We start from the raw sequence: 144179 nt of genomic DNA, 5'->3' as shown, positions 1-144179 counted from the left end.
GCAAACTACCGCCCTATCAATTTGAGCAATGTGGTGAGCTGTATAGTCTCAAAAGTTTTGGCTAATCGTGTAAAAACTATCCTCCTGAATATCATCTTTGATACACAAAGCGCATTTGTTCCAGGGATGTCATACTAGCCGTGTCGAAGTAGAAGGTGGGAAGTGGTAACTCAATGGATATTGCATGTCATGTGTGGTTGCCTCAGCCACCATGTTTCCGGAGAGATGGGTCAGGATCGATGAAGGTGAGGGAGTTGGTGGATGTAGCTACAAGTCAGTGGGACAGAGCAACGCTAGCATATTGGTTTGAAAGACATACGTGTGATGACATTCTATGAATACCTTTAAATAACTTGCATGGCAATGATGTACTTGTTTGGAAGGAGAATAAGGCCTAGAGATTTATGGTCAAAACAGTGCAAAGACTGCTCATCTAGGAAGCACTGATGCAGCTGGGAGGGTGCCGCATCGGAGTCCGATGCAGCTCGACGCGAGGTGCGGCCACTGACGTAGTTGCCCACGCAGTGCCGCCTCTAATTTTTTTATTTTTTTTTTATTTTTTTTTTATTTTTTTTTATTTTTTTTTTACGGATTCACGCCAACTCGGCTCCGATTCGTGTAGACTTGGCTTTGATTTGCGCCAATTCGGGCCAATTAGCTTCTAACTGAGCAGATTCGACTAGAATCGGGTCGTATCGGCCGACGGCTGAAACTAACCAAAATGGCCGAAATCGACTTTGAATGAGGCCCAAACATCCTAAATATGTCCTTCCTCAATTTTATTCTGAATATTTGTTGCTTCTTCTGTGTTTTCTTTTTTGTTTTGTGTTTCTTGCCTTTGAAAATATATTTGAAATGAAAAGGATAACATATAGAAAATATATAGAAAAGGATGTTGTTTGCATGCTTTCCCAGTAGTGAAATATATTCGTTATCATTTGTTGTTTGCATGCTTTCCCAGAATGTTGTTTTCATGCTTTACCAGAATAAAAATATATTTTTGCCTTTGAAATATATAGAAAATAGAAATGAAAATATTTTAATAATTTTTTAATTGCCACACTCCGCTGCACCTGTACCCTATTTTTTCAAAAATTGCCGAGTACCGCACCCACACCCGAATCCAAAAACACACCCGTGCTTCATAGCTGCTCATCCCTCCTGGGCAGTGGTGGCATCACATTCAATCCAGGGTGTAATTTAAAATTTTTTATTTGTTTACCCTTAAAAAAGAAAATTAAGAACACCCTCAAGAAAAATTAGGAACACCCTCAAATTAAATTAAAAAAAATTATTTGTTCTAGTTTCAAGCAAAAAAAAAAAAAAAGCCCAAAAAAAATTTTGAACTAAAATCTACCCAAAATAAACAAATTAAAAAAATAACAGAGCAAGCCCACTAGGGAAAAAAAGCCCAACATCAAAATGAACAAATTACATATGGTAGCAAACCCACGGATTACAAATGCAAACCAACTAGATTATAGGTAGTAGCAAACCCATGGATTCTAAAAAAAAAAACAAAAACAAAAACAAACAAACAAACAAACAAACCAAAACCCAATATACGCGTCCGATTCATCAAGTAAAACAAAAATTGAAATCAGAAACCTAACCTAAAGAAAAAAAACCTCATCAACCATCAACGACAACAACCAACGAACGGCGCGAGCTCTAGAGCACATTAGTCATCAGTGATCGGGCCTCAAACTCGAGCTCTAGAGAACATCGGGCATCAAAGATTGGAGATCGGTCTGATCGGATTAGAGATCAGTCACACCTCGATGTGCTGCCCGACAGCGCTGCCCCTCAGCTTAGCCTCAGGCCTCCCTGCTCCCTCAACCTTAAGGTATTTCATCTTTTTCTCTCTTTAGTCTTTTACATATACGGGTTAATGGGTTAATGGGTATGGGTTTCTCTCTTAGACTCTCTCTCTCTCTCTCTCTTTATCTGAAGATTGAAAGCAAATGAGAGTCTCTCTCTCTCTCTTTGAGACTTTATCTGATTACTTAGCTTTACCTTATCACTTTATTAATATTTGCCCTTGTTTTTGGGTTTATCAATTGGTGTTGGTGAGATACAATTAATTTTTTTTTAGTGTATTGTGATTTGTGATTGTGAATTTATCTGATTAGCTCTTGTAATTGGGGGCCATGGGGCTTGTCTGTTGAGTAGGGGATAGATGGAGGCATGGGGCCGGGGTGGGATATTTGAATTGGGGGAAGTAAATGCACATGGGGTGTGTGCTAGTGCAACTAATAAATAATAATTTAATTAACCAATAATTAATTGGGGGAAGCAAATAATAAACAATAATTAATAATTTAATTAACCAATACATTATAAAAGATAAACAAATTAAATTATGCTAGACTAAACAACAATTAATTATTTTATAATTAATGGAAAAAACAATATAACAAATTATAATTTATAAAAGGCAAACAAATTAATGAAAGAACTAAATAACAATAATTAATAATTTTATTAATATTTCAAATGAACTTATAATTTATTGTTTATTCTTTTACTAGAATTATGTATTTACTTGTTTTTTATTGTTCTTGTTGTCAATATATGAATTTATCTTTTTATTAAATTATGTAATTTATTCTTCTTAAAAAATAACCTGAGAAATTTTTTTAAAACCGCCACTATCTCGGTGGGGATCACTCTATGGCTGGCACGAATGGATGGGTCTGGAAATCCGTGTGGGCGCTCAATACTCCCCGAAAGGTAAAAAATTTCCTACGGAGGGCTTGTTCTAATATCTTGCCCGGACAACTTACACAGAAAAAAGTTGCAAATAGAGCCTCTCTGTATGGTGTGCCACCCACATAGAGAAACGGTATGCCATGCTCTTTGGGAATGCCCCTTGGCTCGTAATGTGTGGAGACTAGTCAGTGGTAAGATTCAGACAAGCGAGGCAGGCTACCAAAAGACGAGATGGAGCGATGGACGATTGCTGCATGGGCAATATGAAGGGCACTTAACAAGTTTTGTTTTGAGGACTTCCAGCCTAGACCTGAAACTATCATTCGCGAGGCTATGTCCATTTTGCATGAATATCAAAAGTTAGTGGCAAACCAACGTACACATTAGTTGTTTGAAGGGATGGGTGTAATGATGTTTCTTGATTTTTTTCTTTGTCCCGGGTGTCAGGCTAGTATGTATAGCCTTGGAGCACATCAGGACCCTTACAGCTTTGTACTTTTATCTCATTATTTTAATATAGATTTTACCTTTCAGTCAAAAAAAAAAAAAAAATTTAAAGTGGAAAGAAGGAAACTTCGAGGTTACGGGATATACCTTGTCAAGAAAAAAAGAAAAAGGGTTTAAGGAAATTGTACCGTCTTTAACCTTTCATGGTCAAAAGTGTCTCATGTATACTGCTTTCTTCTATTTCGTTTTGCTTTTTTCTAAAAGCACCCGCCCATGTGCATGTTAAGTATTTAGGGCCTTCAACCTTTCAGTTCTAAAGTGCGCCATAGTCTACTTTCATCTACTTTAGTTTCGATTAACAAAAGTCTTTGGGCTTCTGTTCCCGACGACAATGTCCGACCATGGAGAGGGTCCGGCGATAGGGATCGATCTGGGAACGACGTACTCGTGCGTGGCAGTGTGGCAAAATGAAAGAGTAGAGATAATAGTTAATGATCTGGGTAACAGGACCACTCCCTCCTATGTTGCTTTCACTCCGATAGAGCGCTTGGTAGGTGATGCCGCCAAGATCCAGGTCGCCAGGAACCCCACCAACTCCATCTTTGGTAATCTTCAAAGTTTTTATTTTTTATTTTTTTATTTTTTTAAGCACTTAGTGTTATACTCCTCCATTAATAATAATAAGGTTATTCGTGAAAATAACTTTGATCACATATATTGTTAGCTCATCGCATGAAAATAATAATTCCACATATAACATTAAAAAAATTCCACATATAAAAATTCAAAAGTTATATGTGGAATTATTTTTTAGATAAAGTTATATGTGGACCCAATCACAATTTAGATAAAGTTATATTTGGAATTTTGATCCCTTAGAATATACAAAATTCAGACATCTAATTTGATCCCTTAGAATAAATTGAGAAAATAAATCAATCTAAAAGTTTTAAGAGTATAATTGTATTTTTTTTTTTTTTTTTGTTGGTATTCTTGTTAGTAAGAGATTTATATATCATAGATCAAAAAAAAAAAAGAGGTTTATCTAAATATACAAAATTCAAATCGTGAATGGTACAAAATGAAAACTGAGAGCTAAACAATACAAAATTTAGTAAGAGATTTATATTCTTGAATGCTACTTATTTTGCTGAAAACTGAAAACTTATTGCTAAAAGTACTGTAGCAAAATAATTTATAAGCTAACTGATTTTTTGGGCTGAAAGTACTGTAGCTTTAGCTGAACAGTAACGTGAATAGTACAAAATAATTCATCTGCGTTTTTCATGTTTTTGTGGGGTTTGTGAACAATTACGTGGGACTCAGAAAATTTTTAGCCAAATGTGCAAAACGTGGATGCAAAACACTATCCAAACACTCACCTAATTTGACTTGTTAGAATAAATTGAGAAAACAAATCAATCTAAAAGTTTTAAGAGTATAACTCCAATTTTTTTTTAAAAAAAAATTATTCTTCAAAGTGTTTAAAATTTGGGTTTATATTTTATAACCAAAGTTCAAAACATTGAGGATGCTTCAATCTTTAGGGATTTAGTCCAGTATAAGAGCATTAAGTTTTTAAAAAATATATTAATTTATACAATTATGGGGCCCAGTAATTGAATTTCCATGAGAAAAGACAAAAAGAAAGGTTAAATTACTACAAATTTTACTACAAAATGCTAATAATTTGATATGGTAAGAATGTGATTAGTGCCACTTGAAAAGGTAATAAATAATTATATAAATTGATTTTTTTGTGATGGTGATATATCATCTTATTAGACTAATATAGTAAAATTTGCAATATACGTAAAATTACTCAACAAGAAAAGAGACATAAATAGTGAAATGAGTTGTTAGGTTCTAAAGTTTAGGATTTTATGTATTTAGAACTCTAATGTGTATTGTTGGCAAACCATGATCAAAACAATGTGTTTAGAAGTGTTTAAAACTAGCTCAAAGTTGTATGTCAATGTAAAGTTGGAATCGAGTTTAAAGCAGGAAGCACTGTGGCTTTCGGCCTGGCTCGATCAATCGAAACTTAGGCTCGACCGATCGAAGCTCGGGCAAATTGCTTTTCTGCAGATTCGTCCAACTCAGCCCTATTTGTTTTAAAACGTTTTTAGGGTTCCTTATTTATCCTAAGTATAAAAAAGGCAAAACCCTAGCCACGTTTTAGTGTTGCTCATATTGCGGTTTGTGTAAATATCTTGTGAGATCTAGAGGAGCTTTCCTTTACACAAACTTAGGGTTTTCAATGAGGAGATATTTTCTACACCTTGATGATCAATTCAGTTGCTGCCATTAAAGCTTAAAGACTACACAAGCAGGTGTGCTTGTAGCTGGTGGGAATCCAAGAAAGAAGGAGTCCGTGGATTCGAAGCTTGCACGTGGTCGTGTCAGTAAGTTCTACTGGTTGGTAGCAATAAGAAGTTGAGTGTGGGGGCTTGTAAGTCTTATTGTATGAACTTCGATTCTTTCTAGTGGATTTGCTTTTTACCTTGAGGATAGTTAGGTCAAATCCTCCCCAGGTTTTTACTGGTTTGGTTTCCTGGGTGATCATATCTTGTGTTATTTATTTTTCCGCTGCTTTGCATGATTTGTTCTTTATTATTGTGATAACCTAGACTTGTTTAATTGGACTAAGTAACAACTTGGCTAATTACCTAGGTTAATTCAATTGTTTAAGGGGTCTAAAAACCAACATGAGTGAAAATAATGAAAATGAAAAAGAAACTAGAAAAATGGATGAAATCCTGAGACAAAATAAAAGCTACTTTAAAATAATAGTAAAATAGGTGAAAAAGTTAGGTTATGTTTGGTAACAATTTTTGTATTCTATTTTCAAAAACTTGTTTTTGGGAATATAAAGAAAAACATTTTTTTTTTTTTTGTATTTTTGAAATCAAAAACATATTTGGTTAGTTGATTTTTTTTTTTTTTTTAAAAAAAGAAGAGTTTTTTAAGAAAAAAAAATAGAAAATACTATAATATGTTGTTACTAGAATTTGAACTCTAATACTAACTCATTAAATGAGACAAATTCATTAAATTAGATCTATGTTTTCATTGACTTTTGAAAAATAGAAACTAAAAACAGTTTTTTGCATGTTTTCAGCTTCCTCCACAAATTGAGTTTTGAGAACAATTTTTGTTTTCTGTTCATTTTGGGTCACCAAACAAGTTTTTTAGTCTAAAAAATATAAAATTGTTTTTGGAAATAGAAAATAGGGGGAAAAAAGTTACCAAACATACCCTTATATTCTTTGATATGTGAGGGAAGGTTTTTTTTCCCCCTTTCTTTTTATGTTGGTATCATTGTCTATTTTTCTAGAGTGGGAGTCATTTATTTTCTATTTCTAACCATGTTAGGGAGGCAAACTACTTAAGTGCAGAAGAAATTGAATGAGTGGCAATTGGCCCCTCTCACCCTTGGCTCCACCTAGTCTCAATCTAATATATTAATTTATTTTTTATAGTTAGAAATAATATCAAACTATATTAGTTTAAATTAATTAAAATTCACCATTTTTTTTGATAAGTAAACAAATGGTACAACAAATTTAGAATAAATTAGGTTTGATCTTTTTTATAAATTATCTAATTAAATTTTATTTATTAGTACTTATTGAATCAATATCTATCATATATAAATAAACTTTCCCCTGGAGCATAGAGATAATTAGTATCCTAACACTAAACAAATTCTGATTTTAGGTTTAATAATTTCTAATTAAATTAGGAAAGATCCTTTCCACAAATTCTCTAATTTAACTTGTTATTTATTAATAGTACTTTTTTATTATTGAATGTTAATAGTACTTATTAGTTGAATGTCTCATATATAAATTTTATTTATCAAAGTTTTCCATGCATTAATTGATCAAATTAGTGAATAATTTAAAGCAAAAATTGAACTTATTTTCCGGACGTTTCTAATTATTCCTTTTACAAAATTAGTTTGCACTCAAATATTAGCCAAAAGATGCAGGGGTTATTCAACTTAATCATTGTAATATGTTTGGATGAGCTTATTATTATTTTCCTTTTATTTTATTTGAAATTAAATTACATAAAAATATATCTATACTTCTGTCTTTTAATAAAAATATAACTTTACTTTTTCTTCAAATGATAAATATATTACTATACTTTACCTAATTAAATAAATAAATTTAAAAAACCCCACAAAAAAATGAACTTGCCTGAATATCTTTTTTTTTTTTTTTTTGGTAAAAACTTACCCGAATATCACAATGTTTTATAGCACTCATATTCACCATTTTATAGGCGACAATCTCATTCAAATTCTACCACGCATGGTGTTAAAAGCTATCAATTACGGACAGTTTTGGCTTTATTAATTGTAGTGATATGAGCTTAATAAAGTTCTATGTTACAAATTTCAGACATAAAGTATCGATTTAAATTAAAAAATTTCTAGGTCATTAGCAAGAGCTTAAGCTGCCAATTTTTTATGTTTTCTAATTATACTTATATATATATATATATATATATATATATATATATATATATATATATATCTATGGCCAAGAAATGAATAATTTATTTCTGCTCCTTAGAGCACCTGCATCAGATGTGGTAAATGTGCCAAATGCCAAATATTTGGCACATTTGGCACACCAAACACAAAAAATCTCCTTTATCAGATGTTCCAAATGCTATAATTTTTGCAACATGCTATAGTATCCTCATATATTTGCCACTGTACGGACAGATGTGGCAAATGCTAGCTTTTATTATTTTTGTATTCCTCTTTCTTTCTCATCTCTCCGTCAGTCTCACTCTCTCACCCCAATCCTCTCCTCTCTCTCACACCAATCCTCTCCTCTGAACCCCAAACCTCACTGCTCTTCCACGCCAACGTCGAATGGTTGAGGCAGTTGATTGGTTGAGGTAGTTGATGGGTTGCGGAGGATTTGGTTGAGGCAATTGGGCTGGGTGTCGGCGGAGGTGTGTTTCAATTAAGCTGTAACTAGGTGTCAGCGGAGAAGGGTTTTTGATTGAAGGCGGTTTTTTTTTTATTTTAGTGGGCTTTTAGTTAAAGGTGGGGCAGTTGAAGGTGAGTTTTCGGTGGAAGGGTTTTGGGGCGGTTGAAGGTGAGTTTTTGGTGGAAGGGTTTTCAGTTGAAGGTGAGTTTTTTTTTTTTGTTGGGCTTTCGGTTGAAGGTGGGTTTTCAGTGGAAGGGGCTTTCGGCTGAAGGTGAGTTTTCAGTTGAATGGGTTTTCGTTTGAAGCTAGGTTTTCAGTTTAAGGTGGGGCTTTTGCTTTGGTTGTAGTATCAATGGGTGGTGGTGATGAAGGTTTTGGGTTGGTGATTGGTTGAGGCAGTTGATGGGTCGCGAAGGATTTGGCTGGGGTTTGGTTGGATTTGTTTGGGTTGGGGTTTGGCTGGGATTTGTTTGGGTCGTGGAGGATTTGATGGGTTGTTTGGGTTGGGGTTATGGTTGTTTGTTGTGGAATTTGGCTGGATTTGTTTGGGTTTCTTTGAGTTGTGTTTTTGGTTGTGGAGGATGCGGTGGTTGTGTAGTGGTGGCTGTTGGTTGTTGGCAGCAGTGTGGTGGTTGTTGATTGTGTTTGATGAGTTGTAAATATTATTTTAATGTATAGAATTGAATAATAAAACATCTGATAAATAAAATGTTGTAAAATGATGTGGTAAAATAATAAAGTAGACCTTTGGTGTGGCAAAATGGCATAAATTATGCCACAACTGCTATGGATACTCTTATGCTTTATTGTTGTCAAATCATTTTTTAATTCCTTAAAATGGTATTGTCATGTAGATGCGAAGCGATTGATTGGTAGGAGATTCAGTGATCCTTTAGTTCAAGAAGATATTAAGTTTTGGCCTTTCAAGGTCATTTGTGGTTTTCATGACAAGCCTATGATCGTTGTCAACTATAAGGGTGAAGAGAAGCACTTTTCTGCGGAAGAAATCTCATCTATGGTCCTTAGAATGATGCGTGAGATTGCCGAAACCTACCTGGGCACAACTGTGAAGAATGCGGTTGTTACTGTCCCCGCCTACTTCAATGACTCCCAGCGTAAGGCTACAAAGGATGCTGGAGGCATTGCAGGCCTGAATGTCTTACGTATAATCAATGAACCAACTGCTGCAGCCATTGCTTATGGTCTAGACAAGATTGCAGATAGCAATGGCAAGAGAAATGTGTTGATTTTTGATTTGGGTGGTGGTACTGCGGATGTCTCACTACTTACCATTGAAAAGAGTGTCTTCCAAGTGAAGGCCGTTGCTGGTGACACTCACATTGGAGGTGAAGACTTTGATAACCGAGTGGTAAAGCACTTTGTTGAAATATTTAAGAGGCAACACAAGGTGGACATTAGTGGGAATTCCAGAGCTCTTAGAAGGTTGCGAACTGCTTGTGAGAAAGCAAAGAGGATTCTTTCTTCTGCAATTGAGACTAGCATTGAAGTTGATTCTTTATATAATGGTATTGATTTCTTTTCAACTATTACCCGTGCCAAATTTTCAGAACTCAATATGGATTTATTCAAGAAGTGCATCGCTATTGTGGAGAAGTGCTTGACTGATGCTAATATGGATAAGAGCTGCGTCCATGCTGTTGTTCTTTCGGGTGGTTCTTCCCGAATTCCCAAAGTGCAGCAGTTGTTGCAAGACTTCTTTGATGGGAAGGAGCTTTGCAAGAGCCTTAATCCGGATGAGGCTGTAGCTTATGGAGCAGCTGTTCAAGCTGCAATCTTGACTGGTATAAGAAATGAGAAACTGCAAGACCTCGTGCTCTTAGATGTCACCCCTCTGTCCCTTGGTGTAAGTGTTAAAGGAACGGAGATGAGTATTGTGATTCCAAGGAATACCGCCATTCCTACTGAGAAGGAGGGGTACTACACTGTCTCTGACAACCAAACTTCTGCATTGATCTCAATTTACGAGGGTGAAAGAGCAAGAACTTGTGATAACAACTTATTGGGACAATTTAATCTTTCTGGTATTCCTCCAGCACCCAGAGGTGTTGCTAGAATAAACGTTTGTTTTAATATTGACACTAATGGTATTTTGAATGTTTCTGCTAAGGAGATGACCACTGGTGTAACGGGGAATATCACCATCACTAATGATAAGGCAAGACTATCCAGTGAAGAGATTAACATAATGGTCCAGGACGCAGAGACATACAAGGCTGAAGATGATGAACACAGGAAGAAGGTCAAGGCTAAGGACGCTTTGGAGAACTATACCTACAACATGAGGAATGCTATCAATAATGAGAAGATTGGCGCCAAGCTTGCCCCTAAAAGTAAGAAAGAAATTAAAGATGCTATTGAACAGGTGATTGAGTGGTTAGATGGCCTCCAGCTCGTGGATTCAGAAGAGTATGAGGGCAAGCTGAAAAAGCTTGAGAGCATCTGCAATCCCATCATTTAGAGAATTTATAGATAAAAATAAAATTGAGCAGCACCTCTCAACAGTGCAACATATGTTAGGCCACAAGTCGTGTTACTAGTGTGACTATTTCGACTTTATTTGTCCAGACCTTAAACTCTATTATTTTCTTTCTAATTTGTCCTTGGTTGAAAATTTTTGACTTAATTTCTGGTTTGTCATTTTTATGTCCACTGATATGGTTGGGCCTCAACCTGTCTAGCTCGAATGTGGATTAATCCCAGTAAAAGCCCCAGTTTGTTTGAATTTTAGAGTCTTAGATTAGATTAAGAAGCCATATGAATTGATAAATGGTTAGCTCTGACTCTGCTCATGGAGAGGATAAATTGCCCCTGTTACGTAGCCTTTGTGAAATGTAACCTGAGCCTGAATTTATATTAAAAAAAAAAAAAATCTAGATTCAAGGATATGAGAATTTTCTTTATTGGTTTTGAGAGAAATAGTGGAGAGCAGCGGATCCTGAATCAATCCAGATACCAACACTGGGATTTCTATATTCTACCGGAAAGTCTAAGTGAGGATCATAAGTTTGTTTTGCCATAAAAGACAAGGAAGGAAACCTTAAAATTTCCCTTCCCCACGTTTTCCTTTGCAAGTTGCAACTCCACTTGAATATCCAGTAGTAATTGAAATAAGTTAATAAAAAGCAAACTGTGCCTCCGAAGACAGTTCTTCATGTACAATTTTGTGAAAATAAAAGATGCAATTTTTTTTTTAATCACTGAAGAACACAGAAATTGATGTTGGAGCATCCTTATGCAGGTGCCGTTAGGTTTTAATTTGGTAAATGCCTTGTGACATATTAAGGGTTGTATTTCTTTTTTTTCGGTAAAACAGGCTTAATCAATACTTAGGAATTCACAAGTCTATTACAACGTAAATTAGCCTTATCAAAAGTTAATATATCCTCCACCACAGATGGTGGGTTACAAAAAGTTACAAAACTATACAAAAATTGCGCTCCTAATTTAGCCAATGCATCAGCGCATTGGTTTGCTTCCCGGAAGGCATGGATCACGCGCTTGTTTGGAATTTCCTTCAAGAGGCTCCTGCAATCAGATAAGAGAGGCTCCATTAAGAGATTTTCAGTTTCATTGTTCATTAGAATAACAATGCTCAAAGCATCAAGTTTAATTATAAGTTGCTGAATGCCCATTTCCTTAGCTAGCAGCAGCCCATCTCTAAGTGCCCAAAGCTCAGCCAAGGCACTATTAGTGAACCCAAGGCCTCTAGCAAACCCCTTCAGCCAAGCCCCATCATGATCTCTAATTAAACCCCCTCCACCGGCTCTATCTGGACTCCTCATTGCTGAACCATCGGTGTTAAGTTTCAACCAACCCCTCGGTGGCTTCTCCCAACCCACGGGAACAATGGTTTTTTGTTGTTTGATCTTAGAAGCGAAACCAACGGCAAAAAATTCAGTACCGGCTTGGATACATTTTCTCCAAAACTGAGAATCCACAATACCAGTCCTAAAGATAAAATTATTTCTATGAGTCCATAGGTGCCACAAACCCATAGGAAATAGCACCTTCCAAGGAATTCCTTTCACAGAGGCATTCATACCATCTTTACAATTGATTTCCAGCCAAGTTTTGAAGGGCAGGGTGAATGAATTCATGGTGCAATAGGGCACTTGCAGCTGTGACCAGAACTGATGAGCAACTTCACAGCTCCTGAATAAGTGCTCAATAGATTCATTATGCTTGCAGCACATTTTACACAAAGGATCAAGGCTTAAACCTCTTGAACCCAACACTTGTGCTGTAGGAAGACTATCATGAAGACACAACCATATAAGGAATTGGATCTTTGGCAAAGTTTCAGCCTTCCAAATTCCATTTAAAGGACAAAGTGTCCAGGTTCAGGGGGTTTAAACCCCTTGCAAGCAGATATGCAGCTTGGATAGAGAATAATCCATTATTAGAGTATGCCCACATGAGACTATCACCTTCTTGGTTAACAAAAGAGAAAGGAGTGGCCTTAATGGTGTTTAGCACATTTGCAGGAAGTTCAAAGGAGACGCTTGAAGGCCTCCACGTATGGTTATCATCAAAGCATTGTCTAACAGTCAACACTTCCTCCTCCCGGGTTAGTGGTCCTTCAATTAGCTCCCTTAATCTCCCACAAGGCAGCCAGAAATCCCTCCACATGCTCACAGTCTCCCCATTTCTTATGGTCCATCTTAAGCCTTTGACATATGTAGGCCCTCCCTTCTTACAAGCAGCCCATATCCGAGAGCAAGGCAAATGCCTGCCAACATCAGTAACTCTGTTAGGACAGAGATATTTGGCTGCTAGCATCTTTGCCCATGGCTTCTCTTCCTCTTGACCAAGCCTCCAACAAAGCTTGGCTAAAATGGCTTCATTTCTATGCTTCATTGAAAAAAGCCCCAGACCTCCCAACTCTTTAGGCAAAGTAACAGTGCTCCACTTCACCATATGCATTCTCCTCCTTTCCTCTGTTGACCCCCAAATGAAATCCCTCATCATTTTGTCAATGGCATCACATACTTTGACTGGAAGGCTATGGCACTGCATGTAGTACTCGGCAATGGGAGCAGCAGCAGTCTTGGCAAGCACTAGTCTCCCAGCTTTAGACAGAACTTTAGATTTCCAACCAGCTAGCTTACTTTGGATTTTGTCCAAAATAAAATTAAAAGTAGTACCAACTCTGCCTTTGTGGATGATGGGGAAGCCCAAATATTTACCAAGGTTGTTGGTAGCAATGATCCCCAATTTCCTGCATAAAGTCCTCCGCCTTCTAGTAGGAACATTAGAAGAGAAGAATATTCTAGATTTTCCATAGTTTACCTTCTGCCTAGCCAGGTTACAAAAGTTGTTAAGAACTTCCATTATAGAATTACAATTCTTAGTATTAGCCTTGGCAAAAAGCAGAATATCATCAGCAAAAAGGACATGGGAGAAGCTAGGCCCATTTCTAGAAGCTTTAACCATATCCCACTTCTTATCCTCACACATCTTGGTTATTTGAGCTCCAAAAAACTCCATGCATAAGAGGAAAAGATAGGGAGAAATGGGATCCCCTTGCCTTATTCCTCTTGAAGGGCAGAAGGTTGGAAGTTTACTTCCATTGAAGAGAAGGGAAGTAGATGACGTAGCCACACAACTTAATATGAGCTTGATGATGTTTTCAGGAAACCCAAAATGTATAAGAATCATCCTGATAAAGCTCCATTCTAAGCGATCATATGCTTTCTCCAAGTCTATCTTCACCACCATATACCCATCTTTACCTCTTCTATTTCCAAGGAAATAAATAAGCTCTTGAGCAATGATTACATTATCTGAACCTCTCCTCCCTTCCAGAAAAGCAGCTTGCATGGGAGAAATAAGTCTAGGCAGAAGGGGTTTAATTCTATGAACAAGGATTTTTGAAACAATTTTATACACAGTGTTACATAAGCTAATAGGTCTAAAGTGGCTAACTGTCTCAGGTCCCAATTGCTTAGGAATCAAGGCTATCAGGGTTTGGTTAAGATAATCCGGGATTTTTTGGTTGGCAAAAATTTGTTTCACTTCATTCCTCACAGATTCCCCAACCACCAGCCAGAACCTCTGGTAGAATCCAGCATGTATCCCATCACTTCCAGGGGCCTTGTAAGGTTTCATGGACTTAAGGGCATCCCAAATTTCTTTATTAGAAGGCATCAGCCCTAAAGCATTAGCTTCTTCAGCTTCTAGCCTCATGCACCACTCTGTATCCCATCTCTGAACCCAAGGACAAGCAGTTTGATCTGTCTGGTATAGCTTAATAAAGGTTTTGGTAAAAACTTCTTGAACTTGCTCCACATTATGAACCCAAACCCCTTCATCATTCAATATGCTAGTGATTCTATTCTTACTTCTTCTAGCCAAGGTAGTCAAATGGAAAAAGGCAGTATTTCTTTCCCCAAAAATAGTCCAATTAACCCTAGATTTCATAGCCCACAGCTCCTCTTCAAGTTGCAGAATCTCATTATATTCTTCGGATAATTGGTCTTGGAGGTTAATGAGAAAGTTATTAGGATTATTGGCAAGAGCACGCTAGGCTCCCAGCAGTCTAGCCATGATCTGGCTTTTCCTCACAAAAATATTTCTAAAGACTTCTTTGTTCCAAAGTTGGACCTTATGGGTGAACCTAGTGACAGCTCCAGTAAGATTATTTTCCATACCATTCCAAGAATCCCTAACAATGGCTAGAAAATCATTGTGCTCAACCACATAGGTTGGAACCTAAATGGACGATTTGAAGCATTAGACAGATTAGGGCATAGATTAAGCAATAAGGGGCAGTGATCCGAATTAACTCTGGCCAAATGAGTTACATTTGCTTCAGGAAAGGAAGATTTCCATACAGGATTTGCCCAAACTCTATCAAGCCTACATTGGATGAGACCCCCCAGTTCTCTCTTATTAGTCCAGGTAAATTTAGGCCCTGAGAATCCCAAGTCCAACATTGGACACTCATTCATACAATCAAGAATAGCCCTCACTCTTCTTTGACAAATAGGATTACCCCCAGCCTTTTCTTCTTCAGTTATAACCTCATTAAAATCACCCATAAGGGCCCAAGGAAGGTCATGCAAGGTGGCTATTAGTTTAAGGTTTTCCCATAACATGCATCTTTTAGCAAACCTAGGGCTAGCATATATAGCACTAATAATCCAGGAAAGGGATTGAGATCTTACCCGGATAATGGCATGGATCTCCTGCTCCGTTGAGGCCAGAACATCAACATGCACCAAGTCAGTCCTCCAGAGCATCCATATGCCCCCAGCAAAACCAATAGTATCAGCAACCACAGAGCCATCAAAAGGCAGGGACTCAATCAATTCTATAGCCCGAGCACCACTCATTCTAGTCTCTGTGATAACCATCAGCAATGGAGCATGCCACTCCACTAAATCCAACACTGTCTTTCTGAATTGGGGTTTCATAGCACCCTTACAATTCCAAATTAGGATGTTCATCATCTTCAAAGAAACTTTAGAGGAGTCACACGGCACCAAGGAAGAAGCATCCTCAATGTCTCTCAATCTCCATGCACCCATCACCTCCTCCTTGCTCACCAACCTTTCTCGGAACAAGGTAACCGAGTGTTGGATTATCCCCCTCTCCCCCACAGAGGATTTGGTGAGGATGGTGCCTGAGCTCTTTGCTTCTGCCAGCTGGATCATCTTCATCATGTGGACGCTCCCCTTTAACAAGCATTCCACAGGTTTGTCCTATGGACTCTTCCTCACAGTAATCAAATTTCTCATCCATTCGTTCTCCGCCTCGGTCAGCAATTTTTCCGAGTGTTGCACACTTGATCTTGTCACTGACGAGCTTGAGTTTACTGGTGGAGGGGTTTGAAATGCTGGTTGGTCCGTGACAAACCTCCACTATGGATTCGGTGTCAGCTCCCATACCCTGTTCATCACAGGAAGATAGCCCAGCGTTCTGCTCTCCTCTGTCAGCGGAAACATGTTTTTCCAGGCCAGCATCAGCTCCAAATCGAACCATCCCCAAACCTCCATTGGATCCTGCCTTATCCATCTGATCGTCTCGTCTCCGATTGGAATGATTTTTCCCTTGTAGAACAACGGCCACCTCTCTGCTCTCTCCATGGTTCTTGATCTTCAGGGTGTTTGACTCCCTAACCTTACCCGTTAAACCAGGTTTTGTTACTGCCTTAGTTGCAATAGAGGAGGTGCAAGGCCTTTGGTCCAGCCCATCATCACTCAATGGGCCTGCATTCGCCCCAAATACAAACAAATTCTTTTCCTTACTCAGGCCCATTTCACTAATGTGAGAACCAAAGGTCATTTTGGTCTTCTGCTTGGAGCTTGCACGGCTACCATTCCTAACAGTACTTTTTCTATCAAAAGTCTTGTTGTGATGAGACGGGGAGCTCCTGAACTCTTCCCTATGTGGCCTGTCACCCTGTAAAACCGGAGCTTTTCTTTTCCCAGCTGCCCTATCATTATCCTCTGCCCTATGCAAGGTCTTATCAACAGGCAAATGGGAAGATTCATCCGCTTGGCTTCCACTTGCTCCACTCGGCTTGTCTCGGTTTTTGCTAAATGGTTTACGTCTGGTAACGATCATCCAATCCCCATATTCATCCTGCTGGCTGGCAGCAGTTTCTTCAACCACAGGCGTTACAGCTACGCCACTCTGAACCTCTTGACTTCCACTGCCATGCTTCTCTTGAACACCCCTGCTCTGCCCCCGAACCAAGAAAGGACACACTTCTCTACCATGCCCAATTCGACCACATTCAAAGCAAAGGGTGCCTATACGTTCATACATAATACTCTGCTTCAGCTGCCCCAAATAGATGGACTTAGGCAGAGGTTTGTCAAGGTTAACCTGGACACATAAGCGAGCAAAACGCCCTCTAACTCCATTGGCAGTGTTAGCATCAATTCGTAGAACAGGACCAATAGCTTTGCCTATCTTCATCAACGCATTATACTCATAGAATTCTATAGGTAATTCTGGTAGCCTAATCCACACTGCAACTGAAGAGAGAGTAGCTGTAGATGCATGGAATTCAGGTTCCCATTGCCTAATGGCAAGGAAGTGTTGCCCTATAAACCAAGGGCCTCCCTTAAGAATGTTGTCCACATCCTCTCTGTTCTCAAATTTAATAAGATAAAAATCAAATCCCAAATCAATGCAGTCCATACCTCCCCTTGGATTCCACATGCTCTGAATCTTGGAAGCAAGGAAAGTGTAACCCACCTTTCTTCCAAAAGGTTTGATTATGAGTGCTTGATGCCAGGGTGCTCTCATGTGGGATTTTTCATCCCTGGAGAAGCACACTCTGAGGCAGCCCTCTTCTGCTTGTTCTTCTTCATCATCAGATTCTAAATCTTCTTGCATTTCACAAGCAAAACCAAAAGCTTTTTCAAAAGCCCCAGGGATTGATCCCACCAACTTATCTCTGTAGCTTCCTGCCTTGTAATGTAAATTATCTTCCCTATCATTTGCTGCCTGGTGGCTATCTTTGAATTTCTTTGTGCTACGGGCCAGAGTATCAGCTTCCTCATCAGAGCGCTTCAAGTTTTCTCTCTCCATTCAACTTAAGGGTTGTATTTCAATGTGTATAAGCAGTGTAATAGTCTTTTACAATATTGTTGTTTTGAAGAAATTGAAGACAAGCAAGCTTGCACAAGTAAGTTCTAGATTGCTCAAGCGATTATTATTCGAGAAACAGAAATTTCGTGTGACACTCACAGGCTATTCGCTTGAGCAAGTTTCTTGGGTTTTGTTTTCTTAGTGCAACTCGAAGACTATTTTTGAGTTTTTAAAATATAAATCACATGTTGCGCGACCTTTAAAAAAAATGGTGGCCATACTGAGACCGATACCAGGGATAGAACTAGGAATTTGTCTCAGGACCAAATATATTAATTAAAAAATTTTAATCATGTAAGAATAGGAAATATACAAAATTCAAAAAACAAGTAATATATGAAATTTTAAACTAATAATTTTTTCAAGTATTAGCAAAATAGAAACAAAATAAAAGCCACAAATAACTATTTCTTAATACATTCCAACTCAATCATATAATATATTAAAATAGAACTCAATTTTTTTTCTTGAAAATCATTTATGATTATTTTTGTACAAATTTTGCAACAATTTCAATATTTGAAGACAAGCAAGATCGCTCAAGTAAGTTCTAGATTGCTTGATTGCTCGAGCAATCATTATTCGAGAAACAAAAATTTCATGTGACACTCATGGTCGCTCAAGCAAGTTTCTTTGATTTATTAAAATAGAACTCAATTTTTTTTCCTCAAAATCATTTATGATTATTTTTGTACAAGTTTTGCAACAATTTCAATTTTTGAAGACAAGCAAGCTTGCTCAAGTAAGTTCTAGATTGCTCAACAGCTTGAGCAATCATTATTCAAGAAACAAAAATTTCATGTGACACTCATGGTCGCTTGAGCAAGTTTCTCAGATTTTGTTTTCTTAGTACAAGTCGAAGACTATATTTGATTTTTTATAGTTTACACTTTGTGTGGGTCCTTTTTTTTTGGACAGTACCCAAGCCCAAGTAGAAACAAGGATCTTGGGCCCTTTACTTGTTATTTGGTGGACTGGGCTTGGTTCATTGCAGCTAAGTAGGGGCTGATTACAAACCAAGTTATGTGCAAGTCACATAAAGCTCCTCAAGGCAAAAATGCGATTCCTCCTAAGCAATAAAATACCATTATAAGTGTTTTAGTGTTATAAAATGACCCTTTACTTTTATGAGATAAGTAAAATAAATATTCATAATATTCACAATGAGAAGGAGATTGAAATAGAGTATTTGAGGCTTATCTTTTATTGTATGAACATTTAAAAGAATTCCTTTACTTGGTACCCCGAGCGTAATATCGTGGTACCCCGGATGTACTGATGTGGTACCCCGGATGTACTAGGCTTGTAATCCCAAAATACTAATTCTCTGAACTATACGATCTTTCTCACTGCTTATTATGCAATGGAGTTTTGTCATTTCCCTTTACCTCTATAGGTCCTGCATAAGAACACACTATACAATACGCAAATCTTCAAGTAATTGTTAGTTTCTTAGATTAGGATATACATTTTAATATATATACATATATGTAAATAAATCTCATGAGAATGAGTTAGCCATGAGGATCTTGGCCCTAATTCTCACAGACTTAGTGCTTTTGCACAAGACTTGTGGGATTTGGAACTCAAGTCCAAGTGGCTTTGTTTGGGCATTACCTTCCAAGATAGTTGGATGAGGAGGATTTTTGTGGGAGAGAGTGATATTTGATGTGTGCATGTTTTTGGCATATGTTTCTTTGGAGGTTAAGTGAGATTTTGAATAATCTCAAGGATATGGGATGAATTCCTACTCCTTGGCTTTCTCTCATGTTTTGTCCCTTTTTTCTTTCCCCTTCCTTGCTGGGCTTTTAAAACTCTAAGAATATATCTTTTGAACCTCTAAAATCACCCTTTGAATCCCCATTTTTCTCCCCCCCCCCCCCCACCCTTCTGCTATGTCTTAGTGTTTCTTTTATAGTGGACATGGTCTGGTATCTCGGGTGAGGACATCCTTGGTCTGCTGGATAAAACCATGTCCTCTAGAACCTGAAAAGGTACATTGGGCAGAGGTTTAGCTTATTTAGGCAATTATAACTCAAAAGGGGATTTGGCTTTAGTTATAAATAAAAGATTCCTTCTTGGAAAGTCAAAGGAGAGGGTGGGCTGCTTAGTGTACTTGATGACAGCTTTAGTTGAAAATGACAATTGAGAGAAAATTGTGGGGAGGTGTCATGCACATAGGGGAACTGAGTTTTCCATTGGTTCATGCATTCCAAGCAAATATATGAACCAAGAGAAACCTTCGGGACCCTCCTTTCACCAGAAATCACTCCCCTACCGACCAAACCATTTCTCCCTTACTATCCACTCGGGATCCCACAGGCTTGGACCATGGGTTACAAAGATAATACTTGGTTTTTGTTGGATTTTTAATGGCTTTTTGCGTCTTGGTTTTCCCATGTGTTAGCCAAGGTCCTCTTCTCAAGGCTTCAAAAGGACACATCAAGGTCCTAGGGCCTTGATGCTCTTCTTGCTGCATATCCTCTGACCGAGATCCTTGCTGCATGTCCTCTGGCCTGATCGGGATCCTCTTCTTTTTTCTTTATTATTATTATTATTATTTCTTTCTTTTTTCCTTCTTTTTGGGACTTTGGGCCCTCATGGTCCTTCTTAACTTCATGAATTATGTCTTCTTTTGTTAAGACCCATGGTCTTTCTTTACTTTTCATGGAATGAGCTTCCTTGTGAAATTTTGGTCCTCAACATTAGCCCCCCGAGCTCGTGGGTTACCTATAACCCACGCGCGAGAAAATAAATTGTTCTTGGACACTTTCCTAGTTTGTAGAACCAATGTGTATATCAAACAATTCTTGAGGGAAACTCCAAAGGAATTTCTACACTTCCTTCATGGGATGAACTAACATGTTGCGAAAGATTAGAATTCACCTTCATGTTAGTATTAAGCTATAGATTGGTATTCAACAAATCAACTTTGTCAAACTAACAATGATATATGCAGATATATATGTATAACCAAATTATATTGGTATTGCATTTGATGCCAAGAGTATATTTCTAGCACTATTGTTTTTGCTAGCAATTCTAGGATATGCTTTTTTGAAAGTAGCATACAAAAATTAAATCTCAATATAAGATAGCATTGCTTTGTCAACAAGATTTTGTTTGCTTTGCTAAATAGTTTGAGTGAGGGAAGCCCCCATGAATTTTGCCAAAGATATTCTATGCATTGTAGTACATGCTTGCTATGCCTAAGGTGAATAACACCAAAATGTTTGCCACATGAGATTTTTAGTCCATGAATAGTGACTTAACAATGGGACCATGATATCATAAATCATTGAATCATATAAACATGCTGATTTAAAGTCTAATCAAGGCTAGCTATTCTTCTCAAAATGTATTAAGAGATTAGAAACTTCCCTGAGGACATGGCTTAGAAGGCTTAAGAACATCTCCACGCCTTGCTTTAGCTAAAAACCTTGCTTTTTTGATGGATGCTCTTGATCTTATAATTTTTTTTTTTTAATAACTTTGTAGCTATAATAAGCTGTCATTTTTTATAGTTTACTGTAGTTTGGATGCCAAATTTTTTAGCTTTAGCACCATGAATGCAGCATGCATTTTGTTGTTTATGGTGCTAAAAATAACTTTTTAGCAAATTAAGAGCATCACTGTGAACGCTATTATATTAGAAATTTATATAATTCTTCAAATTTTTTATGTTTAAATGTAAATTAAAATGTTTGTTGTGAGTGTTTTTCTTTTTAACAGAAATGTTTGTTGTGTAATCATTATAGAAATTATAGAAATTAAGAAGAAAAAGAATTAAAATTAACACATCACCTATATGTAAATTTATACATTTTAAATGTGGAAAATTATTGAATACTCACTACAATAAAGCTGACTTTTTTCAAGGGTCAAAATCCTTACATGTACAACCCTTAATATATAAGGTTATTTAAGGGTCTCTTAACCCTCAAAATAAGATTTTCTTAAAAATAAAAATAAAAAAACCACAATCATGCACAAAAACCACATACTACAACTAAATATATCAAAAGTTCAATATATACAACCAAATAAAAATACATCGTCCAATGTGTACAACCAAATACAAAAACATCAAAAGTCCAATGTACTATAACCAATCAACCTAGATAATTACAAGACAAAAATTAACATCTGAAAATAAGAATATTGTAAAGGTACTAAAAGAGCATGACCTTGGCACTAAATTCTTCTTTCGAAAGCCAGGACCCCATTTTCAACAAGGCAGCCAAAGCAGGGCAACAGCTGAACCAAATTCAAGTGTAGAAGCTAATAATGGAACTAACTGTATAAACAAGAAAACAAAAACATAAGCTGGCATTCAAAGACATTTTAGGTAGATATATAACATTAGAATTTCCATGTCACACTTTTTTCAGGACAATTGGACGAGAAAGCTACTCTGCTAAATTTGGAAGCTTGTGGATAGGGCCGGCCCTAGGCCGAGGCCACTTAGGCCACCGCCTAGGGCCCCCTACTAGAGGAAGGCCCCAAATTTTTTGGGGGGGGGGGGGGAATTGATATATTTTTTAAAAAATGGAGATATAGAAAAAGAAATTAGTTTTATATTTTTCCTCTACTTTTAAGAATTCCCAAAGAATTGAGTAATACTAGAGATAATACAACTTTAAATTCATGGGTCTTACAAATAGAGTAATGATACAGTTATAAACTATTTTACAACATTTTTACAAATTGTTGTTATAACCAACTTCTTACTGGTTCTCATCTAGACCCATCGATAACATCACTTTTTTATTTATCTATAATCATTTACCACATCATCAGTTTGTAAAAGTTTTTTTAAAAGAATTTGTATCTCTAGCATTTTTTTCTTACAAATATATGTTTCACTAATCACAAGAAATAATTCAGATAGGAAATGTTTGAAATATTATTAATTTTACTTGAAAACTTTACAAATAGATGTGGCAATTAATATGATATATGGACGTCAATAACCTATTAAATGCATTTTTGAATTTTTTTTTTTTATTAGTGATACATCTTTGTAAGCCTAATGTTATAAAATTTATAATATCCCTAATATCATTAATTCAAATGCTTGTTTATTATCTTCTTGAGGTGTCATTAATCGCATTTATTTCTACATTGTTTGAAAGTTTTTTTTTAGTAAAAGTTGTTATAGTTTTAGCATTTTTCCCCAAAAAAAAGCATATTACAAAATGAAAGGATTTCTACATCGTTTGAAAGTTTTTTTAAGTAAAATTTGTTATAGTTTTAGCATTTTTCCCCAAAAAAAAAAGCATATTACAAAATGAAAGGAATAGATTTTTGTTAAAAAAAAAAAATTATGATATTAAATAGTAGTTAAATATTATTTAAGTGATAACAAAAAGACCCCATTTAATTATATCGCCTTAGGCTTCCAAATTTGTTGGGCTGCCCCTGCTTGTGGAAGAAGGTATCCTTTTCAACAGTTTCTTTTAAATTTAAAGTCTCCATAAAATGTATTGTGTCCACCAGTTGTAACACCAGATGTCTTTAAGGGGCAACAGATGTAACTACAAAATAACACAACTAGCCATGGCCGCGTTTTAAACGGGGCTATAGGACCTGGACTTGGGCCGCGGTTAAAAAGTGCAACCATAGGACCGTCAGTCCTATAGTCACAGGTTTTAGGCCACATTAGAAAACGCGGCCTAAAAAAACGCAGCTATAGGCTATAGCCACGTTTTTTTGACATATAGCCGTGTTTTAAAAACGTGGCCATAGAATTTTTTTTTTGTAGTGTCACCAAGAGATCCATACTACATTAAATTCAACACACAGGTATATTATATTCAAAACGGATGAATTATATCCAACCTTTCCCGCTCCAGAAATAGGGTTAGTAGAGCATACCCACTTGACAAAGATCGAATAATAGTATTTAGAAACCGAAGCTGCCTATGAAGAAAACTACAGAGAAAGGGATAGTCCAAGCCATTATTGACAAGGTAAATTCATAGCACTATTTGTACTCCAACTTGTGCATCCTATTTCCATATTGAGATTGCACATAATTTTGTAGATCGTAAGAAAAATGCTTGCATCATGAACTGAAGCAGAGATGCGAATTAAAGTAAACACATGCTCAAAATTTTCCTGACAAATTTTTCCTCACAAAACAAGCATATTAGTATGGTCATTCATTGGCAAATTCTTGGTATATTTCTATATATGAGTAGCCAAGTGGCCATTTCTCCATTTACTGCCGCATTAAGCAAAAACTTGGGAACAATCAGTCCCATGAACCATCAAATTCATTTGGTGCATGTGGCCAAAACTTGGAGGTGGTAGAAATTCAAAATAATCTGGGTATCCATCATTTAGTTAGCACTTTGAAACTACTTCTATTGCTTCTAAAAGACAAAATTTTGCCTTCGGCACTTATAAACCAGTATTGTAGTTCTAAGAATGCAATTTCTTATTTGCTGAGATTGAATACAATTCCACAACAAAGAACTTTGATATTCAATATAATTCCTAATAATCAAGGAAAGAGGAAGGTTTATAAAAACAAAAAACCTCAGAAATTCTTGAGAGTTATGAGAGTCATATCAGGAACTAGACAACATAAATCACACAAAAGAAATCTATATGTTTTGTTCTAGTAGCTCAACTATTGTATTGACAATGTTACCAATACTCCACATTGTAAGCATTCACAAAACCAAACACAACTGTAACAGATATAAAATACTCAAAAATATATAAATATATAAATATATATATATATATATATATATATATATATATTTATTTATAATCTCATTTCAAGAACTAAAGGGAGATTTAAGAGGGATATAGCAACAAAAAACTTCAACAACAAAAAAAAAAAGACACACCTGATTAGTTGGGATACTCACTCTTTAGTGCATAAGCATAACAATCAAACTCAGCTATGAATGGTTAGAGAAAAAAAAACATTTTTTTTGCAAAAACCAGTCCTAATTAACCAACCATACTGCAACAATAGTAAAAAAATTATAAAAAAAATTAAAAAATTAGTAAAATGGCTGGCTGTAATCATGCAGAATCAATTCAAGCATTAGAAGCTTAATCGCAGGAAATTCGTGAAATGTTAAATTGTATAAACAAACACAGTAAAGTCTCCTAGATTTAAACAAAGTCTAGATGATCTAATTAAATAATTATTTGAATTTCGTATTTAATTAAAAAGGGGGGGGGGGAGTGTAATTTACATCAATTTATTATTGATTAGATCAATTATGTAACTATAATCAACGTTTCTTGGACTCCTCAAAATCAACCAGACAATGCATGGCAAATTGACTTATAGTAGGTGATACTAGAGCCAAAAACTCCTGTTTAATGTAAATTTTAATAAATTTAGATATCCACTTCCTCAAGACAGTCAAATTCTACCATTGGATTGATGTGACAGTGATCCTTCCTACAAATTCAAAGCTCCTTATAATACAAGTTCAGGCAACAAAGGAATGAGATGTGGCATATTGGGTTTTGGCATACAAGTTTAGACAATTTTAACAAGTGGTTTAAAACTTTTATCAAGAGAAACAACAAAAAATACCCAAAAATTCCAGCCAATGGCTACAAAAAGTCAGTCCCATAAATCCTTGTGAAACATACCTTATAACACAAATTAGTACTTTGCCCTACTTTAGACATCTTCACTAGAAAAAAGAGGCCATAGAATGAATCAATTAGAAGGAAAACATAAAAGAAAAGTAGCAGGATCTACCAAAACACAACCAGGACAAACAACATAAACAAACTTCAAGCAATTAAACAGAATAACTGTTCGCTCATTAAATATGCATGCAAAAAGCCATGTTTAGTCCCACTTTATTGTTTGGAGAAGGTGCCAATTGGTTATGGTTTCTACACTAGGACAGATGAAAGTCACTGAAAGTAAGAAATAGAAGAGAAATAGCTATATAGAATAAAGAAGGGATCATATATAGGAATAACACCATCTGCAATCTGCAGCTTGCGCAACTCAGTAGCAGTAATCCTTAGTGTCTCAACTGCCTGCACAAAACAAACTTTTAATAGATTAAAATTAAATTAACAACAGGTAGAAAATCCTAAAAGTGAATGTTGTATAAACCTGTGGAGCAGCTAAGGCACTCTTCCACAAGATTGCCATGCATGCTTCTAGACTGAACCATGACAAGAATAGAGCCCCCCCCCCCCCCCCCAAAAAAAAAAAAAAAAAAACAGATGAGAACGTAGGGATTTAACATATTAAAACAATTTGCAAAAACTGAGTTAGGAAGGACTTGTATCCATAATGGGAAAGAAAAAGAGAAGATTGCATCACATAATCCAATGCATGGGTGTATGGCCACATAAAACTAAAGATGAAACTATTTTGTTATAAGGCAAGACCATTAAACAACATAAACATTACTTCATTTAGTAAAAATAGCTCTTTGCCTATCTAAAATTGAGAATCAAAATGGAGAACTATGCTAGCAACTTTTAATGCTTATAAGGAGACTCAGCTCATTTAACAAATGACTATATTACAATAGCAAATGGATATATTCAGCAACCTCACAAGCAATTATTACAAATGACACTTTTTGAATCTAAGTACATTTTTGTATAGCATTAATCCATAGTAATTACTTTTAATTTTAAGGTAAAGGTATGCTTTATGAGAACTTGGAAGTCATCATTTAAATGTCAAATTGCCCATATCTGCAATCAAAATTTTAACTTAGATGGAAGGTCTTATTCCCATTACCCACATCCTCAAATGGTGAATTTTCCAGCACTACAGGAAGTTTTACAAGTTTATAATGCATCAATATGATGCATTGACACCATGCTATAACTACATTGAGTTAATACTTGCATCAATAAGAATGCAAGCTTTGTATTCATTGCAATAGAACAATAACAAATATAAGGCAAAAATAGATTACCAATTCCAAGCTACATAACTTGAAAATGAATTTATAAAATTCATAAGCTCTAGTAAATTTTATAAAAAAAAAAAAAAATGAGTGTAAAAATCTCTGCAATGTAAAGAAGCTGAACAGAGCGTTGAATTGCAATGACCCAAACCAAGCAAAAATTAAATTGATACTATTGACAAACCAATGCTCGTTTCCACAGGAAACCTAAAATTAACAAACACAACAACACAAAAAAAAACTCAAAGATCCAACCCATACTTAAATTGATATTATTGAAATACTACACCATTTACACTTACCAACTCCTTTTTAAGCATTTCTTCAATATAATATGTTCAAACCCCATACATCCAACCCATACTTTAGATTCCAAAGGACAGGTATGTAATTCCATTTCCAAAGTATCCAAACCCTAGCCCCAATTTATATTATTGGCGAGGAAGAGAAATATCAATGGAGAGAATGAGAGAGAGAAAACAAGAGAGAATACCATAATTCCTTTGCAAAGTTCTACTAGGTAATTTTCAAATTCAATTTTTTTCTCGGGAAGCAAACAGAGAGAGACAGAGAGAGAGAGAGAGAGACCAGTAATAGAACAAAAGGGCAGAGGAGAGGGCTCTGACTATCAACAGCTGATTGTTGTCGGAGATAGGATCGCCAACCATTGCACCTTAACCTATCGTCGGAGAAGAGATGAGCTCCAAGAGAGAGAGAGAGAGAGAGAGAGAGAGAGAGAGAGAGAGAGAGAGAGAGAGAGAGAGAGAGAGAGAGAGAGAATTTTCTAAGAGTTCTCTTTTAGTTTGGAAGATGGTTGAACAAAATGAAAATGGGTTTTCAAAGAGAGTGAGCAAAGACTTTATTCAAAAATTGGTTTTCTGAATTCTGAGTTTGTGAGTGAGAGAGAGAGAGACTTTATTCCTAGGGTTGAAATATTTGGATATCTTTTACTAAGGGTTGTGTTAGAATTCCATTGAAGAATGTAAAAATTTAGAGGCAACAATTATGCGGGATTTTAGTGTTTTAGTTTATTTCAAGGGTTTTAATGACCATTGTAACAAGATTAGTCATATTTTAATTAGCGTGCCAGTTTTTAACGTTTGTTTCAACCATTTTCACTAAACCCTTGGAAAAAGTGGGATGAAACAAGTCATTTTTTTTGTATTGACTCCAGGAGTATCATAAATGTGTATTCCCTACTTTCACATGAATTATAAGTCCTACCATGAATTTAATTAGTGAGACCCACAATTATGTTAGAGAGGAATATACATTTATGGTATTCTCAAAATACTCAATAATTACCTTTTTAAATGTAGGACTTGTTTATATATTTAAGACCTCTTTTTTTTTTTTTTTTTTTTTTTTTTTTTTTTTTTTTCATCATAAGTTGAAAGGAGGAAAAAAGTTTTTTCTCCTCTCCGTAGGAGTGCTCCTTCTCGCTATGGGTGAGACTTTCTTACACTACTTCAGTGGGCGTGGTGGTCATGGATTCTAATTTCCTTGATAAGCTTAGTAAGATATCACTCACCGAGGATGAGGAACTAGATATTGCTGTGCAGATTACCCATCATAAAGAAATCCTTGAGGAATGCTCCCTTAGCATGCTTGGACGATTTCTGAGTGATAAACCGATTAATCTTAGGGCGGCAAAGAACCTGCTGTGCTTAGTGTGGCAACTGGGGAACGATCTTAAGATTGTGGAGGTGGATGAAGGGCTACTTCAATTCAAGTTTTCTTTAGAGACCCAACTGAAGTGGGTCGTTGATAACGGACCTTAGTGCTTTGATAATCATCTCTTAGTACTTTAGCGATGGGAGAAAGGATTATCGGTGATAAATGTCTCTTTCCCTAGTATACAACTATAGGTTCAGGTGTGGGGTTTGCCCTTCGACCTAATGAACGACGAGGCAAGGAAGGAGATTGGAAGCGGGTTGGGTGAGGTTTGGACGTGGATGTTAAGGCCATAAACTTTGAACGGGCATGCTTTCTCCGAGTTAGGATTGACATTCCACTGGACAAACCTCTAAGGCAGCGGGCTCCAGTTGTTAGTCCCGAGGGTGATAGGACATGCGTCGCCTTCAAGTATGAGCAGATAGTAGGACTGTGCTTCTCATGTGGATGACCCAGGCATGAGTTGAAGGGTTGTCCTTATTGACGATCATCACAAAACCCAATGGATAGCAAGTATACTCTATACGGCAACTGGATGAAGGCTAGTGGTTGACGAAGCATGGAGGTACCACAAGTCCATGAACGTAACACACCGCAACAGCAGCACGAGGGTGGTGATGGCACACATAGTGGGGCTTCGTCTCCCTCTGAACATACTAAGTTGCTAACTAGGACTGAGACCACAAGCTGAGCATGTGCAGCGGAATCCTTGGAGGGGAATAATTGCATGAACCCAAATATAGGGGGTGGGGATCCTAGTGGGCCCAAGCCACAATTAATGGGCACTGATTTGTCATAGTTTAATGCTCCAGAGAGTAATGAAGAGGAAATAAACAATATCTGTGTGATCAAACCCGTGACTTTAGACCAATGCCATTTTGGGATAGTTGACAAACACAAACTCATAGGTGGGGAGCATGTTATTGGTGATGATAGTGAGACATGCAAAGTAAACCATGTGAGCAAGAAAACTCACTCCCAACATGTGCAACCTAGGTGGAAGCGAATAGAACTTATATAGCAAAATGATGGGATGAACTGTAAGGATGGGATGTTTGATAAAGTGGGAGACAAGAGATTGCATGAAAGTGTTTCAGTGGAGCTTGAACTCAATGTTACTAAGGATGGAAAACATATCAAAACTGGGGTGGACCTTACTTATATGGAAGCATCAACGGTGGAGGCTGCAATGTAGCCCCGCCGAGCACAATGATCATCATTAGCTGCAACTATCGGGGGATTGGGAACCAACGTGCAGTGGGTGTACTCACTAAGTTAGTGAGAAAAAAAGGATCCACCGTTTTGTTTCTTATGGAGATAAAGCGGTCTATAGCAGAGATGCGAAAACTATGTTTTTACTTGAACTTCCAATCAGCACTGGCTGTTCCAAGTGACAGATGTAGTGGAGGGTTGGATATGTTTTGGAAGTTAACATGCAATCTGCACATTTAGACCTTCTCGCCAAACCATATTGATGCACATATATTACCTGATAGCCAACAACCATGAGGATTACTGGTTTCTATGGTAGATTGGAGGGACACCGTAAGCATGAGTTGTGGCAACTCCTTAGACACTTACATGCAAGATCCTCACTGCCATGGGTTTGCATTGGTGACTTTAATAAAGTACTTCACTCTTCAGAGAAGCATAGTGGTCTTCCTAAACAACTGTCACCAATGCAAGCATTCAAGGAGTCGCTTCTTCACTGTGAGTTGATGGACCTCAGATTCCATGGTTATCCATTTACTTGGCGGAATGGTCGACCAGGCACAGTATTTGTGGAGATACGTTTGGATAGAGTGTGTGCCAACACAGTTTGGCAGGCTTTGTTTCATACAACTAACATACTCTGATCATGATCCTATACTCATAAACACCCAATATTCTGTCCAGCAGGTTCGGCCATGGCGTAAGCAGCTTCACAGGTTTAAGGAAAGATGGGCGATTCATGAAGGGTGTAAGGAAAAAATCAAGGAAGCATGGTCCCAGCACATGCCTAATGGTAGCCCTATGTTTCGACTGTTTGAGGAGATTAAGTTTTGTCGAATGTAGCTGGTTGCTTGGAGCCGAGAGGTCTTTGGGAACACAGGACACCAGTTGGACAAAAAATAGAAGGTACTAGAGGAGTTGATCAATACAGGCTATGGCAACAACCTAGACCAGATCAACCAAGTGCGAGATGATATTAATGACTTGTTACACCATGAGAAGGTGTTTTGGAGGCAAAGATCAAGAGCCATATGGCTCCCAGCAGGGGATAAAAATACCAAGTTTTTCCACAAATGAGCAAGCCAAAGAAGACGAAAAAAATCAGATTGAGGGCTCAATGGATGAAAATGGGAGTTGGAGTTCAGATGAGCAGCAAATAGGTGGTATAGCAGAGAGGTACTTCTAGGGGATTTTCTCCACATCACACCCGACCAATGTAGAGGAAGTTCTAACCTCGATAGATAATGTAGTAACATAGGAAATGAACTAGAAGTTGAGTATAACCTTTATGGGAGATGAGGTGAGGAATGCATGCTTTGCGATGCATCCGTCAAAATCACCAGGCCTGGATGGTATGTCACCATTTTTCATTCAAAAATATTGGCACATAGTGGGTAGGAATGTCACCGAAGCATTGCACTCAATCCTAAACTCAGGCCACATCCTTAACAAGATGAATTCACCTACATCCTACTCATCCCAAAGCTTAAGGATCCGCAACATATGGCAGACTATCACCCTATCAGTTTGAGCAATGTGGTGAGCCGTATAGTCTTAAAAGTTTTGGCTAATCGTGTAAAAACTATCCTCCCGAATATCATCTTTGATACACAAAGCGCATTTGTTCTAGATAGACTCATCTCCAATAATACGACGGTTGCATAGATGTTGCATCCGTTGAGAAACAGAATGTTAGGACATATGTGTTTCACATGTTAAGAACATATGTCATGATTTTATGTAATTGACTTATCCTTTGACAAAACGCACTTTACTTGTATTTGGGTAGATTTAGGATGTCTTTAAATACTTCGAGAAACCTTGTTTCAAGATCAAGTATTGAAGTCTTCAAGTCTGTTCAAGAAAACAAGTTCAGGGTGCAAAATCATTAAAGCTCGACAGCTGCATCTATCGAGCTTAAGGAAGCTGTTCTACATTCGGTGTGCTCGACACCTTATCGACAGCTACTCAACACTTGCTATCTGTCGAGGTTTAAGATTTTTAGAATTTCAATATCATTTTCTTGGGATCCGTGAATGTGTCTTTGGGTTTTCTTTTCTCCTAACCCTATACATATAAAAGGATCAATTTAAGGGCCGTCAAAGTGTTCACAAGTTGCACAACCTTTGAGCAAACTCTGTTCAAGCAAATTGTGACCGGAGACAAAATTCTTGTCCTAGTTCATCTCTTTCTCTTGAAGAAGTTGTTGTGTATGTGCACCGTAGGGTTTTGTGACCAAGCATCTTCTTGAACTTCATCGTGTGGATGAACTGAAGAACTTTGCAACCAACAACCTTCTTAGTTGGTGATTGAAGTCGCATACTGGGATTCGCGCAATTGGTTAGTCATGTACTGGGAGTCGTGCATCTGAAAGGGGAATTGTCACTACAGAATAAGTCCAATTTAAAAGGTAAGGGTTCAACTGTAGGTTGGTAAGGTACTTGGATTCCTTTACTTGTAATCGCTTGTTGTGATAATAGTAGAGTTTCGGGAGTGGTGACCTGAAAATCACTCGATGGGGTTTTTGCCGTTAGGTTTTCCCCATTCGTAAACAAATCACCGTGTTATTTATTTTCCGCTGCATATTTAGTTTATTGGTGATTTGTTTGTGCTTCCATGCATTTGCATGATAAATTGATTAATTAATAACTTGGCTAATTGATTAATTAATAACTTGGCTAATTAATTAATTAAATTCCATCACAAGGGGTCATTCAGTTTGTGGTCCATCACAGAAGACAAGGCAAAATAGGTCACATGGCTGTGAAGCTTGACATTAGTAAAACTTATGACCAAGTGGAATGGGAATTCCTACATAAGATAATGCTAAAACTAGGTTTCACAAAGAGGTGGGTAAACTTGGTTATGTGGTGTGTTTCGACAGCAAACTATACTATGCTTAGTAACGGAGAGCCACGAGGCTTCATCTCTCCAACCCCCGGCATAAAATAGGGTGACCCTTTATCGCCATACTTGTTCTTATTTTGTGTTAAAGGCTTATCTGCCTTGATCTGGAAAGCGATAGAGTGACAACAGCTTCATAGGGTGCTGTTTTGCCTTGGGGGGGGGGGGGGGTCAGTATCTCCCACTTGCTCTTCGCTGACAATAGCCTATTGTTTTGTCCAGCTTTCCACTCGGAATGTAGTAACCTTCTCCATGTGCTGAGTACATATGAAAGAGCCTCGGGCCAGGCTATTAAACGGCAGAAAATGACCTTATTTTTCAGCCCAAATATGGCCTGGATGGTAAGGGACAATATTTGCAGGTTGCTAAATGCCCAAATAGTAATGGAGTTTGAGAAATACTTAGGACTGCCACTGGTGGGAGGAAAAAATAAGGCCAACACGTTTAAGGACCTTCGGGAAAGAATAGCAAAACGAGTCATGGGTTGGAAAGAGAAGCTTATTACGAAAGCAGGGAGAGAGGTTTTGATTAAAACGTGGCACAAGCAATACCAACATACTCAATGAGCTTGTTCAAGCTTCCAAAAGGCCTATGCAACGATATTAACTTTATCATTGCTAAGTATTGGTGGGGACAGACGAGCAATGAGAGAAAGATACACTGGATAAAGTGGAAATGGTTGTGTGAGCCTATGAAAAAGGGTGGAATGGGCTTTCAGAATATTAATGCCTTCAACTTGGCTATGCTAGCAAAATAGGCATGGAGGTTACTCAACCAACAGAATTCCCTATTCTTCAGAGTGTATAAGGCTAGAAACTTGCCCACGTGCTCTTTTCTGGAAGCCAAACTAAGGAGCAATCCATCATATGTGCGGAGGAGCATATTACAAGCTAGAGATGTCATACTAGCCGGGTTGAAGTGGAAGGTGGGAAGTGGTAACTCGGATATTGCATGTCACGTGTGGTTGCCTCGACCGCCATGTTTCCGGCGACATGGGCCAGGATGGACGAAGGTGAGGGAGTTGGTGGATGTAGCTACAAGTCAGTGGGACAAAGCAAAGCTAGCATATTGGTTTGAAAGACATATGTGTGATGACATTCTACGAATACCTTTAAATAACTTGCATGGCAATGATGTACTCGTTTGGAAGGAGAATAAGGCCTAGAGATTTACGGTCAAAATAACATATGGTGTGGCACAGAGACTGCTCATCTAGGAAGCACTGACACAGCTGGGAGGGTGCCACACCGAAGTTTGATGAGGCCCGACGCGATTGCCCGCTCGTCGGTGCTGCGTCTAAGTGTAGTTTTTTATTTTTTTTTATTTTTTTTTTTTATACTTGGCTTCGATTTGCACCGAACCGAGCAGATTTGATCAGAATTGGGTCGTATCAGCTGAATCAAATCGTATCGGTCGGTGGCCGAAATTGATTGAAACGGCCGAAATTGGCTTTGAATGAGACTCAAACATCCCAAAACTATCCTTCCTCAATTTTATTCCGAATATTTGTTGCTTCTTTTGTGTTTTCTTTGTTGTTTTATGTTTCTTGCCTTTGAAAATATATTTGAAATGAAAAGGATAACATATAGAAAATATATAGAAAATGATGTTTGCATGCTTTCCCAGCAGTGAAATATATTTTTTATCATTTGTTGTTTGCATGCTTTCCCAAAATAAAAAAATATTTTTGCCTTTGAAATATATAGAAAATATAAATAAAAATATTTTTAATAACTTTTTAATTGCCGCACTCCGCCACACCCGCACCCTATTTTTTCAAAAATTTCCGAGTCTTGCACCCGCACCCGAATCCGAAAACACACCCGTGCTTCATAGCTGCATATCCCTCCAGGTGTAGTGGCGGCGCCACATTCAGTCCAGGGTGTTGCTCTTGAAAAAAAAAAATTATATATAATAATTAAATTTTTTTTATTTGTTTACCCTTAAAAAAAAAAATTAGGAACACCTTTAAGAAAAATTAGGAACACCCTCAAATATATATATAAAAAAAAAATATTTTTTCTACTTTCAAACAAAAGAAAAATCCCAAAAAAAAATTTTGAGCTAAGATCTGAAGAAAAAAAAATTGTAACAGAGCAAGCCAACCAGGGAAAAAAAGCCCAACATCAAAATGAATAGATTACATATAGTAGCAAACCCACGGATTCTCAAAAAAAAAGCCAACAACAAACAAACAAACAAACCAAAAGCCAATATACACGTCTGATTCATCAAGTAAAGCAAAAACTGAAATAAAAAACCTCATTAGCCATGAATGACAACAACCACCGGACGGCGCGAGCTCCAGAGCACATTGGTCATCAGTGATCGAGCCTTAAACTCGAGTTCCAGAGCATATTGGGCATCCGAGATCAAAGATCGATCCGATCAAATCGGAGATTAGTCACGCCTCGACATGATGCCCAACGGCACCACCCCTCTGCTCAGCCTCAAGCCTCCCTGCTCCCTCAACCTCAAGGTATTTCATCTTTTTCTCTCTTTAGTCTCTTACATATACAGGTTAATGGGTATGAGTTTCTCTCTTAGACTCTCTCTCTCTCTCTCTCTTTATCTGAAGATTGAAGGCAATTGAGAGTCTCTCTCTCTCTTTAAGACTTTATCTGATTACTTAGCTTTACTTTATCACTTTATTAATATTTGCCCCTGTTTTTGGGTTTATCCATTGGTGTTGGTGTTGGTGATGGTGAGATACAATTAATTGTTTTTTAGTGTATTGTGATTTGTGATTGTGAATTTATCTGATTGGCTCTTGTGATTGGGGGCCATGGGGCTTGTCTATTGAGTGGGGGGTAGATGGGGCATGGGGTTGGGGTGGGATATTTGAATTGGGAGGAAGTAAATGCATAGGGTGTGTGCTAGTGCAACTAATAAACAATAATTTAATTAACCAATAATTAATTGGGGGAAGCAACTAATAAACAATAATTAATAATTTAATTAATCAATATATTATAAAAGACAAACAAATTAAATTATGTTAGGCTAAACAACAATTAATAATTTTATAATTAATGAGACAACAATATAACAAAATATAGTTTATAAAAGACAAACAAATTAATGAAACAACAAAACAATAATAATTAATAATTTTATTAATATTTCAAATGAACTTATAGTGTATTATTTATTCTTTTACTAGAATCATGTATTTGCATGTTTTTTTATTATTGTTGTTGTCAATATATAAATTTATCTTTTTATTTGATTGTGTAATTTATCCTTTTAAAAGAACACTCTGAGAAAAATTTCTGGAACTGCTACTGTCCAGGTGAGGACCACTCTATGGCTGGCACGAATGGATAGGTTTGGAAATCGGTGTGGGCACTCAATACTCCTCCAAAGGTAAAAAATTTCCTATGGAGGGCTTGTTCTAATATCTTCCCAACCTGCGACAACTTACACAGAAAAAAGTTGCAAGTAGAGCCTCTCTGTATGGTGTGCCACCAACATAGAGAAACGGTATGCCATGCTCTTTGGGAATGCCCCTTGGCTCGTAATGTGTGGGGGACTGGTCAGTGGTAAGATTCAGAAAAGCAAAGCCTATGCAACAGATTTTTTCCTTTTGACGCGAAGCATGTTGGAGAGGCTACCAAAAGACGAGATGGAGCGACGGATGACAGCTGCATTGGCAATATGAAGGGCACATAACAAGTTTTGTTTTGAGGAATTCTAGCCTAGACCTGAAACCATCATTCGCGAGGCAATGTCCATTTTGCATGAATACCAAAAGTTAGTGGCAAACCAACGTACACATTAGTTGTTTGAAGGGATGGGTGTAATGATGTTTCTTGTTTTTTTCTTTGTCCCAGGTGTCAGGCTAGAATGTATAGCCCTGAAGCACTTCATTACCCTTACACCTTTGTACATTTATCTCATTATTTTAATACAAATTTCACCTTTTCAGTCCAAAAAAAAAAAAGTTGAAAGAACGAAACTTCGAGGTTAAGGGATATAGGCTATAGCTTGTCAAGAAAAAAAAGAAAAAGGGCTAAGGAAATTGTACCGTCTTTAACTTTTCATGGTCAAAAGTGTGTCATGCAGACTGCTTTCTTCTATTTCGTTTTACTTTTTTCTAAAAGCACCCGCCCATGTTTTAAGTATTTAGGGCCTTCAACCTTTCAGTTCTAAAGTACGTCATTGTCTACTTTCATCTACTTTAGTTTCGATTAACAAAAGTCTTTGGGCTTCTGTTCCCGACGACAATGTCCGACCATGGAGAGGGTCCGGCGATAGGGATCGATCTAGGAACGACGTACTCGTGCGTGGCAGTGTGGCAAAATGAAAGAGTAGAGATAATAGTAAATGATCAGGGTAACAGGACCACTCCCTCCTATGTTGCTTTCACTCCGATAGAGCGCTTGGTAGGTGATGCCGCCAAGATCCAGGTCGCCAGGAACCCCACCGACTCCATCTTCGGTAATCTTCAAAGGTTTTTTTTTTTTTTTTTTTTAATTATTATTATTATTTTATTTTTTTTAAGCACTCTGTGTTATGCTCCCCCATTAATAATAATAAGGTTATTCGTGAAAATAACTTTGATCACATATATTGTTAGCTCATCGCATGAAAATAATAATTCCACATATAACATTAAAAAAAATTCCACATATAAAAATTCAAAAGTTATATGTGAAATTATTATTTAGATAAAGTTATATGTGGACCCAATCACAATTTAGATAAAGTTATATTTGGAATTTTGATCCCTTAGAATATACAAAATTCAGACATCTAATTTGATCCTTTAGAATAAATTGAGAAAATAAATCAATCTAAAAGTTTTAAGAGTATAATTGTATATATATATATATATATATATATATATATATTTTTTTTTTTTTATTCTTGTTAGTAAGAAATTTATATATCAGAGATCAAAATAAAAAAATAAGTAAGAGATTTATCTAAATATACATAATTCAGAATGTGAACAGTACAAAATGAAAACTGAAAACTGAACAGTACAAAATTTAGTAAGAGATTTAGGACCCGTTTGGTACGTTTGTTTAAATAACAGTTTTTAGTTTTTTTAGAAATACATGTGGGTGACAAAGTGTGTAAAAATACGTGTAATGTTGTTTAAAAACTGAAAACATGTATTTAAAATTGTATACCAAACAGGGCCTTATATTTTTGGATATCGCTTATTTTGTTGAAAACTGAAAACTTATTACTGAAAGTACTGTAGCAAAATAATTTATAAGCTAGCTAATTTTTTGGATAGAATGTACTGTAGCTTCAGCTAAATAGTAACGTGAACAGTACAAAATAATTTATATGCATTTTTCATCTTTTGTAGGGTTCATGAACAGTAACGTGGGACTCAGGTAATTTTCAGCCAAATGCGCAAAACGCTATCCAAACACTCACCTAATTTGACTTGTTAGAATAAATTAAGAAAACAAATCAATCTAAAAGTTTTAAGAGTATAACTGCAAATTTTTTTTTTTTTTAATTTTATTCTTCTAAGTATTTAAAATTTGGGTTTATGTTTTATAACCAGAGTTCAAAACATTGGAGAGAGAGAGAGAGAGAGAGAGAGAGAGAGAGAGAGAGAGAGAGAGAGAGGATGCTTCAGCCTTTAGGGATTTAGTCTAGTATAAGAGCATTAAGTTTTTAAAAAAATATATAAATATATGTAATTATGGTAATTGAATTTCCATGAGAAAAGATAAAAAGAAATGTTAAATTACTACAAATTTTACTACAAAATGATAATAATTTGATATGGTAAGAATGTGATTAGTGTCACTTGAAAAAGTAATAAATAATTATATAAATTGATTTTTTGTGATGGTGATATATCATCTTATAAGACTAATATAGTAAAATTTGCAATATACGTAAAATTACTCAACAAGAAAAGAGACATAAATAGTGAAATGAGTGAAAATAATGAAAAAGAAAAGAAACTAGAAAAATGGATGAAAACCTAAGACAAAATAAAAGCTACTTTAAAAAAATAGTAAAGTAGGTGAAAAAGTTAGGTTATGTTTGATAACAATTTTTGTAATCTATTTTCAAAAACTTGTTTTTCGGAATAAAAAGTTTTTTTTTTTTTGAAATCAAAAACATGTTTGGTTAGTTGAAATTAAAAAAAAAAAAGTTTTTTGAAGAAAAAAATAGAAAATACTATAGTATGTTGTTATTAGAATTTGAACTCTAATACTAACTCATTAAATGAGATAGATTCATTAAATTAAATCCGTGTTTTCAATGACTTTTGAAAAATAGAAACTGAAAATAGCCTTTTGCATGTTCTCAGTTTCCTTCACAAATTGAGATTTGAGAATAATTTTTGTTTTCTGTTCATTTTGGGTTGGCAAACAAGTTTTTTAGTCTCAAAAATAGAAAATTGTTTTTGGAAATAGAAAATATGGGGAAAAACAGTTACCAAACATACCCTTATATTCTTTGATATGTGAAGGAAGATCCCCCCACCCCCCCCCCCCTTTTTTTTTTATGTTGGTATCATTGGCTGTTTTTCAGGAGTGGGAGTTGTTTATTTTCTATTTCTAACCATGTTAGGGAGGCAAACTACTTAAGTGCAGAAGAAATTGAATGAGTGGCAATTGGCCCCTCTCACCCCTGGCTCCACCTGGTCTCATTCAAATATATTAATTTATTTTTTTATAGTTAGAAATAATATCAAGCTATATTAGTTTAAATTAATTAAAATTCTCCATTTTTTTTATAAGTAAACAAATGGTACAACAAATTTCGATTAAATTAGGTTTGATCTTTTTTAAAAATTATCTAATTAAATTTTATTTATTAGTACTTATTGAATTAATATGTATCATATATAAATAAACTTTCCCCTGGAGCATAGAGATAACTAGTACCCCAATACTAAACAAATTCTAATTTTAGGTTTAATAATTTCTAATTAAATTAGGAAAGATCCTTTCCACAAATTCTCTAATTTAACTTGTTATTTATTAATAGTATTTTTTTATTATTGAATATTAATAGTACTTATTAATTGAATGTCTCATATATAAATTCCATTTATCAAACTTTTCCATGCATTAATTGATCAGATTAGTGAATAATTTAAAGCAAAAATGGAACTTATTTTCCAGACGTTTCTAGTTATTCCTTTTACAAAATTAGTTTGCACTCAAATATTAGCCAAAAGATGCAGGGGTTATTCAACTTAATCATTGTAATATGTTTGGATGAGCTTATTATTATTTGCCTTTTATTTTATTACTTTACTTTATTATTGTTTGCACTCAAATATAACTTTACTTTTTCTTCGAATGATAAATATATTACTATACTTTACCTAATTAAATAAGTTTAAAAAAATTAAAAATTAAAAATTAAAAAAAAAAAAAAAAAAAAAAAAAACCCAGGAAATAAAATGAACTTACCTGAATATCGCAATGTTTTATAGCACTCATATTCACCATTTTATAGGCGACAATCTCATTCAAATTCTACCACACATGGTGTTAAAAACTAACAATTACGGACAGTTTTGGGTTTATTAATTGTAGTGAATATGAGCTTAATTAAAGTTCTCTGTTACAAATTTCAGACATATAGTAACGATTTAAATTAAAAAATTTCTAGGTCATCAGCAAGTATGTTTTCTAATTATACTTAAATATATATATGGACAAGAAATGAATAATTTATTTCTGCTCCTTATTCTTTATTGTTGTCAAATCATTTTTTAATTCCTTAAAATGGTATTGTCATGTAGATGCGAAGCGATTGATTGGTAGGAGATTCAGCGATCCTTTAGTTCAGGAAGATATCAAGCTTTGGCCTTTCAAGGTCATTTGTGGTCTTGATGACAAACCTATGATCGTTGTCAACTATAAGGGCGAAGAGAAGAAATTTTCTGCGGAGGAAATCTCATCTATGGTCCTTAGAATGATGCGTGAGATTGCCGAAGCCTACCTGGGCACAACTGTGAAGAATGCGGTTGTTACTGCCCCCGCCTACTTCAATGACTCCCAGCGTAAGGCTACAAAGGATGCTGGAGGCATTGCTGGCCTGAATGTCCTGCGTATAATCAATGAACCAACTGCTGCAGCCATTGCTTATGGTCTAGACAAGATTGCAGATAGTAATGGCAAGAGAAATGTGTTGATTTTTGATTTGGGTGGTGGTACTGCAGATGTCTCACTACTTACCATTGAAAAGGGTGTCTTCCAAGTGAAGGCCGTTGCTGGAGACACTCACCTTGGAGGTGAGGACTTTGATAACCGAGTAGTAAAGCACTTTGTTGAGATATTTAAGAGGCAACACAAGGTGGACATTAGTGGGAATTCCCGAGCTCTTAGGAGGTTGAGAACTGCATGTGAGAAGGCAAAGAGGATTCTTTCTTCTGCAATTGATACTACCGTTGAAGTCGATGCTTTGTGTAATGGTATTGATTTCTTTTCAACTATTACCCGTGCCAAATTTGCAGAACTCAATATGGATTTATTCATGAAGTGCATCGCTATTGTGGAGAAGTGCTTGACTGATGCTAATATGGATAAGAGCTGCGTCCATGCTGTTGTTCTTTCGGGTGGTTCTTCCCGAATTCCAAAGGTGCAGCAGTTGTTGCAAGACTTCTTCGATGGGAAGGAGCTTTGCAAGAGCCTTCATCCGGATGAGGCTGTTGCTTATGGAGCAGCTGTTCAAGCTGCGATCTTGACCAATATGAGAAATGAGAAACTGCAAGACATCGTGCTCTTAGATGTCACCCCTCTTTCCCTTGGTGTAAAAGCTAATGGAATGGATATGAATATTATGATTCCAAGGAATACCGCCATTCCTACTGAGAAGAAGAGGTACTACACCACTAGCGCTGACAACCAAACTTCTGTATTGATCTCTGTTTACGAGGGTGAAAGAGCAAGAACTTGTGATAACAACTTGTTGGGACGATTTAAGCTTCCTAATATTCCTCCAGCACCCAAGGGTGTTGTTAAAATAAACGTTTGTTTTAATATTGACACTAATGGTATCTTGAATGTTTCTGCTAAGGAGATGACCACTGGTGTAATGAGGAATATCACCATCACTAATGATGAGTCAAGACTGTCCAGCGAAGAGATTAACAGGATGGTCCAGGATGCAGAGATATACAAGGCCGAAGATGATGAACACAGGAAGAAGGTCAAGGCTAAGGAAGCTTTGGAGAACTATACCTACAACATGAGGAATACTATCAATGATGAGAAGATTGGTGCCAAGCTTTCCCGTAGAGGTAAGAAAAAAATTAAAGATGCTATTCAACAGGTGATTGAGTGGTTAGATGGCCTCCAGCTCGTGGAATCAGAAGAGTATGCGGACAAGCTGGAAACGCTCAAGAGCATCTGCAATCCCATCATGGAGAGAATTTATAGATTAAATTGAGCAGAATCTCTCAACGGTGAAGCATATGTAAGGGTGCAAACCATGTTACTAGTGTGACTATTTCGACTTTGTTTGTCCAAACCTTTAACTCAATTATTTTCTTGCTAGTTATTAGTAATTTGTCCTTGGTTTGAAATTTATTACTTAATTTATGGTTTGTCATTTTTATGTCCACTGATAAGGTTGAGCCTCAACCTGTCTAGCTTGGATGTGGATTTATCCTCGTAAAAGCCACAGTTTGTTTGGATTTTAGAGTCTTAGATTAGATTAAGAAGCCATGTGAATTGATAAAGGGTTAGCTCTGACTCTGTTCATGGAGAGGATAAATTGCCCCTGTTACGTAGCCTTTGTGAAATGTATCATGGCCCTGAATTTACATTGAGAAAAAAAAAAAAAAATCTGATTTAAAGATATGGAAATTTTGGCAAATTCCTTAAGACAAATTCTTTGAGACAAATTAAGGGCGGTAGTTCAATGTAAGTTAATTAGGGTTTAAATAGTGTAAAAGTCTTTTACAATTATTTTGTTGTTGTTGTTGAAGAAATTGAAGACAAGCAAGCTCCCTCAAGTAAGTTCTAGATTGCTTGACTGCTCGAACGATCATTATTCAAGAAACAGAAATTTCATATTGTTGGGGATATTACACAAAGTAATGATGGAAGAACAATGTCAACATAAAAGACAAACATAAATAGATAATTTGGAGGCACATTATCATTTGCCTTAGAAAATATTTGCCCCCATATTATTATTGCTAAAGAGTTATCACAAACTTGTCTCCAGGATACATCCAAGTTGTTGGGTTCTACAAATAACAATTCTAGAAAATGACCAAAGGATTTCTTGTATTTCTTTGTAACTTACTATTTTGTGTTTCTTTTTAAGTGAACATAAACCTCAGTTTATACCCATAGCGATATATTTCACCAAAAGACACATATGGAGAGTTAAAATGTTTCATAAAACTGTTTCATAAAACTGTTCACAATGCATAAAACATTTTCAAACATTCAAAACAGTTATCGAAAATTCTGCAGAAAATTTAGTTTTACAAGTCTCGATCGATTAAGCATTCCTTTCGATCAATCGAACAAGAATCGAGCATCAATCGAACCAGGCTGAGACTGTAGAGCAATTTTATTCATCAATTTGATTGATTGAGGAAAGACTTCGACCTATCGAAAATACTGAATTTTGAATTTCACTTAGAAAATTCCAGAACATGAATTTTCACTTTATAAACTTTATGAAACAATATTCTCAGAACTCAAATATCATTATTACAACCTATTCATATATATACCTAACAAAAGTGAATATCCAACCAAACGTGGATTTTTATCACTCACAGTAGTAATCCAACTAGCATCTAAATAATCTTCCAACATAATTGGAATTTCGGAATAAAAGAGTCCCAAACTAATGGTTTTTTTTTAAAAAAAAATAACCAAGAACTCTACCAATTGCTTTCCAGTTGTTAGGGTACATTTTTTTTACGACTGATTTTATTTAAGCACTACCTATTTATTTTCAAACACTACTAATAAGTCATTGGACTTTCACAAATAATTTTTGCCCTATTATTATATTAACCACATATATTTCATATTTTATTATCTAAATTGAGTCATGATATAAACTATCACAAAAAGTCCAAAAAACTCATATTTTTTCTAATTTTATTATCATTATTTAGTTAAGCTCAAAATCGGCCCTACAAGCCCAATACACACATCCCATTTTATTTAAAGTCCAAGAATACTTATGCTTAATAATATTTGAAAAGCCCATGATTTTAGTCCATGGCAAAACAATTTTATCAATGGAATTCAAATCCATGATCAAATCTCATGGTTTAAACCCACGGCAATTTTATCATTGGAATTCAAATCCATGATCAAAGCCCATGATTTAAACCCGTGGCAATTTATTTATCAAAAATCCAATTCTCACAGGCAATATAAAAAAAGTTTAATTCTCATTGGCAACATTAAAAGCCAAGTTCTCACTGGCAATATTTAAAGCCCAATTCTCATTGACAATATTAAAAGCCCAACTCACATTGGCAATATCAAAATCCAATTTAGGTTGGCACTATTAAAAGCCCAAGCTAATTACTTGAAACTATTTTATCAAAAGCCCAAGGTTATTAATACTTGGCAAAATATTATATCATAAGTATTTTCCTTAAAAGCCCCATGATGAAAGATGTTTTTAAGTTCTTAAACATTACTATATATTATAAGCCCATGGAATCTATGACAATTATTTATTCTCAAAACCCATGGCAATTATCTTATAAAAGCCCATGGAAAGTTATGATTCTTTATCTTAAAATCATGACATTTATTTATTTCATAACATATTATAAAACCTTGGAATTTATATAATAAGAACCCATGGTCACTATTTATCTTATATCACAACATTCATAATGTTTATTTCCAAAACCCATGGTAATTATTTATCCTACAAGCCCAATATCATTATCTATAGAAAAACCCATGAGAATATCACATTATTCCATTATAGTGGTTGTTATCATATTTTATTGGAAACCCATGGATATTGCCTTTACTAAAACTCTTGGTAAATATTATTCACAAGAAACATTGGAGGTTACTATTTAAAAGCCCCAAAGAAAATACCATTTACAAAATAATCCATGGCAAAAATTATGAGAAATTATTCAATTTTTTATTAAGACCCAAAAACCTATCATAAATATTTATTAAAACTCATGAATACATTTCATTTTAACTAACACAAGCCCATGTGGAATAAAAATCCATGACAATATATAGTAGTTTTGTCCATTTAGTAGGGCTCACAATGAGAAAGCAAAAGGATAGGCCCAAGTGGAGAGAACCACCAAGTCAAAGGCTCACCAAAGTACTCAGCCCTCATGGCCAAGCCCAACATGAAGTCTCAACCAAAACAGCCCATGTATGCAAACTGACCAAGCTGGAGAACTCCATTTAGTTCTACCTTCCACTGGAGATCACCTCAAAAAGCAAGCCCAAACCAAATTAGGAGTTGACCACTTGTCCCATCAGCCTCTCTACCACTGCCATTTCTGATGTGAACAGCACTAAGGGGCTGGACTAACACCAAAAAGTTGAAATGCAATAAATGCCATTCTTCCTTCCTACATTTCAATTACTGCTAGAGGAAGCCATGACCAACTCATCCAAACTTCAACAAACTAGTTTCTTTAGTACTAAAAATGTCTAAAACTAATTCATGAACCAAACCCATGAATTCCTAAAAGGGGAAATAGAGGGAAATGTGATTTGGAGGGCATAAAAAATCTCCAGTAGATCTCCCTAAAGTAGGCTAAAAGCTTGACACCTAGCTTGGGGTGATAGCTCCTACTCCTTAAACCTCAAATCTTAGTTGCAGCACCAAGATTCTACCATAATACCTGCCTTAATCCCATTGGCAGAAGCCAACCTTAGAAATCTTAGCATTTAATGCAAGATTACCCAAATATTCACCCATGTATGACTTTGCCCAAAGAAGTAAGGCAGCCCAAAAGCAAATCACACCATTTTTGGCCAAATCCTAGGTTAGATACTCTGAATTTCAGCTCCATCTGACATTACCCAAAGGAGACAAGCACTCAAAAAGAAGTTCATACCATTTTTGGCCAAATCTCATGATGGATATTCTGAAAATTCTCTTGCTAATCAGACCTAACGTTTTTCACTTTTGCTAATTGCTCCCTAAGCTTCTCTACTCGCCCAGGGGGATGAAATTGTCTCAAAGTCTCCATCAATCTTGCTATTCTCAACTCTTGATTCAGAAATAAGTTCCTTTTTTAGTTCATAAATAACCATACCCATCAACTCACAAATATTCCTTCCCTTTTTTTAACAAAACCCGTCACCATAAAGGTCTCATGATTAGTTAAAATCAGTCTCTCTCCACCATGGCAAAAAATAACCAAGTTCCTTTACCATTTTATTCCCACATCACCATATACTCCCCCACCCCCCACCCCCCTCCCCCCCACTCATATAATAGTAGTTTCTATCATTTACCATACATCCTTCCACATATTCCAACATGGACATAAGAATCTTGGTTAAATATTTGCTACACTAAGCTAGGGGTCTTTCTCTCCCTTCATTCCATCCTATTTTTTCCTCTTTTACTTGTAATTATAAGCCTTTAATCCTTTTTTATTGCTATTATAATGAAGTGATAGGCCAAAAACGAATCGACCCTTTGTGATAAATTAACCAATTAATTTAGCCAAGTAAATTAATTAAGTTAATTAACATGTAAATGCGTGGTAACACAAACAAATCACCAATTAATCTAAATATGCAACGGAAAATAAAATAACACAATGATTTGTTTAAAAATGGGGAAAACCAATACGGCAAAAACCCCATCAAGTGATTTTAAGATCACCACTCCCAAAATTTCACTATTATCACAAGCGGTTACAAGTAAAAGAATCTCAGTACCTTATACCAACCTAGTTAAACCTTTATCCCAATACCCAATTAGACTTGTTCTGTAGTGATAATTTCTTCTTTCGATGCACGGCTCCCAGTACATGACTAACCAATTGCGCGGATCCCAGTAGCAACTTCAAGCACCAACTAGAGAAGGTTGTTGGTTGTAAAGTTCTTCAGTTCATCCCAACGATAAAGATCAAGAAGATGCTTGGTCACAAAATCCTATGGTGCATAAACACAACAACTTCTTCAAGAATGATGAACTAGGGCAAATTCTGTCTCCGGTCACAATTTGCTTGAACAAACTTTGCTCAACACTTATGCAACTTGTGAACTCTCTGATGGCCCTTAAAATAATCCTTTTATATGTCTAGGGTTGTGAGAAAAGAAAGCCCAAACACATAAAACCGGATTGGAGTCAAAACAGAATTGGAATTCTGTTTTTCATAAAGCTCGACAGATACCTGTCTACCGAGATGCTGTTGAGCAACTGTCGAGCCACGGGGCTGGAACAGCTTCTTAAGCTCAATGGATAGCTAGCTATCGAGCTAACTGTCGAGCATTAATGACAGACACTTCTTCGGCTTGTTTCTTGGACAGACTTACATGTCTTCAACACTTGATCTTGAAACACAGTTTCTTGAACTATTAAACACATTCTAGATCTACACAAATATGTGTGTTTTGTCAAAAGATTAGCCAATTACAAAAAATAGTAACATATGTTCCTAACAAGTGAATCACATATGTCCTAACATGAAGGTCATAATTTCTTGGATACTATGGGAGTTTTCCCTTATGTTGACTTAATAATAATGAGGAAAATATATGATTCTTATCATGTAAACACATTTATTAATTAATTAGAAGTTAACATTGGAGGTTTGTTATGTTCATTATTGGACCATTATCTTCCTATGTACTTGTTATAAGAGGCCCACTTTTATATTAACTGACTATGGATGAAATGCATAATTTTTACTATGCAAATACATTTATTAATTTTTCAAATATCTACCACTAAATGTTTTTCTTATTTACTACTGGACTATTATTTAAGCACTTATTGTGGAGGGTCATCTTTTGTGCTAACTTATCTTTGTAGGAGGTATTTTTGGGGCCTTATTATTATATTTGTTGGATGCAACTCGGACCTTGAGCAAAATGGGTCTTTCACACTTCACCGATAGCCTTTAGGCCATATTCCAAACCTAAAGTCGAATCTCGGTCTTGACTTCCCAAATATCATATTGGCAACAAATAAAAAATGCCCCCGACATTCTGGCAACTCCACTGGGGAGTCAACAATAAATGAAGAATCACCATGCCTCTTAAGTTGTGAAACATCCAGCAATATGGAACTTAAAATATCAACCATCTAGTAGTACAAAGTTAGCATTCCACAATTGCACTTGATGCCAAATTTCAGAAGTAGCAGACTCCACTGCCTAGTTGCACCAGATGCTGATCTCCAGTAGTATCAGTTTGCACTACCCAGCCATACTTGATGTTGAGCTCTAGCAGTAACAATCTGCACCTTGCCACACTTGATGTTGAATTCCAGCAGTAACAGTCTACATCACAGCCGCACCTAATGCTAAACTCCAGCAGTGACAGTCTACACCACAGCTGCACCTGATGTTGAACTCCAGCAGTAACAACTTGCACCAGATGTTGATCTCCAATAGTAACAGTCTGCACTTCCTAGCTGTACCTGATGCTGAACATCAGCAGTAACAGTCAACACTACCTTGTTGCACCTAATGCTGAACTCCAGCAGTAGCAGTTTGCACTGTTTAGCCATACCTGATGTTGAACTCCAATAGTAACAGTCTGTACCATAGCCACACTTGATGCTGAATTCTAGCAGTAACAGTCCTAGCCATCAATGCCCCATAAAGGAAGCTCATAATCTGCACAAGCAACCATAATAATTTTCTTGTGTGATGCAAGGTGTCATGCTCCCTGGGAAAATTATTGATGCTTTAGACAAAACCAACAGAAACTTCATTTGGGGCTCTTCGGTGGAGAAAAGGAAGCTGCACATTGTGAGTTGGGAAAAAATCACTAAGCCAAAAAAAGAAGGAGGCCTAGGAGTGACTGCAGCAAGGCCAAAAAATGTAGCACTGCTTGCTAAGCTTAACTGGCGTATGCATGTGGAAAAAGACCAAAATTGGGCCAAGGTGATGAGAAGTAAATACACAAACCCCAAGAGACCTTGCTCTCGTACCTGGTCTGCCATTAAAAAGGGCAGGATGTCTTTAACAAAGGATCGAAATGGCTGGTGGGAGGAAACAGCAATTTAAAATTTTGGCTTGACAAATAGCTATCGGAAGGGCCTCTCAGGAACATGATCATCGGACCTCTTAACAGAGGTGAGGATCAATTGCAGGTGAAAGATATGATCCTAGATGGAATGTGGAATTTGCAACAAATCTCCTTTGATTTACCAAGTGTCGTGGGGAGGACAATTGGAGCTATACCAATACCAATTTCTCCGTACACTCTTGATTGTATCAGCTGGGTTTATTCACCCTCAGGAAACTTTGATGGCAAGAGTGCCTACAGAATTGCTAAAGGGGAAGGGGGAGAAGCTGGTTTCTTTGAAGGAAAATGGATATGGAAGGTGGATACATTACCAAAAATCCAGTGCTAAGACAAGATAAGCATCTTTAAATTTTCTAATATACCATAACATCCAAGATTTCCTTATCAAAGATTAAATAAAAGATGCTCATTTTTTTTTCCATATCAACAATTCATGCATTTCCCCAAATGCAATACCAAATATGATGCATTTTCATATATAATAATATATAGTAGGGTCACAACACAACACTTTTAAGAAAACATATATTCATATACAATTTTCCAAAATGTGTTTGATCCAAAAACAACATTTATGAAACATGGCTATTTTCCAAAAAATCTCATTAAAAAGCTACTTATCTCGCAACCGCAAAATCCTAATTCTCCAAGCTCCAAGGAGATTAGCTAGAACCTAAACAATATCAAGTAAACCTATCACAATGAGTATAGAGCTTGAAATTGCATCTAGCCACAATTTAGGAATTGCCAAATAATCACTTAATTAGGCAAGCCTAGCATCTAACCTCATCAATAATAATATATTCCACTTCCATAGTTTCTTAACAAAATGATTCACAAGGCAAAAACTCCAATTATAAAGTTAACCCATTTAATATCATCTCCAACATTATGACTAGTTTCCATAAAATTTACACTACATCATTAAGAGACCCATGAAAGTAAAATCAATATATCCTCCAAGATAAGAAATTTGGAACCTCAACTAACTCCAAATAAACCCAATGGCAATAGAAAAATTAAATTCACCAACCATCACATGTTATAACTTAAAACCCCTAAATTTTTCCACCATATATAAACCTTAAGTAGTCATCAATAGCACAAAATATATACCCACTCATCAAATAATTCTACCAATACAAAACCCATACATAAAACACATAAATATCACTTCCAATACTCATAAATCACATGAGTATCATTATTAAAGTTTAGATAAAAATAACCTCAAGTAAAAGTGTAAAACCCACCAAAAATATTAGAAATTTTTGCCTTAAATAAAATGATGAAGATGTTTTGGAGTTCCTAAATATTTTTCCGGTGATCTTGCCGGAAAAATGATGGTGAGATGGTGTGGTTTGGAGTGGAGGCCGGCGGGTGAGTGTGGAAGGGAGTGTGTGTGTGTGTTTAAGTAAAGAGAAAAGAAAGAAAAATGAAAGAAAGAAAAGAGAGAGCCGGCCAAAAGAGAGAAGATGGATAGTGTGAAAATGAGTGGCTCAGAATGATGGGTAGTGGGGTTAAGTGGGGCACATGGGAACTAAAAAAAAAAAAAAAAAAAAAAAAAAAAAAAAAAAAAAAAAAAAAAAAATCTAACCTTGACCCTCTTTTTTTTTTTTTTTGGTGTTGACTCATTCTAATATATTAATTTATTTTTTATAGTTAGAAATAATATCAAACTATATTAATTTAAATTAATTAAAATTCACCATCGTTTTTGATAAGTAAACAAATGGTACAACAAATTTTGATTAAATTAGGTTTGATCTTTTTTTTAAAAATAAATTATCTAATTAAATTTTATTTATTAGTACTTATTGAATTAATATGTATCATATTTAAATAAACTTTCGCCTGAAGCATAGAGATAACTAGGACCCTAATACTAAACAAATTCTAATTTTAGGTTTAATAATTTCTAATTAAATTAGGAAAAATCCTTATCACAAATTCTCTAATTTAACTTGTTATTTATCAAAAGTACTTATTAAATTTATTTTTGAGAATGTAGGACTTATTAATTGAATGTCTCATATATAATTATCAAATTTTTTTCTGTGCATTAGTTGATCAGATTAGTGAATGTAGTACTTATAATTGAATGTCTCATATATAATTATCAAACTTTTCTGTGCATTAGTTGATAAGATTAGTGAATAATTTAAAGCAAATATGGAACTTATTTTCCGGTCGTTTCTAGTTATTCTGTTAGGTTCTAAGACTTTAGGTTTAAATGTATTAGAACTTCATTATGTAATGTTGGCAAACCATGATCAAAACATTCAGTCTTGTTTTAGACTTGATTAAAGTATATTTGTATGTAAAGTTGAAATCGAGTAATTGCAAAAAATTACTATTGTTTTTCTACAAGGCTCGATAGATCAAAAATTAGACTCGATCGATCGAAGCTCATGCAGATTGTTTTTCTACAAAATTTTCCAACTCAGCCCAAGCCCGTTTGACGTGTAGGGTTTTATGTTTTGCCTTAAGTATAAAAGGAAAAACCCTAGCCACATTTTGTGGTTGCTGTTTATGCTATGTATGTGAATCTCTTGTGAGATCTAGAGGTGTTTGCCTTCACATATACTTAGGGTTATCAAGAATCAAGATTATATCAAGAGCTTGATGATCGGTTCGGTTGCTACATAAAGAGCTTAAAGATACATAAGTGAGAGTACTTGTACTTACTGTAAATCCAAGAAAGAAGTAGTCTGTGGACTTGGAGCTATTATGTGATTATGGTAATAAGTTTTTTACTCGAGGTAGCAATAGGATGTTAGTGGTCTAAGTCGCTATTGTGTAAACTTCAATTCTTTCATAGTGGATCTGTTTTACCTTGAAGATAGTTAGGTTAAATCATTTCCAGGTTTTTTACCAGTTTGGTTTTCCTAGGTCATCATATCTTTGTGTTATTTATTTTCTGCTGCTTTACATAATATGATATATTTGTGTTAACCTAAATTTGAATAATTTGACTAAGTAATCACTTGGCCAATTAACTAGGTTAATTTAGTTGTGTTTTAAGGGGTCTAAAAATGTACATATTCCTTTTACAAAATTAGTTTGCACTAAAATATTAGCCAAAAGATGCAGGGTTGTTCGACTTAATCATTGTAATATGTTTGGACGAGCTTATTATTATTTGCCTTTTATTTTATTTGAAATTAAATTACATAAAAATATATCTATACTTTTGTTTTTTCAATAAAAATATAACTCTACTTTTTCTTCAAATGATAAATATATTACTATACTTTACCTAATTAAATAAGTCCAAAAAACCCAGGAAAAAACGAACTTACCCGAATATCACAATGTTTTATATTATTCATATTCACCATTTTATAGGCGACAATCTCGTTCAAATTCTACCACGCATGGTGTTAAAAGCTATCAATTACGGGCAGTTTTGACTTTATTAATTGTAGTCAATATGATCTTAATTAAAGTTCTCTGTTACAAATTTCAGGGATATAGTATCGATTCAAATTAAAAATTTTCAAGGTCATCAGCAAGAGCTTAAGTTGCCAATTTTTGATGTTTTCTAATTCTACTTAAATATAAATATATATATATATATATATATATACCTATGGACAAGAAATGATTAATTTATTTATGCTCCTTATGCTTTATTGTTGTCAAATCATTTTTTAATTCCTTAAAATGGTATTGTCATGTAGATGCCAAGCGATTGATTGGTAGGAGATTTAGCGATCCCTTGGTTCAAAGTTGATAGTTTTTAGACCCCTTAAACAATTGATTATACCTAGGTAATTAGCCAAGTTATTACTTAGTCCAATTAAACAAGTCTAGGTTATCACAATATAAAAGATCAAATCATGCAAAGCAGCGGAAATAAATAACACAAAATATGATCGCCTAGGAAACCAAACCGGTAAAAACCTGGGGAGAATTTGACCTAACTATTCTCAAGGTAAACTTGAATCCACTATCTTAAAAGAATCGAAGTTCATACAATAAAACTTACAAGCCCCCACGCTCGACTTCTTATTGCTACCAACCAGTAAAACTTACTGACACGATCATGTGCAAGTTCCGAATCCACGGACTCCTTCTTTCTTGGATTCACCACCAGCTACAAGCACACCCTCTTGTGTTTTCTTTAAGCTTCAATGGCAGCAACTGAATTGATCATCAAGGCGTAGATAAATCTTCTACCTGAAAACCCTAAGTTTGAGTAAAGGAAAGCTCCTCTAGATCTCACAAGAGATTTACACAAACCGCAAATATGAGCAACACTAAAACGTGGCTAGGGTTTGCCTTTTATACTTAGGACAAATAAGAAACCCTAAAAACGTTTTAAAACAACTAGGGCTGAGTTGGACGAATCTGCAGAAAAACATTCTGCCCGAGCTTCGATCGATCGAGCCTGTCTTTCGATCGATCGAGCCAGGCCGAAAGGCATAATCCTTTCCTGCTTTAACTCGATTCCAACTTTACATTGACGCACAACTTTGAGCTAGCTTTAAACACTTCTAAACACATTGTTTTGATTATGGTTTGCCAACAATACAAATTAGAGTTCTAAATACATAAAATCCTAAACTTTAGAACCTAACAAAAGTGATATCAATCTTTGGCCATTCAAGGTTATTGAAGGTCCTGGTGATAAGCCTATGATCATTGTCGATTATAAGGGTGAAGAGAAGCACTTTTCTGCGGAGGAAATCTCATCTATGGTCCTTAGAATGATGCGTGAGATTGCTGAAGCCTACCTAGGCATGTGAAGAATGCAGCTATTACTGTCCCTGCCTACTTCAATGACTCACAACGTAAGGCAACAGGGGATGCTGGAGGAATTGCAGGCCTGCATGTCCTGCGTATAATTAATGAACCAACTGCTGCCGCCATTGCTTACGGTCTTGATAGGATGGCAAGTAGCATTGGCAAAAGAAATGTATTGATTTTTTATTTGGGTGGTAGCACTACAGATGTCTCACTAATTACCATTGAGAAGGGTGTCTTTGAAGTAAAGGCTGTTGCTGGAGACACTCACCTTGGAGGTGAGGACTTTGATAACAGAATGGTAAAGCACTTCGTTAATATATTTAAGAGGCAGCACAAGGTGGACATTAGTGTAGACTTCAAAGCTCTTAGGAAGTTAAGAACCGCTTGTGAGAAAGCAAAAATAATTCTTTCTTCTGCAATGGAGACTACTATTGAAGTTGATTATTTATATAAAGGTATTGATTTCTCTAAAACTATTACCCGTGCCAAATTTGCGGAACTCAATATGGATTTGTTCAGGAAGTGTATCCATATCGTGGAGAAGTGTTTGACTGATGCTAAGATGGACAAGAGCTGTGTCCATGATGTTGTTGTTACAGGTGGTTCTTCCAGAATTCCCAAGGTGCGGCAGTTGTTGCGGGACTTCTTTAATGGAAAGGAGCTTTGTAAGAGCATTAATCCAGATGAGGCTGTGGCATATGGAGCTGCTGTTCAAGCTGCAATCTTGACCGGAATGGGTAACGAGAAACTTCAAGACATCATGCTCTTAGATGTCACTCCTCTGTCCCTCGGTGTAGAGGTTTGTGGATCAGAGATGTCTATTGTGATTCCAAGGAATACCGCCATTCCCACCAAGAAGGAGGAGAACTACTACAACATGAGTGACAATCAAACTTCTATGTTGTTCTCTGTTTACGAGGGTGAGAGAACTAGAACTTGTGACAACAACTTATTGGGACAATTTCGGCTCTCTGGCATTCCTCCAGCACCTAGGGGTGTTACTAAGGCAAAAGTTTGTTTTGATATTGACACTAATGGCATCTTGAATGTTTCTGCTAAGGAGATGACCACTGGTGTGATGAGTAAGATCACTATCACTAATGATAAGGCAAGACTGTCCAGTGAAGACTGAAGAGATTGACAGGATGGTCCAAGATGTGCAGAGATATACAAGGCTGAAGATGATGAACACAGGAAGAAGGTTGAGGCTAAGTTAACTTTGGAGAACTATGCCTACGATATGAGGAACACTATCAATGATAAGAAGATTGGTGCCAAGCTTGGCCTCGTACGTAAGAAAAAGATTAATGATGCTGTTGAACAGGTGATTCAGTGGTTAGATGCCTACGATATGAGGACAAGCTGGAAACGCTTGAGAGCATCTGCAACCCAATCATTCATAGGATTTGTGGACAAAATCAAAAACTTTGAGTAGCACCTCTCAAAAGTACAACACATGTAAGGGTGCAAACCATTTCACCAGTGTGACTATTTCGAATTTATTTTTCCAACCCTTTTAAGTCTTTTATTTTCTTGCTAGTAATTTGTCCTTGTTTGGAAATTTATGACTCTAAATTTTTGGATTTGTCATTTTATGCCAGCTGATAAGGTTTAGCTTCAACCTGTCTAGCTCGGAAGTTGATTTATCCTGTAAAAGCCACAGTTTGTTTGCATTTTAGAGTCTTCGATTAGATTAGTAAGCAATATGAATTGATAAAGGGTTAGCCTGGACTCTGTTCATGGAGAGGATAAATTGCCCTGTTACGTAACCTTTCTGAAATGTAACCTTACCCCTGAATTTATATAAAGAAAAAAAAATCCAGATTCAAGGACAAGAGAATTTTTAATTTTTGGTTGTGAGAGAAATAGTGGACGGCAAAGGATCCTGAATCAATCCAGACACCGACAATGAATCAATCCTCACGTTTTCCTTTACAACTCCACTTGATGTAAGTTAATAAAAGCAAACTGTGCCTACAATGACAGTTAGTCATGTACCATTTTGTGAAAATAAAAGATGCAACTTATTAATTTTAACATAACGAATAAAACGTCATAGGCTGAAATCCTTTTAAAAGAAAAAATATTGTGAGAAAGGTTATTGAAATAGTTATCCTTACTATTAGAAATAATAGACCTAGTCATTAACCGTGTAACACATGAAAAAGTTAGACAAAAGAATTATATATAAAATTTTTTAATTAATAAGTACATAACTAAAAGGTGAAATTAGAGAATTTATAGAAAAGAACATATCTAATTTAGTTATTATTTAAAAAAAAAAAACAATGAATTAAAAAGAATATATTTTGTTTTGACCTGCTTAATTTATTTAAAAAATGTGTGGTTTTAATTAGTTTAAAGCAGCATAGTATAGCATTATATATTCATAACTATTAAAAATATATTTTTGACTAATCATGTGAAAAGCTTATAACTGTTAATTTTCAAAAAAACTTATATGGTAACTTAAATAAAATATCCACAAAAATAAAAAAAGATTTCATATTATATTATATATAAATATTGATATTAATATAGATATAGATTAGAAAGTAAATGTTTTGATTTTTTTTAATAATTTTTTGGTGGTCTTGTCAACTTGAAATCCTATAAAGTTTATTTTTTATTTTTTTATTTCCTTTCACAAGCAAAATTACTTTTTTTTTTTTTTTCAAAAATAAAAATACACACAAAAAGGAGAAAGAATATGGATCTTGCACAAAGAAACATCACAAATTCTTTATCCTTTGTGTGTGTTTGTTTCTCTAAAAATATATGGGAAATTGTTCCATATTATTTGTCATATTCTCCTTTAAAATTACATGTCTTCTAAGTAGAAAGGAAAACAAAGTGAAATGATGTTGAAGTTGGATCTAAACTAGTAAGGCTTATAATCACGTCGAGTTTGACTTGATAAACCTGATTTTAGAGCATGTCCTAACTGCTTTCTTCTTTATCCTCCTCAATATATAGATTGCTAGTAAGCCTCATTCGTTCCTCTAGGGGATTTCGATAAAGGGGATCCCAAAACCAACAGAGGAGGTCCACATCTTAATCAATTTTTTTTTTTTTTGAAAATAAAATCTTCTTCTACTATTTATTTTTTACTACACACATACTGTGCGTACCCAAAATATGGCTATTGGGTTCAGCCTCTACTTGGGGCTCACAATCTATTTGTATTGTGGGCGCTGGGTTTCCTACAATGGGTGGCCTTATACTCGGAGACCCAAGTACCCTCCTGTTTGCTCAAACCCTTCTCCTTACCTCATAGAGTCACGTTAAACGCGGCACTGACGTACTCAAAGGCCCAAGACTCGGCTTCGATTCGCACCTATTCACACCGAACCGAGCCAATTTAGCCAAATCGGGTCGTATCGGCTGGCAACCGAAATGGTTGAAATGGACCGAAACGGCCGAAACAGGCCAAAATTGGCCTTGAATCATGCCAAAACATGTCATCTCATGGTGGGATTGGTGATGATGATGATAAAGTTGAGTTGCTAGAGCTTGGGTCTGTGTATAGAACTGGCTCCATTTTGCTGTTTTTGTTTTAGGTTTTACATTGGGATACTTTGTGTTTGTGTTTATAAAGGCCAGAGGCTAAGATGCACGATTGACCACCAGTTACTTAAAATAAACAAAGTTAGGTTCCGAAGTGGACAAAGATTAGCTCCACTTCTTACCTAGGGTTGTTATTAGGTACCAGTATATGAAGGAAATATATAGAAAATAAAAATAAAAATATTTTTAATCGCCGCACCTGCACCCAACTTTTTCAAAAATTGCTGAGTCCCGCACCCGAATCCGGAAACGCACCCATGCTTCATTGAACAGGACTACTCCTTCCTATGTTGCTTTCACTCATACCCAAAGCTTGGTCGGTGATGCTGCCATGAACCAGGTTGCCAAGAACCCCACCAACTCTGTCTTCGATAATCTTCAAACAACTTTTTTTTTTTTTTTTTGGATAAAAATTTTTTTTTAATTCTAAAAAAACTTGGTTTTTTACTTACCAACATCCAGGGACGGAGCTAGGATTTCAAATGGGGGGGGGGGGGGGGCGAGATACACTCAAACTCAAGTGCTTAAAAAAAAAAATTATAGCCTAAACCTTCATATTGTAGCTCTAGATTAACCCAAAGATAACCATGTTTTTTATCCAAGCAATTTATAAAAGAATATATATGTGTGTGTGTGTGTGTGTGTGTGTGTGTGTGTGTGTTTATCCCAAACTTCTTTGGGGAACTTCATCAAACACTTAAACTGCAATTATCTTATGCTAATGTTTTAAGATAAATTTCATAAATCATTTAAAACCTAGACAAATAACCACAAAAAGAATCAAAATTTAATGAAAATTTGAATAAAGAAAGTTTTTTTTTTTTTTTTTTTTTTTGTATGAAAGTGTGAAAGTATTGAATAAAAATAGAGCATGAAAATTAAAAAAACAAGCTTTATATATTATATATATTATATACTTCCCTTTTTCTCATTGGACTAGGGGGGGCGTTGCCCTCCCCCCCCCCCCCCCCGGGGGTCCAAGCATAGTTCCATCCCTGCCAACATCAATGTGTATTCTTGGTATATATTGCATTTGTCTAAGCCTATCTTCTTGGCTCTTGCTTTTACATGGATTATTATTTTGGCGACTGTTAGAACAACTTATTTTGGACTGTATTTAATCACAGATAAAGTTTTATGTTCTGAATTCTCATTCACCAAAAACACAATTTATTGCTCGTGTATGATATACTCCTTAAAAGAAAAGGGAAAAAATTTATTTTCAGGAATTTTCTAGTTTCTCTTCTTTTGTTTTCTTTTTTCTTTTTTTCTTTTTAAAATTATTGTGCACTCACATATTAGCCATAAAAATGTTCCTCCCTACAATAGTTCAGAAGAAAATAAAAATTTCTCCACTTAAATCACTTTAATAATGTTAATAGCATTCACAATTTCAGTAGTAAAAAATAAAAATCATTTAACGAACTCATAACTTTTTCCCTTATATGAATAAATTATGAACTCTTAGTGACTGTAATTATCAAGTCCCCATTTAAAATTTTCAAACTTTGTATCCATGTATCATCAGCTCTAATCAAATTTCAGATTTTAACGTGAAATCACAATGTTATAAGAGCAGCTTCATGAGCCAATAGTTGATTTTTTTTTTCTCCCTTTTAAAATTTTGTTATTAGTTTTATTATATGAGCTACAAAATGTCCTCTTTCATTCCTTTAATTCACAAATAAAATATAATTGTCAACCAAAAAAAAATCAATATCTAATTTCTGCTTCTTGGGCTTTATTGTTGTCTTATAATTTTTTTTTCCTTTCTATTTGAACTGTTTCTAAAAAGTTATTATATTGCAGATGCAAAGTGGTTGATTGGTAGGAGATTCTCTGATCCTTGGTTCAGAGTGATATCAACCTTCGGCCATTTAAGGTTATTGAAGGTCCTAGTGATAAGCCTACGATCGTGGTAAACTGTAAGGGCAAGGAGAAGCATTTTTCTGCTGAGGAAATCTCATCTATGGTCCTTAGGAAGATGCGTGAGATGGCCGAAATCTACCTGGGCACAACTGTGAAGAATGTGGCTGCTTACTTCAATGATTTCCAGCGTAAGGCCACAATGGATGTTGGAGGCATTACAGGCTTATGTCCTGCGTATAATCAATGAACCAACTGCCGCAGCCATTGCATATGGTCTTGAGAAGTTTGGCTGCATTGGCAAGAAAAATGTGTTAATTTTTTATTTGGGTGGTGGTACTGCAGATGTCTCACTACTTACTATTGAGAATGGTGTCTTTGAAGTGAAGGCAGTTGCTGGAGACAATCAAGGACTTTGATAACAGAATGGTAAAACACTTTGTTGCAACATTTAAGAGGAAACACAAGGTGGACATTAGTGATAGCCCCAAAGCTCTTAGGAGGTTAAGAACTGCTTGTGAGAAATCAAAACGGATTCTTTCTTGAGACCGACATTGAAGTCGATTCTATGTATAAAGGTATTGATTTCTCTTCAACTATTACCCGTGCCAAATTTGAGGAACTCAACATGGATTTGTTCAAGAAGTGTATGGATATTGTGAAGAAGTGCCTGACCGACTCTAAGATGGACAAGAATTGTGTCCATGATGTTGTTGTTTCAGGTGGTTCTTCCAGAATTCCTAAGGTGCAGCAGTTGTTGCAGGACTTCTTCAAAGGGAAGGAGCTTTGTAAGGGCATTAATCCTGATGAGGCTGTGGCTTATGGAGCTGCTATCTTGACTGGTAAAGATTCTGAGAAACTTCAAGATATCGTGCTCTTAGATGTCACCCCTTTGTCTCTTGGGGTATTAACTGATCCTACGAAAGATATGTCTGTTTTGCTTCCAAGGAATTCTGCCATTCCTGCCAAAAAGGAGGGAAACTCACCACCATACGTGACAACCAAACTTCTATCTCCATCTCAGTTTACGAGGGTGAGAGTGCAAGAGCTACGGATAACAACTTCTTGGGGGAAATTTGAGCTTTGTGGTATTCCTCCAGCACCCAGGGGTGTAGCTAAGGTAAAAGTTTGCTTTGATATTGATGCTAATGGTATCTTGAATGGGGCGTAGCTTAGGTAAAAGTTTGCTTTGATATTGATGCTAATGGTATCTTGAATGTTTCTGCTAAGGAGATTACCACTGGTTCGACGAGTAAGATCACCATTACTAAAGATAAGTTAAGTCTGTCCAGTGAAGAGATTGAGAGGATGGTGAAGGATGCAGAGACGTACAAGGCTAAAGATGATGAACACAGGAAGAAGTCTAATGCTAGGAAAGCTTTGGTGGACTATGCTTGCAAGGTGAGGAATATTATCAATGATGAGAAGATTGGTGCCAAGCTTGACCCTGAATGTAAGAATTAAAGATGCTATTGAACAGGTATTTCAGTAGTTAGATGACCATGAGCTCGTGGATTCAGGACTGTATGAAGACAAGCTAAAATGTCTCCAGAGCGCTTGCAATCCCATCAGTATTTGAGGCAGCCCCCAAAAAGTTGATATTCTAGTGTTTTATTATTCGTTCTAGTGTTTTCTTGTTAGTTATTTGGTCTTTGTTAGGCAATTGTTGGGAATTTTGAAGACATTTCCACTGATAAGGATTTAGCTTCAACCCGTAGCTTGGTGTCGTTGAATTCTGTTTCAGTATACATATCTAATTTTATTATTATTGTTGTTGTTTAAAAAATAAACCTAATTTTATAAGGATTTATTTGGTATTGGGTTGCTTTATAGATTTATAAAAAATAAATAAATAAATAAATAAAATAAAATAAAAAGTGTGGCCTTTAATTAATTTAAACAAACATAGTTTATCACTATTTGTTACTCTGAAAATCAAATTGAAAAGATATAGTATTTGACTAGTCATGTGAAACACTCTGGATTTTTGATAACTTGTATGGTAACTTTATAAAAAAAAGATCAACTAAAAGTTAAAAAGATTTCATTTTATATTATAAATATTGGTGTGTGTATATATATATATATATATATATATATATATATTAGAAAAGTAAATTTTTTTACCAATTTTTATGGCCTTTATCCCTTGAAATCCTACAAAGGTTTTTTTTTTTTTTTTTTTTTTCGTAAGCCAAAATTCCTGTCTTGAAAGGAAAACAAGGCGAACTGGTGTTGAAGCTCTGTTTATAAAAGCAATTATATTTAAATTGATATTTGCTGCCCAGTGGTAATTAAAGTTCTGTTTATAAATTTCAAGCTTGTATTCAAATGGAAGATTTTAACGTGAGATCAAAACGAGTAAAAATCAAGGCACAAGCCGCACAACACAACCCAAAACGAGTGTAAACTAAAATCTTCCTAAATCTTGAGGAACCAACAAAAAAAGATTATAGATTTCATCAAACACCAATTTCGAACTCTCTTTTCGGCTTCAAATTCAACGAGGTAAACTTAAAACTGGGTTTTTATAAAATAAAAAGAATCAGCTTCGGCTTTAATTCCTTTATTATTACGGGTTCAGCCTATGGAGACTTAGGAGGCTCGGTAGACATCTCAGCTTTGGGCCTGTAGTCGAAGATGGTCACATTGTTAGGCCGAATTGGAGGTCCGAAATGTTATATGTTTGGGATTTTATGATTGAAAGTAATAATCACCGACCAAGAGAAAAATGGTACAAACTACATTTTTGCCTTTTTGGGCTTTTGCAAATCCATAAATATAGGGATACAAATTTTTTTGCCATTGCAATTATTATATAGTTGGTGCATAATAAAAAGGAAATCGGATAAATTTATATGTAAGTGATGTTATTTCAATCACAACTTATTACTTTTTATATATTATTAAAAATATTATGAAAAAAGTTGTCCTTAGTGTTGTTGGAAAAAACATAATGCAAATCATTAACCAGTACAAACTGTACAATACATGAAAAAGTTGGACAAAAAATTTATATATGATATTGATATATAAAAAGTCAAATTAGAGAATTTATAGAAAAGAATATATCTAATTTTATTATAATTTTAAAAAATAATCCAGATTTATTTGGTATTGGGTTGTTTTATTAAAAAAAAGTGTGGGTTTTAATTAGTTTAAGCAAACATAGTTTAGCACTATTTGTAATTCTAAAATTCAAATTAAATGTATATTTGATTAATGATGTGAAAAAAAAAAGGATTTTAAAAACTTATATGGTAACTTTAAAATTATTTAACAAAAATAAAAAGATTTAGCGTTACATACTTACAATATACAAAAATTTAAAAAAAATATTCCTCAAAAAAAAAACATTATATAAAAATTTACGTAAGTATAGATATAAATATAGATTAGAAAAATAAATGTTTGTTTTCTACTTTTTTTTGGTGGTCTTGTTGGCAGTCGTCTTGAAATTTTGCCCCTTCGATTTAGCAAAATTACATGTTAGCCCTTTACGGAAAGAAAAATAAAATGAAATGGCGTTGAAGCTAGATCTCAGTAAAGGTCCATTTGGAAAAAACTTATTTAGCTGAAACTAAAAACTTTTTGCTGTAATTTAGCTAAAATTATATAGTGAGACCCATAAATAGTATCATGTCAAGTGCAACTTCTTAAAAGCCATTATGCTCAAATTGAGATTTGTTGCCTAGTGGATAAATCTGACTTTGAAGTGTCTCTCAAACTCTCAAGTACTTTGTACTCTATAGTAGTCTATCCTCCTCCATGGATGCTTCTTCCATTCTTCTGGGGTGGGGGTATTGGACAGAGATTCCACTTGGATGCATTCTCAAAGTACTTGTATACAGTAATAGATAATCATTTTTTTTTATTTTTGTTGAAAATAATATCTTTTTCTATTATTTATTTTTTATAATATAATATAATATATATACATATATATATCTCAAATTTAAAAGGAAATTACAAATACGTAACAAAGAACATTACAACTTAAATTAATTATGCATTGTTAGAGCATTCACAATGGTAAAGGTAAAATTTTTAACTTTTAGCATTTCAAAAACTTACTTTATCTATTTTAACACACTATTTTATAACTCTCCCTACATCAATTCTCTTATTTTTCACATCTAAGCCAAAACATTGTTAATTTATTTATTAATTTCTTTCTTACTTCCTCCCTCTTCCTCTTTGCCACAAAAAACCAAACAAACCTACACACACAACTAGCCACAAAAACCTAGCAAACCGGCCACACAATCGGCCACAAAAACCCAACACCACCAGCCACCGCCACCACTACCACTAGGCACAAAACGACATTGAACCCAACAATTCACAACTGGCCACAAAACCTATCACCACTACTCCCACAATTGGCTACAAAACCTATCACCACTACTCCTACAACTGGCACAAAACCCATAATCACTACAAATGAGAGAGCGAAGAGAAGAAAAAAGAAGGTTTAAGTCTAAGGAGAAGAGAGAAAAAAAATGATAGAAGAAAGAGAGAGAACAGGCTGGAGAGCTAAAAAGAGAAAGAAATAGAATAAGAGAGAGAATTGGAACAAAAAAAAATTTAAAACTTTGTAACTATAGTAAGCTGTCATTTTTTTTATAGTTTACTGTAGTTAGGATCTAAAAATTTTAGTTTTAGCATCATCAATGCAGCATGCATTTTTTTGTTTATGGTGCTAAAAATAGTTTTTTTTAGCAAATTAAGAGCATCACTGTGAACGCAATACTATATTAGTAATTTTTATTATTCTTCAAATTTTTATGTTTAAATGTAAATTAAATATTTTTTTGTGTGAGTGCTTTTTTTAACAGCAATGTTTGTTGTGTGATCATAATAGAAATTAAGAAGAAAAAGAATTAAAATTAACACATCACCTATATGTAAATGTACACATTTTAAATGTAGGACCTGTTTATATTTAAGACCTTTCCTTTCTTTCACTATTTCCATCTTAAGTGGAAAGGGGGAAACTTCGAAGAGATCGTACCGTCTTTTCTTTTCTCTTTCTTTTTTTTGCTGAATTCGTACCGTCTTTTAACCTTTCATTGTCAAAAGTGTCTCATAGATACTGCTTTCTTCGAAAAATTCTTAGGTAGTCCCAAAGTATAGTGAAATGGTACTCCCTTTTTTCACATTCATGGTAGATTCTACCATGAATTTAATGAGCGGACCCCACCATAAATGTGAGAGGAGGGAGTACCATTCTCCGTGCTCCGGAAGTACCTAAGAATTACTCGTTATTTCGTTTTGCTTTTTTCTAAAAGCACCAGTTCATGTGCATGTTAAGTATTTAGGGCTTTCAACCTTTCAGTTCTAAAGTGCGTCATAGTCTATTTTCATCTACTTTAGTTTCAATTAACAAAAGTCTTTGGTGGGCTTCTATTACCGACGACAATGTCCGACCATGGAGAGGGTACGGCGATAGGGATCGATCTGGGAACGACGTACTCGTGCGTGGCAGTGTGGCAAAATGAAAGAGAAGAGATAATAGTTAATGATCAAGGAATGAGGACGACACCATCTTATGTTGCTTTCACTCACATCGAGCGCTTGGTTGGTGATGCGGCGAAGAACCAGGCCGCCAGGAACCCTGCCAACTCCATCTTTGGTAATCTTCAAAGTTTTTTTTTTTAGTGTTATTCTTAAGCACTTAGTGTTATACTCCCCATTAATAATAATAAGGTTATTCGTGAAAATAACTTTGATCACATATATTGTTAGCCCATCGCATTAGGGGTGTCAATGTTCGACCCAACCCGTGAACACGACACGAACCCAACACAGGTTTTTTCGGGTTAGGGTTGGGCTTTAATGGGTTTGGGTCATAAACGGGTCGACCCGAAAGCGACACGATAAGAAACGTGTCATAAGCGGGTCAACCCGTATAACCCGCAATAAACACGTTTGACACGCCAATTTATTTGTGTCAACCCGAAATGACCCACTTAACACAACCCGTTTAACTCGTATAACAAATAAATATTTATTTTATTTTATATTTGTCAAATACCTTTTATATCCAACATATATTTTAAATTTAGAAAGAAAAGTGAGTAATTATAAAAATTTACAAGGGATATAATTAGAAATTGAAACTTTCAAACCCTAGAACTACTAATACTTTTTTTTTTTTGGCATAAAACTTGCACAAATAAAATTGGATGAGCTTGTGGAAGATGTTATGAATTTGGACATCAACAAAAAATCTATAGATTATAATCGTGGTAATAGTCAGAATTAGTCTACTATTTGCTCAAATTTTTTCAAAATTGATACTTAGCATTTGAAAAATATTCAAGGATATTATATTTTTGTTAAACTATGTTATTTTATTTTTGTTAAACTTTGTTATTTTGAATTTGGATTGAAGTGCTTGCACTTCTTTTGGAGTGTAAAGAACTTATTTCTAGATGAATGTTATATTTTTGTTGAACTATGTTATTTTGAATGTGGGTTGAAAACTTGAATTGTATGCATTGCTTTTTAGGATGTAAAAAAAAATTATTCCTAGATAGATGTTATATTTAATATTATGCTGGTTGAAATGGGTTGTGTTACATTCGTGTCAACCCAACACGACTTGTTTATTAAGTGTGTCAAATGGGTTGGGTCAGGTCAACCCGCCTTATTAACAAGTCGGGTTAGAGTTGAAGGATCATGACACGATTATTAAATGGATCGAGTTAGGGTTGAGTCATTTAGTCGAATACCTCTACCTCGACACGACATGAACCCGACACGTTAACCCGAATTGACACCCCTACATCGCATGAAAATAATAACTCCACATATGACAGTAAAAAAAAAAAAAAAAAAAAAAAAAAAATTCCACATATAAAATATTTTATTTTATTTTATTTGCTAAATTGTGATTGGGTCAAAATTGAAAAAATAAATAAATATAGTCTTTCTGACTTTTCTTCAAAAAAAATTTGACTACATCAAATTGACTACTATATTACGTCATATAATAGCTCATAATTTGTCATAAAAGGGCCCTCCTAGCCTCGTGACATTTGTCACAAAGAACTAAGGGAGTGAATTTGTACCTCAAAATTTTGGGATTATTGCTTGGTGGTGGTTCACATTTAGTAGCGAAGCCATAATTTCAGTTTAAAGGAAGATAAGATTAAAAGTTAATATTACAAATGAAGTAAATCTAAAAAATATCAATCAACAATAATAGTAAATAATTAAACAATTGTGTATATATTTCATATCATTAAAATAAAGAAATAAAAATAACTAATTCATAGTTACTAAAATTCAAAGTAAGAGATTTATCAGATATCAAAATTAAAAATAATAAAAATAATAATAATAATAATAAGTAAAGGATTTATCTAAATATACAAAATTCAGACATCTAATTAATTTGATCCCTTAGAATAAATTGTGAAAACAAATCAATCCAAAAGTTTTAAGAGTATAATTGAATTTTTTTTTTTTTTTTTTTTGTATTTTTGTTAGTAAGAGATTTATTAGAGATCAAAAAAAAAAAAAAAAGAGATTTATCAAAATATACAAAATTCAGACATCTAATTTGACCCGTTAGAATAAATTGAGAAAAAAAATATTTTATTCTTCAAAGTGTTTAAAATTTGGGTTTATAATCAGAGTTTAAAACATTGAAGAGAGAGAGAGAGAGAGGATGCTTTGGCCTTTAGGGATTTAGTCCAGTACTATAAGAGCATTAAGTTTTTTTAAAAATATATTAATTTATGTAATTATGGGGCCCAATAATTGAATTTCCCTGAGAAAAGACAAAAAAAAAATGTTAAATTATGACAAATTTTACTACAAAATGCAAATAATTTCATATGGTAAGAATGTGATTAGTGCCCCTTGAAAAAGTAATAAATAATTATATAAATTGATTTTTTTTTTTTTTTTTTTTTTTGGTGTGATGGTGATATATCATCTTATAAGACTAATGTTGTAAATTTTGCAATATATGTAAATTACTCAACAAGAAAAGAGACATAAATAGTGAAATGAGTGAAAATAATGAAAAAGAAAAGAAATTAGTAAAATGGGTGAAAACCTAGACAAGATAACAGCTAATTTAAAAGAATAGTGAAGAAGGTGAAAAAGTTATAAACTTTGATATGTGATTAGTGCCACTTGAAAAAGTAATAAATAATTATATAAATTGATTTTTTTTTTTTTTTTTGGGTGTGATGGTGATATATCATCTTATAAGACTAATGTCGTAAAATTTGCAATATATGTAAATTACTCAACAAGAAAAGAGACATAAATAGTGAAATGAGTGAAAATAATGAAAAAGAAAAGAAATTAGTAAAATGGGTGAAAACCTAGACAAGATAACAGCTACTTTAAAAGAATAGTGAAGTAGGTGAAAAAGTTATATACTTATCTCTCCCCCCGCCCCCACCCCCCACATGTTGGTATCAATGTCTGTTTCTCTAGAGTGGGAGTCGTTTATTTTCTATTTTTCACCATGTTAGGGATGCAAACTACTTAAGGATAGAAGAAACTAAAGGAGTGGCAGGTGGCCCCTCTCACCCCTAGCTCCACCCCTAGTCTCATTCTAATATATTAATTTATTGTTCATAGTTAGAAATAATATCAAACTATATTAGTTTAAATTAATTTTGATTAAATTAGATTTGATCTTTTTTTTTATATAAATTATCTAATTAAATTTTATTTATTAGTTCTTATTGAATTAATATGTATCATATATAAATAAACTTTCCCCTGGAGCATAGAGATAACTAGGACCCTAATACTAAACAAATTCTAATTTTAGGTTTAATAATTTCTAATTAAATTAGGAAAGATCCTTTTCACAAATTCTCTAATTTAACCATTTTTTTAATTAAAAGTACTTATTAAATTTCTTTTCGAGAATGTAGTACTTAGGGTGAGTTTGGTTCAGCTTTTTAAAAAAGTGCATAATGAAAAAGTGGAGTTTCAAAAAGCTGAGTGTTTGGTAAAAACTGTTAAAAAGTGCATAATGAAAAAGCTGAGTGTTTGGCTAGCACTTATAAAAGTGGCTTTTTGAGGGGTAAATGCATGGTTTTAAAAACCGGTACGATGAAAGAACCGGTCGAGGAGCTAATTACCGGTTTTTTGGTCGGACCGAGGTTCAACCGATGGTCGAACCGGTGACGTCATAAATAATTTAATTATTATTTATTTAAATTATATAAATAATTAATAATTTTTAAATTATATATAAAAATATATATATTAACAAGTGTGTGTAAAAGTCAAACAGGTGTAAAAACAGTAAAATATTATACAAAATCACTCAGTCACTCATCTCTCCCTACTCTCTCGACACTGTGCTTTCTCCAAAAAAAAAAAAAAAAAAAGTTTCCCTTCCACAGACCAAATCTCAGATCCAAAGCCTCCGATCCACTCCTAGATGCTCACCGACCACCGATCCACTCATCGGCGCCATTCATCACCGGCCATCGATCCACTCATCGGCGCCACTCATCACCGATTGCATCTCCACCGCCATCGGCGCCATTCATTACCGATCCAATCATCACCGATCCACTGAGTTTTTTTTTCTTTTTTCTTTCCGTTATCCTCCATTGTCGTCGGCCCCACTGTTTCTTGGCCACCTCCACCATCGTTGATTCATTCTTTTAATCTCAGTTCTGGATTTTTTTTTCCTTTATTGTTGTGAAGCTTTATCGATTTGGGTTTTTGGATGGTTTATGGGTCTTGGTGGTGGCTGGGTTTGTGGGTTGTGGTGGATGGTTGGGATGTTTTGTGGGTCTTGGTGGTGGCTAAGTTGTGGGTTTTGGGTGGGTAGTTGAAATGGTTTGTGGGTAGAGCAGACTAGGAGTGAGCTCAAAGGGCGAGGGCGTGCCGTTGTGCCGCTGTGCGTGAGGCAGAGAGAACAGAGTGAGGTAGAGAGTAGAGACTAGAGAAAGATTGAGTTAAGTTGAGCGGCCTTGAGAGCTTGAGGTGAGTGTGAGAGTGAGGCAGATGAGAAGAGGAGGCGTGAATCGTGAGGCCGTAAGAGTGAGATGGCTGATGAGAAGAGTGAGTCAGTGAGGACTTTAGGTTAGTTTTGAGGAGCAGGAAAAAACGACGTTGTTTTGAGGAGCCAAACACTTAAAAACGACGTAGTTTAGTTTGAGGAGCAAAACCGGTTTGACCGCACCGGTTTCCGGTTCTCAGGTTGAACCGGCCGGTTTTTACTATTTACCGGTTTTTAGGTCATTTTCGGTTTTATACCATAACCGGACCGGATTGAAAGCCGATTCCCGGTTGAACCGGTCGGACCGGCCGGTCCGGTCCGGTTTTTAAAACTATGGGTAAATGACCAAAAAGGACAATGTATATATAAGGGAATTTATTTCATACCTTTTTTTTTTTTTTTTATGTGAGTTTGTTTCATACTTAAATCAATTACTTCATCATACTTAAATCAATTTTTCTCTTTCTAAAAAAATTATTTTTTTCTTACCAATATTAGCTAATAATAACCTACCACTTAAGATTTATTGTGAAAGTATTGTAAAAATATTGTGATAAAAATTGATACTAATTTTAATTTGAACGTACTATTAAAATTATTTTTTTCTCTTTCTAAAAAAATTATTTTTTCTCACAAGTGTTAGCTAATAATAACCTACTACTTAATATTTATTGTGAAAATATTGTGATAATATTTCCTTCTTTTTCATTTTTTTTCTCCTCCACTCACTTACCGCATTTTCTTCTTTTTTTTCTTTTTTTTTTTTCCCTCTTTTTTTCTAGTCCACACACGTACCCACTCTTTTCCTTTATTTCCTTCTTTCCTTTCTTTTTCCATATCACTTCTCCAAGTTCCAGAACGTCCCAGAGAGCTCTCCTTCTTCCTCTTTTTTTTTTTTTTTTTTTTTTTTTTTTTTTTTTTTTCTTAGCTCTTCGTCTGCATGATTCTCATCAAACGAAGATAGAGGGGAAATCCAAAAGGGAGGAATGGGTCAGATCGGTGCTTGATCTCTGCCTTCACCGCTGCCTGTCTTCCTCTCCACCGTTGCTTGATCTCTTCCTCACTGCCAACGACATGCGGCGGAAATGGGTCAGCTCGGTTTTTTTTTTTTTTTTTTTTTTTGGTTATGATTTCATTATTGGGTTCCTTTGTAAAATTGTGTAAAATTGGTTTGATTTTGTTGATTTTGTGTTTGGATTATCAAATGTTGAAATGGGTTGTGGTGGTAGATCGGTGATTGTTGGGTGGTGCTCTGTTTGTATTTGGTTGATACTTTCTTGACCGGTGTTGGTCTGTAACAGAGGAGCGGAGAAGAGAAAAGGGCAAAGTTTATTGGTGATAGGTATTTCGGTATTTTCAATATTGCAACGGTAATAATACAAAACGCGCAGAGCGTGTTTTCATTTATGGACCCCTGAGGGTCCATAAACCATTCCGCGTTTTCCCTCAGTTTTTTCTAAAAGTTCAAAACGCAACTTTTTTATAAAAGTTGCGTTTTGAGCTTACCAAACGCAAAACTGGGTTGAGCTTTTTTGAAAAAGCGCTTTTTGGGCTTCAAATGCTGAACCAAACGGGCACTTACTAATTGAATGTCTCATATATAATTATAAAACTTTCTGTGCATTAATTCATCAAATTAGTGAATAATTTAAAGCAAAAATGGAACTTATTTTCCAGTCGTTTCTAGTTATTCCTTTTACAAAATTAGTTTGCACTAAAATATTAGCCAAAAGATGTAGGGTTATTCGACTTAATCATTGTAATATGTTTGGATGAACTTATTATTATTTGCCTTTTATTTTATTTGAAATTAAATTACATAAAAATATATCTATACTTCTGTTTTTTAATAAAAATATAACTTTACTTTTTCTTCGAATGATAAATATATTAGTATGCTTTACCTAATTAAATAGATCAAAAAAAACCCAGGAAAAAAACGAACTTACCCGAATATCACAATGTTTTATAGCATTCATATTCACCATTTTATAGGCAACAATCTCATCCAAATTCTACCACGTATGGTGTTAAAAGCTATCAATTACGGACAATTTTGGCTTTATTAATTGTAGTTAATATGATCTTAATTAAAGTTCTCTGTTACATATTTCAGGCATATAGTATCGATTTAAATAAAAAAATTTCAAGGTCACCAGCAAGAACTTAAACTAAAAAGTTTTTGCTGAAAGTATGATAGATAAAGGTAAAAGTTAATTGAAATAGTATAGTGAGACCCATGAATAGTATCAAAAAGTACAGTGAGACCCATGAATAGTAAAAAAAAATAAGCTAAATAGTAAAATAAACTGACTTTTTAATTTGGAGCCAAACCCATACCAAGCTGCCAATTTTTTATGTTTTCTAATTCTACTTAAATATGTATAACTATGGACAAGAAATGAATAATTTATTTCTTCTCCTTATGATTTATTGTTGTCAAATCATTGTTTAATTCCTTAAAATGGTATTGTCATGTAGATGCCAAGCGATTGATTGGTAGGAGATTCAGCGATCCCTTGATTCAAAGTGATATCAATCTTTGGCCATTCAAGATTATTGAAGGTCCTGGTGATAAGCCTATGATCATTGTTGATTATAAGGGCGAAGAGAAGCACTTTTCTGCTGAGGAAATCTCATCTATGGTCCTTAGAATGATGCGTGAGATTGCCGAAGCCTATCTGGGCACAACTGTGAAGAATGCAGTTGTTACTGTCCCTGCCTACTTCAATGACTCACAACGTAAGGCAACAAGGGATGCTGGAGGCATTGCAGGCCTAAATGTCCTGCGTATAATTAATGAACCAACTGCTGCTGCCATTGCTTACGGTCTTGATAGGATGGCAAGTAGCATTGGCAAAAGAAATGTATTGATTTTTGATTTGGGTGGTGGCACTACAGATGTCTCACTAATTACCATTGAGAAGGGTGTCTTTGAAGTAAAGGCTGTTGCTGGAGACACTCACCTTGGAGGTGAGGACTTTGATAACAGAATGGTAAAGCACTTCGTTAATATATTTAAGAGGCAGCACAAGGTGGACATTAGTGTAAACTCCAAAGCTCTTAGGAGGTTAAGAACTGCTTGTGAGAAAGCAAAAATAATTCTTTCTTCTGCAATGGAGACTACTATTGAAGTTGATTATTTATATAAAGGTATTGATTTCTCTTCAACTATTACCCGTGCCAAATTTGCGGAACTCAATATGGATTTGTTCAGGAAGTGTATCCATATCGTGGAGAAGTGTTTGACTGATGCTAAGATGGACAAGAGCTGTGTCCATGATGTTGTTGTTACAGGTGGTTCTTCCAGAATTCCCGAGGTGCAGCAGTTGTTGCGGGACTTCTTTAATGGAAAGGAGCTTTGTAAGAGCATTAATCCAGATGAGGCTGTGGCTTATGGAGCTGCTGTTCAAGCTGCAATCTTGACCGGAATGGGTAATGAGAAACTTCAAGACATCATGCTCTTAGATGTCACTCCTCTGTCCCTCGGTGTAGAGGTTTGTGGATCAGAGATGTCTATTGTGATTCCAAGGAATACCGCCATTCCCACCAAGAAGGAGGAGAACTACTACAACATGAGTGACAATCAAACTTCTATGTTGTTCTCTGTTTACGAGGGTGAGAGAGCTAAAACTTGTGACAACAACTTTCTGGGACAATTTGAGCTTTCTGGCATTCCTCCAGCACCTAGAGGTGTTACTAAGGCAAAAGTTTGTTTTGATATTGACACTAATGGTATCTTGAATGTTTCTGCCAAGGAGATGACCACTGGTGTGATGAGTAAGATCACTATCACTAATGATAAGGCAAGACTGTCCAGTGAAGAGATTGACAGGATGGTCCAAGATGCAGAGATATACAAGGCTGAAGATGATGAACACAGGAAGAAGGTTGAGGCTAAGGTAACTTTGGAGAACTATGCCTACAATATGAGGAACACTATCAATGATAAGAAGATTGGTGCCAAGCTTGGCCTCGTACGTAAGAAAAAGATTAATGATGCTGTTGAACAGGTGATTCAGTGGTTAGATGGCCTCCAGCTCGTGGATTCAGAAGAGTATGAGGACAAGCTGGAAACGCTTGAGAGCATCTGCAACCCCATCATTCATAGGATTTGTGGACAAAATCAAAAACTTTGAGTAGCACCTCTCAAAGTACAACACATGTAAGAGTGCAAACCATTTCACCAGTGTGACTATTTCGAATTTATTTCTCCAACCCTTTTTAAGTCTTTTATTTTCTTGCTAGTAATTTGTCCTTGTTTGGAAATTTATGACTCTAAATTTTTGGATTTGTCATTTTATGCCAGCTGATAAGGTTTAGCTTCAACCTGTCTAGCTCGGAAGTTGATTTATCCTGGTAAAAGCCACAGTTTGTTTGCACTTTAGATTCTTAGATTAGATTAGTAAGAAATATGAATTGATAAAGGGTTAGCCTGGACTCTGTTCATGGAGAGGATAAATTGCCCTGTTGCGTAACCTTTCTGAAATGTAACCTGACCCCTGAATTTATATAAAAAAAAAAAAAAAAAAAATCCAGATTCAAGGATAAAAGAATTTTTATTTTTTGGTTGTGAGAGAAATAGTGGAAAGCAAAGAATCCTGAATCAATCCAGATACCAACACTGGGATTTCTATATTCTACTTGAAAGTCGAAGTGACGATCTTAAGCTTGTCTTGCCATAAAAGATAAAGTGGAAGGTAACCTTAAAATTAATTTCCCATCCCCGCGTTTTCCTTTACAACTCCACTTGACAGTTTGTCATGTACCATTTTGTGAAAATAAAAGATGTGACTTTTTTTTCTTTTTGATGTACTTTTAACGTAACGAAATGTAATAAGTTGAAATTTTCTATAAAAAAAACACATTGAGAAAAAGGTTATTAAAGTAGTTGTCCTTACTATTAGAAATAATAGACCTAATCATTAACCCATGTAACACATGAAAAAGTTAGACAAGAATTATATATTAATAAGTACATAACTAAAAGGTGAAATTAGAGAATTTATAGAAAAGAACAAATCTAATTTAGTTATTATTTTAAAAAACAATGAATTAAAAAGAATATATTTTGTTTTGACCTGCTTAATTTATTTAAAAAATGTGTGGTTTTAATTAGTTTAAAGAAGCATAGTATAGCATTATATATTCATAACTATTAAAAATACATGTTTGACTAATCATGTGAAAAGCTTATAACTGTTGATTTTCAAAAACTTATATGGCAACTTTAAAAAATATCCACAAAAATAAAAAAATATTTCATATTATATTATATATTATATATAAATATTGGTGTTAATATAGATATAGATTAGAAAGTAAATATTTTTTTATTTTTTTTAATCATTTTTTAGTGGTCTTGTCAACTTGAAATCCTATAAAGTTTATTTTTTATTTTTTATTTCCTACCACAAGCAAAATTACTTTTTTTAATCTTTTTTTGTTCCATATTATTTAAGAGGTTGTGTTTTGTGTACTATAAATTGTCATATCCTCCTTTAAAATTACATGTCATCTAAATAGAAAGAAAAACAAAGTGAAATGATGTTGAAACTGAATCTAAATTAGTAAAATTAATAAGGCTTATAATCACGTCAAGTTTGACCTGATAAACCTGATTTTAGTGTATATCCTAACTACTTTCTTCTTTATCCTCCTCAATATATAGATTGCTAGTAAGCCTCATTCGTTCCTGTAGGGGAATTCGATAAAGGGGATCCCAAAACCAACAGAGGAGGTCCGCATCTTAATCATTTTTTTTTTTTTGTTGATAATAAAATCTTCTTCTACTATTTATTTTTTACCATACATACAATTTCAAATTAAAATCTTATTAATATATAAATTTAAAATGACATTACAAATACGTAACAAAAACCATTATAGCTTAAATAAATTATGCATTAAAATGTTAGCAATTTATATTTTTCTTCAAATTTTTATGTTAAATGTAAATTAAAATTTTATTGTGTGAGAATTTTTTCAACAGTGACATAAAAATTAATAAAAAAATAATAGAAAAACATAGGGTAAATTGAACTTATCTCTCCTAAGATCTTTCGTTATTACACTCAGTTTTCCTCTAGTGCGGAATAAGAAACTCATCTCCCTAAAATACAAATTATTACCTTGAATGATTGAAAAAAAAAGAAAAAAAAAAAAAAAAAAAAAAACCTTAAAAAATCTTGAATTTTCTATATTATTATCCACTTAAAGCACTAGCATCAAGTGTGCTAAATGCTAAATTTTTAGCATTTAGCACACCAAACACAAAAAACCCACCTACATCTTTCAAGTACTAAAAAATTAGGTATTGATCTACAATATTACTCTACTAATAGAATGCTACGGCAAAAATTGTAAAAATAAAAATAAAAATCTTTATTTAATTATACTCTCTCTCTCTCTCTCTCGTTGTTGTGGTGGGGTTTTTTTTTTTTTTGAGTTGTTGTAGTGGGTTGATTTTGGTGGGTTGCGGTGGTTGTGGGCTAATTTTGGTGTTTGTGTTTACGACGGCTGACGATGGTTTGGATGATTTTGGGTGGTGGTGGGTTTGCAATAATGGTGGGGGTGGGCTAGGAGGTGTTATATGAGTTTTGTATTTATTTATTTTTATAAAAATTGTAGGATTTTTTTTTTTAAATTAATGTATTGTGTATATATTGTTTTAATGCATTGAAGGGAAGAATAGAAAATTTGATGTATGGTGTAATGTTAAAAAGCCATGTTAAAAAAAAAAAAAAATTGTTTTAGTGCATTAAAATGACAATTTGACATAGCATGGTTAATGCTTATACACTTAAACAATCATTCATATACCTTTAAAAAGAAATTTGGAATTTTTTTAAAGCCTATTTTTTTTGGAATTTTTTCGGTCATTTAGAAAAAATTAGTGTAAATAATCTAAATTTTCGAAAATGTGAGTATTTTATTTCAAACTAAAAAAAGATAAACTGTAATAATTGAAGTCAAAGCAATCAACACGTAGTCTATATAATATGCACACTTTAATTGTAGGACCCATTACATTTTAGACTTCCCTCTTTTTTTTTTCTTTTTTCTTCTTTTTTTTTTTCTTTTTTTTTTTCACCCAAGTGGGTGGAAATGAGGAAAACTTCGAGGTTAAAGGCATATATATGGCTTCTCAAAAAGAAAAAGGCATATATATCAATATAGGGTGCCATCTTTAACCTTTCATTACCAAAGTGGCTCACACTCGGAGTCTACTTTCTTCTACTTATTAGTTTCGGTTTACAAAAGTCTTTGAGCTTCTTGTCCAGACGACAATGGCCAACCATAGAGAGGGCCTGGCGATTGGGATAGATCTTGGTACAACGTACTCGTGCGTGGCAGTGTGGCAAAATGAAAGAGTAGAGATAATAGTGAATGATCAAGGTAACAGAACCACTCCCTCCTTTGTTGCTTTCACTCCGGCGGAGCGCTTGGTCGGTGATGCCGCCAAGAACCAGGTTGCCAGAAACGCCACCAACTCTGTCTTTGGTAATCTCTTGACTCTTTACAATGAACTCCCCCCTCTCCCCTTTTTATAAAATAGATGAATAAAAAGATTTTCTTTTTATGAAGATAGAAAAAAAGTATTTTTTTAATTCTTAAAAACATGTTTTTCACTTACCAATATCAAACTATGTTCTTGAAAGCCTCTGAGTCTGACTGTAGGCTAGTTTTATTTTATCTTATTTTAAATTTGTACATTTGTTGCCTGTAAAATGTTGTGGTGATAGTATTTCTCTTTTTGAAATTGTTAGTAGTTATTGGGTATATGTGGGATGTTTGTTATGAAAATGCTATAAACATAACACTTCTCTAAAAAAAAACAGTGGGTTTCAAAGGTTAATAAGGGAAAACAATTCTGCTCTCATTATTTGGACTCGCGTAGTGCAAGTGTGAAAAGATGCTGGTATGGATTATTGGGTAACGAGTTTTGTGGAAAGAAAAAGATATGCAGTTTGTGTTCACTGTTAAATTTTGTTCTTAATTCTCACCACTTGAATTTTGTTACTCAAAAAAAAAAAAAAAAAAAAAAAAAATCACTTTAAGAATTTTCATTAAAAAAAATTACTTTAAGAAAGCTTAATAGCATTCATATATCATAATGTCATTTATTCAAGGTTCATACTCAGAGGATAAGAATTCACAACTTCAATAATAGAAATCATTAAAGAACTAAGAAACTTTTCTCCATCTCGGCATCAATTATGAACTTATTGCTTTAGTATTTGTAATTATCAAGATTTTAATTAACGCTTTGTTTATAAATTTCAAATTTGTATTATCAGCTTTAATCAAATTGAAGATTTTAACATGAGATCACAATGCTATCAAAAGCAACTTCATGTGCTAATAGTTGATTTCTGACTAAATTGTAAACTACATATCTAAAGTTTGGAATAATTTTGATTTTGCCTTCTAAAAAGTTTCAATATATGGATAAGCTCTCCTAACCTTAGGTATCATTTGGATTTGCTCTCTTCTGTTAATGTGTCTTGCTAAGCTGTAAGTTGTTAACTACCAAATTAATTAAAGCAGCTCCAAATATAGAGGATGCAATAACAATACAATTTCAAACATAGAGTGTCGTTGGGGTGCCAATCTAATACTTGAGGGACAGTTAGGCAGGCTGCATTGATGGAAGGGAACAAATACCGATGATACTTAACATTAGGGGAGCATATAAAACAATTAAAACTTTAGAAGGCAAAATCAAATTACCCAAAACTTTACCGATGTAATTTGCAATTTAATCTTGAATATTTTTTCTCCCCCTTTTATATTATCTTATTTGTTGAGATTTGTGGTTGCAGAAGCTTTGTCAAAATATATTTGACACTAAAAAAGAAAGTATATCATCAAATATCTTATGATAAATCTCATCACACTCAAATAGAATACACAAAGAAGTTTTATTAATGCTTATTACACACACTTTGCTATACACACCACTTATTTGCTCTCTCATTACTTATTCTTTGACACCTTGATTCTATCCGGGGCTAAACTTATATAGAGATTACAAAGGTGACAAGAAAACAAAGCATTAAATGCTACCACCAAAAAGCAAATGAAAAAAAAAACCCCAACTCCACTAGTTCTACATTCACATGTTGAAGCCAAATCGGTTTGATAGTCAAACCTTTCAATTCACCTACTAAAGACGGAAAAGTTTCATCGTCACCTAAAGACATGAAAACTTCTTTATCTTGAACTCTTCTTTACCTATTGTCAAACATGCAAAACATTGAAAATTTTTACTGCCGGCCTAATGCTCAAGAGTCGGTGATGACTCTACATTATTAGGCTAATGAGCTACAAAAATGTCCGCTTCCATTACTCAAGTTCACAATATATAAATATATATATACTTGTAAAACAAAACTCAATATATATCTTATTGCCTCTTGTGCTTCATTATTGTCTAATAGTTTTCCCATCTACTATTTGAGGTATCTATTTCATAAAAGCCTAATTATATTGCAGATGCAAAGCGGTTGATTGGTAGGAGATTCAGTGATCCTTTGGTTCAGAGCGATATCAACCTCTGGTCATTCAAGGTTATTGAAGGCCCTAGTGATAAGCCTATGATTGTGGTCAATTATAAGGGCGAAGAGAAGCACTTTGCTGCCGAGGAAATCTCATCTATGGTCCTAAAAAAGATGCGTGAGATAGCCGAAGCCTACCTGGGTACAACTGTGAAGAATGCGGTTGTTACCGTCCCCGCCTACTTCAATGATTCCCAGCGTAAGGCTACAAAGGATGCTGGAGGCATTTCAGGCCTGAATGTCCTGCGTATAATTAATGAACCAACTGCTGCAGCCATTGCTTATGGTATAGACATGATTGCAGATAGCATTGGCAAGAGAAATGTGTTGATTTTTGATTTGGGTGGTGGTACTGCTGATGTCTCACTACTTACCATTGAGAAAGGTGTCTTTGAAGTGAAGGCCGTTGCTGGAGACACTCACCTTGGAGGTGAGGACTTTGATAACAGAATGGTAAAGCACTTTGTTGAAATATTTAAGAGGCAACACAAGGTGGACATTAGTGTAAACTCCAGAGCTCTTAGGAGGTTAAGAACTGCTTGTGAGAAGGCAAAGAGGATTCTTTCTTCTGCAATTGAGACTAACATTGAAGTCGATTCTTTATATAATGGTATAGATTTCTTTTCAACTATTACTCGTGCCAAATTTGCGGAACTCAATATGGATTTGTTTAGGAAGTCGATTGATATTGTGGAGAAGTGCTTGACTGATGCTAACATGAATAAGAGTTGTGTCCATGATGTCGTTCTTACGGGTGGTTCTTCCAGAATTCCTAAGGTGCAGCAGTTGTTGCAGGACTTCTTCGATGGGAAGGAGCTTTGTAAGAGCATTAATCCAGATGAGGCTGTGGCTTATGGAGCCGCTGTTCAAGCTGCTATCTTGACCGGTATGGGTAATGAGAAACTTGCAGATGTCATTCTCTTGGATGTCACCCCTTTGTCCCTTGGTACAGAGATTAATACAAATGTTATGTCTGTTTTGATTCCAAGGAATTCTGCCATTCCCACCAAAAAGGAGAGCAGCTACATAACTTTACATGACAACCAAACTTCTATGGACATCTCTGTGTACGAGGGTGAGAGAGCAAGAACTACGGATAACAACTTTTTGGGCGGATTTGTGCTTAATGGTATTCCTCCAGCACCCAGGGGTGTTGCTAAAGTAAATGTTTGCTTTGATATTGATGCCAATAGTATCTTGAATGTGTCTGCTGAGGAGATTTCCACTGGTGTGATGAGGAAGATCACTATCATTAATGATAAGGCAAGACTATCCAGTGAAGAGATCGACAGGATGGTCCAGGATGCAGAGACGTACAAGGCTGAAGATGATGAACACAGGAAGAAGGCCAAGGCTAAGGAAGCTTTGGAGAACTATGCCTACGACATGAGGAATACTATCAATGATGAGAAGATTGGTTCCAAGCTTGCCCCTGCAGCTAAGGAAAATATTCAAGATGCTATTGAAGAGGCGATTCAATGGTTAGATGACCTCCAGCTCGTGGATTCAGAACTGTATCATGACAAGCTAAAATGGCTCGAGAACATTTGCAATCCCATCACGAGTTATGGAAAGCAATAATAATTTTGATGATGGTTATAGAGTCCGTTGTTGCAACCCATCATTTCAATTATGGATGTAATTGTTCAAACTTCAAACTATGTTACCACTTTCCAGTGTTACTATTTTGAGTCTTGACTACAATTTTCTTTTACTTTTTATCTTTTTTTTTTGGTTCTATTGTTTTCTTGTTAGTTATTTTTGGCCTTATTGGCAACGGTTGGAAATTTTGAAGACTTGTCCACTGATAAGGATTTAGCTTCAAGCCTTCAACACATAGTTTGGTCGTTGAATTCAGTTTCAGTACAGTCACGCCATCTAATTTGTAAGGTGTGAAGTGTGAACAGGTAAAAATAAAATGTAACTGGGAAAAGTGGAGAAGTACTACCTAGAAAAGCCCAATTGAAATCAAATAAAACACCAACAATTTTTGAGCCCTGTTTAAGTAAAATCAAGGCATAACAAAACCCAAACAGAGTAGGTAAAATCCTCCTGAATCTTTCGGAACTAACAAAAGAAAATTATGTGGATTTCATCTAACACCAATTTCCACGAGGCAAGCTTATTAAACTGATTTTGGCACCAGCTTTGGGTTTTAAACTTTTAATTGCTTTACTGGCTCAGCCTCTAGAGGCTTGGATGGAGGTTCAGCGAGCATCTCAGCTTTCCACCTGTAGTCCAAGATGGTCACGTCGTCAGGCCCAATTGGGTGTCCCAAATATTATCTTTTTGTGAGTGAAAGTGAAAATCACTAACCCAGAGAGTTGGCGCAGATCGGCGCTGGGTTTTGATGAGAGGGAGAGAGAAACAGAGATGAGAGGAATCAGAGAGAAGAATGTGCATGTGTTTGGGAAAAATTTTGGGATATTATGTGGGTTATAATGAATGTAATAAGGTGTATTAAGTTTAAAATTATTCGCTAATGTGGCGCTTTATTATTGGTGGCGTAAAAGAGCTGCTTTACGCCAGCTCCGGATAGAATGTATCCTCATTATACAAACTACAAAATACTTTTTTGGCTTTTGAAATCGTAACTTTAAGATCACAAAATTTTTCACAGTTGCAACTATTATGATTGGTGCATAATAAAAATGAAGTATATATCTCATAAAAAAAAATATATGAAGTATATAGTAATTTTATGTGAAGGTGGTGTCACTTTAATCATAAATATTTTTATTTTTATATGGTATATGCAATAATATATTTTTTTTAAGTAGTACATTAATTAGTAGAAATTTCAATCATGACCCCACTGGCTTCCGAATTTTTTATATATATGTTGTATATGCAATAAAGTGGTTTTCTATAGTATATTAGTAGAAATTTAAACCATTGCCCCTGGGGCCCCCAATTTTTCAAAAAAATAGTATTTATATTGAGTTCTTCTGTGGTCTATGGTCTCTCCCCGAAAACAAGAGGAGAATTTTTTTTTTTTTTTTTTTTTTTTTTTTTTTTTTTTTTAAGTTAACAAATTCCTAAACTCTAGTGTTGCTACCATGTTCAAGGTGTGAATCACCTTAAGAAGTGCAGCCAACTTGTCCAAAGGCCACTAGTACGTCAAGGTCCTCAATGCTACTTGTGATACTAGCTAGAGAAAGGGCTCTTGCCCCCTTTTCTCCACTCTCTTTTGACCTAATTTTGTAAAAGAAGAAAGTTTTTTGATTGATATTATTTGCAATTCTGTTTTCTTGACTAGAAAAAATGCTGAAATTTTGGAACTGGAAAATATATACATTATTTCCCTTTTCTTTATTTTTCTTAGGTAATTACTAATTTCATTGATAAAAATAAGAGTACAAAAAATAAAAGAAAGTGGAGCCAAGTTTCTATGTTTAGTTAAGTGTGGGGGTAAAAAGACTAATAGGCCCGTTTGAATATCTATACTGGGCCAGGGACCCAGTCCATGGAAAAACCCCTCCTCGGCCATGGAAAAATCCTCCTTGGATGGATAAAGCTGAGGGCAAAAGAGGTAACAGACCATCAATGGCAAAACTCCAGACCGTTCCACAGGGCAGGGAAAGCACGAAAGTGGAGAAAGATGACAGATAGAACGAATGCGTATAAGGGAAAGCAACATTTATTGTACTCAGTGCCTTGTGCCTGACACAGCCATACTTCTCTGTCCTTACAACCATTTCCAATAACTGGAGGTAAGGGCGGATTGGACAAGTACCTACCCCGGGGGACCCTAGTCAGGAGGAGAAAAACGACTATAAAAGGGGAGTAAAGAGGAACAAGGGAGGGAGGCCAACAGAGGGGAGACACCAGAAAAAGCTCCTCAGATACTGCCGAGGACCAAATCTTCTCTATTAAACTCGGCCCATGAGAGATACTGTGTTGGTCATTATTCATACATTAAAACCCAGCTCTTTGGCTCACTCTCTACAAAATTCATTGTATCGGGCTCTCTGGTCTAAGGATCCATGCATCCTGGGCTTGGCCTGAAAAATGTGTACCTACATTAAGTAAAACATAATGCTAAGTAATTTCAATAGAGTTGAATTAAAAGTGTTATTCTCATGTCAAACTATTTTGTTTTTGCATTTTTTCCAAAGTATATTTTTATTCTCTCACCATCATAGCCATCAATTCATTGTTATTATTATTTTTGTTCCCAAAATTATTTTTCCTTTTTTTTTTCTTATAACATATATTTATTATTACTTTTTTGGTTTAGAAGTATATGACAACAAAATTTTGTTTGTATAAGATAATTTAGTGTATCCCATACCTTTAAATTGAGAGAAATTGCCAAAAGAATATCATGAATGAATTTTTGGATTTAAAAGAATATTGAGCTACATCTTGATGTGATTAACTTGAAATGTTCTAAGAACAAAGTATCGTATCATATCTTTTATTTTATTTATATTTTGTTAACAATGGATATATAAACGCTAATTCAAATATGTATTCAGAAAAAAAAAAAAAAAAAAAAAAAAAAAAAAAAAAAAAAAAAAAAAAAAAACACTCTTCATTTATTAATTTAGACTTGAATTTTTGTTTCTTCTAAAAAAAGTCTTGAATTTTTCTATAATTTTAATTCTTAAACAGTGATTTTTTATTATTAGTATTATTATTATTTTTCATGATTTGGCCGCCTTATTATGATAAACTCTTGGCTTTTTCCTCCCAAAAAAAAGAAGATAAACTCTTGGCTCCGTTCCTGCAACGAAAATTTATCCTTCAAGGAGGAAGTTTGATTGAGCTAGAGGATCTTGTTTCTATTGCTTTAGCTTGGTTCTCTGTATTTCCTAATAGATTGCAATGCCAAGTTGTCCAACCTGTTGCGTATATGATCTCTATGCAAGATTTGGATCTGATTCATTGCTGGAATCCGCCAATGTAAAAGAAGTTTTGAGTTAATTGGTGTCTTCTGGATAATCACGGTTTGCTATTTTTGAGAGCAAAGGAAGCAAATTTGGTAGAAACAAACTGTAGCTAACTATGTCATGGAAACTACATAAAGTATATAAAATTAATATCGCAACAAATGTGATTGACAAGTTTCAATTACCTTATAAATGAATAGTTAACCTACCTCTTTTATAATTAGCGATATCGATCACTCCTAACGTCACAGTACTCATTCATCTACTTCAACAGTCTCTGAACTTCTGAACCAAAAAAAATGGAGTCTTTGAACTCATGTTTTCGCAAGATAATGTCAAAGTCGAACCAAGGAGAGGGTCCGGCAATAGGGATCGATCTGGGAACGACGTACTCGTGTGTGGCAGTGTGGCAAAATGAAAGAGTAGAGATAATAGTGAATGATCAGGGAAACAGGACTACTCCCTCCTATGTTGCTTTCACTCCTGCCCAACGCTTGGTTGGTGATGCCGCCATGAACCAGGTTGCTTGTAACCCCACCAACTCTGTCTACGGTAATCTTCAAACAACTCTTTTTTTTTTTTTTTAGATGAATAAAAAGATTTTTTTTTCCCTCAAAATTTTGATTTTACTCACCAAGATCAATGTATATTTTGGAGGTCATATTATATATTAATATATAATATTGCTTTTGTCTAAGCCTCTTCTTGGCTCTTGCTTTTACATGGATTATTATTTTGGTTATTGCGGTTAGAAAGAGTATAGTGGTTGTTGTTTTGCTGCTTATTTCGGACTGTATATGTTCACATATAAAGTTTTATGTTTTAAATTCTCATTCACCAAACACACAATCCATCTACTTTGATTTTTATTGCTCGTGTATGATATATTCCTTTAAAGAAAAATATAAAAATAAATTTAAAGGTGGTGTTTCCCAATAGTTCACTCAAAAAAAAAATTCTCCACTTGTTGAATCACTTTAATAGTGTTAATAGCGTTCATAATTTCAATGGTAAAAATCATGTAACGAACTCATAACATTTTTTTTTTCTGAGAATCATAACTTTTTCCATTATATGCATCAATTGTGAACTCTTTTAGTGAGTGTAATTATATCCGTTTAAAATTTTCAACTTTGTAATATCGGCTCTAATCAAATTTAACGATTTTAACGTGAAAGCATCTTCATGAGCCAATTATTGATTTTTTCTTCCTCTTTATACTATTTAATTAGTTTTATGATATCAACTACAAAATTTCCTATTGTATTCCTCTAATTCACGAATTAAATATAATTGTCAACAAAATATCAATATTTAATATTTCTGCTTCTTTTTTTTCTTTTTTATTTATTTATTATTTATTATTTATTTTTTTTATCATTTCTATTTGAAGTAATTCTTTAGAGGGCATTGTATTGCAGATGCAAAGAGGTTGATTGGTAGGAGATTTTCTGATCCCTTGGTTCAGAGCGATATCAACCTTTGGCCATTTAAGGTCATTAAAGGTCCTAGTGATAAGCCTATGATTGTGGTCAACTATAAGGGCAAAGAGAAGCGTTTTGCTGCTGAGGAAATCTCATCTATGATCCTGAAAAAGATGAAAGAGATGGCCGAAGCCTACCTGGGTACAACTGTGAAGAATGCGGTTGTTACTGTCCCTGCTTACTTCAATGACTCCCAGTGTAAGGCTACAAAGGATGCTGGAGGCATTGCAGGCCTCAATTTCCTGCGTATAATCAATGAACCAACTGCCGCAGCCATTGCATATGGTATAGAAAAGATGGCAGACAAAATTGGCAAAAGAAATGTGTTGATTTTTGATTTGGGTGGTGGTACTGCTGATGTCTCACTACTAACTATTGAGAATGGTGTCTTCAAAGTGAAGGCCGTCGCTGGAGACACCCACCTTGGAGGTGAGGACTTAGCTAACAGAATGGTAAAGCACTTTATTGAAATATTTAAGAGGCAACACAAGGTGGACATTAGTGATAACTCCAAAGCTCTTAGGAGGCTAAGAACTGCTTGTGAGAAGGCAAAGAGGATTCTTTCTTCCGCAGTTGAGACAAACATTGAAGTCGATTCTTTGTATAAAGGTATTGATTTCTTTTCAACTATCACCCGTGCCAAATTTGAGGAACTCAATATGGATTTGTTCAAGAAGTGTATCGATATTGTGGAGAAGTGCCTGACTGACGCCAAGATGAACAAGAGTTGTGTCCATGATGTTGTTGTTTCGGGTGGTTCTTCCAGAATTCCTAAGGTGCAGCAATTGTTACAGGACTTCTTCAATGGGAAGGAGCTTTGTAAGAGCATTAATCCAGATGAGGCTGTGGCTTATGGAGCTGCTGTTCAAGCTGCTATCTTGACTGGTATAGGTAATGAGAAACTTCAAGATATCGTGCACTTAGATTTCACCCCTTTATCTCTTGGCATATCAGTTCGTCATACAAAAGATATGTTTGTTTTGATTCCAAGGAATTCCTCCTTTCCTGCCAAAAAGGAGAGAAACATCACCACTATACGTGACAACCAAACTTCTATGATAATCTCAGTTTACGAGGGTGAGAGAGCAAGAAATAGGAATAACATCTTCTTGGGGGAATTTTTGCTTCGTGGTATTCCTCCAGCACCCAGGGGTGTGGCTAATGTAAAAGTTTGCTTTGATATTGATGCTAATGGTATCTTGAGTGTTTCTGCCAAGGAGACTACCACTGGTTCGATGAGGAAGATCACTATCACTAAATATAAGCCAAGACTGTCCAGTGAAATGATTAACAGGAGGGTCAAGGATGCAGAGATGTACAAGGCTAAGGATGATAAACACAGAAAGAAGGTTAACGCTAAGGCAGCATTGGAGAACTATGCGTACAAAATGAGGAATATCATCAATGATGAGAAGATTGGTGCCAAGCTTGACCCTGCAAGTAAGAAAAAGATTAAAGATGCTATTAAACAGGTGATTCAGTGGTCAGGTGGCTTCCTGCACCAGCTCCAGGATTCAGAACTGTATGAAGCAAAGCTAAAATGGCTCCAGAGCGTTTGCAAACCCATCAGTATTTGAGGCAGCACCAAAAAAGATGATATTCTTTAGAGTCCGCAGCAGTACCGTCGTATCTTTTTTATTTTTTACTACGTTTGTGTTCGTCCTAGCGTTTTCTTGTTAGTTATTTGGTCTTTGTTAGGAAATTGTTGAGAATTTTGAAGACATGTCCACTGATAAGGATTTAGCTTCAGGCCTTCGGCCTGTAGCTTTGGTGTCGTTGGATTCTGTTTCAGTATATTATTGTTTAAAAAACATAAAACTACTTTAGTATTGGGCTGCTTTATTTTTCTTTTTTTTAAAGTGTGGGCTTAGTATGTTTTTTTTTTTTTTTTTTGGAGAAAGGGCTTTAATTAGTTTAAACAAACATAGTTTAGCACTATATTTGTAACTTTAAAAATCAAATTGAAAATATATATCAGACTAGTCATGTGAAAAACTATGGATTTTTGAAAACTTATATGGTAACTTTAAATAAATCAACTAAAAGTAAAAAAATAAAAAATAAAAAGATTCATTTTATATCATACATAAATATTGAAGTAGATATAGATATAGATTAGAATTTTTTTTTTTTTAAACCCTTTGGTGGCCTTGTCCCCTTGGAATCCTACAAATGGTTTTTTTTTTTTTTCCCTTTTCTGAGGATGCAAAATTACATGTCTTCTAAACTGAAAGGCAAACAGGCGAAATGGTGTTAGAAGTTTGGATAACCTGATTTTGGAATATGTCTCAACTACTTTGCACTCTATTCACCTCAATGGTTTGGTAGTAAGCTTCATTGGTTCCTCTTGAAAAATTCAACAAGGGGATCCCATATCTCCATTTCTCTTTCTTGCACAATACAAAATCTTCCAAGTGATCTCAAAGAACTTGTAGGCAGTAGAGGAGTCCTCGTCTTAATATATATATATATATATATATTTTTTTTTTCTCTTGATAATAAAATCCTCTTCTATTATTTTTATTTATTTATATAATATCTCAAATTTAAATCTTATTAAAATATGAATTTAAAGTGAAATCACAAATTCCTAACAAAAACCATTACAACTTAAATCAATTATGCATTTTTACGTTAGAAATTTATATTATTCTTCACATTTTTATGTTTAAACATAAATTAAAAATTTTTTTTGCCTATGCATTTTTTAACAAAATATTATTACTATGTACTAGCACTAGTATCAAGTGCACTAAATTCTAAATTTTTAGCATTTAGCACACTAGACACAAAAAATCACCTTCATAAAATATGTTAAATGCCAAATTTATTTGGTATTTGCTACAGTAACATTCTAATAATAGCATTGTACGGACAAATATTGTATAAATATTTAGTGACTTTTTTATTCAAAAGTTTCTCTCTCTGGACCGCTGGGAATTTGGGGATTAATTCATAATATTCAAACATTCTCTCTCCTCAATCTAAACTTTGGGAACAACAAAAAAGAAAGCATAAAAAAGAACTAAAAATAATAATATTTAAATAAATAAAAAAAGAATATGTGATGCAGAATATATGGTAGGAAGATACGTTCAAATAGATAAAAAAAAAATTTTAATATGTCAAAATAGAATTTAGTTAAAACGTCTGACACTTAAATGCTTTAATCTTCATAAAAACTAACGTGTAATCTCGTGTATATACACAGATATTTTTAAAAACAATCACAATTATATATATAATATGAGAAATCATTACATGTTTTAGAAATTTATAACATAAAAAATGTGTAAGTTGTAATTCTTATAATAATCTGCACTTGATGTAATACACGTTACGATAATATGACATTAAAATTTGTTGTTTATTTTATCTTTTCTAATATTATCATAATCTAAAATTATAAAATATATTATATCATCTTAATCTCATCACTTTTCTAAACAATGTAATGTTGTATTCTTGTATTAAGATTACATTAATGCAATATTACAATAATGTAATATTACAGTGCAATGTAACATCACGACGAACCAAACGCCCCCTAATTGGATCTAGACTCTTTGGTTTTTACATTTAATAATTCACTTGCTATAAAAATTAAAAAATTAAATGGAACACATGACGCAAAATTGAATTTCAATTAAAATTCAATTTAGAATCTAATTGAATTAAAACTCTTTGATTTTTTGTACCTAATAATTCACTTGACACACAAATTTAAAAATTAGATGAGATACGTGACACAAAATTAGACTTCAATTTAGAATTTAATTAGATTTTCTCTCAATGTTGACTATATATATTGACATTTTTTTTTTTACTGTTTAACTTATTTTTACTATTATTTATAGATTCTATTACACTTTTTAATACTATTTATAAAATTCACTATATTATTCAACTAATTTTCAACTTTATTTAAAATAATTTTAACAAAAAATTTTCAATTTCACCTTAATAGACTTTCACCAAACCGGCTCTCAAATAAAAAGTGAAGAAAAAACAAATCACTTAAATATGTGTATTATAAGTGTAGTAGGATCCATTACTTTTCCTCCCTATAAGGAAACTTCGAGGTTAAGTTTTATAGCTCGTCAAAAAATTAAAAGACTCTTCTTCTTTCTTCTGTTTCTTTTTGCTTTACTAAGGTATATTTTCAGCTCTGAAGTGCCTCATAGTCTACTTTCAGCTACTTTAGTTTCAGTTTACAAAAGTGTTTGGTCTTCTCGTTCCCGACGACTATGTCGAACCAAGGAGAGGGTCCGGCGATTGGGATTGATCTGGGTACAACGTATTCATGTGTGGCCGTGTGGCAAAATGAAAGAGTAGAGATCATAGTGAATGATCAAGGTAACAGGACCACTCCCTCTTACGTTGCTTTCACTCCTCGAGAGCGCTTAGTAGGTGATTCCGCCAAGAACCAGGTCGCCAGGAACCCCACCAACTCTGTCTTCGGTAATCTTCAATTTTTTTATTTATTTATTTTTTTTTTAATGTTATTCTTAAGCACTTATTGTTCTACTCCCATTAATGGCCTTGAATAATAATTCCAAATATAATCGTTTTTATTTTTATTAAATTGTGATTGGGTCAAAAGAAAAATATAGTCTTTCTAACTTTTTCTTTTAATAAAAAAAATTAAAAATTTTTTATAAAAAAAAATGCACAAAGATTATAATAATCTCAAAAAAGATTATAATAAATTTTTTTTTTTTTAACCTCAAATTAACTGTAGATTCTATTACATCCAGAGAGAATCCATTAAGAAAGGCGATTTGAACTCTGTACATTTCTGTTATAAACATTAAGAGGTGTCAGTTGAGTTACCACTTGCCAATTGGACCATTGTAATCACTGTTTAATTTTGATCTTAAATTCTAAATACTCACCATTTAAATTACTTTAAGAATGTTTAATAGCATTCATATATCATAACGTCATCTATTCAGGGTTCTATGTCGGAGGATAAAGAATTCACAACTTCAACAGAAAATTAAAAACTAATAACTTATTTCCATTTCCGAATCAATTATGAATTCTTTGCTTTAGTAATTGTAATTTTCAAGATTTTAGTTAAAGTTCTGTATATAAATTTCAAACTTGTATTATCAGCTCTAATTAAAATTAAGATTTTTACTTGAGATTACAATGTTGTCAACAGATGCTTCATGTGCCATATTTTGATTTTTTTTTTTTTTTCCTCTTTTTATATCGTCTTATTAGGCTCATGGGCTACAAAATGTCCTCTTCTATTCCTTAAATTCATGAATAAAAAATATATTTGTAAGGAAAAAAAAAAAAAAAAAAAAAGTCAATATGTAATCTTGCTGCTCCTTGTGCTCCATTGTCGTGACAGTTTCTCTCTGCTATTAGAGGTATCTATTTCTTAATAGGGTATTACACTGCAGATGCAAAGCGGTTGATTGGTAGGAGATTTTCTGATCCCTTGGTTCAGAGCGATATCAAACTTTGGCCATTCAAGGTCATTGAAAGTTCTGGTGATAAGCCTATGATTGTGGTCAATTATAAGGGCGAAGAGAAGCACTTTGGTGCAGAGGAAATCTCATCTATGGTCCTAAAAAAGATGCGTGAGACAGCTGAAGCCTACCTGGGTACAACTGTGAAGAATGCAGTTGTTACTGTCCCCGCCTACTTCAATGACTCCCAGCGTAAGGCTACAAAGGATGCTGGAGGCATTGCAGGCATGAATGTCCTGCGTATAATCAATGAACCAACTGCTGCAGCCATTGCTTATGGTCTAGACAAGATTGCAGACAGTATTGGCAAGAGAAATGTGTTGATTTTTGATTTGGGTGGTGGTACTGCAGATGTCTCACTACTTACCATTGAGAAAGGTGTCTTTGAAGTGAAGGCCGTAGCTGGAGACACTCACCTTGGAGGTGAGGACTTTGATAACAGAATGGTAAATCACTTTGTTGAAATATTTAAGAGGCAGCACAAGGTGGACATTGGTGTGAACTCCAAAGCTCTACGGAGGTTAAGAACTGCTTGTGAGAAAGCCAAGAGGATCCTCTCTTGTGCAATTGAGACTAACATTGAAGTCGATTCTTTATATAATGGTATTGATTTCTTTTCAAATATTACCCGTGCCAAATTTGCGGAACTCAACATGGATTTGTTCAGGAAGTGTGTTGATATTGTGGAGAAGTGCTTGAGTGATGCTGAGATGGATAAGAGCTGCGTCGACGTTGTTGTTCTTTCTGGTGGTTCTTCCCGAATTCCCAAGGTGCAGCAGTTGTTGCAAGACTTCTTTGATGGGAAGGAGCTTTGCAAGAGCATTAATCCAGATGAGGCTGTAGCTTATGGAGCAGCTGTTCAAGCTGCAATCTTGACTGGTATGAAAAATGAGAAACTTCAAGACATTGTGCTCTTAGATGTCACCCCTCTGTCCCTTGGTGTAGAGGTTTTGGGAGAGGAGATGTCTATTATAATTCCAAGGAATACGGCCACTCCCACCGAGAAGGTGGAGAACTACACCACTGCTTGTGACAACCAAACTTCCATATTGCTCTCTGTTTACGAGGGTGAAAGAGCTAAAACTTGCGATAACAACTTCTTGGGACAATTTCGTCTTCCTGGTATTCCTCCAGCACCCAGCGGTGTTGCTAGCATAAACGTTTGTTTTAATATTGACACTAATGGAATCTTGAATGTTTCTGCTAAGGAGATGACTACTGGTGTGATGAGGAATATCACTATCACAAATGATGAGTCAAGACTGTCTAGTGAAGAGATTGACAGGATGGTCAAGGATGCAGAAACATACAAGGTTGAAGATGATGAATACAGGAAGAAGGTTAAGGCTAAGGTAGCTTTGGAGAACTATGCCTACAACATGAGGAATACTATCAATGATGAGAAGATTGGTGCCAAACTTGCCCCTGCAGCTAAGAAAAATATTAAAGATGCTGTTGAACAGGCTATTCAATGGATAGATGATCTCCAGCTCGTGGATTCAGAACTGTATGACGACAAGCTAAAGTGGCTGGAGAACATTTGCAATCCCATCAGGAGTTATGGAAAACAATAATAAATTTGAGCTAGACCCTTTCAACAAAATGATGATAGCTATCAGAGTCCACTGTAGCACCTTATCATTTCAACCGATGTAGCGGTTCGATCAATGTTACCACTTACCAGTGTTACTATTTTTTCTTTGATTACATATTTTTTTGCGTTCTAGTGTTTTCTTGTAGGTTATTTGTCATTTTCAGGCAACGGTTAGAAATTTTGAAGACGTGTCTACTGATAAGGATTTACGTTCAGGCCTTCAACCCATAGTATCCGTTTGGATTCAACTAACAACTAAATGTGGCGTTTACATTTTGCATTTTCAGACTTTTTTTTTTTTTTTTTTTCCTGCACATAAACAGTAATATCACATGATTTTACTGTACAGAAAAAAAATATTGTTCGTGTACTGTCCATAGGTCTTACGATTTAATTTATTCATTTAAAAATTATTTTATTACAATATTTTTAGTTTTCAGTTTCAGTAAAAATAAGTTCAATCCAATCAGATCCGTACATTATTGTTGTTGAATTCTAATTCCGTGTAAAGCTACACAATCGAATTTGGAAGGAGTGGAGTGTGAACAGTTGAAATTAAATGAAACTGGGTAAAGTAGAGAAGTACTACCTAGAAAAGCTCAACTGAAGTAAAATAAAACACCAACAAATTTTGAGCCTTGTTCAGTGAGTAAAATCAATGCACAACAAAACGGGCGTAAAATCTTTCTAAATCTTGCAGAAACAACAAAAAAATTAATGGGGATTTCATTAAACACCAATTTCTTTAAACTGATTTTGACGCAAGCTTTGCGTTTATTAATTGCTTTACTGGTTCAGCCTCTCAGAGCACTCATTTTAGTCAATGGATAATAGCATATGAGGTAAATTTTGGACTTCCAACTCTAAAAATCACCTAAATCAGTCTACATACACCAGTGCTATTCACATGCAATTCTTTTTTTTTTTTTTCTTTTTTTAATACTTCTTTACCCACAGACGACGGAAGAACACATTTGACCTGTGGTTATTGGAGTTCAAATGTGGGTCTCTTATTGGAGGTTTAGGTTTAGTCTAAAACCAAGCCGAACTGATCCATGGATAAACCTAGTGCAAGCCTTAGATAGAAATAAGGTCAGGCCCAATTCTTTTTCTTTTCCCCTGTTTGGGTAGAGCAATAACTTTTTCATTCAGTAACAAAAATAAAATAAAATAAATCACATTGGATTCAAGCTTGAAACCTATTATATTAAACACAACCCATGTTTTTGGCCGCTTATAGTCAACCAACTAGCGAGTTTTTTACTAACATCTTCTGTCAACATCTCAAAGACTCAAACTCCTTGCAGCCTTAACGTTTCAACTCTAGTTTATCTTCAATTTGGAATATTCAAGTACGAGTAATGTGTTCTGTAAAGTATTGAAATCAGTATTGAAATTATATATGAGATATTAATGACAAGATTGAGTGACAAGTAGTATCCCTATATATCATACGAACTACTTAAATTGAACTCTGCTCAAAATGTTATCTCCCCAACAATAGGTATTATATAATTAGCCAGACAAAAAAGTAAAAGTAAAATTGAAGGTAAAATATTTCTCCATGGGATACCTCACTTGGATGTGTAATTACATTATATTAATTATAGATCCATTTGAATCATATGGTTCTAGAGGTTTTTGGCTAAGTGTGTGTTTAACAACTGATTAAAAATCTAGCTTATTGATTAAATTATTTACTGTTTGCGAGTCACACACTATTTTTTGTCTCAACTTTTTTTCAAATAATTTAACTTTAAGCTTTTTGAAAATAAGTTAACTTTTAGCTTTTTCTATCACATTATGCAAATAAGCTATTAGAAATCAAAAAATTCCCAATGAATACTAAGAACAGGTATAGTTACAGAGTTCCATGAAGCATTGCGTCATCTCTAGAAAGTAGGAGCCAGTAAATGAAACATTTTTGGCAACAGAAAGAGATGAATTGGAATCATTAATAAGGAACAAGTAGTATTGAAACAACCTTTCAATGGCTAAGTGTCTCATTGTCTTCTTTCAAATACATTGTTTTGGTTCAGTAAAAGCTCACCATTAGGAGCATATAAGGATACCGTCTTTAACTTTTCAGTACCTAAAGTGCCCTAGTCTTCGCTTATCTAGCTACTTCATTTTGGTGTACTTTAGTCTTTGATCTCCTCCTTCCAGGCAACAATGGCCAACGACCAAGGAGAGGGACCGGCAATTGGGATCAATCTGGGTACAACGTACTCATGCGTGGCAGTGTGGCAACATGAACGAGTAGATAACAGGACCACGCCCTCCTATGTTGCTTTTACTCCTGCCGAACACTTGGTTGGTGATGCTACCATAAACCAGGTTGCCAGGAACCCAACCAACTCTGTCTTTGGTAATCTTCAAAAATGTTTTTCATAACTTTGTTTTCACTTACCAGCATCAATTCGTACACTAAAGATATTGCGTATCTGTGCCTGTGTACTTTCTTTTATGTGGATATTGATGACGTGGAAATCGTCAGTCAATTAGGTTCGTCCAAGTGAGTGATCAACCTCGTCCCTATGCCTGTAAGTGTCACGAAAAGCCCTCTTTAGATAGCCATTGGTGTGGTGCCTGCCACAAAGTCTCCGATGATAAAGTTAGGGTATAGAAGCTTTTAGAAAGAATACCAGAGTTACATCATATTTGTATATTAGAGTGTGTACCTTGTTTGGTCTTGAGGGGTGTTTATATATAACATCATTGCTTCTGACTGTTGTGGCCTTTATTGTGGCTTTAGTACCTCTTTCTAACACCTTTGGGCTTAGTAATGTAGGTTTTGATTAGCTCCCAACGGTCTGACAACTTGTCTTGTAACTTTCTGAGGTGCTGGGATCTGCACGAATTCCACCCTATCAAACTCCTATGTCAAATGGTTCGTCGGCCTGAGGTATTTTTGCATCATTTCCTCCTTTGCTTCATACTCCTCCTTTATCTGTCCTATTACCAGCTTAGAATCGCTTTAAAGGAGCAAATTTTTAGCTCCTACAGCTTTTCCGACCTTTAGCCCAGTCAATATTCCTTCGTACTCGGCTTCATTATTAGTGGCCTAGAATTTTAGCTAAACTCCATATCTGAGCATTTCCCCGTCTGGGGTGATGACGACGACCCCTACTCCTCCCTTCCTTTGGGCTGACAAACCATGGGTTTGTATCGTCCATTGCTCTGTCTCATTGGTGGGGCTATCCTTGCCTAGAAGAGTGAATTTGGTGATGAAGTCTGCCAAAGCTTGCGCTTTAATGGCTGTCCTGGGGTGGTACTCGATGTCGAACTGGCTAAGCTCGATTGCCCACTGGACCATTCTTCCTGCTGCCTTGAGCTTGTTCATGGACATTTTGATGGGCTGGTCCGTCATTACAAAGATGGGGTTCACCTAAAAATAAGGTCGCAGCTTACGCAAAGCTACTATCAATGCAAACGCAATCTTCTCAATCCTTGGGTACTTGGCTTCTGCCCCTTAGAAAGCTTGGCTGACATAGTAATCTAGGAACTGTTTCCTGTCCTCTTCTCGAATTAAGGCTGCACTTATGGCTGTGGTCGATACTGCTAGGTACAGATACAGGTTTTCCCCTTCTTTGGACGGGCTTAAGAGAGGTGGATTGCTCAGGTAGCGCTTGAGTTCTTGAAATGCCGCCTCACATTCGTCGATCCAGGCAAAGACTTGCTTCAATGTCTTGAAAAAGGGTAAGCATTTGTCCATCGCTTTAGAGACAAACCTGTTGAGTGTCGCTATCCTCCCTATAAGCTTCTGAACTTCTTTGACGGTTTTTGGCGACGTCATGTTGAGTATGGCTCGCACCTTCTCCGGGTTTGCTTCTATCCCCCTTTGGCACACCATGAATCCCAAGAACTTCCCTGAGGCTACTCCCAAAGGCTCTTGCATTTTTCAATATGAAGGGCATTATCTTATGGCAATAGAGCCCTTGGCTCGTGATGAAAGTAGTTTTCTCCTAGTCCTCTTCGGCCATTTTTATCTGGTTGTATCCCAAGAAGGCATCCATGAACATCAGTAGCTTATGCCCTGCTGTGGAATCCACTAGCTGGTCTATCCTTGGCAAAGGGAAACTATCTTTTGGGCAAGCTTTGTTCAGGTCCGTGAAGTCCACGTACATCCTCTATTTCCCATTCGTTTTCTTCATTAGGACGACATTGGCAAGCCACTCTGGATGGTAAACTTCTCGAATAAAGCCTGCTAATAACAACTTGTTAACCTTGTCCGTAATTGCTTGATTCCATTCTAGAGCAAAGACTCGTCGTCTTTGCTGGACGAGTTTCTTCTCGAGGTCCACATTTAGCTTATGTTCGATGACTTTTGGGGATATGCCCGGTATGTCCTCGTAACTCCATGCGAAGAAATCCAAGTTCTCCTTAAGGAACCGGACGAGTCTCGTCCTCATCTCGGGACTCAATGTCGTCCCTATCTTAGTCGTCTTTGCTGTTTCTCCTTCGACCAGCTTGATAACGCCTTAAAATGTATACTTGTTATATATTTATGTGGCCGTTATCTCCTTATTACTATGTTTAATTTGTATAATTAAGCCATGATTTGCATTAGTCCCTATTATTTATTTTTACATAATTTCTTGAATAAGATGCTATTCATTGTGTGTAATTTTCTACTTTCAGGAAATCATATAAGAAAGATGAGTTTACAGGAATTTGTGAGAGAATGGAGGCCAAACTAGAATTAAAGTGGAGCTAAAGGACCATGCTTAAATGCCTAAGGAGGTGCAGCTGAAGTGCTTGGATCGTCTACCATGATTGGAAGCTTCAAATAAGGAAAGAAATCAAAGAGGCAGAATCTAAAAATGAAAAATCTGATTTGAGCACTGATCAGTGTTTTGGGCGTATCTATTTTCTCAAAAATCCAATTGACCCAAAACTAGATAGGTTGGAACCGTGACTTAAATATCTACAACTTTCCAGTTTTGAGGTTTCCAAAATTCTCAATTTTTGAAGGCCGAAATTAACTCACAAGTTACTGCTGTAAACCTGGACAGAAATTAAAATAGTAAGAGTTTTATTTTCTTTGGACACTTTTTACATTAGGGTTTTGAAGGGAGGCTATGTAGAAAGAATTTTGGAGAGAAAACATTGTATTTTCCTTTCTCTAATGGCAGCCTAAACTCTTTGCTAGGGCCAGGGGTTATATTTCTTCTATACAGTATGAATATTCAATGTGATTCTTTCTAGAATTTTATCAACAACATATTTGATTGTTCAATTAGATTTCTTTTGATGTATTAGTTCTTCCATGCTTTCAATAAGTTCAATCATGTTTTTCTTATTGTTTAGATGAATTTCTAATAGTTTCAAATAGAAATCAGGTTTTAAAGTGAATGAGTTTTTCTGAAAACTTTTCTAACTGCATTATTAATTGAGGTTATCATGCGTTCTTGAATTGTCTCAGTTCAACCAAATCATAAATTTTTAATTGTATAAGAACAATCAATTATGAAATATATAATTTCTTAGAACATAAAGAATTTCATATCGATATAGGGAAACACCCCGATACCCTAATATTTACAATATTGATTTAAATCAATTTTAATTATTCTTGTTAATAATCACCAAGCAAAAGTATTTTTCTTCTTTACCCAAATTTTTGTTTAATTATATTGTCTTTAAATCTATCCTGCTCCTTGTGGTTCGACCTCGGTACTCCGAGAATTATATTGTTACGATCTCCTACACTTAGGAGTGAGTAAGCAATTTTGGCGCCATTGCCGGGGAGCTGTTGCGTGTTCAGAGGCAAGTTTTGGGAGCAAAGCACAACCGGTGGAAATTCTTCTATTGGTAACTTCGTTCCATTTTTTTCCCCTTATTTTGTTTTTATTTTTTTGTTAGTTTTTAATTATTTTATTTGATTGGCATTCATTGTTGCACAAGCATTTTGGTTAGAAACAAGAGAGGCAGATTAGAAAATTTTGAAACTTACTTTGGTAATCTTTTTGACACACCTTTGCCTTCACCTTCTTCATCAATCATGGGTGATGAAACATGTAATAATCATGATGAGAATAGAAGAATTATGTATGACTTGTTGCATCCCACACAAAATTCTGTTCCTTCATGCATCATGTTTCCACCTAATGCACCACATGTTGAACTGAAACAAGGTTTATTAGCAATACTTCCTGACTTTAGGGGACAAGAAAATGAAAATTCTTATGTCCATGTTAGAGCTTTTGAAGAGGTAATTAGTAGTTTCTATGTACAAAATGTTATTGAAACTGCTAAGTTACGTTTCTTTCCTTTTTCTCTTAAGGATAAGGCAAGAAGTTGGCTTTACACCTTGAAACCTAGGTCTATAGGTAGTTGGGGGGAGATGGCCCAAGAGTTTTTTAAGAAACATTTTCCTCCCCACAAAGTCCAGCAAGTAAAAAGAAGGATAGCTAGTTTTGTCCAAGGAGAAAATAAGACCTTCTACCAAGCTTGGGAAAGGTACAAAGATCTTTTCAATTTCTACCCAACTCATGGGCATGAAGATTGGAGGTTGGTTAGCTATTTTTATGAAGGACTTACACCTAGGAACCAACAGTTTGTTCAACTCTCATGCGGAGGGGACTTTTTACAAAAAGAACCCGAAGAGGCAATGAATTATCTTGATGACAGCTGAAAACTCTAACACATGGACTATCTTGATAGGACTAGAACTAACACTACCACTTCTAGTGGAAGTGTTTTCAAGTTGAGGGAAGATGATAACATGAGTGCAAAAATCAGCATGTTAACTAAAGAAATTGAGACACTCAAAATGAAAGGAAGTAAGAATGTTAGTGCTGTCTTTAGAGAGGCCCCAATGGATTGGAGGTTGGTTAGCTATTTTTATGAAGATTGGAGGTTGGTTAGCTATTTTTATGAAGGACTTACACCTAGGGACCAACAGTTTGTTCAACTCTCATGCGGAGGGGACTTTTTACAAAAAGAACCCGAAGATGCAATGAATTATCTTGATGACAGCTGAAAACTCTAACACATGGACTGGACCTAGCCCTATGGACTCCACTGATAGGACTAGAACTAACACTACCACTTCTAGTGGAAGTGTTTTCAAGTTGAGGGAAGATGATAACATGAGTGCAAAAAATCAGCATGTTAACTAAAGAAATTGAGACACTTAAAATGAAAGGAAGTAAGAATGTTAGTGCTGTCTTTAGAGAGGCCCCAATGGAAGTGTGTAAAATTTTTCATGAGAGAAACCATGCTACAAATGAATGTGCATCACTTTCATCATTCTTAAATGTGTCAGAAGAACAAGTACATGCATTGAATTCATATTGGCCAAATAATTCTTCATATTCTAACAATTATAACCCAAATATGCGAAACCATCCGTATTTGAGTTATAAGAGTGACAATGTGTTGAATCCTCCTGCTCCAAGGAATTTTAATTCACCATATGCATCATCATCATCAGACCTTCCTTGGAGGATGCACTTAGTACTTTCATTCAAAGGCAAAGTGAGCAAAATCAAAAGTTTGAATCCATGCTCACTAGGCTAGATTAAGAGGTAAGAGAGACCAAGAGTCATATAACTAGGCTTACAAATTCATTGAGTGGGATAGAGAGAGGGAAGCTTCCTTCCCAAACTTAACCCAATCCCATCAATCAAAATCTAAAAATTGGCTCTAAAGATAAACATAAGGAAGTAAAAGTTGTGACCATTTTGAGGAGTGGTAAAGAGATTGATAAAATTTCTCCTTTAGTAACTAAGAAATCTAAGGAGACCCCAGTTGAAAAAGAGAAGGATGAAACTGAGTCACTTGGATTTGGTGAAATTGAACAATGCTCAATCCCTCCACCATTTCCATAAGCCTTAAAATTACCTAGGAAATTGGATACCGCATCTGAGATATTAGAGCATTTGCATCAAGTCAAGATTAATTTGCCATTATTTTATGTTATCAAGTAAGTGCTTGCATATGCCAAGGTAATTAAGGACCTATGCACCATCAAGAGAAAGCATCATGTGAAGAAGACCACATTCCTAACAGAACAGGTAAGTGCAGTTATCCAACATAAGGCCCCACCAAAGTATAAGGATCCGGGTTGTCCTACGATCTCTTGTACTATTGGAGATTACATCATGAAGCATGCATTGCTAGATCTTGGGACAAGTGTTAATTTGATCCCTTTCAGTGTATATCAAAAACTTGGACTTGGTGAGTTGAAACCTACTTCAATAACTTTACAATTGGCTGATCACTTTGTAAGGGAACTGAGAGGGATTGTTGGGGATGTGTTGGTGAAAATTGACCAATTTTATTATCCTATTGATTTTATTGTTCTAGATTACGAACCAGTTTTACATCCTAGTGTTCATACCCCTATTATTTTGGGTAGACCTTTTCTTACCACAATAAACTTCTCGAATAAAGCCTACTGATAACTACTTGTTAACCTTGTTCGTAATTGCTTAATTCCATTCTAGAGCAAAGACTCGTCGTCTTTGCTAGACAGGTTTCTTCTCGGAGTCCACATTTAGCTTATGTTCGATGACTTTTGGGGATATGCCTAGCATGTCCTCATGACTCCATGTGAAAACATACAGGTTTTCCTTAAGGAACTAGACAAGTCTCGTCCTCCTCTCGGGACTCAATGTCGTCCCTATCTTGGTCGTCTTCGCTGTTTCTCCTTCGGCCAGCTCCACTGTCTCTAGGGGTTCCACTTTATCTTCTTCTTTCTCCTCGATCATCCATGTGTGGTTTTCTTTGGCAGCTAGCACGGCTTGGTAGTATTCCTTGGCTAGTACTTGATCTCCTTTTACCTCATCCACAACATTTTTTGTTAGGAACTTTACCTTCAAGCAATAGGTAGACGTGGCTGCTTTCCAACGATTGAGTGTGGGTCTCCCAATGATCATATTGTATGACGAAGGACAGTCTACCACCAAGAAGTCCAACTGACGAGTCAGCTGCCTGGGGTGAGTCTCCACTGTAACCGTCAGTGTCACTATACCCTTGGGATATACCCTGTCTCCACTAAAGCTGACGAGGGGGGAGTCGAATGGTCGAAGCCATCCTGGATCTAACCTTAGCTGTTGAAAAGCGAGGAGGCAGATGATGTCCGCGAAGCTGCCATTGTCCACGAGGATTCTCCGGGTATTGAACCCTTCTATCATGAGCATTATGACCAGAGGGTTATCATAAGGCTGCTTCACTCCTCTGGCATCCTTTTCCGAGAAAAATATATCATGGTCTGTCCATCTTTGCTTAAATGGGGGCATTCTGTGGATACTGTTCACCTACCTCTAGTATGCCTTCTTGAGGGATCTAAACGACCCACCTGTGGATGGGCTATTTGTGATCGTCTTTATCTCCCCGATCACACTTGGCGGGCGCTAGGAGGTGTGATCCTCCTCCCTAAGGGAAGATTCGCGCTAGTTTTTGCTATTGCCTCTAAACCTACTAAATTCTCCCTTTTTCACATACTTTTTACAGTTTCCCTTTCTGTATAAGCTCCTCTATTTGCTCCTTTAGTTCCCTATGATCCTCTGTGTAGTGGCTGTGATCCTTGTGGAACCGGCAGTATTTCTTTCTGTCACACACATTGGGCGACGAATGTAATGGCCTTGGCCACTTGAGGTAATGCTCGTCCTTAATCTACGCCAAAAAATTTTGTCAACAAGCATAACTAAAGGAGTGAATTTTACCGTTCGAGGAGTTTTTTTGTCCTTCCTTTTACTCCTATCACTAGTCTGACGATCTGGGCACTCCCTTTTTCATCCTCTACGATCGTCCTCCTTCCTTCCCTTATCTCCTGGCCTTTCCACCTCCTTTATGGCAGCTAAAGCATCTTCAGCGTTCATGTATTTCTGTGCCTTCAGGAGCATCTCTACCATCGGTTTAGGTGGATTCTTCGTGAGTGAAACCATAAACTCTCTAGACTTCAATCCCGCTTTAAAGGTCATCAACTGCACCTTGTTGTCGACTTCATCCATTTCCAGAGTTTCCCGAGTATAGCATTTTACATACGATTTCAAGGTTTCTTTCTCCCCTTGTCTAATGGTGAGTAAGTGGTCCACTAGCCTCTTCGGGCGTTGTCCCCCGACAAAGTAGCACAAAAAGGTGTTGTTCAATTGCTGAAACTATCGATGGATGATGTTGGTAACTTTGTGAACCACTCCCTTGCAGCTTCTTTAAGAGTGGTGGGGAAGGAACGACACAGTATTTCGTCAGGAGGTTGTTGAAGGCCTAGTGTCGTCTTGAAGGTGTTGAGGTGGTCCTGAGGGTCCTTAAGTCTGTTAAACAGCTCAAGTTGAGGCAAGCAAAGCTTCGACGGCACAGGGCATTCCAAGACTGCCGTGGTGAAGGGCGAATCTGTTGCCCTGACCATTCTATCTAGGCTTCAGTCTGTTTTTTCCCTAGTGGCGTTCTTTAGCTCGTCCATCTCCTTCTCATCTCCTGGAAAAGATCCGAGTTTTGTTCATCTGAAGTAAGCGGCCCTCAACAGTCACTCCTTCTATGGCTATCTCCTTCATCCTCTTGATTGGCCCTAGACTGGTCCTCATTTTGTTGAAACTGTAGCCTTATTTCCTGATTCTTTCTAGTGAGCTCTTCGACGATAGCTGCAAGAGCCTGGACTTGTAGAGCTAATGCTGCAAAATCTTGGTTAGACTCCATCTAAATGTAGAGGTTAGTTGGAAATTACGCTTTCAAACCTAAGTACAAAAATGTCGTCCCCACAGATGGTGCCAAATTGATGAGGTAGAAATCGTCAGTATTTGTGAGTGCGTCCAGATGGAGCTGAGTCCTCATTTGTGTTTTGCAAGTATAGAAAGATGGCTCCTCAAGGTGGTCACTGGTGTGGTGTCTACCACAATGCCTCCGATGCTCAAGTCAGTGTAAGGAAACCTTTTGAGAATAATAGAATATCATAATGGATATGAGTGATTTTAGGTGTGTCTATGTACATAGTTTGTAACTGATTGAGATGTATATATACAGCTTTGAGGTTCCTAGCCGTTGGGGGCTTTAATTGTGGCTTTAGTGCCCTTTTTGTAACGCTTCAAGGCTTATGGATATAAGTTTTGATTAGGCTTTAACGGTCTGCCAACTGTTTAGTAACTGCCATGGGCATTGAATATTCTTATTAATGGTCCTTCTATCTTCGTTCGTGTCGCATCGAGATGGACAAATATATTTGATGATATGTCCAGATAAATTGAGTTCGTCAGTCCCATCAAAGACAATCCCAAAATAGACTGCCATTGCATACAACCTTCGAACCCATCACCTAATAGTGGCATAAAGGTGGAAGTCTCTCCTCCAATTCCTTCCACTCACCCGTTTCTGATGAAAAAACAGACATGGAACAATAGTCATCGTCTTTCGAACTAAAAATACAAACTATTTTAAATTGAAGATAACCAAAGTTGGTTGTGTCTGCGAGTAACCCACAATATACTAAGGTAGATCGTTTGGGATAAGGAAGGGTGACATGTTTCTTGGTCAAAGGATTACAAACGAACCATGTTGTTTTGTACATTACCATCCCAGCGTAAATGCAGCAAAGTAATAAACCATTGCAAGAATCAATAACCTCGACATCATCGTCGCTTTCCTTCTTTAAGAAATTGAACAAAGAATCTACAGAACGATCAGCTTCAGGTTCTATGAGAATAAAATTAGGGTCATCGTGACATTGACCACTCTCGTTGTGCCACCATTCCCAATCCATTCCAAAACTCTGGTGGTAGAACCCCGCGAAATTAGTTTTGCAATTACGGAAGTGTTTGGCTGCGAAGTCTGGCCTTCTTGTCAAGTTGTTGATGCCTTTTGATAGACTCCTGATGTTGCATACGTCTTTTGCTGGCAAGCGCGAGGGTACTTCCAATAAGATTTCCTCTGAGAATTTTGAGAAAACATCGGTTTGTTCTTGGTTGGTGATCGAGTTTTCACTGTCTATGGTAAGACTTGAAGATTGTTTTTCGCTTCTTACGGCTTTTTCCTTGCCCTTGCTCTTGCGCTTGCCCATGTTCTGTGCTCTTACGAGAATTTGATTCAAGCGTTTACACGATTGAAAGAAAGAACAAGAAATATATATTGTTGCAGGACTCCGTGCGAGTCAGGCTGTAATTGGCTTTTTTGTATTAATTCGAATCCGAATCGAAAACGAAACCGACTCAACTTTTTTTTTTTCTTTTTTTGGTCCTCTTTTTGATGAAGAAACCATACTCACTTTAGCAATTGGAATACCTGAACAGGAGTTCTATACTTCTGTTTTTTTTTTTTTAGGAGTTCTACACTTCTGTTGATTTCATATGTTTTCTATAAAAATAATAATTATTAAAGTAAGTACACACACACATATATATATATATATATATACACCGAATTTTAATTAAAACTAGAAATTTAATTATTAAATAATTTTAAATAACAAGTTATTTTCTTTAATTCACAAATTTTGAGTAAGGGAGATTTTTTTATTTTTTTATTTTTTATATGAGGAGTGTGGGGCCCAATAGTTTATGGGCCCGACTCGCTCGCTTATAGGGAGTCCACAGGCCCCAAACTAAAGGAGGCCAAGGCCCAAGCCCAAAAATAGTGAGCCCGATGTGGCCCAAAAATACGTCCGAGGACCGCTCAGTCCTCGGAGGACCCAGAATCCCATTGACGAAAGTGGAGTACAAGCAAACTTAAAAGATCAGAAAATATCTCAGGGAAATAGTCCTTAATACCCTTCATTAACATGACACCACACCTAACAGAGCCGGATTCTTAGGCTTTATGGACCATCTCCCATAATTTCGGGATTAGACTGATGGGACAAACCTCTGTCCTGGAAAAGTCGATCCTACACGTGGACGGGGGATAATGAACGTAGGCTAGTATAAAAGAAAACGCAAGGTAACAAAGTGAGGGATCCCCATCTCACTTCCTGAAAAAGACTCCAGGAATGAGAATGCCCGGATAGTATATACGCTCCACCAGGGATAACCCATCGACGGGTAATCGGAGAATACACTAGTGCTCCTCGGACATGATCCGAGGAGCCCAATCCCTCAATTCATAAAGTTAATGGGCTTAGATAACCGGACTAAAGCCTTTTCCAGTCTAGGTTTATCCAATGCCCGGCCTGTACTAACGTCCCGTGACCCAACTCCAGTCTTTCAAGCCCACTCTCTACAAAATTTATTGTGGGGGATCCATCACGCGCGAGCCCAACATCATCGTTGGGCCGCTTGAGAATCGTGTCCCTACAATTGGCGCCGTCTGTGGGAAAGGTTTGCGCGTTGGCGCGAGTGGCGCATAAGTCAGCTCTCTAGCAAGCAGAGATTCACGAGTCTTTCTCATCTTCGGCGACGTGCAGTTGTTGCTCCGCCATAAACTTCTGCTGGGGGCTACGCCTTGCACCGCTAACGGCGCGGATTTCTCTGGGGGCTTCCGACCCCAAGTCAGCTCCCCTTGTCATGGCCAAGGGGCTGATCTCCAAAAAAAAAAAAAAAAAAAAAAAATCTTACAAGTTTTGGACAGAACCAAGGCCTTGCATGGTCCTCAGACCCAAGCCTATGGGGAAACCAACTACTTAAAAGAAATATACAAGTTTTGGACAGAACCAAGGCCTTGCATGGTCCTCGGACCCAAGCCTATGGGGAAACCAACTACTTAAAAGAAATATACAAGTTTTGGACAGAACCAAGGCCTTGCATGGTCCTCGGACCCAAGCCTATGGGGAAACCAACTACTTAAAAGAAATATACAAGTTTTGGACAGAACCAAGGCCTTGCATGGTCCTCGGACCCAAGCCTATGGGGAAACCAACTACTTAAAAGAAATATACAAGTTTTGGACAGAACCAAGGCCTTGCATGGTCCTCAGACCCAAGCCTATGGGGAAACCAACTACTTAAAAGAAATATACAAGTTTTGGACAGAACCAAGGCCTTGCATGGTCCTCGGACCCAAGCCTATGGGGAAACCAACTACTTAAAAGAAATATACAAGTTTTGGACAGAACCAAGGCCTTGCATGGTCCTCGGACCCAAGCCTATGGGGAAACCAACTACTTAAAAGAAATATACAAGTTTTGGACAGAACCAAGGCCTTGCATGGTCCTCGGACCCAAGCCTATGGGGAAACCAACTACTTAAAAGAAATATACAAGTTTTGGACAGAACCAAGGCCTTGCATGGTCCTCGGACCCAAACCTATGGAGAAACCAACTACTTAAAAGAAATATACAAGTTTTGGACAGAACCAAGGCCTTGCATGGTCCTCGGACCCAAGCCTATGGAGAAACCAACTACTTAAAAGAAATATACAAGTTTTGGACAGAACCAAGGCCTTGCATGGTCCTCGGACCCAAGCCTATGGGGAAACCAACTACTTAAAAGAAATATACAAGTTTTGGACAGAACCAAGGCCTTGCATGGTCCTCAGACCCAAGCCTATGGGGAAACCAACTACTTAAAAGAAATATACAAGTTTTGGACAGAACCAAGGCCTTGCATGGTCCTCGGACCCAAGCCTATGGGGAAACCAACTACTTAAAAGAAATATACAAGTTTTGGACAGAACCAAGGCCTTGCATGGTCCTCGGACCCAAGCCTATGGGGAAACCAACTACTTAAAAGAAATATACAAGTTTTGGACAGAACCAAGGCCTTGCATGGTCCTCGGACCCAAGCCTATAGGGAAACCAACTACTTAAAAGAAATATACAAGTTTTGGACAGAACCAAGGCCTTGCATGGTCCTCGGACCCAAGCCTATGGGGAAACCAACTACTTAAAAGAAATATACGAGTTTTGGACAGAACCAAGGCCTTGCATGGTCCTCGGACCCAAGCCTATGGGGAAACCAACTACTTAAAAGAAATATACAAGTTTTGGACAGAACCATGGCCTTGCATGATCCTCGGACCCAAGCCTATAGGGAAACCAACTACTTAAAAGAAATATACAAGTTTTGGACAGAACCAAGGCCTTGCATGGTCCTCGGACCCAATCCTATGGGGAAACCAAGTACAAAGAAGACATCTTAAAAGTTTTGGACAGAACCATGGCCTTGCATGGTCCTCGGACCCAAGCCTATGGGGAAACCAAGTACAAAGAAGACATCTTAAAAGTTTTGGACAGAACCAAGGCCTTGCATGGTCCTCGGACCCAAGCCTATGGGGAAACCAAGTACAAAAAAGAGATCTTAAAAGTTTTGGACAGAACCAAGGCCTTGCATGGTCCTCGGATCCAAGCCTATGGGGAAACCAAGTACAAAAAAGAGATCTTAAAAGTTTTGGACAGAACCAAGGCCTTGCATGGTCCTCGGACCCAAGCCTATGGGGAAACCAAGTACACAAAAGCACCATCGGAGTTCCCTACTTCCCAGTCGATTGCTCGGATGGATTATTTAGAGATTATCAGCCTTAGACGGTGTACGCACGCTTATCACAGAATATTCAACTGTTATCCTGGTTAGTTTCCTAAGTTTGATTTATTATGAATTAGCGATATAATGCCTGGTAGTATTGATAAACTGGAGTTAGTTAGATTATGTTTCAAGCTATTGTGCTCTAAATATTCTGAAAGAAACGCACGCATGGGGCACACTCACTCACAAAGTAGTGTAGTCAAAGGAACAGTATCCAAAACAAGTAAGGAAATTTCCATTATCACTAAAACAAAGAAATAGTACAACGTACAATGAAAAGCTGGAATCAGTTTGCGTCAAAGTTCATTACATAACCGAAAAGAAAGGAAGATACAAGAGAAAAAAAAATGAAGCTGAGGAAGTAGGTCAGAGGAGAGGTTGGCTACAACCCCAGGACCTTGTTCTTCCTCAATACTTTCACATGCCCACAACTCAAACAGCAAAAGAGATCCAACTTGAGCCTGACACCGTTGAAGGAAAAGTGCAGGAAGTTGGAGGCTGAGGGGCTTTCTCTAAATATACGCCTGCCGCAAAGCAGAGGTGCTGATGGCGGAAAATCTTTCTTCTGCCACACCAAAATTCTGGCATGGACAAAACCTGCTTCGGATTTTGACTAAAAGAGGGAAAGATTCCCTTTGCCCTCGGTCGAAATGAAGTATTCTCCTGGACTTAAGCTTCCTGTGCCCATACCGTACTATTCTGAGTCTCATGAAGGCAGGGTGCATCTGCGGCGGAGAAAGTTCTTTCTTCCCAACCCTTGCCTTAAACATGTTATGCTAAGGGAGGAGAGCTCCGGATATGGAAGCTGTGATGTGGGAGAAAATCTGAAGGATTTGTGCGTATATAAAGCAACTTTCTCTCCCTCCCATTTATTTGAAAAGACAAGGTGATGGCAGTCAACTCACGCGGCGTCCCAAGGAACGCTACAGACAAAACAGTTCTGGCTCAACTTCCAACATCAACTGCAACCACAAGATTAAAGAGCCTCGTAAAGGCGCAGCTCGGTCACTGTGACATCAGAGAGTACCACGTGGCCAGAAGTTGCAGAAATATCTCTTAATTCATGGGCTAAGTGGATTCGTGGCCCCGGGCCCGCTTTGCGTGAGGGCCCAGGTACTGTGGCCCACGCCGAGCAATGGCCATGGCCGAGGACAACCCCTGCTCGGCGCCTTGGGAAATGCCTTATGAAAGGGAGAATCTGAACTCAAAGAGTCTTGGACAGAACCTAGGACTTGCATGGTCCTCAGACTCAAGCCTATGGGAAAACCAAGCACGAAAAAGATATCTTATAAGTCTTGGACAGAACCTAGGACTTGCATGGTCCTCGGACTCAAGCCTATGGGAAAACCAAGCACGAAAAAGATATCTTATAAGTCTTGGACAGAACCTAGGACTTGCATGGTCCTCGGACTCAAGCCTAGAGGGAAACCAGGAACATAAAAAAGATATCTTATAAGTCTTGGGCAGAACCTAGGACTTGCATGTCCTCGGACTCAAGCCTATGGGGAAACCGAGCACCTAAAAGAAAAAGTATAAGTCCTAAACAAAACCCTGGCTGTGCGAAGTCCTCGGACTCAGGCCTTTTGGGAAATCAACTACTCGGATGGAGAAGTTTCTCGGCTTAAATACTGGAAAAGGTTAAGGCCAGTGTGTTAAGAATATGGCGTAACGAACCGATGATCGTTAGCCTAAGGAAATTGCTCAGTGAAAGGGTGACATGTCCTCGGATAATTACTTCTTACACCTTATCAAGCACTTAGTCCCCATCGCGACAAATGTTAAAGTAAGTCTCGTTCCTCACTGGTCGGATTGTTATGTCGAATAATAATTTTGTTAAAGTTATTATGGCGTCTTTTTATTAGCAAGTATTTTGGCCTTAGTTGTCATTGGTTCAAATGCTATACTACTGTGCCGAGCAGAACTTGCAAATTTATTAAAACATATAAACAGAACATGCGAAATAGAATAACAGTAACTTTTATTAATATAAAAAAATTATTATTACAACGTACAAGAAAGGGCTTACACAAGCCTATACAAAAATGAACTGCCGAAGCAGTAATAACATCCGTAATACAGATAAGTAAACCGCCAGGTGTCTTTTGAAATCGCCTTCAAAGTCTCTCTGAAATCTTTGCCTCAGTACTGCTCATATCAGGATAAGAACCTTTTACAGAGAAGAAGGAGAAGGAAGAAGAATTGGAACACATGGAAGCACTTCAGCAAACTCTTGTCGCTGAAGAAAGCAAGGGAAAAAGAAAATGGAGGACATGAGTAGGAAGGAGGAGAAGAAGAGGGAAGCAATGAAAAGAAAGTAAAAGGAGCAAAAGAGGGAGAAGGGGAGCCATATTAGGTATGCTCATGAGAGAGCGAATGGAGATGACAAGGGAGGTTTTCGACTCAGTCACACCGGAAGTGAGGTGTGACGAGTCCCTGCTTCGGATTTTGGCTAAAAGAATGGGGAGGCAAATCTTGAGTCTCCGCCATCCTTGCCCTGACCGAGCCATCTCAAGTTTTGTTAGGACATGGTGTTTCTGAGAAAGGAAGGATTTATTCATGGCTGACTATTATAGAGGATGTATTATTGGATAAGGAATAACCATACGGAAGAAGTGAACTATGAGAAGGGCCTGAGGGATTCAGATATGAGAGAATCACCTTTTGTCTTCTCTCTTTATATAGGGGAGTAAGACGAGGGTGCGTAACACGTTCTGATCCCCAAGGAAATCTGTGAATAAATGTGCGTCCGTTTCATTCCCCCACGCTATCAGTAACCGTTAGATTGGGGAGGTCTCGTAAAAGGAAGATATTAAAGGCGTGCTACGGATAACCAAACGGAATAAGCGCATCACGCGTAAATCGAGGGAAATATCTTGTAGACCGGCGCATTCCTCGTGGAGGTGAAGAGTCGCCAACGTTGATCAAGGGCCGAATTAAATGAGCCGCAGTTAAGGCTCGGTATTACCAAAACCCACCTTTCCAACCAAGACGTTGGACAGCAGGGTTTTAAGGGGCTATTGTGGGGCCCAATAGTTTATGGGCCCGACTCGCTCGCTTATAGGGAGTCCACAGGCCCCAAACTAAAGGAGGCCAAGGCCCAAGCCCAAAAATAGTGAGCCCGATGTGGCCCAAAAATACGTCCGAGGACCGCTCAGTCCTCGGAGGACCCAGAATCCCATTGACGAAAGTGGAGTACAAGCAAACTTAAAAGATCAGAAAATATCTCAGGGAAATAGTCCTTAATACCCTTCATTGACATGACACCACACCTAACAGAGCCGGATTCTTAGGCTTTACGGACCATCTCCCATAATTTCGGGATTAGACTGATGGGACAAACCTCTGTCCTGGAAAAGTCGACCCTACACGTGGACGGGGGATAATGAACGTAGGCTAGTATAAAAGAAAACGCAAGGTAACAAAGTGAGGGATCCCCATCTCACTTCCTGAAAAAGACTCCAGGAATGAGAATGCCCGGATAGTATATACGCTCCACCAGGGATAACCCATCGACGGGTAATCGGAGAATACACTAGTGCTCCTCGGACATGATCCGAGGAGCCCAATCCCTCAATTCATAAAGTTAATGGGCTTAGATAACCGGACTAAAGCCTTTTCCAGTCTAGGTTTATCTAATGCCCGGCCTGTACTAACGTCCCGTGACCCAACTCCAGCCTTTCAAGCCCACTCTCTACAAAATTTATTGTGGGGGATCCATCACGCGCGAGCCCAACGTCATCGTTGGGCCGCTTGAGAATCGTATCCCTACAAGGAGTAAGAGAGATTTTATTAGTGCAGTATGTCATATTTATTGGAACTTTGAAATAGAGTTTTATTTAGAACAAATTATCTTAATAATTGTTTCTAGAAACATAGGTTTCTTTATAATTTGAAAAAAAAAATACAAAAAAGGAAACAATTATTAAGATAATTTGTTCTAAATAAAAATTTATTTCAAAGTTCCAATAAATATGACTTATTTATAATGAGATTGGAGAACTATGCGTACAAGATGAGGAATATCATCAATGATGAGAAGATTTGTGCCAAGCTTGACCCTGCAAGTAAGAAAAAGATTAAAGATGCTATTGAACAGGTGATTCAGTGGTCAGGTGGCTTTTGCACCAGCTCCAGGATTCAGAACTGTATGAAGACAATCTAAAATGGCTCCAGAACGTTTGAAAACCCATCAAATTGAAAATATATAAGACTAGTCATGTGAAAAACTGTGGATTTTTGAAAACTTATATGATAACTTAAAAAAAAAAAAAAAAACTATTTTGGTCCCTAAACTTTACTAAAAAATTGTTTTTCATTCTTAAACTTTAAAAAGTTTATTTTTAGCCCTTAAACTATTAAAAAGTTCATATTTCATCCCTAAACTTTTAACAATATTTTATTTATATCCTTAAACTCTACTAAAAGTTTGTTTTTCATCCCTAAACTATTGAAAAAAAAATAATTTTTTCATTCCTATTGTTGTCTCTAAACTTTTGAAAAAACTCTTTACAAAGTTTACAGATGAAAAAAAAAAAACTTTTTAAAGTTTAGGAACGAAAAAACAAACTTTTGTTAAAGTTTAGGGACCAAAATAGTATTTTACCAAAAAAAAAAAAATCAACTAAAAGTAAGAAAAAGATTCATTTTATATCATACATAAATATTGAAATAGATATAGATGTAGATTAGAAATTAATTTTTTTTTACCCTTTTTTGGTGGCCTTGTCCCCTTGGAATCCTACAATTTTTTTTTTTTTTTTTTTTTTTTTTTTTTTTTTTTGGGAGGATGCTAAATTACATGTCTTCTAAACGGAAAGGCAAACAAGCGAAATGGTGTTGAAGTTGGATAACCTGATTTTGGAATGTGCCTCAACTACTTTGTACTCTATCCACCTCAATGGTTTGGTATTAAGCTTCATTGGTTCCTCTTGAAAAATCCGACAAAGGGATCCCATTTCTCCATATCTCTTTCTTGCACAATACAAAATCTTCCAAGTGATCTCAAATGACTTGTAGCCAGTAGAGGAGTCCTCATCATAATAGATTATTTTTTTTCTTGATGATAAAATCCTCTTCTATTATTTTTATTTATTTATATAATATCTCAAATTTAAATCTTATTAATATATGAATTTAAAGTGAAATCACAAATACCTAACAAAAACCATTACAACTTAAATCAATTATGCATTTTTACATTAGAAATTTATATTATTCTTCACATTTTTATGTTTAAACGTAAATTAAATTTTTTTTTTGTCTATACATTTTTTAACACAATGTTATTTGTTATGTATTAGCACTAGTATCAAGTGCGCTAAATTCTAAATTTTAGCATTTAGCACACCAAACACAAAAAATCACATTCATAAAATATGTTAAATGCCAAATTTATTTGGTATTTGCTACAGTAACATTCTAATAATAGCATTGTATGGATAAATATTGTATAAATATTTAGTTACTTTTTTATTCAAAATTTTCTCTCTCTGGATTAATAATATTCAAACATTCTCTCTCCTCAATCTAAACTTTGGGAACAACAAAAAAGAAAGCATAAAGAAGAACTAAAAAAAGAATATTTAAATAAAATAATTTAAAAAAAAAAAAGTGATGAAGAATGTATTGTAAAGAGGTATGTTTAAATAGTTAAAACAATTTTTTAATATGTCAAAATAGTATTTATTTAGAACGTCTGACACTTAAATGCTCTAACCTTCATAAAAATTAGTGTACAACTCTATACATATGCACAAATATATTTAAAAATAATTACAATTATATATATAATATGATAAACCATTACATGTTTTAGAAATTTATGGCTTAAAAAATGTGTAAGTTGTAATTCTTATGATAACGTACCCTTAATGTGATGCACATTACGATAATGTGACATTAAAGTTTTTTGTTTATTTTATTTTTTCTAATATTATCATAATCTAAAATTACATAATATATTACATAATCTTAATCTTATTACCCTCCTAAACAATGTAATATTGTATTCTTGTATTAAGATTATATTAATGAAATATTACAATGCAATGTAACATCATAACGAACCAAATGCCCTCTAATTGGATCTAAACTCTTCAGTTTTTACACTTAATAATTCACTTGCTATAAAAACTAAAAAATTAGATGGAACACGACTCAAAATTGAATTTCAATTAAAATTCAATTTAGAATCTAATTGAATTAAGACTCTTTGATTTTTGTACCTAATAATTTACTTGACACACAAACTTAAAAATTAGATAAGACACGTGGCGCAAAATTAGACTTCAATTTAGAATTTAATTAGATTTTCTTTCAGTGTTGACTATATATATATTGAGAGTTTTTTTTACTATTTAGATTTTTTTTTTTACTATTTAACTTATTTTTACTACTATTTATAAATTCTATTACACTTTTTTATGTTATTTATGGATCTCAATGTACTATTCAACTAGCTTTCAACTTTATTTACAGTAATTTTCACACAAAAAATTTTAATTTCATCTAAATAAACTCCCTCCAAACAGGCTCTAAAATAAAAAGTAAAGAGAAAACACATCACTGAGGCTCTAAATAAAAAATAAAGAAAAAACACATCACTGAGATATGTGTATTATAAGTGTAGTAGGACCTTGTAAGGAAACTTCGAGGTTAAGTTTTATAGCTTGTCAAAAAAATAAAAGACACATCTTTTTTCTGCTTCGTTTTGCTTTACTAAAGGTATACTTTCAGCTCTGAAGTGCCTCATAGTCTACTTTCAGCTACTTCAGTTTCAGTTTACAAAAGTGTTTGGTCTTCTCGTTCCCGACGATTATGTCGAACCAAGGAGAGGGTCTGGCGATTGGGATTGATCTGGGTACAACGTATTCATGTGTGGCAGTGTGGCAAAATGAAAGAGTAGAGATCATAGTGAATGATCAAGGTAACAGGACCACTCCCTCTTACGTTGCTTTCACTCCTCTAGAGCGCTTAGTAGGTGATGCCGCCAAGAACCAGGTCGCCAGGAACCCCACCAACTCTGTCTTCGGTAATCTTCAAAGTTTTTTTTTTTTTTTTTTGTTAATGTTATTCTTTTTTGGGACCATTGTTAATGTTATTCTTAAGCACTTACTTTTCTACTCCCATTAATGGCCTTGAATAATAATTCCAAATATAATCATTTTTATTAAATTGTGATTGGGTCAGAAGAAAAAGATAGTCTTTCTAACTTTTTTTTTAAAAAAAATACAAAGATTTTTTTTTACCTCAAATTAACTGTAGATTCTATTACATCCGGAGAGAATCCATTAAGAAAGGGGATTTGAACTCTATACATTTCCGTTATAAACACTAAGAGATGTCAGTTGAGTTACCACTTGCCAATTGGACCATTGTAATCACTGTTTAATTTTGATCTTAAATTCTTAATACTCACCATTTAAATTGCTTTAAGAATGTTTAATAGCATTCATATCTCATAACGTCATCTATTAAGGGCTCTATGTCGGAGGATAAGAATTCACAACTTCAACAGTAAATTAAAAACTAATAACTTATTTCTATTTCCGAATCCATTATGAATTCTTTGCTTTAGTAACTTGTATTATAAGCTCTAATCAAAATTAAGATTTTTACTTGAGATTACAAGGTTGTCAACAGATGCTTCATGTGCCATATTTTGATTTTTTTTTCCCCCTCTTTTTATATCGTCTTTTTAGGCTCATGAGCTGAAAAATGTGCTCTTCTATTCCTTAAATTCATGAATAAAAAATATATTTGTAAGAAAAAAAAAAAAGTCAATATGTAATCTTGCTGCTTCTTGTGCTCCATTGTCGTGACAGTTTCTCTCTGCATATTACATTGCAGATGCAAAGCGGTTGATTGGTAGGAGATTCTCTGATCCCTTGGTTCAGAGCGATATCAAACTTTGGCCATTCAAGGTCATTGAAAGTTCTGGTGATAAGCCTATGATCGTGGTCAACTATAAGGGCGAAGAGAAGCACTTTGGTGCAGAGGAAATCTCATCTATGGTCCTAAAAAAGATGCGTGAGACAGCCGAAGCCTACTTGGGTACAACTGTGAAGAATGCAGTTGTTACTGTCCCTGCCTACTTCAATGACTCCCAGCGTAAGGCTACAAAGGATGCTGGAGGCATTGCAGGCATGAATGTCCTGCATATAATCAATGAACCAACTGCTGCAGCCATTGCTTATGGTCTAGACAAGATTGCAGACAGTATTGGCAAGAGAAATGTGTTGATTTTTGATTTGGGTGGTGGTACTGCAGATGTCTCACTACTTACCATTGAGAAAGGTGTCTTTGAAGTGAAGGCCGTAGCTGGAGACACTCACCTTGGAGGTGAGGACTTTGATAACAGAATGGTAAATCACTTTGTTGAAATATTTAAGAGGCAGTACAAGGTGGACATTGGTGTGAACTCCAAAGCTCTACGGAGGTTAAGAACTGCTTGTGAGAAAGCAAAGAGGATCCTTTCTTGTGCAATTGAGACTAACATTGAAGTCGATTCTTTATATAATGGTATTGATTTCTTTTCAACAATTACCCGCGCCAAATTTGCAGAACTCAACATGGATTTGTTCAGGAAGTGTGTTGATATTGTGGATAAGTGCTTGAGTGATGCTAAGATGGATAAGAGCTGCGTTGATGTTGTTGTTCTTTCTGGTGGTTCTTCCCGAATTCCCAAGGTGCAGCAGTTGTTGCAAGACTTCTTTGATGGGAAGGAGCTTTGCAAGAGCATTAATCCAGATGAGGCTGTAGCTTATGGAGCAGCTGTTCAAGCTGCAATCTTGACTGGTATGAAAAATGAGAAACTTCAAGACATTGTGCTCTTAGATGTCACCCCTCTGTCCCTTGGTGTAGAGGTTGTTGGAGAGGAGATGTCTATTATAATTCCAAGGAATACAGCCACTCCCACCGAGAAGGTGAGGAACTACACCACTGTCAATGACAACCAAACTTCCATATTGTTCTGTGTTTTCGAGGGAGAAAGAGCAAGAACTTTTGATAACAACTTGTTGGGACTATTTACTCTTCCTGGTATTCCTCCAGCACCCAGGGGTGTTGCTAGCATAAACGTTTGTTTCAATATTGACATTAATGGTATCTTGAATGTTTCTGCTAAGGAGATGACTACTGGTGTTATGAGGAATATCACTATCACAAATGATGAGTCAAGACTGTCTACTGAAGAGATTGACAGGATGGTCAAGGATGCAGAAACATACAAGGTTGAAGATGATGAATACAGGAAGAAGGTTAAGGCTAAGGCAGATCTGGAGAACTATGCCTACAACATGAGGAATACTATCAATGATGAGAAGATTGGTGCCAAGCTTGCCCCTGCAGCTAAGAAAAATATTAAGGATGCTGTTGAACAGGCCATTCAATGGTTAGATAACCTCCAGCTCGTGGATTCAGAACTGTATGACGACAAGCTGAAGTGGCTGGAGAACATTTGCAATCCCATCAGGAGTTATGGACAACAATAATAAATTTGAGCCAGACCCTTTCAACAAAATGATGATAGCTATCAGAGTCCATCGTAGCACCTTTTCATTTCAACCGATGTAGTGGTACGATCAATGTTACCACTTACCAGTGTTACTATTTTGTCTTTGACTACATATTTTTTTGCGTTCCAGTGTTTTCTTGTTGGTTATTTGTCATTTTCAGGCAACGGTTAGAAAATTTGAAGACGTGTTCACTGATAAGGATTTAGGTTCAGGCCTTCAACCCATGGTTTGGTGTCGTTGAATTCTAATTCATTATACAGCTACACAATCGAATTTGAAAGGAGTGAAGTGTGAACAGGTAAAAATAAAACGAAACTGGGTAAAGTAGAGAAGTACTACCTAGAAAAGCTCAACTGAAGTAAAACAAAACACCAACAAATTTTGAGCCTTGTTCAGTGAGTAAAATCAACGAACAGCAAAACACAAAGGGTGTAAAATCTTCCTAAATCTTGCAGAAACAACAAAAAAGTAAATGTGGATTTCACTAAACACCAATTTCTTTAAACTGATTTTGACACAAGCTTTGCGTTTATTAATTGCTTTACTGGTTTGGCCTCTTAGAGCACTCATTTCAGTCAATGGATAATAGCATATGAGGTAAATTTTGGACATCAAACTCTAAAAATCACCCAAATCAGTCAACATACACCAGTACCATTCACATGCAATTCTTTTTTTTTAATACTTCTTTACCCATAGTCGACAGAAGAACACATAGCTCGCAGAAAACTGCTGTTCACTCTCTCTGTCTCAGTCTCAAATCCGATGAGATCCCGATTAGATTTGGTGAGATCTTGACCAAATTCGACCAAATCTGGCAACTCACCTCATCGTCACTCCTTAATCAATTTCGACTAAATCTAATCGTCATCCACTAGAGCCCAATTCGACTTGACCCATGGTTATTGGAGGTCAGAGGTGGGTCTCTTATTGGAGGTTTAGGTTTAGTCTAAAACCAACCTGAACTGATCCATGGATAACCCTAGTGCAAGCCTTGGATAGAAATGAGGTCAGGCTCAATTCTTTTTCTTTTCCCCTGTTTTGGTTGAGCAATAACTTTTTCATTCAGCAACAAAAATAAAATAAAATAAATCACATTGGATTCAAGCTTGAAACCTATTATAATAAACAAAACCCATGTTTTTGGCCGCTTATAGTCAACCAACTAGCAAGTTTTTTACTAACATCTTCTGTTAACATCTCAAAGACTCAAACTCCTTGCAGCCTTAAAGTTTCAACTCTAGTTTATCTTCAATTTGGAATAGTCAAGTGCGAGTAATGTGTTCAGTAAAGTATTGAAATCATATATGAGATATTAATGACAAGATTGAGTGACAAGTAGTATTCCTATATATTATACTAACTACTTAATTGAACTCTTCTCAAAATGTTATCTCCTCAACAATAGGTATTATATAATTAGCCAGACAAAAAAGTAGAAGTAAATTGAAGGTATAATATTTCTCCATGGGATACCCCACTTGGATGTGTAATTACATTATATTAATTATATATCCATTTTAATTATATTGTTCTAGAGGTTTTTGGCTAAGTATGTGTTTAACAACTAATTAAAAATCTAGCTTATTGATTAAATTATTTACTGTTTGCAAGTCACACACACTATTTTTTGTCTCAACTTTATTTCAAATAATTTAACTTTAATTTTTTTGAAAATAAGTCAACTTTTAGCTCTTTTTTTTTTTTTTTTTTTATTTATTTATTTATCACATTATGCAAATAAACTATTAGAAATCAAAAAAATTCCCAATGAATACTAAGAACAGGTATAGTTACATAGTTTCAAGAAGCATTGCATCATCTCTAGAAAGTAGGAGCCACTAAATGAAACATTTTTGGGAACAGAAAGAGACGAATTGAATCATTAGTAAGGAACAAGTATTGAAACAACCTGGTAAACAGTCACATGCAACACTGTAGGTCTCTAAATTCCTTTCTGTAAACTCATATCCATCACCCGTTTCTGATGAAAAAACAGACAACATGGAACAATAGTCATCGTCTTTCGAACTAAAAATACAAACTAGTTTAAATTGAAGATAACCAGAGTTGGTTGTGTCTGCGAGTAACCCATAATATACTAAGGTAGATCCTTTGGGATAAGGAAGAGTGACATGTTTCTTGGTCAAAGGATTACAAACGAACCATGTTGTTTTGTACATTACCATCCCAGCGTAAATGCAGCAAAGTAATAAACCATTGCAAGAATCAATAACCTCGACATCATCGTCGCTTTCCTTCTTTAAGAAATTGAACAAAGAATCTACAAAACGATCAGCTTTGGGTTCTATGGGAATAAAATTAGGGTCATCGTGACATTGACCACTCTCGTTGTGCCACCATTCCCAATCCATTCCAAAACTCTGGTGGTAGAACCCCGATAAATTAGTTTTGCAATTACGGAAGTGTTTGGCTGCGAAGTCTGGCCTTCTTTTCAAGTTGTTAATGCCTTTTGATACACTCCTGATGTTGCATACGTCTTTTGCTGGCAAGCGCGAGAGTACTTCCAATAAGATTTCCTCTGAGAATTTTGAGAAAACATCGGTTTGTTCTTGGTTGGTGATCGAGTTTTCACTGTCTATGGTAAGACTTGAAGATTGTTTTTCGCTTCTTATGGCTTTTTCCTTGCCCTTGCTCTTGCGCTTGCCCATGTTCTGTGCTCTTGCGTGAATTTGATTCAAGCGTTTACACGATTGAAAGAAAGAACAAGAAATGTATATTGTTGCAGGACTCGGTGCGAGTCAGGCTGTAATTGGCTTTTTTGTATTAATTCGAATCGAATCGAAAACGAAACCGACTCAACTTTTTTTTTTCTTTTTTTGGTCCTCTTTTTGATGAAGAAACCATACTCACTTTAGCAATTGGAATACCTGAACAGGAGTTCTATACTTCTGTTTTTTTTTTTTTTTTTTAGGAGTTCTACACTTCTGTCGATTTCACTTATGTTTTCTATAAAAATAATAATTATTAAAGTAAGTAGACACACACATATATATATATACACCGAATTTTAATTAAAACTAGAAATTTAATTATTAAATAATTTTAAATAACAAGTTATTTTCTTTAATTCACAAATTTTGAGTAAGGGAGTTTTTTTTTTTTTTTTTTTTAATGAGGAGTAAGAGAGATTTTATTAGTGTAGTATGTCATATTTATTGGAACTTTGAAATAGAGTTTTATTTAGAACAAATTATCTTAATAATTGTTTCTAGAAACATAGGTTTCTTTATAATTTGAAAAAAAAAATACAAAATAAGAAACAATTATTAAGATAATTTGTTCTAAATAAAAATTTATTTCAAAGTTCCAATAAATATGACTTATTTATAATGAGATTGGAGAACTATGCGTACAAGATGAGGAATATCATCAATGATGAGAAGATTGGTGCCAAGCTTGACCCTGCAAGTAAGAAAAAGATTAAAGATGCTATTAAACAGGTGATTTAGTGGTCAGGTGGCTTCCTGCACCAGCTCCAAGATTCAGAACTGTATGAAGACAAGCTAAAATGGCTCCAGAGCGTTTGAAAACCCATCAAATTGAAAATATATAAGACTAGTCATGTGAAAAACTGTGGATTTTTGAAAACTTATATGGTAACTAAAAATAAATAAATAAAAAAGGTAAAATACTATTTTGGTTCTTAAACTTTACTAAAAAATTGTTTTTCATCCTTAAACTTTAAAAAGTTTATTTTTAGCCCTTAAACTATTAAAAAGTTCATATTTCATCCCTAAACTATTAACAATATTTTATTTATGTCCTTAAACTCTACTAAAAGTTTGTTTTTCATCCCTAAACTATTGAAAAAAATTCTTTTTTCATCCCTATTGTTGTCTCTAAACTTTTGAAAAAACTCTTTACAAAGTTTACGGATGAAAAAAGAACTTTTTAAAGTTTAGGAACGAAAAAATAAACTTTTGTTAAATTTTAGGAACTAAAATAGTATTTTACCAAAAAAAAAAAAAATTCAACTGAAAGTAAGGAAAAGGTTCATTTTATATCATACATAAATATTGAAATAGATAGAGATGTAGATTAGAAATTAATTTTTTTTTACCCTTTTTTGGTGGCCTTGTCCCCTTGGAATCCTACAAATTTTTTTTTTTTTTTTTTTTTTTTTTTTTTTTTTGGAGGATGCTAAATTACATGTCTTCTAAACGGAAAGGCAAACAGGCGAAATGGTGTTGAAGTTGGATAACCTGATTTTGGAATGTGCCTCAACTACTTTGTACTCTATCCACCTCAATGGTTTGGTATTAAGCTTCTTGGTTCCTCTTGAAAAATCCGACAAAGGGATCCCATTTCTCCATATCTCTTTCTTGCATAATACAAAATCTTCCAAGTGATCTCAAATGACTTGTAATCAGTAGAGGAGTCCTTGTCATAATAGTTTTTTTTTTTTTTTTCTTGATGATAAAATCCTCTTCTATTATTTTTATTTATTTATATAATATCTCAAATTTAAATCTTATTAATATATGAATTTAAAGTGAAATCAAAAATACCTAACAAAACCATTACAACTTAAATCAATTGTGCATTTTTACATTAGAAATTTATATTATTCTTCACATTTTTATGTTTAAACATAAATTTAAAATTTTTTTGTCTATGCATTTTTTAACACAATGTTATTTGCTATGTACTAGCACTAGTATCATGTGCACTAAATTCTATATTTTTAGCATTTATCACACTAGACACGAAAATCACCTTCATACGATATGTGAAATGCCAAATTTACTTGGTATTTGCTACAGTAACATTCTAATAATAGCATTGTATGAATAAGTATTGTATAAATATTTAGTTACTTTTTTATTCAAAATTTTCTCTCTCTTGATGACCATTGGGGATTAATTAATAATATTCAAACATTCTCTCTCCTCTGTCTAAACTTTGAGAACAACAAAAAAGAAAGCTTAAAAAAGAACTAAAAAAAAGAATATTTATATAAAATGATAAAAAAAAGAATATGCGATGCAAAATGCATTGTAGAGAGGTCTGTTAAAATAGATAAGTTGTAATACTTATGATAATGTGTGGTTGATGTGATGCAAATTACGATAACGTAACATTAAAGTGTTTTTTGTTTATTTTATTTTTTTTGATGTTATTATAATCTAAAATTACAAAATATATTATTACCTCCGTCCCAATTTGTTTGTCCTCTATTCCATTTTGGAATGTCCCAAAATATTGTCATATTTCTAAAAAATAAAAATTATTAGTTTACTAATGTTCCTATTATATCCCTACTTTATTTTCAAAACTATTTGAAAAGAAAACTAACTAATATTTTTTTTTAATTAATTTAATTAGGGCACCTTTTTAGTTGCCTCATTAAAATAACTTTTTTTTAAAAAGCTGATAAATTTATTTAAGGATAGTTTTGTAAACTTATACATTTTTATAAGGCAAACAAGACAATAAAAGATGTTTCTTTAAAACGTTTAACTTTTCAAACAGGACAAACAAATTAGGACAGAGAGAGTGCATCATCTTAATCTCATCACCTTTCTAAACAATGTAATGTTGTATTCTTGTATTTTTTTTTTTTTTTTTTTTTTGAGAAAGAGTTTTATTCTTGTATTAAGATTACATTCATGCAATATTACAATAATGTAATATTACAGTGCAATGTAACATCACGGCGAACCAAATCCCCCCTAATTGGATCTAGACTCTTTAGTTTTGACACTTAATAATTCACTTGCTATAAAAATTAAAAAATTAGATGGAACACATGATGCAAAATTGAATTTCAATTAAAATTCAATTTAGAATCTAATTGAATTAAGACTCTTTGATTTTTGCACCTAATGATTCACTCGACACACAAATTTAAAAATTAAATGAGACACAAGACGCAAAATTAGACTTCAATTTAGAATTTAATTAGATTTTCTCTCAGTTTTGACTATTAATATAGATGTGGTTACACGATTTTCCTGGCCCAAAGCGCAACCCACAATAATTATTTGTAGAGGATGGGTCAAAGAACTTGGCCTCAGTGAACTTGTTCGGTCTTATGCATGGGCAGTATGGTTTGCAAAAAGAAAAATAGAAAAACACCCGAATGGATCTTTCTCAAGTCTGATTTTATTTCTTTTTTTGTTTCTGATACAGTTCTCTCGTCCCCTTCTTTGAGGGACTCCACTACATTATATATTTTTCTTCTTTTCATCCCAGCCTTACACCTGTTAATCATCCAAGCATCCACTCGAGCACCTGTCCCATCAGACGCCCTCATCAGACCCTTTGTGAGTTGCAGAGGCCAAGGCGGTACTGTTCAGGAGTCTTTTCCTCATTAATGCGGCCAAGAGGGTGGTTGGGGTGCAATTAATGTGGTGGTAGCCTTCCGTGGGATATTTTGAATTTAATTCGTTTTATATGTTGGGAAGACGAGCTGAAATGGCTGGGGCAAGTTTCTCGTCTGGGCTTCGCGATGTCCGAGGAGGAGTTACTCCTCGGACAGGTTTCCTTGACGCTATTGGGGTTGAATAGCGCTTCATATGAGGCTTTTCGTTGGACAGGACGCTCCTCGGACGGGCCTGAGCTTGGAATAGCCCATCATTTTTGGGCCAGGCCCCACAATAGCCCCTCAAAACTCCGGTTTTTACCTCCCTCCGAGGGGAAAGGCGGGGTTTTGATGTTTGTGAGTGGAGGGAAATAAGGAGATCGTGGGGCGCGCGTGCGGACCGTTACTTTTGACGCGCTACAATTTACGAGACGTGGCCATTAACTTCTGGAGGCGTTATGTTCCCTTCATCCAACGGCTTGGCGTGGATCGAACGGCCATCGTTTCTTCCCGTATTTCTAGGCGGGGATGATCTTTTCTCTCTCCTCCCGGCTATATAAGACGCCAGAGGGGTTCAGTTCCTTCTTTCATCTGCATTTCGCAAACCTCAAAAGACTCCAGAGAGCTCCATCGAATCCCAGAGATATACGAACACTTGCGTCCGTTACGCCGCCGTAGCCGTTCTTGTGAAGCGCTTCGTCCAAGAGAGATTCCCAGGCGTCCCCTTGAGCGTTTTATGAAGGTACCAGTACATTTCGCCTTTCTCTCCGTTTCAATTCCCTCCTCGGACTCTACTTTTCTTTTCAGTCTTTACTTTCATTTCCTCAGTTCAGTTCAGATGGGTAGATTCAAAAAATTAGTAAAAACTCCTGCCGCTATGGAAGCCTTTAGGGCTAAATACCACATTCCCCCGAGGGTTGGGCTGCGGCACTGTCCTCTTGAAGGAATATTGACCGATAGAGTTGAGGGAGAAGTCGTTATCCCCATGATTGCTTTCATAGAGGGAGGGATGACACTTCCCATGCGCAGGATCACAAGGGAATACCTGTTCAACCATAGGTTGACGCCGTATCAGTGTGCCCCAAATATGTTCAAGATACTAGGCTGCGTAGATGTCTTAAACGAGCGGATGAATCTAGGCCTCACTTGGCACGATGTGGCTTATTTGTACGAATGCCACCGCCTCGGGGATGATGGGTATTATCTTAAATCCCGGAACGAGGACGTTAGGTTGATCTCTTGTCTTCCAGTTTCCAATAAGACCGTGAAGAATGACTTCCTCATTGCTTCTGGGGAGTGGTTCGACGGTATTCACTGTCCAACTCGGGCAGGAAACCCAGGTGCGGCGCTTTTAGGATTGATCCTTTTTGGGGAAAGGATTTAGTGTTGAGGGGTTATTTTTTCTGGCTTTCTTTGTAATTGGAAAATTTCATGATCTGACCTCACTTTTCTTGGTTTGTTTGCAGACAAAAGTCACGTTGCTCCTCGGATAAGACTTGTGAACGTGCCAGCGCTAAACTATCTTCTCAGGTCGGAGATTTACGTGACCGGGGACAGACAGTTGCGTGCGGCCCATCTGGTTTTGGGCTATCAACCTCTGAGCAGCGCTTTCCAAGCAATCGGTCATGCTATAAGGGCTGGCAGCCCGAGGCTAGCCAGAATTGACGTGTCCCGAGACGGATTCCTAGCTGACCACGATTTGCCACCAGTTGTGTTGCCAGGTGTCAGAAATCCCTACTTAGCGGAGCAGTTACCTCCGGTAAACGAGTCTGGTGCTGCTGTTTTGGTTGAAGAAGAGGCTGAATCATCTCGTCTTTCCCTTGAAGAGGAGATAGATAAGTTTTACTTCGAGGAGGAAATTCAGCAAAACCCCTTGGTGGAGTCTTCTAATCCCGAAGTAGAGCAGGACCAACATTCCGCAGTTGGTGTTCCCTCAATCGTTATCTGCTCGGACGATACTTCAGACGAAGAGGTAGAGCCCATGGCAGGAAAGGGAAAGTCTCTAAAGGAGCTGATGACCTCTCGGGGGAAAGGTCAGTCATCAAAGGTTCAGCCATCGAAGGGACCAAGTCCATCAAAGGTCAAAACCCTTCCCCCTGTGGTCCCCTAGGGCGTCTCGGACCCTGGCCTTAAGGTTATCCCGGACCTGAAGAAGAAGAGGCCGGTGGACACGCCTGAGGAAGGCGAGGTGGCTGTCCAGCCGACCAAGCAGCAGAAAACCACACGGGCGCCAAGGAGCAGAAGGGGCACCTCCTCGGACAGCAGGGATGAGGGGAACCTTGCTGAAGTGCGCACTTCCCCTCGTCCATGGGACCCAAAGTTGGAGCTGGATGGGCTCGCCATTCCTTACACTGCTTCGGTCCGAGAGTATAATCGTGGCCGGGCAGGGTACGTGGCGGAGGCCTTAGAGCAGCCCCTACTTCTTCCTCGGGACATGGAGGCCTACAGGCGGTGCACTCAGTCCGAGCTCTTCCTATCCCTTAAAAGGGATCTCGCGCTGGTAAGTAATCCTTTTACTGCTTTGTCCATTTACTTGCTCCTGTTAGATTATATATTTTTCTTTTAAGGACACTCTTGTTTTGTCTGCAGATTACTCAGCAGGTCTTCGTGGCTGAGGAGTTTTGCCGTAATAGCCGCAATCTGGCTGAGGCTGAGACCCAGGCTCGGACAGAGGTGGAGAAAGCCTTGGGGTCCCTCAAGCATGATCACATTAAACTCGCGGCTGAGTTCAAGGATTCGGAGAACCGACGTAAAAGTGCAGAGGCTGGCTTGAAGAGTGCCGAGGATCAGGCGGAGGACCAGCGCAAACAACTGTACACGGCTCAGCTTATCCTTAACACCGAGAGGCAGGCAATGCAGGACCTCAAAACTGCCCTGCAAAAAGTAGAGGATGAGCTGAGGCGGGTAAAGGAGGATGCTCAGCTGATCCGAGAGGCAATAGAGGCCGAGAAGGAGGCCGCTCGACAGCTTGGGGCCGAAGAGACGGAGGCCAGGCTATCTGAGGAGATTCCCGAGGTATGCAGGGATTACTGCAGTATTTCATGGGCTCATGCTCTTGATGCTGCAGGAGTTCCTGCGGATTCGGCACTAAGACTGCCCGAGAGCATCTTCTATCCTCCGGAGATCCGAGCTATCCCTGATGAAGCCCAAGTCGCTTCGGAGCAAGACCTGGCGGTGCCTGATGCCGTCCTTGTGCCTGATGTGGCTAAGGATCCTGCCACAGACTCTACCATTGAGGTTCCTCCTCCTCAGCCCGAGCAGAAAGAAGATTCTCCCGCTAAGGCTTAGCCCCCCTTTTTTTTTAGAGTTGTCTTATTTTTTCATTCTTTTGTAAGGACCTCTCCTTTTAATGTACTCGGAATATTAATATAAAATGTTCGTTTTGCTTACTAAGAATGTATGTCAATAGCGTTCTTTTTTAAACATTTGCAACGAGGTAGATACAGGCAAACGGTCAAAATGAAAATGGGTTTTTGGGTTGCTCATTTGAGGGTCGTGATGGTGCTAGACTGTGCACATGTATTAAAAGTGATTTCCTTTAAGTAATAATCTCCCAATCTATCACAAGTAATAATCTCCCCAAAAGTCTGTGGTCCGAGGAGCCAGGCAGGACTTAGGTTCTGCTTAAAACTATGACTTGTCATGAGTAATAATTTCCCTAGAGTCTGTGGTCCGAGGAGCCATGCAGGACTTAGGTTCTGTTTAAAACTATGAGCTGTCATGAGTAATAACTTCCCCAAAATCTGTGGTCCGAGGAGCCATGCAGGACTTTGGTTTTGTTTAAAACTTATAAATAGTTGGGTTAAGTAACAATTTCCCCCAAGTCTGTGGTCCGAGGAGCCATGCAGGACTTGGGTTCTATTTAAAACTTATAAATAATTGTAATGTAGACTGGCGAGCGGCAAATAGTCATGAAAGAGAACGTATGCTAAGCCATTCTTATTAATAATAGTACCTCATGAGGTTATTTACATTCCATGGTCGAGGTACAGCTTTTTCATCCAAATCTTCTAGGTAGTAGGCGCCTATTCCGGCCACGGATGTGACACGGTATGGTCCCTCCCAATTGGGCCCCAACTTGCCCCAAGAGGGGTTCTTTGCGCTGCCAAGAATCTTCCTCATCACGAGATCACCTGGACCCAGAGGCCGCAGTTTGACGTTAGCATCATACCCTTGTCTTAGCTTCTGGTGATAATAGGCCATGTGAATCGTGGCCTTCTCCCTCCTTTCCTCGGCTAGGTCCAGACTTCTTCCTAGCAACTCATCGTTATCGCTTGGCGTAAATGAGCTAGACCTCAGCGTGGGGAAATTGTTCTCGATCGGAAGCACAGCCTCAGCCCCGTAAGTTATTGAGAAGGGGGTCTCACCGGTGGAACGCCGCGGCGTTGTCCGATAGGTCCATAAGACGTGCGGTAGTTCTTCTACCCATCTCCCCTTTGACTCATCCAATCTTTTCTTCAATCCGTTCACTATGACCTTGTTTACGGCCTCGACTTGCCCATTTCCTTGGGGGTATGCGGGGGTGGAATATCGATTAATGATCCCAAACTCACGGCAATACTCTCTAAAATTCTTGCTGTCAAACTGAAGACCATTGTCGGAAATGAGCGTTCTCGGAGTTCCGAAGCGGGTGATAATGTTCTTCCAGATGAATTTCTGGGCGTCCACGTCCCTGATGTTGGCCAAAGGCTCAGCCTCCACCCATTTAGTGAAGTAATCGGTTCCGACTATTATGTATCGCTTGTTCCCCGCAGCCTTGGGGAAAGGTCCGACAATATCAAGACCCCATTGCGCGAACGGCCATGGACTGGAGAGTGGGTTGAGAACCCCTCCGGGTTGGTGGATATTTGGGGCGAATCTTTGGCACTGATCGCACTTCTTAGCGTATTCCTGGGCTTGTCTCTGCATGTTCGGCCACCAGTATCCTTGGGTGAGTGCCCTGTGCGCCAGCGATCTTCCTCCGGTGTGACTTCCACAAACTCCCTCATGCAACTCTTCAAGAAGAGACTCGGACTCCTCTGGATGTACGCAGAGCAGGTACGGTCCAGAGTAGGAGCGCCGATAAAGTTTGCGGTCCTCTGATAGCCAAAAACGAGGAGCATTTCTACGTATCTTCTCGGCTTCTAGTCTTTCTTCCGGTAGGATCTCATCTTGGAGGAAATTCCTTAGGGGGTCCATCCAACTGGGGCTCTGTCTTATCTGATGGACTTGGGTCGGGTTTCCACTGATGGGACTGGCCTTAACTAGCTCTTCGACTAGGATCACTCGTGGCAAATTACGTGCCGAGGACGTGGCAAGAGTGGCCAGCGAGTCTGCATGAGTGTTTACGCTCCTGGAGATGTGCGTTAAACTGAAGGATTCAAAGCTCTCCTGTAGCCGTTTGACTTGTCCCAGATACTCTTGCATCCTAGTATCTCGAGCTTCCAGCTCTCCCATCACTTGTCCGACCACTAATCTGGAGTCCGAGAAGGCTTCTATTACTCTTCCACCCAACCTTTGAACCATTTCCATTCCTTGAAGTAAGGCTTCGTATTCGGCTTCATTGTTCGTAGCCGAGAATCCGAGTCTTAATGACTTTTCAATGACAGCGCCGTCTGGCGATATTAAAACTATCCCAACTCCTGATCCTCTCTGGTTGGCCGCACCATCCACGTAGACCTTCCAATGAATGGTTTCCCCGGCCGAAATCGCGCCGACCAGTTTTCCGCACAGGTCTTTCTTCTCGGTCACCGTTTCTATAGAGGGCTCAGCGAACTTTGCTACCAAGTCCGCGAGGACCTGTCCTTTGACGGAGGGTCTGGGCATATATTTAATATCAAAAGCCCCCAGAAGAGCACTCCACATGGCGATCCTTCCTGTGTAGTCAGCACTTCGAAGCACGGCTCGAAGTGGAAGCTGAGTCAGGACGATGACCGTGTGCGCCTGAAAGTAATGAGGAAGCTTCCGGGTTGCATGCACTATCGCCAAAATTGCTTTCTCTAAGGGTAGGTATCGCACCTCGGCTTCATGTAGTGACTTGCTCACATAGTACACCGGTCGCTGCACCCCATTATCGTCCCTTATTAATACCAGGCTTACGGTGTGGGGAGCTACGGCGATGTAGGCAAACAGCACCTCGTCTGCCTCCGGACTGGACATGATGGGTGGTCGGGACAGGTAGTCCTTAAGCTGCTGGAAAGCCTGAACGCAATCCTCCGACCACTTAAACTCTTTCCACTTGTTTATCAGGAGGTAAAAAGGTCGACATCGATCCGCCGATCGTGATATGAACCGGCTTAATGCCGCAATCATGCCAGTGAGCTTCTGCACTTCCTTCGGGTTCCGAGGAGTCTGTAGACTGTTAATGGCTTTGATTTGGTCAGGACTTACTTCTATCCCTCTATGGGTGACCATGTACCCTAGGAATTTCCCAGACCCGACCCCGAATGAACATTTGGAGGCATTCAGCCGCAACCGGTGCTCCCTTAAGATAGCGAAGACTGTTCCAAGGTCTTGCACGTGCTCGGACACCCTTTTACTCTTCACAACCATATCGTCTATATACACCTCAATGATCTTGCCCAGTTGCGGCTCGAACATCCGAGTCATCATCCTTTGGTAGGTTGAGCCCGCGTTCTTTAGCCCGAATGGCATCACCTTATAATGATAATTTCCAATGGGCGTCATGAAAGCCGTTTTCTCTTGGTCCTCTAGCGCAAGGGGTATCTGATGATAGCCCTGGAAGGCGTCCAGGAAGCTCATTCGAGGGTGTCCCACGGTTGCATCCACCAATCGATCAATTTTAGGTAGGGGGAATGGGTCCTTGGGGCACGCCTTGTTCAGGTCCGTGAAGTCCACGCAGACCCTCCACTTCCCCGTCTTTTTCTTCACCACCACTGTGTTCGCCAACCATTCAGGATAAAAAACCTCTTTGATAGCCCCTGCTCTTTTCAACTTGGCCACTTCGTCTCTTACGGCACCAGCGTGCTCCTTTGAAGGGCGTCGGGGTGGTTGCTTCCTCGGAGTGGAAGAGGGGTTGACGTTCAGGTGGTGGCAGATGAGGCTGGGATCAACTCCAGGGGCATCGTAGGCATCCCAAGCGAATACGTCGACATTTTCTCTGAGAAATCTGACCAGTTCCTCCTTTTCCCGAGAGGGCAATTCAGAGCCGACCTGAAAGAACTTCTCCGGGTCATTGCTGACAGCAACCTTATCTAAACCTTCACACCTTATCTCCTCGGCCAGCCCCTCGTCTTGCTTTGCCGAGGAGGTTGGTTGCTATAAGCTCTTTGGGGCCGAGGTCTCGACCAAGGGCCGATGTAAAATGGCGGCCACCACACACTTCCTGGCCACGGCTTGATCTCCTTGGATCTCTTCCACTCGTCCTCTGGATGGGTATTTCACTTTCTGGTGAAGTGTGGAGGTCACGGCCTCTAGGCTATGGATCCATGGCCTTGCGACTATCGCGGTGTAGGGTGAATAAGCGTCGACCACGATGAAATTCACCTCCACCACTTCCGCCCCAGTCTGTATGGGCAGTCGGATTTGCCCCTTTGGCGTTACAAGCTTCCCCTCGAAGCTGAGGAGGGGGGAGTCATAAGCTGTCAAGTCTTCTGGCTTCAGATTCAGCCCCTTGTATAGGTCGGGGTACATTATCTCCACCGCACTTCCAGAGTCTACTAATACCCTTTTCACATCGAAAACCCCAATCCGCAAGGTGACCACCAAGGCGTCATCGTGAGGTTGAATTGTTCCTTCATTATCCTCATCCGAGAATCCCAGTATCAAAGAGCTTCCCTTTTTTATCCTTTTGGGTTCCCTTTGTCTGCCCTCGGAGGGAAGGTGGTCCACGGCCAATACCCTGGGGATGGGTGGCCCAGTTCTTCCTGGTGCAGCGAGGATGACATGTATCGTCCCGGTGGGGGGTCTTAAAGACACGTCCCTTCGAGGCTCTTGTGTCGATTGGCCGGGATGGCCGCTCGATGGGTGCAGCAGGTGACGTAGCTTTCCTTCTCGGACCAATTGATCCAGGTGATTCCACAAATTCCTGCAGTCCTCAGTAGTATGCCCGTGGTCCTGATGATATTGGCAATACAAGTTCTGATTACGATTGGCAGGGTTTCCAGCCATCTTTCCCGGCCATCTGAAATAGGGTTCATCCCTTACTTTCTCCAGTACTTATTGTACCGGCTCTCTGAATACGGCATTCACTGTTTGCGGGGTGCTCTGCCCAGCCTGTCGCGGAAAGTCTCTCCTCGGCTGACCAGGATTGTGACGTTCCGTTCTGAAATCACTTGCTTTAAAGGGGATGACCTTCTCCTTGCCCTTCCCTTGCAGCTGATCCTCCTCCACTCTTTTGTACTTGTCGATCCTATCCATCAGTTGTTGGACGTCAGTAGCTGGTTTCCCGGTGAGGGATTTCCTTAAGCCATGCCCGGTGGGGAGGCCGCTTGTGAACGTGCTGATAGCAACGTTATCATGGTTGTCATCTAAATCGTTATACACCTCCCAATACCTATCCGAGTACGCTTTCAGGGTTTCTCCTTCATGCATGGATAAGGACAGCAGCGAACTGAGAGGTCGAGGGACTCTGGTGTTTGTAATGAAACGGGAGCAAAAAGCTTGAGTGAGCTGCTTGTAGGAGCCTACGGAGTTTGTCTTCAGGCTGTTGAACCATCTCATTGCCATCGACCCCAAGCTAGAGGGGAAGATTTTGCACATCAGGGCCTCGTTTTGCGAGTAAATTGCCATCTTTTGATTAAACTGACTCACGTGCTCCACCGGGTCTGCTTTGCCGTGATAAATGGCGAACGCCGGTTGGTTGAAGCGTCCTGGCATCTTAGCCCCTTCGATTCTATTCGTGAAGGGTGATCTTGAAACCTGATCCAACGCCTTCTTCATGGCGTCGCTCCCCGAACCTTTGCTGGACGGGCGCTCATACTTTCGTACAAGGCGTGGTTCCTTTTCGTAAGAAAAGGTTTCGCTTGGGGGGGTCCTTGACCTTCGTCTGTAACTCACGTCTTCCGGATTAGAAAACTCGCCTGAGTCAGAGGGAGATCGTCTTCGCTGCGCACGTCGTAACTTCCTTTTTAGGTCATCTATCTCTTACTGCATGGCCTGGTGACTATTTCGCCTCTGAGACACGTGACTTCCTATCTGAGTGTGACTCTGGCTCGTCCGGGTGGTATGCACACTCCCCTCACGATTCCCACTCCCGCCTGGGTTGGTTGGGTTATTTTGCCTCTGGGACTCGGCAGGTCGTGTTCGTTGGGAGTTAGCTTGGTGAGGATCGTCCTGGTGTGGATCTAGTTCTTCCATGCTCGACTGTTGCACTAGCTGATGCCCTAGCTCTTCCCACAGACGGCGCCAATTGTGGTTACACGATTTTCCTGGCCCAACTCGCGTTGATTAGGCCCTGGCCCAAAGCGCAACCCACAATAATTATTTGTAGAGGATGGGTCAAAGAACTTGGCCTCAGTGAACTTGTTTGGTCTTATGCATGGGCAGTATGGTTTGCAAAAAGAAAAATAGAAAAACACCCGAATGGATCTTTCTCAAGTCTGATTTTATTTCTTTTTTTGTTTCTGATACAGTTCTCTCGTCCCCTTCTTTGAGGGACTCCACTACATTATATATTTTTCTTCTTTTCATCCCAGCCTTACACCTGTTAATCATCCAAGCATCCACTCGAGCACCTGTCCCATCAGACGCCCTCATCAGACCCTTTGTGAGTTGCAGAGGCCAAGGCGGTACTGTTCAGGAGTCTTTTCCTCATTAATGCGGCCAAGAGGGTGGTTGGGGTGCAATTAATGTGGTGGTAGCCTTCCGTGGGATATTTTGAATTTAATTCGTTTTATATGTTGGGAAGACGAGCTGAAATGGCTGGGGCAAGTTTCTCGTCTGGGCTTCGCGATGTCCGAGGAGGAGTTACTCCTCGGACAGGTTTCCTTGACGCTATTGGGGTTGAATAGCGCTTCATATGAGGCTTTTCGTTGGACAGGACGCTCCTCGGACGGGCCTGAGCTTGGAATAGCCCATCATTTTTGGGCCGGGCCCCACAATAGATATATATATATATATATTTGCATTTGGCATTAGCTGAAAAATACAGTTTTTTTTTTTTTTTACTATTTAACTTATTTTTGCTACTATTTATAAGTTTCATTACACTTTTTGATATTATTTATGAGTATTTTTAATTTTATCTAAATAAGTTCTCCTCAAACGGGCTTAAAAAGAAAAAGTAAATAAAAAAAACACATCACCGAGGCTCTAAAATAAAAAGTAAAGTAAAAAAACATCACTGAACTTCGAGGTTAAGTGTGCATTTGTTTCAGCTTTTAGGAGCTGAAACGCACGTTTCTGTAAAAGCTGGAGCAACTTGTGTATTTGGTTCAGCCCCAAACACGCTGAGAACGCGCAAAACTTATGGAGCGTTGGAGGTCCATAAAACAAAAAACGCATGCACATTGGAACTATTCTTTGGGCTAGTTAATCAATTACCAAATTACCCTAATAAAAAGTCATCATTAGTTCTCACGCCTGAAAGCTCACTCTTACGCCTCTCATCTCATCTCTCTGCTCTCCCTTTGCCCTGAAGCTCACTCTCACGCCTCTCATCTCTTCTTTCTGCTCTGCCCTCTCCATGGTAAGTCTCTCTACTCTGTCATCCGTTGAATCTTCTTCCTCTTCTTCTTCTTTCTTTTGTCTTCTTCAATGCGCACTGATCTGTATTTTTTTTTTTTAATTTATTTTTGTCTAATCTGATCTGAGAAATACAAACTCAAGCATAATCAAAATACAAACTCAAAAACATAATCTTAAAAGTAATCAAACCACATCAATAAAAGCAAAAAAATTGTCTCTCATAAAACTGATATAATTTAAACAACAAATCTAAAATCAAAACAACAACAACAGATCAAGAACAGGAAAAAAAAAAAATTAGAACAACAATAAATGATCAAGAAAAAAAAATAGAAGCCGATCAGACAAATCTAAAATCAGAAACAACAACTAAGCAAGAACAAGGAAAAAAAATATAGAAGCCGATATGACCCTTGGTTGCATGTACTCTGCAGTGAGGAGGAGGAGCAGCAATGGCGGTGTGGTGGAGCAAATGCGATTTCTCCTTTCTCTCCATGCATGTCTGTGTGTGTTTGAAGATAATGACACCAAAAGGCAAGCAAAATTATGTGAGACGTATCACAGAGAGAGCTAGAGAATTTATGGAATCAAGTAGAAAAAAAAAAAAAAAAAAAAAAAAAAAAAAAAAAAAAAAAAGAGAGAGAGAGAGAGAGTTGGAGAAAGAGTGAGGGAGCTTCTGGAATTAAGTGGAAGTAAAGAAAAAAAAAAGAAAAAGAGAAAGAGTGAGGTAGCTTATGGAATCAAGTGACAGTAAAGAAAAAAAGGAGAGAATGTACTAATGATGGGTATACGTGTGTGGTGGACAAAATGCAAGGGAAAAAAAAAGGAAACATATGGATGAAAGAAAAGGCAAAGAATAAGAAATCACAATTTAAAAATAATACCACAATATTTTCATAATAAATTTTAAGTAATTAGCTAATATTGGTGGATAAAAATATAATTTCAATGGTGGGTTCAAATTAGAACTAGTAACAATTTTCCATATAAGATTTTGTTATGATTCTTGTGAAAGCATTGCAAAAAATATTGTGGATGTAATATTTTTTGTTGAAAAATATAATTGTTGAGAATGAATAGAAAAAGAAAAAATAAAATTTGATTAAAAAATAAAGATTAAAAAAGTGGGTAGACAAAAGGTAAATGTCAAACAGTACAAAAATTTACCTAATTTGCTGGAGATGCTCTTATATACATTGTTCTTTTTGGTAATTTACAACACAAACCGCTACTTTTATAAGTGCTAGCCAAACACTCAATTTTTTTTAAAAACATTTTTCATTATGCACTTTTAGGAAAAAAAAAAAAAAAAACTGAACCAAACTCAGGTCAAAAAGGTAAAAGGCACTTCTTCTTTCTTTTGTTCCGTTTTGCTTTACTAAAGTAAAGGTGTACTTTCTGCTCTGAAGTGCCTCATAGTCTACTTTTATTTATCTATCTACTTTAGTTTCAGTTTACAAAAGTGTTTGGTCTTCTCGTTCCCGATGACTATGTCGAAACAAGGAGAGGGTCGGGCTATAGGGATTGATCTGGGTACAACGTATTCATGTGTGGCAGTGTGGCAAAATGAAAGAGTAGAGATCATAGTGAATGATCAAGGTAACAGGACCACTCCCTCTTACGTTGCTTTCACTCCTCTAGAGCGCTTAGTCGGTGATTCCGCCAAGAACCAGGTCGCCAGGAACCCCACCAACTCCGTTTTCGGTAATCTTCAAAGTTTTTTTTTTTTTTTTTTTTTTTTTTTTTTTTAAATGTTATTCTTAATCACTTACTTTTCTACTCCCATTAATGGCCTTGAATAATAATTCCAAATATAATCATTTTATATTTTTATTAAATTGTGACTGGGTCAAAAGAAAAAGATAGTCTTTCTAACTTTTTCTTTTAATAAATTTTTAAAATTTTTTTACCTCAAATTAACTGTAGATTCTATTAGATCCAGAGAGAATCAATTAAGAAAGGGAATTTGAACTCTATACTTATAAGCACTGACACTAAAAGGTGTCAGTTGAGTTACCAAGTCCACTTACCAATTGGACCATAGTAATGAGTTTTGTGGAAAGCAAAATATATTTGGATGAATGTCGGGCTGTATGTAATCACTGTTTAATTTTGATCTTAAATTCTTAATACTCACCGCTTAAACTGCTTTAAGAATGTTTAATAGCACTCATATATCACAACGTCATTTATTCAGGATTCTATGTCGGAGGATAAGAATTCACAACTTCAATAGTAAAAAACTTATACACTAACTCTTATTCCAATTCAGAATCAAATATGAATTCTTCGCTTTAATAATTGTAATTTTCAAGATTTTATAAATTTCAAACTTGTATTATCAGCTCTAATCAAGATTAAGATTTTTTCTTGAGATCACAATGTTATCAACAGCTGCTTCATGTTGCTCACCAAAAAAAAAAAAAAAACAGCTGCTTCATGTGATATATATATATTCCCCTCTTTTTATACCATCTTATTAGTCTCATGAGCTACAAAATGTCCTCTTCCATTCCTTAAATTCACGAATAAAAAATATATTTGTAAGAAAAAAAGAAGAAGTTATTATCTAATCTTGCTGCTTCTTGTGATCCATTGTTGTCACAGTTTTTTCCTCTACTATTAGAGGTATTTGTTTCTTAATAGGGTATTATATTGCAGATGCAAAACGGTTGATTGGTAGGAGATTCTCTGATACCTTGGTTCAGAGTGATATCAAACTTTGGCCATTCGAGGTCATTGAAAGTTCTGGTGATAAGCCTATGATCGTGGTCAATTATAAGGGTGAAGAGAAGCACTTTGGTGCCGAGGAAATCTCATCTATGGTCCTAAAAAAGATGTGTGAGATAGCTGAAGCCTACCTGGGTACAACTGTGAAGAATGCGGTTGTTACTGTCCCTGCCTACTTCAATGACTCCCAGCGTAAGGCTACAAAGGATGCTGGAGACATTGCAGGCCTGAATGTCCTGCATATAATCAATGAACCAACTGCTGCAGCCATTGCTTATGGTCTAGACAAGATTGCAGACGGTATTGGAAAGAGAAATGTGTTGATTTTTGATTTGGGTGGTGGTACAGCAGATGTCTCACTACTTACCATTGAGAAAGGTATCTTTGAAGTGAAGGCCGTAGCTGGAGACACTCACCTTGGAGGTGAAGACTTCGATAATAGAATGGTGAATCACTTTGTTGAAATATTTAAGAGGCAACACAAGGTGGACATTGGTGTGAACTCCAAAGCTCTTAGGAGGTTAAGAACCTCTTGTGAGAAGGCAAAGAGGATCCTTTCTTGTGCAATTGAGACTAACATTGAAGTTGATTCTTTGTATAATGGTATTGATTTCTTTTCAACTATTACTCGTGCCAAATTTGCGGAACTCAACATTGATTTGTTCAGGAAGTGTATCGATATTGTGGAGAAGTGCTTGAGTGATGCTAAGATGGACAAGAGCTGTGTCCATGTTGTTGTTCTTTCTGGTGGTTCTTCCCGAATTCCCAAGGTGCAGCAGTTGTTGCAAGACTTCTTTGATGGGAAGGAGCTATGCAAGAGCATTAATCCGGATGAGGCTGTAGCTTATGGAGCAGCTGTTCAAGCTGCAATCTTGACCGATATGAGAAATGAGAAACTTAAAGATATCGTGCTCTTAGATGTCACCCCATTGTCTCTTGGCATATTGGTTGGAATTAGGGCGGATATGTCTGTTCTGATTCCAAGGAATACTGCCATTCCTGCTGAGAAGGAGGGGAACTACACCACTTCCTCCGACAACCAAACAGAAATATTGTTCTCTGTTTACGAGGGTGAAAGAGCAAAAACTTGTGATAACAACTTGTTGGGACAATTTTACCTTCATGGTATTCCTCCAGCACCCAGGGGTGTTGCTAGCGTAAAAGTTTGTTTTAACATTGACAGAAATGGTATCTTGAATGTTTCAGCTAAGGAGATGACTACTGGTGTGATGAGGAATATCACTATCACTAATGATGAGGCAAGACTGTCCAGTGAAGAGATTGACAGGATGGTCAAGGACGCAGAGATTTACAAGGTCGAAGATGATGAACACAGGAAGAAGGTTAAGGCTAAGGAAGCTTTGGAAAACTATGCCTACAACATGAGGAATACCATCAATGATGAGAAGATTGGTGCCAAGCTTGCCCCTGCAGCTAAGAAAAATATTAAAGATGCTGTTGAACAGGCCATTCAATGGATAGATGACCTCCACCTCGTGGAGTCAGAACTGTATGACGACAAGCTAAAATGGCTGGAGAGCATTTGCAATCCCATCAGGAGTTATGGAAAGCAATAATAAATCTGAGCCAGACCCTTTCAGCAAAATGATGATAGTTATTAGAGTCCGTCGTAGCACCTTATCATTTCAACCGATGTAATGGTTAGAACTATGTTACCACGTACCAGTGCTACTATTTTATCTGTCTACATATTTTTTTTGCGGTCTTGTGCTTTCTTGTTGGTTGTATGTCATTTTCAGGCAACGGTTAGAAATTTTGAAGACGTGTCCACTGATAAGGATTTAGGTTCCGGCCCGCAACCCATAGTTTGGTGTCGTTGAATTCTGTTTCAGTACATAGATTCACAATCGAATTTGAAAGGTGCGAAGTGTGAACAGGTAAAAATAAAATGAAACTGGGTAAAGTAGAGAAGTACTACCTAGAAAAGCACAATTGAAGTAAAATAAAACACCAACAAATTTTGAGCCTTGTTCAGTGAGTTAAATCAAGGCATAACAAAACACAAAAAGGGTGTAAGATCTTCCTAAATCCTGCGGAAACAACAAAAATAAATAAATGTGGATTTCATTAAACACCAATTTCGACGAGGCTTGCTTTAAACTGATTTTGGCACAAGTTTTGTGTTTTTTAATTGCTTTACTGGTTTGGCCTCAGCATTAGCATTGAGATGCCAAATGTAAGGAGAATTTGGCATTTGTAGTCTCTAATGGGACACTGCATCAGAGAATTCTAAACTCAAGTTTTGCAATACTGCTACAATTGTACTGTAGCACAATTGTAAAACCAAAAACAATATTTTATTCTCTCCTCTCTCATTCTAACTCTCACTTCCTCTCTCTATCTCTCACTGATGCTGGGTTTTGGATTTTGGAGGTTGGATTAGCGTGGATCAGGGAGCTAGGTTTGGATCGATGGGTTGGGATCGGTTGATGGTGGGTTTGGATTGGTTGATCGGTGGGTTTGAAACGATGGATTTGTTGATCGATGGGTGGATCGGTTGGGCTGATCATCAGTAGCTCCGATGGTGGCTCCGGTGATGATTTTTTTTTTTGAATGGGTCTCCTCTGGTGGTGTTGCTTTAGTTTTGGTTTGGTTTTGGTTTTGCTGGGTATTTTCGACGGCCTGGGTTTCAAATCAACGGCGTGGGTTTCTGATCGATGGCTTGGGTATTTTTGGGTATTTTCGACGTTTTTTTAGGTTGATCATTAGCATTTTTCTAGGTATTTTCGACGGCCGGGGTTTCAAATTGGCGACACGGGTTTCTGATTGATGGCTTAGGTTTGTTGATTGGTGGCTTGGGTATTTTTGGGTATTTTCGACATTTTTCTGGGTTGATCATCGGCGTTTTTCTGGGTATTTTTTATCGCCTGGGTTTCAAATCGGCGACGTGGGTTTCTGATTGGTGGCTTGGGTGGTGGGTGTGGTGACCGTTGTTGGCTCCAACTGGTTTGATAGTTTGTGTGTGTGTGGCTCTGTGTATGTGGTGATGGGTTTAGATAGGTTAATCGGTGTATCATAGGTCTCTGTGTGTGTGGCTTTGTGTGTTGAACCGGTGCTAGAGGTTGAGGGAGAAAGAGAGGGAAAAAAATGACTGTTGGAAAGCCCAGGAAAACCAAGTTTGAAAAAAAAGTGACGATTGGAAAGAAATAATAAAGAAAGATTAAAAAATTAATATTTTAATAAAAATAGAGTTTTGGGATGCTGGAGGTATTGTAAAATGGGATGATATAATGATAAAGTGGCTTTTTGGAATGGTAAAATAGAGTAGAATTGGAATTTTCCAATGCTAATGCTCTTAAAGCACTTATTTCAGCCAATTTATAATGGCATATGAGGTAAATTTTGGACGTCTAACTCTAAAAATCACCCAAATCAGTCTATATACACCATTACTATCACATGCAAGATTTTTTTAATACTTCTTTACCCATAGTCAACAGAAGAACTTATAGCTCGCCGAAAAGCACTGTTCACCCTAGACATGGCAAAACGGGTGGGTCGGGTCGAGTCAATCAGGTTGCGGGTCAAACGGGTCACGGGTCACTTTAAGCGGGTTAAAACGGGTTCGGGTCAATCGAGTTGTGGGTCGGGTCGGGTTGGGTCGGGTTGACCCGTATTTTTTACATGAATTTTTTTTTTTATAAAGAAAACAACGTGTATTTGCCATTTGAAAAGTTATGCAACAAATTACTTGATGTAAAATTCATTATTTTGAATTCACCACTTATATTAAGAATGAACTCAGTTAAACTTATTAATACTTATTCAATAATTTTAAAATTATACAAATCCTAACATTGCTATAAACAAAATAATATAAAGATAAGTAAAACAAATACACAAGTTTTATTTCTACATAATATCAACATTCCAAAATATTAAACAAAATTACAAATGACTTATTGGATAACCCATTTGATAAAGAATAAAAACATATAAAAAATTTACAATCTTAAAAATTAATTTTATAATCTATTATCAATTGTGGTTGACACTCTATTTCAATTGAGATATACATTTAAGTTTAATTGCTTACTTATTTATACATTATCTCTTTTATGAATATCATATCATTGTTAAGCAACACACACACTAGGAAATATCATAATTTATTTTGGAAAACCATTTATTTTGGACATAAATTGTTAAAAAAATAGGTCTAAACATTCATAATTTATGCTAATTTGATACTTTGACTTCACTATTTTCACACTTGTGAATGTTTCTCACACATGTCTACAATTTTAAATCTATGTTTTTAATTCTACTGTAACTAGATTATCTTGGCATGTACTTTACTATTTGATATTTAAAAATCTTTACTCATTACAGAATGCTCATCCATTTATCTTTCAATTAATCTGCAGGCAGTTATGTAAATGCATCAATTGTTTCCTTAAAGCTCACAACAATCAATTAAACCAATATTGTCTTAATTTTACTATTTTTTTACCCAAAAAAAAAAGTTTAAAAAAAATGGTTCGGGTTCGAGTCGAGTCGGGTTGACCCGCAAAAAAACACGGGTCGGGTCACGGGTCAACCCGTTTTTGCTTCGAGTCAAAAAAATCGGGTTCAGGTCGGGTATTTTTTGGGTTGGGTCAGAAAATTCTGACTCGTTTTGCCATGTCTAGTTCACCCTCTCTGTCTCAATCTCAAATCTGACAAGATCCCGATTAGATTTGGTAAGATCTTGACCAAATTTCCAAAACCAACCCAAACTGACCCATGGATAACCCTAGTGCAAGCCTTGGATAGAAATGAGGTCAGACCCAATTCTTTTTCTTTTCCCCCGTTTGGGTTTGAGCAATAACTTTTTCATTCAACAACAAAAATAAAATAAAATAAATCACATAGGATTCAAGTTTGAAACCTATTATATTAAACACAACCCATGTTTTTTGGCCGGTTATAGTCAACCAACTAGCTAGTTTCTTACTAACATCTTCTGTCAACATCTCAAAGACTCAAACTCCTTGCAGCCTTAAAGTTTCAACTATAGTTTATCTTCAATTTGGAATATTCAAGTGTGAGTAATGTGTTCAATTAAGTATTGAAATCATACATGAGATATCAATAACAAAATTGAGTGACAAGTAGTACCCTATATATTAGACTAACTACTTAATTGAAATCTTCTCAAAGTGCTATCTCCCTGACAATAGGTATTATATAATTAGCCACACATAAAAGTAGAAGTAAATTGAAGGTATAATATTTCTCTATGGAATACCTCACACTTGGATGTGTAATTACATTATATTAACTAGCTTGTAACTCCATGCATATACATGGATACATTTAAAGATATACAATAAGATGTATAATATAATTCTTGTATATATAATTTAAATACTATTGATAGTCATTTTTATATTTTGTCAATTCTTTAAAAAAAAATTTGTAAAGATATTATTAGGTGTAAGGACTCCATTTGTAACGACCCAAAATGATATTGGGTTCGCACGTAAAAATGCCCAAACAATATCATTTGTAGAGCGTGGGTTTGAAAGGCTAGGCCTTGGTCACCGGACGGTGGTTGGTCGCAGTGTTCATACAGATTTAAATCGTGTTCGCTTGAGGAGCCATTCTCCTTGAGACGGTCTGGGAGGCTCTGGTTCTTGGCCTTTTTTCCCAGCCCTTTTTGGCACATCAATCTTCACATTATATAGCCCTTCTTGGCGGATCCTGGCCCTCCACCTGTTGATTAGGCAGGTGCCTATTCGAGTACTTGTCTCATCAGCCGCCTCCCCTTACTTTTTGTTAGTTGCAATAACCGAAACCCCACTGTTCAGGCGTCTTTTCTCATTAATATGGTTAGGACGTTTGTGGACGCATTCAATGCGGAGGGGACGTATTTACCTTGAACCACCTCCACACCGTACCCCCACATGGGTTCCATTCTACTCGCCTCTTCTTCTGGGGGCCTTTTGGAGGCTGCCTTTGATGACATGTCGCTCTTCCCTTTGAAATCTTGGGGTGCCGAGGATAGAGTCATCCTCGGCTGCGTGTCTAGGCTATTTGGCCTTTAACTATTCGTCCTCGGCAACTACCCTCCTCGGCACGGTCCCTGGGCCTTAATGGAGAGTGGGCCGGGTCGTAAGTTCTCTGGCCCCACATTAGGTATAAAATGTAAATTGTCCACTTTTTTTTTTTTTTTAATTATTGTGAAGCATTTTCTTTTTTCTTTTACGATTCATTTATTCTAGACTCTTTAGTTTTTGTACTTAATAACTCACTTGGATGAATATTTATGATGTAGTCCTACATTTGATTCTAAAATTAAAAAATAAAACTCTTTAAGAATAAATAATTTAGGACACATGACGCAAAATTGAAACTCTAATTTGGAATTCTAATTTGAGTTTTTCACAACTTCACCTATTATTATATATATAGATTATATATCCATTTGAATCATATAGTTCTAGAGTTTTTTGGCTAAGTGTGCATTTAACAACTGATTAAAAATCTAGCTTATTGATTAAATTATCCTGTTTGCAAGTCACACACTATTTTTTGTCTCAACTTTATTTGAAATAATTTAACTTTAAACTTTTTGAAAATAAGTCAACTTTTAGCTTTTTCTATCACATTATGCAAATAAGCTATTAGAAATAAAAAAATTCCCAATGAATACTAAGAACAGGTATAGTTACAGAGTTTCATAAATTGAAGCATTGCATCATCTCTAGAAAGTAGGAGCCACTAAATGAAAAATTTTTGGGAACAGAAAGAGACGAATTGGAATCATTAATAAGGAACAAGTATTGAAACAACCTTTCAAATACATTGTTTTGGTTCACTAAAAGCTCCCCCTTAGGATTGGAATCATTAATAAGGAACAAGTGTCTCATAGTCTTGTTTCAAATACATTGTTTTGGTTCACTAAAAGCTCCCCCTTAGGAGCGCTTAAGGATACCGTCTTTAACTTTTCGGTACCTAAAGTGCCTTAGTCTTCGTTCATCTACTTCGTTTTGGACCTTTGGTGTACTTAAGTCTTTGAACTCCTCGTTCCAGACAACAATGGCCAACGACCAAGGAGAGGGACCGGCAATTGGGATCGATCTGGGTACAACGTACTCGTGCGTTGCAGTGTCGCAACATGAACGAGTAGAGATAATAGTGAATGATCAAGGTAACAGGACCACGCCCTCCTATGTTGCTTTTACTCCTGCCGAACGCTTGGTTGGTGATGCTGCCATAAACCAAGTTGCCAGGAACCCAACCAACTCTGTCTTTGGTAATCTTCAAAAATGTTTTTCATAACTTGGTTTTCACTTACCAACATCAATTCATATACTAAAGATATTGCGTGTCTGTGCCTGTGTACTTTCTTTTATGTGGAAATATTATTTGGTAACTAGTTTTGAGGAATGGAAATTATATATTTGGTCGACTGTGGAAAGAGGATTGTAGACGTTGTTGTTGCTGACTTGCTGTTACTTTGTTTCGGACTGTATGTGATCACTGTTAAAAGTTTTTTGTTCTTAAATCTTAATTTTCATCCACCATCTACTTAGATTTTTATTGCTCGCGTAGTCGCGTGTATGATATACTCTCGTAGAGAAAAGGAAACTTAGAGGCTGTTTGGATGAATTTTTTTCATCATTCAATTTCCATCACTCAATTTCCGTCACTCATCATTTATATTCATCACTTAATTTTTCACACCCGTTTGGCACTATCACTCACTTTCCATCACTCAATATTTTTCACACAATTTGTGGGTCTCATAAC

General features: G+C 36.6%; 6 protein-coding genes, 2 long non-coding RNA genes and 3 pseudogenes across 13 annotated transcripts; 10 read left to right on the top strand and 1 right to left on the bottom strand.

Annotated features, from left to right (window-relative positions):
• Positions 1–3411: 3411 nt before the first annotated feature.
• Positions 3412–10972, top strand: LOC126697484 (heat shock cognate 70 kDa protein-like). The gene is made up of 2 exons (XM_050394501.1): positions 3412–3764; positions 8969–10972. Exons 1-2 carry the CDS (start codon positions 3551–3553, stop codon positions 10591–10593), a joined length of 1839 nt encoding a protein of 612 aa, XP_050250458.1. The 5' UTR covers positions 3412–3550; the 3' UTR covers positions 10594–10972.
• Positions 10973–36552: 25580 nt separating this feature from the next.
• Positions 36553–41979, top strand: LOC126697480 (heat shock cognate 70 kDa protein-like). The gene is made up of 2 exons (XM_050394492.1): positions 36553–36892; positions 40191–41979. Exons 1-2 carry the CDS (start codon positions 36679–36681, stop codon positions 41837–41839), a joined length of 1863 nt encoding a protein of 620 aa, XP_050250449.1. The 5' UTR covers positions 36553–36678; the 3' UTR covers positions 41840–41979.
• A 5541-nt stretch (positions 41980–47520) lies between these two features.
• LOC126697493 (uncharacterized) lies at positions 47521–50064 on the bottom strand. Its single transcript, XR_007646213.1, has 2 exons — positions 48115–50064; positions 47521–48028 (listed from the first exon to the last, which is right to left on the bottom strand). It is a non-coding gene; the product is annotated as an uncharacterized LOC126697493 (long non-coding RNA).
• Positions 50065–51723: 1659 nt separating this feature from the next.
• Positions 51724–54819, top strand: LOC126696579 (heat shock cognate 70 kDa protein-like; annotated as a pseudogene).
• Positions 54820–56846: 2027 nt separating this feature from the next.
• On the top strand, positions 56847–60285 carry LOC126696578 (heat shock cognate 70 kDa protein-like; annotated as a pseudogene).
• A 3898-nt stretch (positions 60286–64183) lies between these two features.
• LOC126696577 (heat shock cognate 70 kDa protein-like) lies at positions 64184–72954 on the top strand. The gene is made up of 3 exons (XM_050393292.1): positions 64184–64456; positions 71297–72002; positions 72066–72954. Exons 1-3 carry the CDS (start codon positions 64243–64245, stop codon positions 72952–72954), a joined length of 1809 nt encoding a protein of 602 aa, XP_050249249.1. The 5' UTR covers positions 64184–64242.
• Positions 69211–70154, top strand: LOC126697492 (uncharacterized). Its single transcript, XR_007646212.1, has 2 exons — positions 69211–69904; positions 70117–70154. It is a non-coding gene; the product is annotated as an uncharacterized LOC126697492 (long non-coding RNA).
• Positions 72955–76007: 3053 nt separating the features above from the next.
• On the top strand, positions 76008–116865 carry LOC126697481 (heat shock cognate 70 kDa protein-like). 4 transcript variants are annotated; one of them, XM_050394497.1, is made up of 3 exons: positions 76008–76318; positions 78314–78513; positions 90369–91963. In XM_050394497.1, exons 1-3 carry the CDS (start codon positions 76105–76107, stop codon positions 91809–91811), a joined length of 1857 nt encoding a protein of 618 aa, XP_050250454.1. In that variant the 5' UTR covers positions 76008–76104; the 3' UTR covers positions 91812–91963. The 4 variants fall into 4 exon arrangements, with proteins under 4 accessions (XP_050250454.1, XP_050250450.1, XP_050250451.1 ...); XM_050394494.1 differs by lacking the exons at positions 76008–76318; positions 78314–78513 and adding exons at positions 88825–89215; positions 115660–116865 and having other exon boundaries at positions 90169–90757; XM_050394496.1 differs by lacking the exons at positions 76008–76318; positions 78314–78513; positions 90369–91963 and adding exons at positions 88827–89164; positions 114202–114252; positions 115071–116865.
• On the top strand, positions 83206–86435 carry LOC126697483 (heat shock 70 kDa protein 1-like). Of its 3 annotated transcripts, none has more exons than XM_050394499.1 (3): positions 83206–83212; positions 83622–83822; positions 84692–86435. In XM_050394499.1, exons 1-3 carry the CDS (start codon positions 83206–83208, stop codon positions 86329–86331), a joined length of 1848 nt encoding a protein of 615 aa, XP_050250456.1. In that variant the 3' UTR covers positions 86332–86435. The 3 variants fall into 3 exon arrangements, with proteins under 3 accessions (XP_050250456.1, XP_050250457.1, XP_050250455.1); XM_050394500.1 differs by lacking the exon at positions 83206–83212 and having other exon boundaries at positions 83603–83822; positions 84692–85668; positions 86059–86435; XM_050394498.1 differs by lacking the exon at positions 83206–83212 and having other exon boundaries at positions 83603–83822.
• An 18228-nt stretch (positions 116866–135093) lies between the features above and the next one.
• Positions 135094–138179, top strand: LOC126697479 (heat shock cognate 70 kDa protein-like). The gene is made up of 2 exons (XM_050394491.1): positions 135094–135395; positions 136353–138179. The coding sequence occupies exons 1-2, from the start codon at positions 135176–135178 to the stop codon at positions 137996–137998; spliced, it is 1866 nt and encodes a 621-aa protein (XP_050250448.1). The 5' UTR covers positions 135094–135175; the 3' UTR covers positions 137999–138179.
• A 5286-nt stretch (positions 138180–143465) lies between these two features.
• LOC126697486 (heat shock 70 kDa protein 4-like) overlaps positions 143466–144179 on the top strand; it is a 3705-nt pseudogene continuing 2991 nt past the window's right edge.

Source organism: Quercus robur, chromosome 8, assembly GCF_932294415.1.
Source record: "Quercus robur chromosome 8, dhQueRobu3.1, whole genome shotgun sequence".
Lineage (NCBI taxonomy): Eukaryota > Viridiplantae > Streptophyta > Magnoliopsida > Fagales > Fagaceae > Quercus > Quercus robur.
This window is presented reverse-complemented; position numbering and strand designations above follow the sequence as displayed.

Coding starts and splice junctions, on each gene's coding strand:
- LOC126697484 (XM_050394501.1), top strand. CDS start 3,551: ATGTCCGACCATGGAGAGGGTCCGGCGATAGGGATCGATCTGGGAACG. Junction 3,765..8,968: donor CCCCACCAACTCCATCTTTG/GTAATCTTCAAA, acceptor ATTGTCATGTAG/ATGCGAAGCGATTGATTGGT.
- LOC126697480 (XM_050394492.1), top strand. CDS start 36,679: ATGTCCGACCATGGAGAGGGTCCGGCGATAGGGATCGATCTAGGAACG. Junction 36,893..40,190: donor CCCCACCGACTCCATCTTCG/GTAATCTTCAAA, acceptor ATTGTCATGTAG/ATGCGAAGCGATTGATTGGT.
- LOC126696577 (XM_050393292.1), top strand. CDS start 64,243: ATGTCCGACCATGGAGAGGGTACGGCGATAGGGATCGATCTGGGAACG. Junction 64,457..71,296: donor CCCTGCCAACTCCATCTTTG/GTAATCTTCAAA, acceptor ATTGTCATGTAG/ATGCCAAGCGATTGATTGGT. Junction 72,003..72,065: donor TCAACTATTACCCGTGCCAA/ATTTGCGGAACT, acceptor GAAGTGTTTGAC/TGATGCTAAGATGGACAAGA.
- LOC126697483 (XM_050394498.1), top strand. CDS start 83,603: ATGTCAAAGTCGAACCAAGGAGAGGGTCCGGCAATAGGGATCGATCTG. Junction 83,823..84,691: donor CCCCACCAACTCTGTCTACG/GTAATCTTCAAA, acceptor ATTGTATTGCAG/ATGCAAAGAGGTTGATTGGT.
- LOC126697481 (XM_050394494.1), top strand. CDS start 89,002: ATGTCGAACCAAGGAGAGGGTCCGGCGATTGGGATTGATCTGGGTACA. Junction 89,216..90,168: donor CCCCACCAACTCTGTCTTCG/GTAATCTTCAAT, acceptor ATTACACTGCAG/ATGCAAAGCGGTTGATTGGT. Junction 90,758..115,659: donor AACTCCAAAGCTCTACGGAG/GTTAAGAACTGC, acceptor AGCTCTACGGAG/GTTAAGAACTGCTTGTGAGA.
- LOC126697479 (XM_050394491.1), top strand. CDS start 135,176: ATGACTATGTCGAAACAAGGAGAGGGTCGGGCTATAGGGATTGATCTG. Junction 135,396..136,352: donor CCCCACCAACTCCGTTTTCG/GTAATCTTCAAA, acceptor ATTATATTGCAG/ATGCAAAACGGTTGATTGGT.